Genomic DNA, 144,179 nt, shown 5'->3' on the forward strand with positions numbered 1-144,179 from the left:
AGAATAAAGTCAGTGTGTTTATTTCCGGATTCCTCCTGGGAGGTTGCCTGGGGCTGGCTGCTTCATTCATGGCCTCTGCTGTGTGCAATTTTCCCTCCTTTTGGGTTCCAGGAACTGCTCCCTCTGGTCAGCCCTCTGGGCCTGGTGCTTCTGGCCCAGGTCCCTGCGTGCCACCCCTTGGCTTCCCTTATACCCCACCCCTGTGCTTTGGAATTAATCCATCATCAGTAAGCTCTCCTCGAATTATCCTTATCCGGGAGGGCCATCTGCTCCCTCCTGGGATCCCGATTGCTGCAGAGAGGTCACGGCAGGGTGTGGAGGGTTCTGCAGGCTGTGGCAAGGAGTTGTGGTTTTATTTAAGAGTAAGTCAAAGTTGGCAAAGGGTTTTAAGAACAGTAACCAGGACTTCTGAGCCTCTGGAGCTTGGAATCCATGAGCCTGGGGTTGAGGAGCCCAGCAGAGAACCTAAATCTTCTGGGATGTCTTGGCCCTGGGGAACGCCCTGCCTCTGCTCCTTAAGGGCTGTGTGTTCCAGCCCACTTTTGGGCCCTTGAATGCTTCTCAGATGTACCTGGGACCTGTGACAAAACCAAGGAGGGCAGGGACCTCGGGTAGAGGGTCTCTGTAGCCTTCATGCTCTTTCTGGCCTTTCCTTCTACCCTGGGGACCACCCCACCAGCCCTAACTCTGTTTACTGAGCCTGCCCTTCCATCTGCTCATATGTATGGAAGAATCATTCATTTCTTCAACCATTTATTTGTTCAACAGATATTTATTGAGTACCTACTATGTGCAAAACCCCGTTCTAAGTACTGGAAACACAACTGACATTCTAGTTCAGAAATCAATAAAAAAGTCAGAAATAAAAGTTACAAGATTGTTTCAAGACAGCAGTAGCTTCCAGAAATGAAATAACACAGAGATGACTCATTTTAGGGGATGACTAGTCAAGCAAGGCTTCACTGAGGAGGCAGCACTGGAGCTGAGACCTTAAAGATGAGAAGCTTTGCAGTTTCTTATCTTTAAGATGGGAGGTTTCTCGGCTAAGAGGTTTCTCAGCTAAAGTCTTTCACTGTTTCAGTCAAGACTTTCAGGTTGCAAGTGACAGAAACTCAACCCAGGCAGCTTTAAGCAAAAAACAAAACAAAACTCAAAGTTGAGAGGAGGAGATTTATTGGCTCACAAACTAAAAAGTGAAGGATACTTCTGGCTACAGGCAGGGCTGGGTCCAGGGTTTCCACTGATTTTTTGGCTCTGTTCCCATTGGTGAAGCTTCAACCTTGGGAAGCCTCTATCTAACCTTAAAGGTAGCTCCACGCTTAGGTCAGACCAACTTCATTTACAGGTGAAAGTGTAGGTGCATCCCAAATAGAGGCATAACTCCTAGAGGTTGCAAGTTCAATTCCAGGCAGCCACCATGAAGCAAATATTGCAATAAAGCAAGTCACACACAGTTTTTGGTTTCCCAAAAAATATAAAAGTTATGGGCAGGGCATAGTGGCTCACACTTGTAATCCCAGCAATTTGGAAAGCTGACGGGGGAACATTGCTTAAGCCCAGGAATTTGAGACCAGCTTGGGCAACATAGTGAGACCCTGTCTCCACAAAAAAAATCAAAAAAATTAGCTGGGCATGGTAGTGCATACCTGTGGTCCCAGCTACTCGGGAGGCGGATGTGGGAGTATCACTTGAGCCCAGGAGGTAGAAGCTGCAGTGAGCCATGATTGTATCACTGCACTCCAGCCTGGGTGACACAGTAAGACCCTGATTATAAGAAAAACAGTTATGTTTACATTACATTATAGTCTATTAAGTGTGTAATAGCATTATGTTTAAAAAAAAGTACATACCCTAATTTAAAAACACTTGATTGGTAAAAAAAAAAAAAAAAAAAAAAATGAGCACAATCATCTGAGCCTTCAGTGAGTCATAGCCTTTTTGCTGGCAAAGAGTGTTGCCTCATTGTTAATGGCTGCTGACTGATCAGGGTGGTGGCTGCTGAAGGCTGGGGTGGCTGTGGCAATTGCCTAAAATAAGACAACAATAAAGTTTGCTGCATTGATTGACCGTTCTTTTCACAAAAGATTTCTCTGCAGCATGCAATGCTGTTTGATAGCATTTTATCTACACTAGAACTTCTTTTAAAATTCGAGTAAATCCTCCCAAACCCTGCCACCACTCCTTTATCAACTAAGTTTATGGAATATTCTAAATCCTTTGTTGTCATTTCAACAATGTTCACAGCATCTTCACCAAGAGTAGGTTTTTGTCTCGAGAAACCACTTTCTTTGCTCATCCATAAGCAGCTCCTTATCCATTCAAGTTTGATCATGAGATTATAGCAATTCAGTCACACTTCTAATTCTAATTCTCTTGTTATTTCTGTCACATCTGCAGTTGCTTCCTCCACTGAAGTCTTGAACCTCTGAAAGTCATCCATGAGAGTTGCAAATGACTTCTTCCAAACTCCTGCTAATGTTGATATTTTGACCTCCTCCCACGAAATCATGAATGTTTTTAAGGGCATCTGAAACGGTGAATCCTTTTCACAAGATTTTCAATTTACTTTGCCCAGATCCATCAGAGGAATCACTATGTATGACAGCTATAGCCTTATGAAATACATTTCTTAAATAATAAGACTTGAAAGTCAGAATTACTCCTTGATCCATGGGCTGCAGAATGGATGTTGTGTTAGCAGGCATGAAAACATGAATCTCATACATCTCAATCAGAGCTCTTGGGTGGCCAGGTGCCTTCTCAATAAGCAGTAGTAGTTTGAAAGAAATTTTCGTAAGGGCCCAATATTTTTGAATTAGCGGGCAAGCATTGGCTTCAACTTAAAGCCACTAGCTGCATTAACCCTTGACAAGAGAGTCAGCCTGTCCTTTGAATCAGGCATTGACTTCTCATCTGTAGATATAAAAGTCCTAGATGGGATCTTCTTTCAGTAGAAGGCTGTTTCATCTACATTGAAAATCTGTTGTTTAGTGTAGCCACCTTCATCAATGGTCCTAGCTAGACCTTCTGGATAACTTGCCGCAGCTTCTCCATCAGCACTTACTGCTTACCTTGCACTTTTATCTTATGGAGACAGCTTCTCTTCTTAAACCTCATGAACCAACCTCTGCTAGCTTTAAACTTTTCTTCTGCAGCTTCCTCACCTCTCTCAGCCTTCATAGAATTGAAGAGAGTTAGAGCCTTGCTCTGGACTAAGCTTTATCTTAAGGGAATGTTATGGCTGTTTTGTTCTTCTCTCCAGACCACTCAAACTCTGTCAGTATCAACAATAAGGCTGTTTCACCTTCTTATAATTTGTGTGTTTACTGGGATAGCACTTTGAATTTTCTTTAAGAGCTTTCCTTTGCATTCACAACTTGGCTACCTTGTGCAAGAGGCCTAGTTTTTGGTCTCTCTGGGCTTTTGACATGCCTTTCTCACTAAGCTTAAACATTTCTAGCTTTTGACGTAAAGTGAGAAATGAGCAACCATCCCTTTCACCTGAACACTTAGAGGCCATTGTAGAGTTATTAACTGGCCTCATTTTGATATTGTTGATTGTAGGGTCCAGGGAGGCCCACAGAAAGGGAGAGAAATGAGGAATGGCCAGTCATTTGGTAAAGCAGTCAGAACACACACATTTACAAGGGTGATTTAGTTCACCCTTGTATATGGGCACAGTTTGTTTTCACTCGCGTCCATCTGAAGAGACTACCAAACCGGCTTTCTGTGAGCAACAAGGCTGTTTATTTCACCTGGGTGCAGGCGGGTTGAGTCCAAAAGGAGAGTCAGCGAAGGGAGATAGGGGTGGGGCCGTTTTATAGGATTTGGGTAGGTAAAGGAAAATTACAGTCAAAGGGGAGTTGTTCTCTGGCGGGCAGGAGTGGGGGTCACAAGGTGCTCAGCGGGGGAGCTTTTGAGCCAGGATGAGCCAGGAGAAGGAATTCCACAAGGTAATGTCATCAGTTAAGGCAGGGACTGGCCATTTTCACTTCTTTTGTGGTGGAATGTCATCAGTTAAGGCAGGAACAGGCTATCTGGATGTATACGTGCAGGTCACAGGGGATATGATGGCTTAGCTTGGGCTTGGAGGCCTGACATTTGTGGCACTTCAAAACAATTAACTAGTAAGATCAGAGATCACTGATCACAGATCACTATAACAGATATAATAACAATGAAAAATTTGGAAATATGGCAAGAATTACCAAAATGTGACACAGAGACTGGAAGTGAGCACATGCTATTGGAAAAATGACATCAATAAGCTTGCTTGACGCAGGGTAGTCACAAACCTTCAATTTGCAAAATTGCTATCTCTGCACAGCACAGTAGGGCAAAGTGTGAATAAAATGAGGTAACTGTACCTCCAGCTAAAGTCCCAGAATTAACTTTCCTTGGCTCCAATGGATTCACAAGCCAGTATCTGAATCATCACCTCACCAAGATGCCTGGATCTGCCTTTTAGCCCAGCTTGGGTCACGTTGCCACTGTGGAGCCAGGAGGTGGGTCACATCTGCTGAACTCAGACCTAGAGTTGGGGAGAAGTAGCTTCCCAATGGGAAACTAAGGGGCAGCTACTAAAAGTAGGAGGACAGGGTCTTGGGAAGTCTTACATGGCACATGGCCACTACCTCCCTCAATGCTCTGTCCCCTGCTTAGTGTCCCACATTGTAATTTCTGCCTCTTCATCAATAAAACACCACCTTAATGCCACTGTACCCCAGCACCAAAAACAGTGTTCATCAAAAACTTCCCGAATAAATGACAGAATTCATGTCATATCGCGACGTCTTCTAATCACAGCCTGCGTAGTTTTCTGGGGCTGCTGTAAAAAAGCACTACAGACTGGGTGGCTTACAACAGAAATTTATTCTCTCAGAGCTCTGAGACTAGAAGTCCAAAACCAACATGTCAGCAGGGCCACGCTCCCTCTGAAGCCTCTGGGGGAAGAATTCCTTCTTGTCTCTTCTAGCTTCTGGGTTGCAGGCAACTCCTTGTCTTGCAGGCATTCCTTGTCTTGCAGGCATTGCTCCAATTTCTGCCTCCATGGTCACATGGAGTTCTTCTTGCTGTGTGTCTCTGTGTCCAAAGTTTTGTCTTCTTATCATGACAACAGGCTTTGGATTAGAGCCCACTCATCTTAACTTGATTGTATCTGCAAAGACCCTATTTCCATGTGAGGGCACAGTCACAGGCATTGGGACTTGAACATATCTTTTCGGCAACACAATTATATCCACTAAACAGCATTTTTGCCTATATTAAGAATGACTAAAAGATGCTGCAGTAACAAACATATCCCAAAAGCTCCATGGTTCGTTGCCTAAGAGTTTGTTTTTCACTTACGAAGTCTGTAATGGGTCTGGTTGCTTTCATTTTACGACTTTGCTAGATCAACACAGGGCTCCCAGGGTTACCGTGGCAGGGGAAGAGAGATATACAGGAGTGCACAGGGGCCCTGGAGCATATTGCATGTGCTCACCAACAAGCCCATTATCATCAGATACTGCCTGTTCTCTCCTCGTCCCCCGGGCCATTCTAGGCCCCAAGTGAGGGTTCTTGGATCTCACACAAGAAGGAATTTGAGGCAAGTCCATAAAGTGAAAGCAAGTTTATTAAGAAAGTAAGGGAATAAAAGAATGGCTATTTCATCGGCAGATCAGCCCCAAAAGCTGCTGGTTGCCCATTTTTATGGTTATTTCTTGATTATATGCTAAACAAGGGGTAAATTATTCATGCTTCTGCCTTTTAGGCCGCATAGGATAACTTCCTGACGTTGCCATGGCATATGTAAACTGTCGTGGCACTGGTGGGAGTGTGGCAGTAAGGCTGACCAGAGGTTTTTCTCATCATCATCTTGGTTTTGGTGGGTCTTGGCCAGCTTCTTTACTGCAACCTGTTTTATCAGCAAGGTCTTTATGAACTGTATCTTGTGCCAGCCTCCTATCTCATTTCGTGATTAGGATTGCCTTAACTTACTGGTAATGCAGGCCAGCAGGTCTTAGTCTAACCCCTATTCAAGATGGAGTTGCTCTGGTTCCAATGCCTCTGACATAGTCATTGCTGGGCACAGAAGCCTCTCTCTCACTGAGTGCTGCTTCTGCAGCCATTGCCATCTCTGAATGGGCACCAAGCCCCACACTGGAAACCGATACCCTTGGAATGCCAAAACCACAGAGGCTGTGAAGAGGTACAGTCAAAGCTACCCTCTGCCAGAGGAGCTCCAAAGCATGTTATGCAGACTCCAGAGACTTTCTGAAAAGGTTAAAACTCAAATTGGGCAAGTGTAAATGAACAACACCCAGTGAAGGGAGTCACATACAAGGCAATACAATAGAGAGTGGTGAGGACTGTGGCAAACCAAAGTATGTGCCTCATCTAAAGGGAGCAGTCACCACTCAACTTCAGCAAATTATTGCCATATGGAAACTGGCATCCAGTATTGCCAGATTTGGGGGAAATTTTTTTTAAAAAAGAAAACCAGAAAGTCAGATTTTTACATGAAGTTTCCCAAATTTCAAAATGCTATTCAGGCTGGATTTAGCCCACAGGCCACGAGTTTGCAGCCCCTGCTTTAGTGAGATAACTTTTTCCATTTTCACTCTCAGCTCTCAGCTCTCCAACTTGGCTCTCTGGCTATCCACAGGACGTGGACATGAGCCCAGTGGGGCTGGGCCAGGAGGCAATCCCCCTTCCCAACTGACCTCAGTCTCGCCCTCTCCAAAACAGCCAAGGTTTCTCACTGGGTCAGGCTGAAGGGCCTGGCTCCCTCCTGCAGGGCAAGGTCCCTCCCAAGAGGGTCCTTTAAAACTGACTCTGGAAAGTCAGAGCACACACCCACCAGACAAGCCTGAACTTGTCTGAAGCCCACTGAGACCCAAGCCGCAGAGACTTTTCCAGCTGTGATGATCAAGACATAATCGTGACCTCCAATGCCCCCCACAAGCATATTGCTCCTGATTCTTTCAGCCCCTGACTTTACTTCTCAAACTGTTCCCTGCTGACCTCCAGTCCTATCTGCCCCCTTCCTAGGCTGGTCCTTACTGACCCCTCCAGCTCCATCCCCTCACCCTGTGCCCCACCTTTTTCAGATAGAAAAAACTTTCTTCTCCAGTGCCTCTTGCTGTTTTTCATCTCTGGGCCATTGTCAATGTTCCCTAAAACATTCCCCATATTCCCCACCCAGCACTCCACCTCTTTAGCTCTTCAGGTCTCAGCTCAGAAGTCACTTCTTCCAGGAAGCCTTCCTTGATTGTCTTTACTAGTTTAGGGGCTGAAGTCAGGCGTTCCCAACAGCCTGCTGGAGTTCCCCATCACAGCTTATCTCTCAACTGTCTTTCCTGAGAGAGGGAGAAGACATTCCTCAGAGACGGTTGTCACAGGGAGAACTTCAAAATTGGGATTCGACCTGAGAGGCCACATGGATTCTTGGCTTGGCGCAGGAAAGGATTCAAGAGTGAGTGGGGGAATTCGTGGAACTGAGGGCTTCTCCCCTTTTTAGACCATATAGGGTAAACCTCCCCACATTGCCATGGCATTTATAAACTGCCATGGCACTGGTGGGTGCTTCCTTTAACATGCTAATGCATTATAATTAGCGTAAAATGAGCAGTGAGGATGACCAGAGGTCGCTTTCTTTGCCATCTTGGTTTTGGCTGGCTTCTTCACTGCATACTGTTTTATCAGTGGGGTCTTTGTGACCTCTATCTTATTAAACCAGTCTTGCCCAATTTCTATCTCATCCTGTGACTGAGAATGCGGACCCTCCTGGGAGTGCAGCCCAGCAGGTCTCAGCCTCATTTTACCCAGCCCCCTGTTCAAGATGGAGTCGCTCTGGTTCCAACGTCTCTAACGCGGGACCCCTGACTGCTCTATTTCCCAAGGTGTACCTAGCATCTCGCACTATGCGAGGCCAAGTTAAGGCTTACACATTTGCAGAAGGAAAGAGGTAAGGAAGCAACCTGGGATCTTCCACTGTCTCTGTTTCCATCTCTCTCTTTCCATCTCTGTTCATCCCAGAATCTCTCTGTCCCTATCCCTAAATATCGAAAATTTCTGTCTCTGACCATCTATCATTGTGGCTGATCATCTGTTTCTGACCATTCCTTCCCGTTCCTGACCCCAGGGAGTGCAGGGTGTCCTAGCCAAGCCGGCGTCCCTCCTAGTAGTACCGCTGCTCTCTAACCTCAGGACGTCAAGGGCCTAGAGCGACAGCGCCAGATGTTTCCCAGCAGGGGGTTCTGAGGCTGTGCGCCCAGATCGCGAGAGAGGCAAGTGGGGTGACGAGGTCGTGCACTGAGGGTGGACGTAGAGGCCAGGAGTAGCAGGCGGCCGGGGAAAAGAGGTGGAGAAAGGAAAAAAGAGGAGAAAAGTGGAGGAGGGCGAGTAGGGGGGTGGGGCAGAGAGGGGCGGGCCCGAGTGCGCCCCCCGCCCCCAGCCCCGCTCTGCCAGCTCCCTCCCAGCCCAGCCGGCTACATCTGGCGGCTGCCCTCCCTTGTTTCCGCTGCATCCAGACTTCCTCAGGCGGTGGCTGGAGGCTGCGCATCTGGGGCTTTAAACATACAAAGGGATTGCCAGGACCTGCGGCGGCGGCGGCGGCGGCGGGGGCTGGGGCGCGGGCGCCGGACCATGAGCCGCTGAGCCAGGCAAACCCCAGGCCACCGAGCCAGCGGACCCTCGGAGCGCAGCTCTGCGCCGCGGAGCAGGCTCCAACCAGGCGGCGACGCGGCCACACGCACCGAGCCAGCGACCCCCGGGCGACGCGCGGGGCCAGGGAGCGCTACGATGGAGGCGCTAATGGCCCGGGGCGCGCTCACGGGTCCCCTGAGGGCGCTCTGTCTCCTGGGCTGCCTGCTAAGCCACGCCGCCGCCGCGCCGTCGCCCATCATCAAGTTCCCCGGCGATGTCGCCCCCAAAACGGACAAAGAGTTGGCAGTGGTGAGTTGCTGCGCTGGCCTCAAGGAACCACGTTTAGACAAACTTCGGAGGCAAAGGATGGGGGTGTCTCTCCCCCTGCCCTCGGCGGTGGGCACACAGCGTGGGGGAGGGGCTTCGGTAAACAGCTTGGGGGGTCTTTGGCAAGCTATTGGAGTGATCTCTTGCAAACGGTGGGGGATCTTTTGTAAGCAAAGAAAACCTTTGATAAACAATTTGGCAACCTTCAGCATACAGCAGTGGGGCGAAAAACAAGCCAGAGAGTGGGAGAGGGGTGACCTGGCAAACTACTGGAAAGGGACTCTTATGTAAATAGCGGGGACATCCTCTAGTATCTGGGACATTTGGCAAGGGGGGGGGCGGTCTTTGTAAACAACTTTTGGACACATCTGGGCAGTTGCTAAGGGCTCTTGCCAAGCGTCTAGGTAAGCCTTTGGCAAACAGCTAAAGGGGTCGTTTTTGCTAATGTAGGACTTCGGGAACGGGGCTCTGGCACACAATTTGGGTAAACTTATGCGCGCATAAGGATGGGAGGGAGCTTGGTCAAAGCGGGGCTTGGCAACTTTCTAGGAACCTCCGGCACAGATCCGGAGAGGGACCTTTAAACAAACAGCTCGAGGGGGCCATTTGGGAAGTGATTGGGGCAGGAGGGAAGCAGAGAGCGCATCTTTTTTCTCCTGGCTTAATGGACAAATTGGTCAAGGGCTGGGCCTCGGAAAGTTTCCTCGAACTTCTCCAAAGGGTCGGAGAAAAGAAGGAGAGAGCTGGCCCGGCAGGAGGGAGGAGGAGTGGGGCAGGCGCTGGAGGGCCCGGCGCGTGGGGCGGGGGCGGACTGCGCTCCGCTCGGGTCGGAGAGCGGCCAGAGAGCCCTCCTTCCTGGCTGGGCTCCCAAACCGCGGTTCAGATGTTGTCTTGTGAGCGTGCGCGCGCCTGGCTGGAGGGGCACTGAGCCTGGCCGCAGTGTTGCGTAAGTAGGGCCTGAGGAGAGAGGCAGGCCAGGGACCCATCAAGATGTCCTTTCCAGTCCAGGGGATATCTGCTCCCTTGTTGCTTCAGCCACCCTGCCCTCCAGCCTCCCCCTCAACCTGTCCGGGAGAAGACGCCCATGCCCTCTGGTCACCCTAGGAACTCCTTCAGGAGGTGACAACTACCCTCTCCCAACTCTCACCCTTTCCAAACAGCTAGGTCTCAGCCCCCTCTGGATAGATGGGTTGGGAAACCTCCATACATTTTTAGAGGGCTACTTTTTTCAAGGATCTGGAGCTGGCTGGCATAATGATATGGCTGTTGGGTGGGGGTGAGAGTGGAGCTTTGGGACAATGACAAAGCTACTTGGTTTCCTACACCTTTTCCAGCCAATGGGTCACAGGATGAACCCCTAAATTGCGGTTCAGCCTGGGGGCCACATGGGTTCTTGGCTTGCACAGGAAGGAATTCAAGAGCGAGCCAACAGAGTAAAGTGAAAACAAATTTATTAAGAAGGTAAAGGAATAAAAGGGTGATTATTCCATAGACAGAGCAGGGAATGGGCTGCTGGACTGAGTATACATATGGTTATTTCTTGATTATATGCTAAACAAGGGGTGGATTATTTAAGAGTTTTCCAGAAAAAGGGTGGGGAGTTCCTGGAACCGAGGGTTTCTCTCCCTTTTAGACCATATAGGGTAACTTCTCAATGTTGCTATGGCATTTATAAACTGTCACAGCGCTGGTGGGAGTGTCTAATGTATTTAACATGCTAATACATTATAATTAGCATATAATGAGCAGTGAGGACGACTAGAGGTCACTTTCATTGCAGTCTTGGTTTGGGTGGGCTTTCTCCAGCTTCTTTACTGCATCCTGTTTTATCATAGGGGTCTTTGTGACCCGACCTGTATATTGTGAAATCAGTCCTACCAACCTCCTGTCTCATTCTGTGACTAAGAATGCATGCCTGCCCTCCTGGGAATGAAGCACAGCAGGTCTCAGCCTCATCTTACCCAGCCCCCACTCAAGATGGAGGTGCCTGGTTTGAACACCTCTGACAAATGGAAGTCTGTGTTGTCCAGAGGCAATGCGGTGGGGGCTTAAGAAGATAACTCTGGACTTAGACTGCTTGGCTTCAAATCAAAGAGTGCATGAACCAACCAGCTGGCCTAGTGATGATGTTAGGCAAGTGACTTCTCAGTTTCTTCATCTGCAAACTGGGAAATTTCCTATCTCAGGGTTAAAAGAGAGGTAATCTTAGGTGCTTACCTAGCACATGGTAAGTACTCAATAAGCACTAGCCATTATTCTATTCTATTATTATTATTGTTATGTCCTCCATTTCCCCTTTCCTAACTACTTCCAACAAGGCTAGGACCGTTGTCAGAAGATCTCCTGGCTCCTTTCACCATTCTAACACAGTACTTATCACATACTTCATTTTGTTTTATTTGTGATCTATCAGCCTCCCTGCTAGGATTTGAACCTTAGAGACAGAATTGTCTATCTTGTTCACCAGTTTTTCCTCAGCAGTAGCACTGGGCTTGGTACATGGTAGGTATTAAAAAGTATTTGTTGAATAAATAAATGAGTCGGTTGCTCCCTGAACCTCTGCAGGGACCTGCTCAGTTTTGGCCTCAGTTTGGGCAGGGCCAGTTGTATGGCTCATGAAGGACAGGACTACTTTCTTTTTGCAAATGGCTGATTCAGGATTTAAACCCAGGTCTGTCTACTGCCAGAGCCCATGCATATAGTCCTTGAATCTCTTTAGAAGAAAACAAGAGGAAAAAAGTCCCCAAGTCACCAGCCGCAAGGTAGATAAATGAGTTGATAGAGGTAAAGGAAGGATGCTGGAGTATAATGATTCCATATCACAGCCTCTGGAGCCAGATTGCTTTGTCCCAAATCCAGATCTACCATTTGTGAACTGTGTGATCGTAAGCAAGTTTCTTAACCTCTCTGTGCTTCAGCTTCCTCCTCTGTATAATAGGGTTAGTATATCTACATTACAGAGTTTTGAGCATTAAATGAGTTAACATATTCTGACTTTAGTTCCTGGACATATAGTCAGCACCCAGCACCAACAAGTGGTAGTCATGCTCTCTATAGCTGTATGTCCTGTCGCTCAACTAATGGGTGACCGTGCTGGTTTGGGAACCCAGTACTCCACCCAGTGCTCTGGGACCCCTGGCTTATATCCTGTCTGGACTATGGCACTGGGTTGGGGGGCTGATTGCTACAGCCTGCTTTGGTCAGTACTGTGCCATCCTAATGTGGCTAATTGCCTTGGGGGTGTGCATTTCTTTCAGCAATACCTGAACACCTTCTATGGCTGCCCCAAGGAGAGCTGCAACCTGTTTGTGCTGAAGGACACACTAAAGAAGATGCAGAAGTTCTTTGGACTGCCCCAGACAGGTGATCTTGACCAGAATACCATCGAGACCATGCGGAAGCCACGCTGCGGCAACCCAGATGTGGCCAACTACAACTTCTTCCCTCGCAAGCCCAAGTGGGACAAGAACCAGATCACATACAGGTGCCGGGGCAGGGCTTGGGGAGGCAGGGCCATGGGGCTGAGGGACACGAGTCTCCTTGACCCATGCATTCTCTCCACTCAGGGGATCCATGAGGTGTCTTTTGTGAAGGCTTGGCATCTTAGGGAGTTTCAATACACAGTTCTTAGAAAATGAAGTCAGACAGACTTGAGTTTCATACTTGCTAGCCATGAGACATTGGGTTACTTTTCAGTGCTGCGAATGTTGGCTTTCCAATCTACAAAATGGGGCTTAAAAATGCCCTTATATGGTATGTTGGGGAGCTAAGCTAGGCTGAACTAATACAAACGGCTTCTATGATTTTTGACACAGAGCAAGAGTGTAGTAATGCTAGTCATTGTTATTGTTTTTAGATGAGGTCGTTGGGATGGGCAGAAGGAACGTGATGATTGGTAGCTAATTGGGTTTAGCAGCCCAATTGGGTTATAACTGGTTGCTAATTGGGCCAAGAGCTGTGCTCTGTATGGGTGGTGCTGGGTTCCAATGGTGGGATCTTTGCCCTGTGCCCCATAATGCACTACTTATGGCCCTCCCCCACCAGCCAGAAGTGACAGATGGAACTCCTGAGCTGGGGCCTAAAAATGTTGGCTGGCCTGGGACTCCCTGGGTCTTCAAGGCATTCTGGGAAGGTTGTCCTTGGCAGTGAGCCCTGCCCAGCCTACACACACATACACGCAGGCACATGCTCACATATACATACACACACCTGTGCACCCTTCCCATGCTTGTGCATATACTTGTATGTTCACATACACACACACACTCAAACTTTTTCATATATCTGTGCACACACACATACTTGCATATACACACACTTATGTACATGCATACACACTCACATGCAGTTCTACCACCTCCAGGATCATTGGCTACACACCTGATCTGGACCCAGAGACGGTGGATGATGCCTTTGCTCGTGCCTTCCAAGTCTGGAGCGATGTGACCCCACTGCGGTTTTCTCGAATCCATGATGGAGAGGCAGACATCATGATCAACTTTGGCCGCTGGGGTAGGCAGAAGATGGGGCAGAAGAGGGGCCAGCAGGGATCAGTGTTGAGACGAGGGGGTGAGATGGACATTAGAGGGGCGTGGGGATCCTGAGGGCGGCTTAGATAGGACAGTAGATGGTGTGGACCCTGGGGGTGGTTTAGATGGGGGCAGCACAACACGGAGTGGACACTGGAGAGCCACGTTGACATGGGGGCAGATGGTGTGTTGTGGTATAACCTGGAGGCCGTCTAAACCCGAAGCAAGTGGTCTACTGTGCTGTCCAATATGGCAGCCATTAGGTAGAATATACATGGCTGTTTAAATTTAAATTAGTTAAAAATTTAAAATTAGTTTCCTGGTCACACTGGGCACATTTTAAGTGCTCAAAAGACGCAGGAGGCTAGAGACTATTGATTTTGGACAGCACAGACAAAGAATATTCCTCTTAATCACAGAAAGCTCTGTTGGATGATGCTGGTAGACACTGAGGAACTGTAGATATATGAGAGTGGTTTGGAAACAGTGGAGCAGTGTAGACATGAGAGGAAGGGTCGTAGAACCTGGGGCCAGGTGGCCATGTGAGTTTATGGTGTGAACACTGCCAGTAGCACAGACATAAAGGTATGTGGTATAGACACTAAGTGGTAAGTGATGAAGGCAAAGAGCAGGGGAAACAATGTAGACAAGTGGGTGGGTGGTACAGGCCTTGGTGACAAGGTGGGCGTGAGGATTCATGTTGCAGATATTGGTGATAGTGTGACATGAAGGCAGGATTGTGGTTAAGAGGGCAGTATTGACAGGATGGAGGATGGCATAGACACTGGGGATGATGAAGATGGGGTGAGGACACTAGTGTGGCAATGTGGGTATGTGGTAGATATAGTGTCATGGTGGTAGAGTAGACAATGAAGGTAGAGGGTATGGATACTGGGAGTCATGTAAACCTGGGAGAGCAGTGTAGACCATAGGATGGTAACAACCAGGTCAGCAGATCTCTACTGAGCTCCTGTTCACAGTCCTGGATAACCCCACTGGGACAAGGGAAGGGGACAGATGCTGGGTGGGCTGACAGGCTCCACATGTAGATGGGGTGTGGAGGGGTTTCAGGGTCTAGGTGGCACAGCTAGAAGCTAAGACCCAGTGTGTGTTTCAGAGCATGGCGATGGATACCCCTTTGATGGTAAGGACGGACTCCTGGCTCATGCCTTCGCCCCAGGCACTGGTGTTGGGGGAGACTCCCACTTTGATGACGATGAGCTATGGACCTTGGGAGAAGGCCAAGGTGAGAAAGGGGCCCTCTGCATGCCCCAGACCTTCTCTCCTGTCCTCTCTCCACTCCATCTGCTTGGACCAGAGAGGTGGGAGGGGAGGAAAGTCACACATCTGGGTGAGTCAGAATCTTGGTCTCCAAAGAAGGCCTGGAGAAGTCCAACCTCCCCCTTCCATGTCACTCTTTAGTGGTCCGTGTGAAGTATGGGAACGCCGATGGGGAGTACTGCAAGTTCCCCTTCTTGTTCAATGGCAAGGAGTACAACAGCTGCACTGACACCGGCCGCAGCGATGGCTTCCTTTGGTGCTCCACCACCTACAACTTTGAGAAGGATGGCAAGTACGGCTTCTGTCCCCATGAAGGTGAGCATCCACTCTAGCCCCCAAGACTTTCCACCCCAAGCCTCCAGCTTCCCAGGCTCTCCACTGTGCTCTGCCCTCCACACTCTCCAGGACTGGCTGGCACTGCCAGTCAATGAGCATCCCTCCAACGTCCTTCACTCAGTTCCCCCCCATCCTGATCTGAGCCATTGCTGTTTCTCTCCCACCAGTACCATGATGAACGTAGTACTCTAATTAAATCAGGTTGATTTTTTTTAAGTTTCACCATTAGCAATCATTTAGGAAGTCACAGATTTGATTTGCTAATTATTTATTTCTAATATATATTGGAGTGAACTTAGAACTATTACAATGCCCAGTGGTTCTCTCTAGAACCAGTCTTTACACTTCAATCAAGATTGATACTTCAAGGGCATGAGGAAAGGCTTGCTGGTAGCTGGAAACCTAGCAGTGTGATAGGGAGGCAGGACTCAGACCAGGGCTGGACTCAACCTGGTTTGCGTACTCCAACTGAGGAATTTCAGCTATTGCTCCTGCCTTGGTCCTGATGCTGCCTCTGCTAATGCGTGTGTGTGTGTGTTTGTGTGTGTGCCTGTGTGTGTGTGTGTCTGGGCACGGGGGCTATACTATCTGCCTCTCTTGGGCACTGTCTTTTTCTGTCTCCTGTCTAGCTTGTGTCTGCATTTCTGTGTCTTGATAAAGACTTTAGGCTTGACTCAGTATTTGTGTTTGTGTGCTTGTCAGTGCCTGAGATGCAACATTTCAGAGATTTTGAAGACACATGGGGGAAATCTTTTAAAATGGGGTACAGATATTGACATACACACTCAATCCTTTTAAAAAATATCCTTGACACACTTAATAGTCATAAATCACAAAAAGACAACGTAACTTCATACTCTATGAAGTCATCATATTTGATAATTCTGCAGATTGAAAGCCCAGAAAACCTGGCGAAAATGGAAAAAAGTCTAAAAATTTTTAACACTATCTTCTTTCCCATGTCACAAAGACTCTTTAGTCTACATAGACTAAAGACTGTCTTTTTGTCTGTAATTTTACGTCTGTGAATCTCCCTAACCCCACTGTAACTGAAAACTAAGCACCAACCGTCTTGACAGAACGAAAGAAACAAAGAGCTAGTTAATTCCCTTCCTGTTTACGCTTTTATTACCAGAGCTAAACTTTATATTAAGTAAGAGTTTAAGCCATTCACCATTAATAAGTCAGAAATTTTGAAATAAAAATATTTTTTGTATCTTGCGTTTCCCGGTAGGGATTACATGTGGCGTTAACCCTTCCCTGTGTCACCCCTCTGATAGGAACAGAATGCTTTGGTGATAGTTAGATGTGGAAACAGCTGTATTTCATAAATTTGGGAAGGGTTATTCCCTGCATTGGACATTAGCCATTTACTTTGTGCTTAGCCAGATGCAAGTACGCACAACACGCACGTGTCTGGGTCTCGAGGCAGAGATTGTTGTTACTCAGCCCCTGCTGATGGCTGAGTCAGTGTCTGATTCTTGCCATCCTTGTCAGGGGAATTTGGGAGGAGACAGGGGCTTCCTGGGTGGTAGAAATGGGAGGTCAGAGGCAGGGGGCTGGCATTGGTCGAAGTTAACGCTTTGCCTTTCTCAACTCTGAGGCCACTAAGGTATCTGGACTCAGTCTTGCCTTTTCTCTAGGTGCCATTGTTTCTGGCATTGCAGGACAAGGTCTTTTGGTAGAGAGGGGAGTGGTGAGGATACAGGGCCTCGAGTTCTGTGGTGGGAGGCCAGGGACTGGGCTCCATTCCGGCCATGGTGGAGTTAACGGGGGCTGGTGAGGTCACCTCTGGCGCCGTTGTGCACAGATGGTCCTTGTTATGGACTTGCGGTTTTGCTGGTTGGCAATTCCAGAGACACACCATTTTTTAGCTTTGGGTGGATGAGGGGAGGATGGGGAGAATCCAAGACAGACAGGCCAGGCTCTGAACCCCACTCCCTCCTCCAACTCTCCATTTATGGCCCCTGTCTTGAAGATGTCAAAGTAGGAGCCCAGAGTGTTTAGTAAAAGGGACCTGAAGGCACCACCTCCCTCTCCCTCCCTCCTGCTCTTCTCTCTTTCTCTCCTTCCTACAGAGACTGCAACAAGGCCATCCAGGAAGGGGCCTGGGGTTGACAGGAGGTAAAGCAAGCTTTCTGTGTATGCGTGTGCACACACACACACACGTATGAGAGTGACAGACCAAGCAAGAGAGATTGAGATTAGTGTGTTTTGTAGTTTTTAGTTACAACCTTCATTCACTTCTTTCATTTCTGTGACCATGAGCAGTTTGAGAATCATCTTTGTCCTAGCCTTGATTTCTCCACCTATCAAATGGAGAGAGATTCTCGTGGTCCTGCCTGCCATGACTGATATATTCATGTCATACATCATTATTACATGAAATTTGCATGGTACAGGCATGGACCAGGCAGAATGGACAGTGCCCTTGGGGCTGAGGCAGGGTTCTAGAAGCCCTTGCTCTGTGCCAGGTGTCAATCATTTTGTTGTTGGGTGGTCCACAAGGTCCCACGGGAGGGATTGGGATAACCAGGGAAGCAGGGGTTCTCTCTGGGAGCTCAGAGAAGCAGCTCCTTACCAACCAGTAGAGATGTTTTCTTAATATTTTAACAATGCATCAACTTCACTGGTGTGAACCGGCAGGTGGGCAGCCAGCCAGCCCTGTGCCCATGGAAGCATGTCTCATTCACATCCTTCCCTCTCTCCCCCACCCTTAGCCCTGTTCACCATGGGCGGCAACGCTGAAGGACAGCCCTGCAAGTTCCCATTCCGCTTCCAGGGCACATCCTATGACAGCTGCACCACTGAGGGCCGCACGGATGGCTACCGCTGGTGCGGCACCACTGAGGACTACGACCGCGACAAGAAGTATGGCTTCTGCCCTGAGACCGGTGGGTGCCACTCCGTCTCCCTCCCTCAGGGCCCAGCACCTGCTGTCTGATAAAAAAAAAAACCCATAAGACTCCGAGTGCCCACCTCCTTTCCCCAAGACAGGGGTGTTAAGACATCTGTGCGAATGACATCCACACCCAAGATGTCCGTGTAGCTAGTCAGGATACTTGTCACCTGGTATGGCCTGGGCACTGAAATCAGAACGGACATTGGGCATCAACAGTTGAATTGGTGACACTTAAATGTCAGGCCTGCTCAGGATCCTCTGACCGACCTGCATCGCTTTTCTCTCAGGCTCTCTGGCAGATACTTCTCTCTCCCCCTCTCTGACCCTGCAGTCTCTCTTCCCTGCCTTTCCTGGTCTGTATCTCCACCTTTTAGTCTGTTTTTTATTAAGAGCTCCCTGCTTTCCTCCCTGTCTCCTTCCTGCCCTCCTCTCTATCCCTCCCTCCTTTCCTTCTTCCCTTCCTCCAACAGGAGTTTACTGAGCACCTGCTTTGTGCAGCATACACAGAGGTTGGTCTCTGCAAAGCCCTGCCCAAGGGAGCTCACAGCTGAGGGGCATGTGCTGGTGCCATCAGCTTCATCCAACTCCCTTTGCCCCTAGCCCATCTGCCCCCTTCCATGGGAGGCTCATTAGAACTCTGGAATCTGGCTTCCGGGGTTTGAATTGCAGCTCTGATACTTCCTAGCAGTGTTGGCTTAGGGAAATTTCGTCATCTCTCTGATCTATTTCCCATCCATGAAACGCGGTGCTATTCAGTCCCTCCTGCACAAGGCTGTTGTCAGGGGTGGGTGAGATGAGTCTAAAGATACAGTGCCTGGGACTGAGTCTAACTTAGGTGTGGTTCATTAAGGTCGGCGTCATGTCATTGCTTCCTGGTGGTAGCCTCAGACTCTTTGCTGCACCTTGACCCGTATCCCTAACCCCACAGCCATGTCCACTGTTGGTGGGAACTCAGAAGGTGCCCCCTGTGTCTTCCCCTTCACTTTCCTGGGCAACAAATATGAGAGCTGCACCAGCGCCGGCCGCAGTGACGGAAAGATGTGGTGTGCGACCACAGCCAACTACGATGACGACCGCAAGTGGGGCTTCTGCCCTGACCAAGGTACGAAGCCCTGGTCATTGGACAGAGACCCTGGACATTGCCCTTGCCCCTAAACTTGCTCCAAAAACCTTCCTGAGACCTCACCCACTTCAAGCATAGACACTGCCCCCCAGACACCCACCTACCCAGACCCGCCCACCTGGGCTGAGACAATGCCCATCTCTGGTGGAGCCAAGGTCCCTGCTTAGATCCTGCCCATCCAGGTGGAGGCACAGCCTCCAAAATCAGACCCTGGTAGACCAGATGCTGCTACCCACCTCCTGGCTAAGAACTGGCCTTCCTGAGGGGTCACTGCTCTTGCCTTCCCCTTCAGCCACCCTCCAGGCGGGCTTGTGACTACCAAAATTGGCTGAATTCTGAGCACAGATTACCAGAGAGACAATTCTCCTAAGAGACATTCCCACTGCACAAAGAGGTGCCTTCAAGGAGCTGGTAGGCAGTAGAAGAAAGGAAAAAAGGAAGAGCCTCATGCTTGATCTGACCCCATGGTCCACGCAGCCCAGGGGGAGCCCCCAGAGCCCTCCCTCCCCCATCAGTCAGCACCATCTGTTACCAGGGTGTAAATGGTGGGTCCTCGTCAGTCCTGGGTGCTGAGGATGGAGCTGACTGGGACAGCTCTCTGCCCCCTAGGACTCACAAGCTCAGGGGAGAGAGTGACCAGGAGACAGCTTGTGACCTTACTATGTGCTCAGTGCAGTGAGCAGGGTGCTTGGGGCCCTGTGCCCAATCTAGGCTACAGGGCCCAGGGTTGCAGGGTTGCTCAAAGCTCCCTGATGGCCCATAATGGCCAGGTCAGTGGGCAGGTCCAGGGCCTGTCAGAATTAGGCAAGCCTGTCTTTATGTTGCTTTCATTCTTTTTAATCATCATGAGATGGAACTTGGCAGATGTCAGTGGACAGAGGCTGGCCAAAGGAAGTTTTCTTATCCCCTGCTAAATTCCTTGCTAGGACACAGTCTGATTTTACCAGCCTAAAGGTGGGATTCTCCACCTTCCTGAGTGGTTCAAGGATCCAGAGCTCAGTGGCTCACCCAGGGTGAATATTATAGTCTCCTGGGGCTGCCATGACAAAGTGCCACAAACTGATGGCTTGAAATAAACCCCATGTATTCTTTCATGCTTCTGGAGGCTGGAAGTCTAAAATCACGGTGTCAGTAAGGCCATGTTCCCTCTGAAGGATGCGTCACTCCAGTCTATGCCTCTGTCATGACATGGATGGCCTTCTTCCCCCTCTGCCTGCCTCTCCTCCTCTTTTTTTTTTTTTTTGAGACGGAGTCTTGCTCTTGCCCAGCTGGAGTGCAGTGGCATGATCTCGGCTCACTGCAACCTCCGCCTCCTGGGTTCAAGTGATTCTCCTGCCTATTTCCAAATAAGTTCACATTCACAGGTCCCTAGGGTTAAGACTTGGGCAAATCTTTTCTGGGGGGATGCATTTAACCACAACAGGGTGTGACACAGGTTTTGCTCGCTGGCTGTGGCTCAACCTATGCAACCACGCTAAGTGTGAATGGTTTTTACTGCTTTCACCTGGGCAGAAATGGTGGCAACATGGGGCCAGCCTATCCCCACTCTTCTTACCTCTTCAGAGAGGCTGAGGAGCTGGGTTTGTAGAGCTCATCTTTTATAGAGAGACATAAAAAGCCAGGAAGCAGGATTTTAAAATGAATGGGGTTTTAAGTAGAAAATTCGCAGATACTACTTGTTCTGTTCCTTTATAGCACACCTGTCCTGATACCGACTTGGAAAGAGACAAGAAGACTTTGGCTGACCCCACTTGGAAACAATAGGCACTAATCCCAAAATTGTGTATTGATCCCAGAATTCTCAGGAAAAGAAAAAAAAATCAATACATGCCGCTTCCAGGGTTCTCAGCCTTACTGTGGGGCTGTCCTCAAAAGTCTGCGTCACTGGGTCAGGTCTTGACTTCTCTCTCATCTCTCTTCCTGTCTTTCAACCCTCTCTCCTCCCTGCAACCCTCAGGGTACAGCCTGTTCCTCGTGGCAGCCCACGAGTTTGGCCACGCCATGGGGCTGGAGCACTCCCAAGACCCTGGGGCCCTGATGGCACCCATTTACACCTACACCAAGAACTTCCGTCTGTCCCAGGATGACATCAAGGGCATTCAGGAGCTCTATGGTAAACCTCCGGGCGGGGGTTGGGGGTGGAGGGTGAGGAGGGGGGAGGTCATGTAGCCTGGGATGGAGGCCCAGGGGGTGGGACCAGCAAGATCTCATCCAGCCAGGAGTGCTGGAGACGAGGGCAGGAAATGGGAGTGTTGACCTGGTCTTGGGAAGGCAGAGCAGCTCTCCAAGGGGATACTTGGATAACTCTTCCCTATCCGAACAATGCTAATATCCATGTCACTCTTAGCACTCCATTTCTGGGTTTCTCCCATTTTCTAGGTGAGTAAGGTCACCTGGTGCAAGGTTACACAGGTTTGAGCAACCCAGTGGAGTTTAGAATCCAGGAGAATAGCCAAGTACAGGACAGAGTTTTCCATCATGTGGAATGACCTTAACAATACGGGGGTGGAAGTTTCTAGTTTTCATAATAAGCTTTGATTTTAGTATGTAGTAGAAACAGAACAACCAGTGCCTTAAGCCAATTATTTATTTATTTATTTATTTATTTATTTATTGTTGGTTCTTACAGTGAGGCTAGAGTTTAAAAAGTCAGTTCATTTTAAAAAAATATTTAATGGTCCTGGTGATATCTGAGCCAGGCCAAAATAGTGAAAATGGTGCTTGAGCGATGAAGTTTGGGGACTGCTAGACTCAGGAAAAAGCCCAAGGTCTGCCGTGAGGGGTGCTGGGTTCAAATGTGGCCTCTGCCCTTCACTAGCTGCAAGATGTGGTGTAAGTCTTTATACCTCTTTGGACTCAGTTTCCTCATCTCTAAAATAATTGCTTATCATGAAAAGTGCCATACTGTCAGTTCTGGACACACCAGCGGCCCCCTGACTGCCCTGACTCTTGTGGGCATAAGAATCTGAGCTTTGGGTTTGAATCCTTGGGCAAGTCACTCAACTTTTCTGGGCCTCAGTTTCCTCACCTGTGAAATGGTGCAATCATGATACCCCACTCCCAGGGCTGTAGAGAGGACTGATTTGGGTGATGTCAGTAAAAAGCATATATAAAGTACAAAGGGCCCCGGGACTCCCCAAGTCCAGGCATCTTCTTGTTACCTTACGGAGCTTACACTAAGGCCAGAAGGCGATTTCTTCTGACTCTTAGATGGTTGGGTGGGCACCCCTGGGGGCTCACCCTAGTGGGGAGATCCTCTGGAGCTGCAGAGAGTCTAAGGTCAGGTGTTCTCCCCAGGGGCCTCTCCTGACATTGACCTTGGCACCGGCCCCACCCCCACGCTGGGCCCTGTCACTCCTGAGATCTGCAAACAGGACATTGTCTTTGATGGCATCGCTCAGATCCGTGGTGAGATCTTCTTCTTCAAGGACCGGTGAGTGCAGGAGCTTGCTTCTTGTCCTCCTTGTCTCCTGTCCTCTGCTCTTATACCATTATTCTTTTCCCTCACTCTTCGCTGAAGACTCCACCAAGTGCTTCCCAGAATGACCTGAATTAGGCAGTTTCTGCTGTGTATCAAACAACCTCCAGGTTTCAGTGGATTTGCACCCAAGCATTTTGTTTGCTCTCTCATAGTCTGTGGGTCTACTAGTTATGTTGACTTTCAGCTACAGTTTGGGTTCAGGTGTGCTCTGCCTGTTGTTCTCATGGGATTAGCAGCTACTCATGGCAGATGACAGGGTGCAAGAGGCCAAACTGAACTACACAAGCTCATTTAAAGCCTCCACTCACATCTTGTCTGAGAATATTCCACTGCCTGAAATAAGTCACATGGCCAATCCCAACACCTACCCTAGAGGGTAGTACTGCAAAGTCATATGGAAATGCATATAAATGCATAATCCTAAAATCGAAATGGAGGGAAGAATTGGGAACCATAATTCAGTCTACCATAGGCCTTCTAGAATGGCGTTGCCCTCAAATGGCCAAATTACTCTGTGTATGGGTGGTGAGTGACTGCAGAGTAGAAAGAGGTGGTATTCTTCATGCTATAGATAAAGATCATCACTCAGTTGACTAAAGACTGAGGTTTACCCTAATGCCCTAGTTCCCTGGAGAATGGCAGGCAGTATCTAGGACCTCATTAAAGGGTCTGTCCTTCCATTCTTCTATCATCCATCCATCTACCTATCCATCCATCCATACCTATATCTTTCCATCCATAATCCATCCAGCCAGCCAGCCATCTATTATCCATTATTTATGATCCAGCCATCCATTATTCATTATTCATCCATTTGTTCATTCATAGAGTGTAGTAGTTGAGAAAATGGACTCTGAAGCCAGGTTCTCTGGGTTAGAATTCTGTAACTGCTACTTACTGGTTATATAATCATAGACAAGTTAATTAAGTATCTTCTTTGTACCTTGGTTTCCTCATTTATAAAATGGGGCTAATACTCCAACCTATCTCCTAGGGCTGTTGTAAGGATTAGATGAACTTAGTGCTGAGAACAAAAACAATGCCTGACACAGAGTAAGTGTATTCATATTAGCTATTGTTATTGACAAATAATTGTTTGGCATCTACTGTGCCAAATACTTTGCTAGGCTTTAGTAGCTGGAGGAGGAAGAATGATGTTCTCGGGACAGTGGGGTGGGGGGCTGCTAGATCAGCGTTCTCAAAGACAGGCGCATGGGCCTCCTATAACAGAACCATCTAGAGTGTGGGTATTAAAAGGTGGGTTTTCTGCCCCAGCTTCAGACCCTCCTGACTGGAACTCTGGGGCTAGGCCCCAGGAATCTGCATTTTAGCAAATTCTCCCAGTGATTCTGATGCACATTAAAGTTTGTGCATCACAAGTCCAGTTTGAGAAATAGGCATGGAGAACTGATATGGCAAGATGAAAGAAAAGTGATCGCAGAGGTGTTAGGTGCTTTTGTGAGCACGTCCCAGTCAAGGAAGGCTTCACAGATGCAGCAGCATTTGAGCAGAGCCTTCAAAGGAGAAGCAAGAATCTGATGGGGGTGACAAGTTAGGAGGTTCTTTGAGACAGAGGGACCTGCAGAGCCAAGCCATAGTGATGTGAAAGTTTCTGGATTAGCCAGTGAGAATCTGGTGAGGCTAGATGTTCCATAAACTTTAAGGAAGAGTTTCCTCTACGCTAGGCACTGGGCCAGATTCTGGGGTGCAGATGCCTTGCCCTTCACAGGGTCTGCTGGCCAATGGGGAAATGGCAAGAATGCAATGAGAGATGAGACTTAGAATGTAGTGAGAAATCAGGTCCCATCAGGCCTCGAATGCCCAAATCAGGATATATAACAGCAGATGTCAGCACTGCTCTGCAGTTCCCATTATAAGGATCTGGCAATGTCCTTCATCTGGAGCTCCTTCCACTAAGAAAGCCCTGACCACACATGCAGATCTCAGATGTGTGGGGCCTAGGAAAGGATGCAGAGCCCAGACCCAGGCTGGAGCCATCCCTGGCCTACCACATCACAGTTTTCTTTCAAAAGGAACTTGATGAGTGTTTAATGGGTTTATTTGATTAACCAGTAAATATTAAACTTCAACCACGAGCAAAAATTGCTGCTAGGCACTGGTGAGGGTGGGGGTCATGAAGGACAGTATCGCAGGGTGATTAAACTCAGACTTTGGAGTCAGATCTGGATACGAATCTTGGTAATAACTAATTTACTTAGTCATTGACGTAGTAATAACTAAGTAATTTGAATCTTAACCTCTCTGAGCTTCATTTGCTAAATAAAAATTGTGACACCTTCCTATGCTAGGATGCTTTTCTGCAAATAACAGAGACCATCCCTCTGCAAACTCAATCCAGCCTAAACAGTAGAGAGAAATTGCTTTCATTTGGTACAAAGTCCAGGGGTAGAGCTGCCTGCAGGGGCAGAGAGAGGGTCAGTGACTTGATGTCTTTGTCCACTGCTAGCCTCTGCACTGACTTCATCCTAAGGCCGGTTCCCCCTCATGGTCACAAGAAGGTTACCAGTGGCAATTGGGGCTCTAATCCCTGCCCTCTCCCAGGAAGCGAGAGAGAAAGAGACACGCACAGATACACACACACAGACCCGCAGATGTGAAATACAAGTCTGTGTGTTCCGTCTTTACACCACTGTAAGTCATATGGCAACTGCTGAACCAGTAACAGTGCTAGGGAATGCTGAACTCTGATTGGCTTAGACCAGTAGTTCTCAAACCTTGGCATGCGTTAGAATCATCTGGAAGGCTTGTTAAAACACAGATTCTGGGCCCCAAGCCCAGAGATTCTTATCTGTAGATCTCTGTAAGGACCCAATCATTTGCATTTCTAATGAGTTCTCAGGTGACGCAGATGCTGCTGGTCAGGAGACTGCACTTTGAGAACCAGTGGCTTATACCCATCAGTATCTACCCCTAGAATGGGGGTTGGGGACACACGGTCTGAGGAGGTGATGGCTGGATCATAAATGTGGAGTTTTGTGAAGAAGGATGGTAGGGAAATAGATAATTAATGCTAGGTAGACCATCCAGAGTGCATGCTGTCTTAAAAGATTGTGAGGATTAAATTACAAGGCACATAAAGCACATGGCATTTAGTAGGACCCTCAATAAATGATAACTCTTACTCTTGACAAAGTACACAAATTCATTTCATTTTAATTCAGGAAATACTTGAGTGTCATCAGCTCCTGCCCCAATTGGCCTCTAATCAAATAGGAGAGTTCAGACAAACAGACACTACTGTTCCAGGCACTCAGAGTTGATGATTTTGAGAGGCTTAGAGAGGGAAAACACAATATGGATGGAGGTAGTCAGGGAAGGCTTCCTGGAGGAGGTAGAGGGAGAGAACAGGGTAGGAGGATGTTTCTCAGCTCCAGCAGATTGCAGACAGGAACTCTGCCCGTTCTCCAGTCCTTCTCCAACCTTCCTTTGATCCTGCCTCCCACTCCCATCATGGAATCATCTCTGGGATGTTTCTGGGTGGGTTTGTTGGGGTGTGTGTGGTTCGAGCTGCAGGGTGACTGAAGATGTGGTTTCCTGTGCCCCCTTGCCTCCTGCCAGGTTCATTTGGCGGACTGTGACGCCACGTGACAAGCCCATGGGGCCCCTGCTGGTGGCCACATTCTGGCCTGAGCTCCCGGAAAAGATTGATGCGGTATACGAGGCCCCACAGGAGGAGAAGGCTGTGTTCTTTGCAGGTGTGTGGGAAGCACCCTTCCTTGGCCCTCAGCTCCACAGGGCTCTGCACCAGGGCTCCTGGGTGTCCCAGGCTCACTCCCCCTCTCAAACCACAGTTCCTATGCACCCGTGGGTGCTCCCTTTCCTTTATGGATTCATTCTTTCAACTTTATTTCCTGAAGTGCGCAACTCCTCTGGGAGATTGGTTCCGACACCCAACATCAGATAGCATTAACCCTCAGTGTACACATTTCATTTTCTTAATTCTTTTCAATCCGTCTCATTTCTTTTCTAGAAGAAAAAAAGTCTCAGTTTAGTGCTGGTGTGTCCCTAACGCCTTTGTAGTGATACAGTCTTTGGCAGGTAACAGTTTTAGTTCGAATGTTTTAAAGAATATTTGTTTTCATTTTTACTTTTAGACATAAATTGGTTTTAACAGAGGCAGTTAGTTATAATAGGGTGGAGTTTCAAATCAGGACAGAAACGGATTATTCAGTAACTGATATTTTGACAGTCAAAAAACATTTTTTAATAAATTTATTTTTAAAGATTTCAAAATGAATTCACTGAAAGCAGAATGTTAAGTAAATAATAGTACAGGGAGCCCCTAGAAGTGGTAGAAATCATCAAGGTGAGGTCTGTATGGCTAAGGTTTACTCATTTAACATTTATTGGAGCATTTCCATGTGCTGGGCTTTGCCAGACCCTGGGGATACAAGCTCTGCCCTCACGTTGCTCACAAACCACTCAGGAAGACAGACAGCTGGGCTGTTATGAGGGGTAAAGAAGGACTTAGGAGGTCCCTGTCCTGGTCTGAGGTGGGATCCTAGAGAAGATAAAGGCTCAGCCAAGACTATTGTCTCTACCACCTGGCTCCCATCTCCCCCAATCCACCGTAATCATGGGTCCTGGAGAGGACAACTGCTGGCTCCTAGGGCACCTTTTTGCAAATTAACAAAAGGTGCCTCTTCATGGCAGCAAGGCCCTTAGAGTGCATGACTTGGTGAGCAGAGTGTGAGCTGGATTTATCCCCCAACTCATGTCCTTGACCAGGCACCTTCTGTAATTGACTTCTAAAGCCCTCTGTGTGAGCCCTGATTCTGGGCACTGCAACCAGGAGTGAGCAGGAAGTTGCACTCTGTTGGGAATGGCTGCAGTGGGGCCCGTGGACAGACAGATGATGGGAGGAACAGGCTGGCCTAGGGCATGTCAGCACCAGCCAACACACCCTTTGCTTCCACCCCAGGGAATGAATACTGGATCTACTCAGCCAGCACCCTGGAGCGAGGGTACCCCAAGCCACTGACCAGCCTGGGACTGCCCCCTGATGTCCAGCGAGTGGATGCCGCCTTTAACTGGAGCAAAAACAAGAAGACATACATCTTTGCTGGAGACAAATTCTGGAGGTAAGGGAGGGCGGTGGGTAGGACAGCAGCACAGTTGGCTGCGAGAGACAGAGAAGCTGCCCTGAGGCTTCAAGCCTCCTGGGTTGAGTTCAGAGGTCGGTGGGCTCTGGATGCCATCTGTCTGGTCTCTAACCTCTTTGGTCTCTGGCACCTCTGAGATGTTGCCAAAGGTGAACCATTCTTGTACACATTGCTGATATAATTCTGGTTGGAATATCCTTTCTCTTTGCAGAATTCTTTTGATTGGCCCATGTCTGGTCTGGACTCTCACATTTTGAAATGACTCACTGAAGAAGGGGGTAATAAAAATAAAGATAATAACTGCTCCTATTGACACTATGTGCCAGAGACTGTCCCAAGGGCTCTATGGGATAGGAATTATTATTCCTCCCATCTTACAGATGAGGAAACCTGGGTTCAGGAAGGTTAGGTAACCGTGGCTGGGCACAGTGGCTCACGCCTGTAATCCCAGCACTTTGGGAGTCCAAGATGGGTGGATCACTTGAGGTCAGGAGTTCCAGGTCAGCCTGGCCACATGGTGAAACTCCATCTCTACTAAAAATGCAAAAAAAAATTAGCTGGACATGGTGGTGCATGCCTGCAATCCCAGCTACTAGGGAGACTGAGGCAGGGAAATCACTTAAACCTGGAAGACAGAAGTTGCAGTGAGCTGAGATCACGCCACTGCACTCCAGCCTGGGCAACAGAGTGAGACTCCATCTCAAGAAAAAAAAACAAAAAAAAAAGAAAGGTTAAGTAACCAGCTTGGAGTCACATAGCCAGGTAGGGACAGGTTGGGATTTGAACCCTGGCATCCTGTCTCCTGGGAAAACATGTTAGTCTTCACTCTTCGCTACTATTCTATACCCGAGATGGTGGAATGGGGGTTCCAAGAGATGGGGGAACATGAAGGCAGTGGAAAAAATATGAAGAAGACTTAGAGATGGGTGCACCGGTCATCCATAGAAGCCAGCATCCAAATCAGACCCCGTGGAAGGAGCAGGTGCCCTGTGTCATGCTCACAGCAGGCCCGTGGCTGTGGGTGCAGGTAGGCAGGGGAACAATTTGGAAGCAGATGGTTCTGTGCTCCAGGTTATCTACAGGAAAGGGTCCAGTTCTGAGGGGCTATAGTCATGACCAGGGAACCTAATATCCAGGAGTGGCTGGTGAGAGGTAGCCCAAACCTCAGGAGTTTGACTGTAATTCTTCACACTTTCTAGAAAAGGAAACGGAGGTCCAAAGAAATTAAATAACTTGTCCAAGCTATTGAGATATGTGTGTTTGCACAAAGCCAGGATTATAGCTACTTCTCTTGTATTCTAACTGAGTACCCCCTCCAATATACCTGCCACTCCATTTGATTAGTGAGGAAAGAGTGGTCGGGGCACAAAGACTTGTGGTGTGTCTTTCCATCCCCTCCCTCCTGGTATCCCCACATTCCTTCCATGGCTGCCACTGCATCTGGGCCCTCCCCAAGAATTTTAGAGGGCACTTCCTGAGGCCTTTGTCTGCCATCCCCAAAACAATCCCGCTTACTTCCTAAGGCCTCTGTCTTCTCCCCCTTTCCTCCTCCCCACTACTCTGCCCCCCAGCTGCCCTGCATTCAGAAACTCTTTATATCCCAGGCCTGCCCATGTGAGGGTGGAATTCCAGACATATTGCTAAGACACTTAGCAACCTAAGCTGATTGATATCTCAAGCCTCAAGAAAGAAAACAGTCAGGCAGGAAACCACAGAGCGGGCTTTCCACCCACCGGCTCCAGACACTAGCCCCAGACAGTGTGCATGCGCGCGCGCGTGTGCGCGCGTGCACACACACACACACACACACACGTACTGCGAATGGCATCTCAGCATTGTAGGAGCCCTGAATCTCCAAGTCTTAGAATTGTGGCTGGTGAGCCGCACAGACCCACAGAAACGTGAATCTTAGAATCCTAAAGCTCTGAAGTTTTCCAATTATGGTGTTGGAAGAACTTTTTAAATCACTTTTCCATGCACTGTATCTATGTAAACATGCAAAAACAGACCTGTTCCTAGCATATAGGAACATGATTGTGTGCGCATGTGCGCGCGCGCGCGCACACACACACACACACACACACACACACACACACACATAGACAGGCATGGAGGTTGTGGCAGTGCCTTGCTGGATTTCCAGGCAGAGTTATTTGCCTCCCAGTCCTTTTCCACACAAGCCCACCTCCTAAAGCCAGAGCCAGGACAGACAGCGTGCTCTACAGAGGAACCACCCTGAGACTTCCTGAAAAGGGGCAGAGCTGAAGGGCCTATCAGAAGCTCTGGGCTGGCTTCCAAAGGAGACAGATCTCTATTCCAAGAGAAGTGGTGAATGAGCTTGTGACACTGGCCCTGCCGTGGAGTCTGCAGAGGCCCCAGAGGCATCTTTGCTGGAGAAGGAGAGAGAGCCCCAGAGTGACAGAGGCTGAGCAGCTGTCTTCAGCATGCCAGGAAGAGCTCAGGCCCTGCTTGTAGAAGCTTTCACTAAGCCACAAATATATGTTCCACATCTGCTGTGTGCCAGGCACTTAGCTAGCTGCTGGAGAGACGGGGGTCAAGAAATCATCACACCCTGCCCTCATGTAGTTTATAGTAGAATGAGGGAAAATTATGTAAACACATTTGAATCAGATAATGATGGCTCTCAATATGGGGCCTCTACCATAGCCCAGCCTGAGGCTATGCATGTCACCTATATTTCTCAGTTGAGGTAGATACTGTTAGCTCCTTTTCCCAAGTGTGGAAACTGAGGCTAAAGTGGCTTAAGGAAAAGCTGGGACACAAATATCTGTGTTCTTAACACCTGCTATACATGGCAACTTCTACAGCTGCAGAGAAGTACCACATCTTCTGACACCTCAGTGCTTGTATTCTTTCTGGATGAAAAGAACTTGGAAGCAAACTAATTCTCTTATCTGAGCCTCAGTTTCCTCATCTGTAAAATGGGCTTGACTTCTGCCATCCCCACCTTCTGTGGGTAGAATGAGAAAGAAATGAGGGCCAGTTCAAGTGTGGGACACACATCTCCAAACTATCCTAACGCTAGGGAATGTAGTTTGAGGGCTCAGTGGAGGTGCCTTGGATGGGAGTGTTGGGATTTTGAGCTAGGGAACTTGGTTTTGGTGACCCAGGGCATGAGGAAGCATGCCAGGTTTTGTAAGAATGAGTTTTATGCTGCAGCTGGGATTAAGGAAGGCGTTAGTTCTTCGGGGTGATGGCTGAGGGAGAAGTCCCTTTGAGGGAGAAGTCTCCTCTAGAAGGGAGCATATAGGGAAAGCTGCTGTTGGGGTCCAGGGTGGAGGTGGTCAAGGCTGGCTGCAGAAAGGAAGGGAGCCCACTAGGAGGCACTGTGGAGCAAAGGGTGGCTGCTACCAGGATGGGATGCGAACACAGATTCATCTAGAAACAGCTCCACTTGGGCAAGACTTGTTTACTAGGATATCCATAGCTCCCATAGTGGGAGCTCAGTAAATATTTATGGAATAATGAAGTGGAGAGGCAAAGGAATCAACATGATAGCAGCATTTAAAAAGTTCTCCAAAAATCTTAAAAGACAGAAGGGTTGCTAGCCAGGGAGAAGAACATACTAACCGATGCCCAAAGTATTTACCTGAATTAAAGGCGGGGCCCAGGATTGCTGCCGCCGGAACTGAGGTGGCATGTGGCCCACCCTGTGACTAACAGGACTTGGACTCACACTTACCTTCCACCTTGCATTGTAACCTCACTGCCCCAGCCATGGTCATCTCCCAGGGCAGGGACTGTCATCTCCCTGTGGCAGATGAAGAAGCAGCAATTTTTCCAAGCCATGAAGTGAAAGAATCATGGGGCAGATTCCCATCCCTGGGCTTCTAGTTTAGCACTCCTCGGATTACAGCAGGGATTTGTTTGTAAGGGAGCTAACATTTCTTAAGTACCTACTAAATATTTATGAGACATGGGGATAGAGGCTCTGCATGTGCTGTTTTATTTAATGCATGCATTAAATTAAATACACTAAATTAGACACAACCCCATTTTACAGCTGGTAAAACTGTGGCTGTATGGAAAGTGGTTAACACACTGTTTGGCATGTAGTAAGTGCTTTATAAATGTTAGCAGTAATCATGAGATTGTTTTTATGGGGTCATCCAAAGTCATATAATTAAAAGTGGTAGATCTGAGGCTCAGACTCAGGTCTGATTCCATGCCCTTCCTTCCACTGCAGCTGGTTGCTTCCCTGAAGGGCTAGGTCCAGTTTCCGAGGCCTATCCAGGAGCCATCAGCTGGGTGCTCCCATCCAGGCCAGGGGGGAAGTGTCCTTTAGAGAGGCCCTGCTGGTTCACTGTGTCTGTTTCTTTACAGATACAATGAGGTGAAGAAGAAAATGGATCCTGGCTTCCCCAAGCTCATCGCAGATGCCTGGAATGCCATCCCCGATAACCTGGATGCCGTCGTGGACCTTCAGGGCAGCGGTGAGCCACCCAGGACTGTCTCCGCTTTCTAGGACTCCCCGCCCCTAGCCAGGGCCCAGCTCCTTGCAAACACACACTTCTTCATTGTGCAGGGCAGGCATGCAGGCGGCGCCCGGGAAAACAAATCAACTCCTTCATCCCAGTGCTGGGAAGGTTTCCAGATCCCTGACCTCTGCTCCTTGGCCTGGCTCCAGGCAGTAAGACCCAGAAAGACTTCTCACAGCTGCAGGGCCTGGAGCCAGGGCAGGAGAAGGCGGAAGGCCTGGGCCGGGGGAGAAGGAACATGGGCTCTGTGCCGTGGATTCATTCTGGGGTTTGATCCTGGCCCTTTTGGGTTTTGCAGGAGGCCTGTGACCACCTCCCATTAGCAGAAGGATGGCTCCATTTGAGACAAGGCAAACTTTGTCATGCTCTGTTGCTCATGTGGCAAAGATCCTCCACTCAACCAGTTTGCCCCTGGCCCTCTGCTGATTAAAACACAACCAGTAGCAGCGAGGGATAGAATTTGGAGTTTGAAAATCATACTCTTGAGGAGGCATCTGTGAGCTTTCTAGGGTCCTGGAAATGGGTCCAGTTTGGCTTTTTTAGAGGAGATTTTAACTAAATTCTACAGATTTTTTTTTTGAGCACCTACTGTATGCTAAGCACAGGCCCTGACCTCCAGTAGCTGAAGGTCTTACATGTCCAAGAAAATGCAGTGTACAATCAGATGCTAGATTAGGAGTTATCTTCAAGAATAAACATCTATTGAGCACCTACTACATGCTAGCATATTAATAGTAAATGAGATTATGTATGTCAGGAGTCACAAACTCCAACAGCTCCATGTGTCAGGCAGGTAGCACAAATGAGTAAAGCAGGCAGGGGCAGACAGTGGGGAACTGTGGAGTCTGTGCGGAATCAGAGCACATGCCTCATTTACAGGAGACACTTTCTTCTCACCTTCAGATAATTATTGGCGGGCAAGATTAGGGGCCTAGGCCAGCTGCCATGGTTCACACCTGTCATCCCAGCACTCTGGGAGGCCAAGGCAGGAGAACTGCTTGAGCCCAGGAGTTTGAGACCAGCCTGGGCAACATAGTGAGACTCTATCTCTACAAAAAAATGTTAAAAAACATTAGCTACACATGACGGCACATACCTGTAGTCCCAGCTACTGGGGAGGGTGAGCAGAGAGGATCGCTTGAGCCCAGGAGTTTGAGGCTACAGTGAGCTGTGTTCATGCCACTGCATTCCAGACTGGGTGACAGAGTGAGACCTGGTCTCAAAAAAAAGAATGGGGCCTGGTGGTGTTAGATATTCTATATTAGATATTCTAGTTTTTTTAAAGGAAGCCAGAAATCTGTACTTCTGTGTGACTTTTTGGATGTTTACATGTTGGCAAGTTATTCAGATTTAAAGACAAAACAAAACAAACTTTGTGAGAGTCAAATAAAACCCATCTGTGGGCCTGATAGGACTGGATATATCCTGTTTTGCCACCTGTGGTACATGGAATGTGCTTAGTTTGATGCTTGTGTTAAGTGGAGTTATTGTTTTTAATAATAGCATATGTTATCTGACTTAATGCTCACTGCCAGCCCTAGAAGGTTGATAATCTTTATCCTCATCTTAGAGATGAGCAAACAGGGAATAAAAGAGCTTATTTCACAGCCATTTCCCTTCTTCCACTCCCAGAGGGGGCTCTTCTGGGCTTTTGTTGTGTTTTGGTTTTGGTTTTGTTTTCTTTTCTTCAATCATCTCAGGTTGAAACAATTGAATTTTTTTTTTTTTTTGAGACAGAGTCTCCCTCTGTCACCCAGGCTGGAGTGCAGTGGCGTGATCTTGGCTCACTGCAAGCTCCACCTCCCGGGTTCACACCATTCTCCTGCCTCAGCCTCCCGAGTAGCTGGGACTACAGGCGCCCGCCACCACGCCCGGCTAATTTTTTGTATTTTTAGTAGAGACGAGGTTTCACCATGTTAGCCAGGATGGTCTTGATCTCCTGACTTCATGATCTGCCCGTCTCGGCCTCCCAAAGTGCTGGGATTACAGGCGTGAGCCACCGCGCCCCGCCACAGTTGAGTTTTTTTTTGCGGGGGGGACAAGGTCTTGCTCTATCACCCAGGCTAGAGGCACAATCATAGCTCACTCCAGCCTCGAACTCCTGGGCTTAAGCGACCCTCCCACGTCAGCCTCCTAAGTAGCTTGGACTACAGGAATGCACCACTATACCCAGCTAATTTAAATATTTTTTTCATAGAAATGGGGGTCTCTCTATGCTGCCCAAGCTGCTCTCGAACTCCTGGGCTCAAGCAATCCTCCTGCCTCAGCCTTTCAAAGCTCTCTTCTGGTTTAAAAGCTTCTTCCCTATGCCAGGCAGAAATTCAAAGTTCCCAGGAACCTTCTGTGTGCCAGAATGTCAGGATAAGGGGGTCATGGTCTCTTCTTTCTCTATCCCAGGTCACAGCTACTTCTTCAAGGGTGCCTATTACCTGAAGCTGGAGAACCAAAGTCTGAAGAGCGTGAAGTTTGGAAGCATCAAATCCGACTGGCTAGGCTGCTGAGCTGGCCCTGGCTCCCACGGGCCCTTCCTCTCCACTGCCTTCGATACACCGGGCCTGGAGAACTAGAGAAGGACCCAGAGGGGCCTGGCAGCCGTGCCTTCAGCTCTACAGCTAATCAGCATTCTCACTCCTACCTGGTAATTTAAGATTCCAGAGAGTGGCTCCTCCCGGTGCCCAATAATAGATGCTGACTGTACTCCTCCCAGGCACCCCTTCCCCCTCCAATCCCACCAACCCTCAGAGCCACCCCTAAAGAGATACTTTGATATTTTCAACGCAGCCCTGCTTTGGGCTGCCCTGGTGCTGCCACACTTCAGGCTCTTCTCCCTTCACAACCTTCTGTGGCTCACGGCACCCTTGGAGCCAATGGAGACTGTCTCAAGAGGGCACTGGTGGCCCGACAGCCTGGCACAGGGCAGTGGGATAGGGGCATGGCCAGGTGGCCACTCCAGACCCCTGGCTTTTCACTGCTGGCTGCCTTAGAACCTTTCTTACATTAGCAGTTTGCTTTGTATGCACTTTGTTTTTTTCTTTGGGTCTTGTTTTTTTTTTCCACTTAGAAATTGCATTTCCTGACAGAAGGACTCAGGTTGTCTGAAGTCACTGCACAGTGCATCTCAGCCCACATAGTGATGGTTCCCCTGTTCACTCTATTTAGCATGTCCCTACCGAGTCTCTTCTCCACTGGATGGAGGAAAACCAAGCCGTGGCTTCCCGCTCAGCCCTCCCTGCCCCTCCCTTCAACCGTTCCCCATGGGAAATGTCAACAAGTATGAATAAAGACACCTATTGAGTGGCCGTGTTTGCCATCTGTTTTAGCAGAGCCTAGACAAGGGCCACAGACCCAGCCAGAAGCGGAAACTTAAAAAGTCCGAATCTCTGCTCCCTGCAGGGCACAGGTGATGGTGTCTGCTGGAAAGGTCAGAGCTTCCAAAGTAAACAGCAAGAGAACCTCAGGGAGAGTAAGCTCTAGTCCCTCTGTCCTGTAGAAAGAGCCCTGAAGAATCAGCAATTTTGTTGCTTTATTGTGGCATCTGTTCGAGGTTTGCTTCCTCTTTAACTCTGTTTCTTCATTAGCAATCATATCAGTTTTAATGCTACTACTAACAATGAACAGTAACAATAATATCCCCCTCAATTAATAGAGTGATTTCTATGTGCAAGGCACTTTTCATGTGTCACTAATTTTAACCTTTCCAACCACATAAATAGAGGCCATTATTAGTTGAATCTTATTGATGAAGAGACTGATGGCTCAAGAGAAGTGATTTTTCCAGGGTCCCATAGCTATTAGGGACCTACAAGGCCAAAGGATAGCCTAGCAGAGGAGCTTTAGCTCTCAAACCAGAATCTCACCACCCTCCGCCACCCTCAAAAACACCCCCACCACCTTCAAAACCGCTCCTGCTACCCTCCACCACCCCCAAAACCACGCTGGGTAAACACAGCTAAGGGAGAAATACTGTGCTTGCTTCTAAACACAGCTGGTATTAATGGATAAGCTCCTTACTCCTTCCTACCAGTCTACCCACCCCTAATCTCCTACATAGAAATTCTGGAGCTACTGCTGCACAGAAATTGAAGGCCTGGGGTTTTTCTGAGGCCCTTTCTGGCTCCGATAGTCTGATTGATAGTATATATATTGCTTCTGGCCTCTTATGATGGGGCTGGTGAGGAAGGTGCGTAAGGAGTGAACTCTACAGGTGACCTCCTCAGTGAGCCTGATGTCATTGTTTCTATCTCTTTTTTCTGTTTTTGAGATGGAGTCTCACTCTGTCACCCAGGCTGGAGTGCAATGGCACAATCTCGGCTCACTGTAACCTCTGCCTCCCAGGTTTAAGTGATTCTCCTGCCTCAGCCTCCCAAGTAGCTGGGATTACAGGTGCACGCCACCATACCCAGCTAATTTTTTTTGTATTTTGGTAGAGACGGGTATCACCGTGTTGCCCAGGCTGGTCTCGAACTCCTGAGATCAGGCAATCCACCCATCTCGGCCTCCCAAAGTGCTAGGATTATTGGTGTGAGCCACCACTCTCGGCCCCATCTTTTCTATCTTTTATCCTCCCATGGCCTGTCCCCTTGACTCAGATTCTTTTTGTTTCTTCTTCTTCTTTTTTTTTTCTTTTTTGAGACAGTGTCTTTCTCTGTCACCCAGGCTGGAGTGCAATGGCATGATCATAGCTCACTGCAGACTTGATCTTCTGGGCTCAAGCAGTCCTCCCACTTCAGCCTCCTGAGTAGCTGGGACTGCAGGCATGCAACAGCACAGCCAGCTAATTTTTAATTTTTTTTAGAGATGGTGGAGTCTCTCTTTGTTGCCCAGGCTGGTCTCGAACTCCTGGGCTCAAGGGATCCACCCTCCTCAGCCCCCAAAGTGCTAGGATTACAGGCGTGAGCCACTGCACCTGGCCTGGCTTAGGTTGTTGACAGTTGGAAAGACATCTTTCTGTGCAGGTATCTGGCTAAAGAGTCTCAAGGGTCTGCCAGTCCCAACTTGAAGACCCCCTAGACTGGGGAATCTTCTATCATGGCTGTAATGCACTGTTATTAATGTTCCCTGTTACACTGAGAGAAAAGTCAGTGGCTCCACAACATAATAATGCTTAAAACATGCCATTTCTTCAGTGTTTCTCTATGAACACTACACATGCATTATTTTATTTAATCCTTGCTACAATTCTATGGAGTTAGAATGAATCTCCCATTCCTAGACAAGGAAGCAAACTCAGGTTAAGTGACTGACTCAAGGCCACACATCTATGTGGTAGGGCTGGAAGATTCTGACATTCAGAGGGTAACTTTGGAGAACCCCAGGGCTCAGACTCAGATTTTCATCCTGGCCTTCCTACCTGCTGTGAGCAGAGTTGATCAGTTGGGATGAGTTGATTATCATCTTCCTTTAACTCTCAGCCACTCAGGGTTGATCAACTGTCCTCAGATAATGGGACAAACCCCTGCCCTCCCACCCCCACGAGCACCCACATAGGTCCAAACAGGCTTGAACTTCCTCAGTGTGAAATGGAGCCACAGCCCAATACATTTCCCTTTTCTGGGTCAGGTTCCTCATCTAGCGTGGAGGGCAACTGTAATTTTTGCCTTTTCTGGTAATAGTAGCTCAGTTTTCCTCTGGAGAACCATCTCTCCCCTGTCAGTCCATTATGTTTTGAGTGAAACAAATTCCACTCCTAGTGCCATCATGGGTGTATTAATATTAGCTCACTTAATGGAACAGCCCAGGGGAAGTGGTTGCTCAATGGCATTACTGGATCCAGGTTAGGATTATCTGAGAATACATTTATCTGCATTTTACGGAAGGCAGCTGAGGTTCATAGAGATAGTGATTTGGCCAGCGTCACAGGCCCAGTAAAAGGGATTGAAAATCCAGGTCCGTCCGACCCTAAAGCAGGGAACTCTGCCTAGTGTCTCGCTGTGGAATGTTAGGGATCCTGGGGTACCCTTCAGGGTCTTGGCTCGGAAGGAAAAGCATTCCCCTCCGAGGGGATGGACTATATTACCAAGGGGGTGGAGCCAGATGCCTGAGGGGGTGTGGCCAGAGCCTGGGGCGTGTCACAGCCGAAGGGGCAGGGCGGCAGCAGCAGGCGTCTAAGTAACTTCAGCGCCTGCGCAGAGGCTCCCCAGCGTCGCCCTAGGCTGGGACTCTAGTAGGTCTTCGGCTCAGTTTTGGCTGCAGCGCCCGCGTAGGTCGCTTCGGCTGGGTTCTACGCCCGGCTCAACTATGAGCTGGTCCGCCCAGGCGGCGGCAGTGGCGGCCACACTGCCAGGTGCCGGCGTTGGGAACGTGGGGCTGCGGCCGCCCATGGTGCCCCGTCAGGCGTCCTTCTTCCCGCCGCCGGTGCCGAACCCCTTCGTGCAGCAGACGCAGATCGGCTCCGCGAGGCGGGTCCAGGTGAGGGGCGTGGGTCTGACAGGGGAGGTGGTCTGAGGGGGATGTGGGTCTGAGGGGAGAGGTGGTCTGAGGGGGGCCTAGGTCAGAGGGGGGTCCAGGTAAGGGGTGTGGGTCTGAGAGAGGAGGGCGGCCGAGGGGGGCGTGGGTCTGAGGGAGTGAGGTGGTCCGAGGCGGGCGTGAGTCTGAGGAGGGAGGTGGCCTGAAGGGGGCATGGGTCTGAGGAGGGAGGTGGCCCGAGGGGAGCCAGGGTCTGGGGCGGGTCCAGGTGACTGGTGTAGGTCTGACGGCGGAGGGCGGTCGAGGGGCGCGTGGGTCTGAGGGGCGTTGTGGGTCTGGGAAGCAAAGGCATCAGAGGAAGAAAGAGCAGTGGATCTGAGAGGAGAGGACTTTTGCGGGGCCGTGAGCCTGAAAGGGGCAGAGATGTGTGCCTGAGAATTGAGGACATTTAGAGGATGGTCTGAGCGGGCACGGGAGGAGAGAAGATGCTGGGAAGATGCGGGCCTGAGAGGAGAATCCAAAACAGGAAGAGACTGAGCTGGCTGGTGGCGCAGGCTACATTCCATGCCCCAGAAGGTTGAAAGAATCTGTGAATCTGTGACAGAAGCTTCAACTTGAGTTTATGAGAGTGTAGTGGGAGGCAGATCTACCACGGGAGAGTAGATTTGAAGAAGTCTTTTTTTTTTTTTTTTGCCTTAGGAAGGAGAGGAGTCAGTATGGGATGGATAAGAGTGAGGCAGAAGGCAGAGAGCCTAGGTCTGTGGTTAGAACAACAGGTAAGGCTGGAAAGATTTAGCTGAGCAGGAGCATGATGGAGGGTGGGAAGTCAGAATCAAAGAAAAGGGACAACTGAGTCAGCTTAGGATGTTCAAGAAGTTTTGGTCCAGAATCAGTCTTCACCTAAAAACGTTTCCTAAGTTGAAGCATGAGAAGTAGTAGCCCAGGCTGTTTTCCATTGTTAAAAATGGCTATACTGTTATGCACAAAGGAAGTTTCCTTTCCTTTCCTTTTTCTTGTAAAGGGTTCCTTTTACCATTGGCAGTTGCACTCTTTGGACTTCCTCTTTGTTGAAGTTAGTGATCAGAGAACAAGATAGACCCTGCTAACCACATTTGTCCTGTGTGTTATGCGGGGGTTGGGGGGGTGGGGGAACAATTTTGAAGTTTTCATGTCCATCTCACACATTACTTTGGATTTGAAGCAGTATAATATTTGCAATCAGCTTGTATGCACTAAGACCATTGTCCTCTACAGTGGGGGAAGGTTAAGTGCAGAGCTAAGCAACACAGGTGGTGGCTTGAGTAATGGTAGATGGGTGTCTGGTTGAAGAGGGGTGTGAGAGAGGAAGAAGATAAAGAATGTAGTAATAGTGCTTTGTGAGGAAATTAAACGTTTAAAAATGTGATCCTCATGTCTTTAATAGATATTCTTTTTGTGTCTTCACATTCTGAAACATTTGTAAATACATAGACCATTGTTCAAGATTAAATTTAGTCTGATTTAATTAAATCGTACTTAAATGAAAATATGCCCATCTATTTGACTTCATATTTTGGAAAGAAACAGCATGGAATGTTGACAAATATTTATATTGCACCTATAATAAATTATTAAGTTTTTCCATCACCTGGTTTGTTACTGTTTAAAGATCTCTTCCAAATAACTCTCTGAGAGTTATAGTATAATGGAATGATAGCTAGTCAGTTATAGGAACTGGTCATTTATTAGTTGTATGACTTTGGCCAAGTCACTTAACCTCTCTGAACTATACTTTTCTCGTCTATTACATTGGAATATTAATAACTCAAAGGAGGGCTACAATTAAGTGAAATAATCTGTTATTGTTTGTTGATCTTAATATTGATAATATTGATAGTTATCCTATATATTTTCTACAAAGTATATACTGTACTTAAAATTTACTACTTGGATTAAACGGGATTTAACAAAGTCTGGATATTAAAAATACTTTTTAAATTTATATAGATCAGAGATACCAAAGAGGTTTCAGTGGCTTGAATCATCTGGGTAAAGGGAAGATTTGAATAGGCATGGTAGAAAAACAATGTCCATATTATCCAGTTTAAAAGGTGGACACACTTTCATTTAAGTATGGCTTAGTATGATTAATTTAGACTAAATTTAATCTTAAATGATGATCAATGTCTTGCTTAAGGACTGTCGTCCTCACATTTCACTAAGATAGTTAAACAAACAAGTACAAAAATATATAATCTCATGTTTTAGTAAGTGTAATGAAGGAAAACCAGAGAATAACACCGAGAGAAGGCCACCCAATGGAGATGACATATTACCAAATAGAAATATGATGAATTCTCTTAATTTGTCAATGAGTTAACTCAAAATTGATTTACTATTAGGCACTATTATTTGTTGCAAACCTTGAAGATGGCACAGAAAAAAAAGTTGCCTAATATTTTGCACCTTGTTCAATTAAAATCCATATGGGTTGCTCAGTGTAGACATGAGTGACTCTTATGCTAATATACTTTAAACTCATTCCAACTCTTTCTTCAGGGTCTATGCTATATGGTCCTTTCTATCAGTCAAGATTATTTCTTGTTTTTTAATAATGATACCTCTTTGAAGAGAATCTCAGCCAGTGACCTACCAGAGTGACTTGGGAATTTGAGTCGTCTCATCTTCTCCACAGTACTCTTCCCCAGTATACCACCATACTTCATTGCACCACCATTCAAATAAATATAACATTAGCTAAAAATAATGTGCTTACCATGTACACAGAGCTTCAAGAAAAATCTCCTGGATCCAAGATCCCTTCTATATTATAGTTCTGAAACTCCTACTCATCTTACCTAATATGTATTCTGTTTTATAGGAAATAAGACTGATAGCATAAGTTTCATTATATTTGTAAGTCAGTTTTCAAGTGAATAATAATAATTTAACAGGACTAGTTTTAGTCTCAGGAATGGTGGAGTAGCTCAATGTAGACAATGTAGACAAACAATTATAAACCCTAGTCAAAATATGAAAAACTACACGACGGCACTATAGAGCAACACAAATCAGACAGAAACTGGAGGGATTTGTTTCTTGAAATAATACTTCTATACTGTGTAACATTACCCCAGCCCCTTTTTTTCCCTGAAGGTTATCACTTGACACCACATGAAAGGATTGCTAGAAAGCCTCAGCCTTATTGACATGATATATCAGAGCACAAAGTTCAAGACTATCAAAGTGACTAAAAATCGAGGGTGGAAGTCCCAGAAAGGAGGAACCTAGAAATGAGGGAGCCCCTAAATTGGCATATAAATGATCTCAAAACCTTGGCCGATTCCTGAGCTGTGTATTTACAAAGGAGCCTTCAAGGACCCTGGAGGAGAGTAACAGCTGGAAGGAAGAAGAAACTGAGCAGACATTTCAACTGATAGACACCACATGGAAGGCACAGTTAGAATCCCACCAATTAAGAGGGCCTTGGCAAACATCTCAGGCTTTACACTGAAACCTCACAAAGGTGATACCATAGGAGAAAAGCTAGTCCTATACCCTAGGACTAAGGCTTCAGTCTAAGACTAAGGGCTAGCTTCAAACAAATTTTCCCTAAAAAAATATAAAACTAAGCCTTCACAAAGTGAATGCAATCAGCCAGAATTTTACCTACCTGCCAGGACAGAAATCAACATTCTTTAGAAAAGGATAACAGAATCTGGAATATCTGTAATATATCACCCAAAATGGCCAAAATACTATAAAAACTGTCCTAGACATTCAAAGAAATAGGAAAATGTGACCTGTGATCAAAAGAAAAATCAGGCAGTAAAAACAGACCCTAAGATGATCAAATGTAGGACTTCGCAGAAAAATACTTGAAAGGAGCTATTATAAAAATGCTCAAGGACTTAAAAGTAAAGAATGGCATAATGAATGAATAGTTGGAAGGAGCTTAGCAGAGAAATAGAAAATGTAAAAGAGAACCAAATGGGCATTCAAAACTGCAAACTGTTATATCTGAAATGAAAAATTCACTGGATGGGCTCAACAACACATTGAAGATGGTAGAAGAAGGTGTTAGTGAACTGGAAGATAGATCACTAGAAATTATTCAGTCTAAAAAGCAGAATGAAAAAAACTGAGATGAGACATCAGCAAAACTGATGAAGTAAAGGCCTCTGAAAATTATCTTCTCTATAAAAGCAATGAAAACAAAAAAAAAATCAGAATCAACTTTGTCTTAGCTCTGAAAATTAACCAAAGGCTTTCAACAATCCAAGGAGCATTTATTTAAGAGTGCTGACTCTTAGTTAGAATAGTAGGCTTCGTTACAGTTTAATTTTATTCTAATTTCTCATCCTCAGCTCTGTAGTAGCCTTAAAAATCAACGGCCTACAGTCATAATGAAAACCAGCAACCTGTCAGCCACTAGAGGGGGAAAAATAGTGTTGGAGCATTTTCAAAGCCCCATTCCCAAGGAATTGTCATTACTGGTCAGACTGGTGGCTGCCTGGAATGCCTCATTTGGAAGACTGTCTTTATTTGATTTGTCTTGGTGCTTACACAGTGCAAATAGCCTTCTCTCAAGGGCGTTTGTCAAAAACAATCAGAGGAAAGCGAGTGCAGTGGTGCACACCTATAGTCCCAGCTATTCAGGAGGCTCATGTGAGAGGATTGCTTGAGACCAGAAGTTTAAGGCCAGCCCGGGCAACATAGGGAGACTGCTTCTTAAAAAATAAAAATAAAAAAATCAGAGGCAATTGCTTAACATCACAGCTGCCTGAGACAGGGAGTAACAGTTGGAGCAAACAGTAGGCTAGCCAAAAACCTTAAAAGAAAAGCTAAGGGATGAGATGATCATAGGGGACTTTAAAAGCTTTGACATATTCCTAGGAATCTAGAAGGCTGTCCACATGAGTAAGGCTTTGTTAATTCTCAAGGCTATGCACATGTCCTGAAAATATCTAAAAATACCCTGAGCTGTCACCTCTGACTAATCTTGAGGGACTGTACAAGCAGAAAGTGAAGGCTAAGGCAGAGTTGTCATCTGTCACCTGACTGTTTATGATGTGCCCCAACATGTACACAGAGACCCTTTGCAAGCATCAGGAAACTTACTGGTTTCAGGTGCTTAAGAAAATCTCTAATTATTAGCTGATTACTAAGCTAACTGGTCAGAGACTTTAACTTTAGTAGCCACAATGACAAAGAATAAAAGCTTTACAAATTAGTTTATAAAAGACACTAAACAAACAAATAACAACAACAAACAGCAACCACAACAAACCCTGGAAAGGGATGAGAATAATTTCCAGAGTTGCTATATTATTTAAGATGTTTAGTTTTCATTTAAAAATTGCAAGGTGTGTAAAGAAAAACGAAGTATAGCTTATAAATAGTTTAAAAAGCAGTCAATACAAACTTTCCCTGAGGAAGCCCAGACTTTAGTCTTACTATACAAAGACTTTAAATCAGATATTTAAAATATGGTCCAATAACTAAAGGAAACCATGTGTAAAGAGCTAAAAGAAAGTATGGAGCAGGGTATCACCAAATGGAGAATATCAATAAAGATGGAATGCATTGTGTGTGTGTGTGTGTGTGTGTGTGTGTGTGTATTCACTAGAGGGGCTCAACAGCAGACTATATCAAACAAAAAAAGAATCAGCAAACTTGAAAACAGGTCAACTGAGATTATCTAGTTTGAGGAACATAAAGAAAAAAAGATGAAGAAAAATGAACAGAACCTCAGAGACCTGTGGACGCTATCAGCTTTACCAACAGTTTCGTAATGGGAGTCCCAGGAAAGGAGAAAGATGCAGAAAGAATATTAGAAGAAATAATGGCCAAAAACTTGCTGATTTTGATTAGAAACACTAATCTGCCTTCCCAAGGAGCTCAAGGAACTCTTAAGAATAAACTCAAAGATACCTATATATACAGTTACATTATGTACAAAGAATCCTCAACAAGATTAATGACTGATTGCTCATCAAGAGCCACAGAGACCAGAAGGGAGTAGCAGGATGACATATTCAAAGCGCTGAAAGAAGAAGACTGTCAACAAAGAATTGTATAGCTAGAAAACTATCCTTAAAATGAAGTATAAATGAGCAAATACTGAGAGAATTTGTCATTAGCACACATGCCCTAAGATAAATAATAAAGGGAGTCTCTCAGGCTGAAACGAAAGGATACTAGACAGTAACTCAAATTCACATGAAGAAATAATCAGCAGTGGTAAAGGTAACTACATGGGTAGACATAAAGGACAGTACAAATGTAATTTTTTTGTTTGTAAATCTTTTTTTCTCTTATCCAACTTTAAAAACATCTACATAAAGCAATAATTATAAATCTGTGTTGATGCACATACAATGTATAAAGACAATTTGTATAACAATAATAGCAAATAGGAGAAAGGAGGGAATGGATCACAGTTTTTGTATACTATTGAAATTAAGTTGGTTGATCCGAACCAGAAAATTATTATAAGTTAAGATGGCAACACTTAGGACAATCACAAAGCAAATACATTTTTAAATATAGCAAAAGAAAGAATGAGGGAATTAAAATGATACACTAGAAAATATTTAACACAGAAGGCAGCAATGTAGACATAGAGAAATTTAAAAAGACCTAAGACATACAGAAAACAAATAGCAAAATGTCATATATAAATCCTACCTTATTAGTAATTACATTAAATATAAACTGATAAAACAATCCAATTAAAATTAAGATTCACATAATTGATAAAAATACCTAACTGTGCGCTTCCTAAGAGAGACACACTTTATTTATTCATTTATTTACTTAAAGGCAGGGTCTCACTCTGTCGCCCAGGCTGGAGTGCAGTGGTGTAATCACAGCTCACTCTAGCCTTGACCTCCTGGGCTCAAGTGTTCCTTCTATCTCAGCCTCCTGAGTGGCTGCAACTATAGGCATGCACCACCACACCCAACAAATTTTTGTATTTTTTATAGAGATGGGATCTCCCTATATTGCCCAGACTGGTCTCGAACTCCTGGGCTCAAGCAGTCTTTCCACCTTGGCTTCCCAAAGTGCTGGGATTATAGGTGTGAGCCACCATGCCTGGTCAAGAGACATACTTTTGATTCAAATACACAAATAGGTTGGAAGTAAAAAGATGGAAAATGATATACCATGCAAACAGTAGCCAGGAGAGAGCTGGAATTGCTGTATTACTATCAGATAAAATAGACTTCAAGACAGAAATTGTTGCTAAAGAAAGACATTTATAATGATAAGAGGGTTGATTCATTAAGATGTAATAATTATAACCATATATGCATCTAGCAGCAGAGTCCAGAAATACACAAAGGAAAAAGTGACAGAATTGAAGGGTGAAAGATTTTCAACAATGCTAGAGACTTCAATTACTCAATAATGATAGAAGGTAGAACAATGAGACAGTATCATAAGGAAATTGAAGACTTGAGGAACACTATAAACAGACTAGATCTAACAGATATGTATGTAGAACACTCAACAACAGCAGAAAACACATTATTCTAGTGCCCATGGAACATTTGCCAAGGTAGGTCTGTATGTTAGACAATAAAACAATTCTCAATAAATATAAAGTGGTTAAAATAATACAAAGTATGTTCTCTGACCACAGTGGATTGAAACTAGAAATCAATAACAGAAAAAATTTGAGAAATTCACAAATATGTCAAAATTAAATTACTTCTAAATAACCAATGATTCCAAAGTAATAATAAAACAATAGAGAAAAATAACAACTCCAGAAGTTGGTACTCTGAAAAAAAAACTGACAAATATTTGTCTGCACTGACCAAGAAAAAAATAAAAGAAGACTCAAATTAAGAGAGGACAATACTACTGACCTTTCCAAAATAAAAAGGATTATAAGGAATTATATGAACAAATGCATGCTAACAAATTAAATAACTTAGTTGAAGTGGACCAATTTCTAGAAAGACACAAAATACCAAAACTGATTCAAGAATAAATAAAAAATCAAATAGACCTATAATATATAAAAAGATTAACTAGTTATTAAAAACATCCCACAGAGAAAAGTTGAGGACCAGATGACTTCACTGGTGAACACTACCAAAGGGTTAATGAAGAATTAATGCCAATCCTTCACAAGCTCTTCCAAAAAATAAAAGAAGATGGAGCACTCCCCAACTCATTCTGTGAGGCCAGGCCTACTCTGATACCAAAACCAAAAAAGGACATCACAATAAAAGAAAACTACAGACCAATATCCATTGTGAATATATATGCAAAAATCCTCAATAAAATGCTAGCAAACTGAATCCAGCAACTAATAAAAGGAATTATACCATGGCAAAGTCATATTTAGCCCCAAAATGTAATGTTGGTTCAACATAGAAAAACTAACATGAGCACCATATTTATTGAATAAAGGGCACAAGAAAATAGACACAGAAAAACGATTTGACTCACTTTCATGATAAAAACCACTCAATAAACTAAGAATGGAAAGGAATTTCCTCAGCCTTATAAAGGGCATCTGTGAAAAATAGCTAACATACTTAATAGTGAAACACCAAACAGTTTTCTTCTAAGATCAGGAATAAGACAAAGATATCTACTCTCATCACTTCTATTCAACATTGTACTGGAGGTTCTAGCAAGGGCGCTTAGGCAAGAAAAAGAAAAGACATCTATATTGGAAAGGAAGAAGTAAAACCATCAAGATGGCATGATTTTTTAAACATAGAAAATCCTGAGGAATGCACAAAAACACTTGGAGCTAATAAATCAGTTCAGCAAGGTGGCAGGATACAAGATCAATATACAAAAATCATGGCATATTTTTTCACAAGCAACAATCTAAAAATGAAATTTAAAAACAGTTCGATTTAAGTTAACATCAAAAAGAGTGAAATACTTTGGCAACAGAAGAATTCTACATTGAAAACTACAAAATATCATTGAAAGAAATTAGAGACGACTTAAATAAATGGGAAGACATCCTGTGTTCATAAATTTGGAAAACTTAAATAGTTAAGAAAATGACACTTCCCAAACTGATCTACAGATTAGTATAACCCTTATCAAAATATCAGCTGGCTTCTTTATTTTTTTGCAGAAATTGATGAGCTATTTTTAAAATTCATACAAAAATGCAAGGGACTACAAACAACCAAAAGAATCTTGAAAAATAAAAACAAAATTGGAGAACTCACATTTCTCATTTTCAAAACCTACTGTGAAGCTACAGTAATCAAGACTGTGTTGTACCAGTAACAAGACAGACATATAGATCAATGAAATAGAATTGACAATACAGAAGTAAATTCATACGTCTGTGGCCACTGATTTTCCACAGGATTGCCAAGACAATAAAATGGGGAGAGAGTAGTTTTTGCAACAAATGGTCTGGGACAATTGGATTGACATGTGCAAGAGAAGGAAGTTAGGTCCTTACCTGACAGCATATACAAAAATTAACTCAAAGCAGATCAAAATACTAAATGTTAGAGTTAAAATCATAAAACACTTAGAAGAGAACATAAGTGTAGATCTTCATGACCTTGGATTAGGCAGTGGTTTTCTAGACATACAACAAAAGTACTAGCCACCAAAGACAGAATGGGTAAAGAGGACTTCATCAAAATAAAACACTTTGTGATTCAAAGTACACTACCATGAAATTGAAAAGATAACTTACCAAATGGGAGAAAATATTTGCAAATTATACATTTGATAAGAGTAGAGTGTTCAAAACATATAAATAACTCTTAGAACTCACCAATAAAAAGATAACCCAACCCAACTATTCACCCATAATCCTATATCTAATGAAAATATTATTCAGAAATGAAGGGAAAATGAAGACATTTTCAGATAAGAATGGAGGGAATTTGTTGTCAGACCTGCATTCAAGAAATGGTAAAGAGGCCGGGCACGGTGGCTCATGCCTGTAATCCCGGCACTTTGGGAGGCCGAGGTGGGCGGATCACGGGGTCAGGACATTGAGACCATCCTGGCTAACATGGTGAAACCCCGTCTCTACTAAAAAAAAAAAAAAATACAAAAAATTAGTCGGGCGTGGTGGCTGGCGCCTGTAGTCCCAGCTACTTGGGAGGCTGGGGCAGGAGAATGAAGTGAACCTGGGAGGCGGAGCTTGCAGTGAGCTGAGATCGCGTCACTGCACTCCAGCCTGGGAGACAGAGCGAGACTCCATCACAAAAAAAAAAAAAAAAAAAAAAAAAGAAAGAAGAGAAATGGTAAAGAACGTTTTTTGGGTTGTAGGAAAATAACACCAGATTGAGACTTGGATATACAGGAAAGAATGAAGAGCACTGGAAATGGTAAATATGGAAAGAATGATATAAAACTTTTTTCTTTATATTAATTTCATCAAAGAGCTAGAAAATGTAACCATTTAATACAAAAATTATTATTTTCTTGGGTTTACATATATGTAGGGGTAAAACATAACAATACTGAAAGAGTGGTGGATGGGATGGAATTGTACTTTTCTTACACTTTCTGTGAAGTGGTACAGTATTAACTCTGAGTACATTGTCTTATGCTAAGCACACATTGTAATCTTAAAACCAACTGCTGACTAAAAGTACAAGAAGGTATAGCGAAGGAGCCATAAAAGAAATTTAAATGGATCACTAAAGAAAAATTTCATGAACTCAAGGAAGAAAACAGAAAAGGAGAAACAGAAACAAAACTGATGGGATATATAGAAAAGAAATAGCAAAACAATAGATTTATACCCAAATACATCAATAATTACATTTAGTATACGTTAATTAACATTCTAACTTAAAGGCAAAGATTTTCAGACTAGACAAAAGAATAAGACCCAGCTGTACATTAATCCACAATACATGCACTATAAATGTAAATACAAAGATAAGAAGGGAGAAAAGATAATGTGGAAATAATGTAAGTGTAAGAAGCTGATATGACTGTATTAATATCAGATAAAGTAGACTTCAAGACATGTCATGATATCAGATATAAAGAGGAACATTTCTTTAAACGGTCAGTGGGAAAACTTAGCAGCACTTAATGTTCATGTACATAATATCAGAACTTTGAAAACATGAAGCTAAAATTGAGAAAACTAAACAAAGAAATAAATAAAACATAATTGAGGATGGTAACACACCTTTCTTGGTAATTGACAGAACAATCAAACCAAAGATTAATAATATAGAAAATTTGAACATTGGTAACCACTTTTACTGAATTGACATTTATGGAACACTACCTCCAAAAATACCAGCATATAATTTCAAGTACACATTTAGTGCTTACTGACATAGACCAAATGCTGGGTCATAAAAAACCTCAATAAATATCAAAAGTTTGAAATATTACAGAGAATGTTCTCTGAACACAATAAATTATATTAGAAATCAATAACAAATATATCTGATAAAAATCTACATATTTAGAAATAAAGCTATATACTTTAAAATAGTCCTTGGGTCAAAAATATATTACAAGTGAAATTACAAAATGTTTTAAACTAAATGAAACAAAACGCAATGTATCAAAATTGTAGGATGCAGTTAAAGCAGTGTTTGCAACTAAACCAATACATTTAAATACCTAGAAAAGAAGAAAGATTTAAAATTAATGATTTAAGTTTTTACCTTCAGTAGCTGGAAGAAGAACAAATTAAACACAAAGTAAGTCAAAGAAAGGAAATAATAAAGATAAGAGCAATAATCAGTGAAATAGAAAACAAACCACATAGAAAATTAAAATCAAACATTTGTTTAATAGATTAATAGAATACATTAATGGAATTGATAAATCCTTACCAAGACTGATAAGAAAACAAGAAAGAAAATGCAAATTACCAGTATCAAGAATGAAACAGCATATATCATTATAGGCTAAATGGCTAATAAGGGAACATTATTAACAACTTTATGCCAGTAAATTTGAAGCATACATGAAATGGACAAAAATCCAGTGTATCAAAAATAGACACAAGAACTAGAAAATATGAATAGCCCTTTATCTATGAAGGAATTTGAATTTACTTTGTATCCACACATATACATTTAAAGAAAACGTTTCACCAAGATTATTTTACTAGTAAATTTTGTCAAACTTTTAAGAATACAATAAAATCACTCACACAAGCTCTTTCAGAAAGTAGAGAAGTGTGGAACAGTACCTAACTAGTTTTATGGGGCTAACATTACCTTGATACCAAATCTGAAAAAGACATTATAAGAAAAGAAAATTATAGATCAATATTCCTCATGATCATAGCTAAAAGAACTCTTAACAAAACATTAACAGGTCAAATATGGCATTGTATAGAAAGGATGATACTGTGTATATCACTTCTAAATTTATCTTATATGAGGAATATAAGGTTGATTTAACATATAAAATTCCAATTTCAATGTAATTCACCATATAAGCAGAACATATGATAAAATGCATGTGATCATCTCAATAGATGCAGAAATTTCATTAACTCACCTGACAAAAATCAATACCCACTAGTGATAAAAAAAATTTCTTAGTAAAATAGGGATAAAGAGAAACTCTCTCCGTCAGATACAGGGCATCTACAAAACACCCACAATTAATATCATAATGGTAAAATATTGAATCTGTTTCCTCAAAGGTTTGGAATAAGACAAATATCTTGTTCACCACTTCTGTTCAACATTACGCTAGGGATCCTAGCCAGTGCAATAAGATAAGAAAAAGAAATAAAAGACATATTGATTAGAATGGAAAAAGTATAACTGTCCTATTCACAAATGATATAGACTATATGAAGAACTTCCTAAGGAATCAACAGAAAAACTAACTACTAGAACTAATAAGTGAACTTGGCCAGGTCATAGGATAAAAGATCAAAACTTAAAGTCAATCATACATTTATATACTATAGGAGCAAACAATTGCAAAATGAAATCAAGTAATCTAATTTATAACAGCAATAAAATGACATTAAATACTTAGGAAAAACCATATAAGATCACTACACTGAAAACTACAAAATATTGCTGTGAGAAATTAATGAAGACTTACATAGAGAGATATACCATGTTTATGAACTGGAAGAATCAATATTATTAGGATGACAATTTCCTCCAAATTGATCTGTAGATTCATTTTGAAATCTCAGTAAAAATCCTAACAGGTTTTTGTGTATGTGTAGAAACTGACAATTCTAAAACTTATATGGAAATGCAGAGTATCTAAAATAGCCTTCAGAAAAATGATGAAGAAGAATATATGGGCAGACACACACTACTTGATTTCAAGACTTATTTCAAACCTGTAGTAAGTAAGGTGGTGGAGTATTGACAGAAGTATAGATCAACAGATCAATGCAACAGAAAGAAAATCCATACATTAATATTCAATTGATTTTTTGCAAAGTTACCAAGAAAATTCATTGAGGAATGTCAAGTCTTTTGGTGCTGCAACAACTGGATAAATTTATGGTTAAAAATGAACCTTGATCCATACTGCATACCACACAAAAAAAGTCATTTAAGATTGACCATAGATTGAAATGTAAAAGTGAAAATCATACAGCTTCTAGAAGAAAAAAATATAGAATATCTTCAGGACCTTGAGGTAAAGATTTTTTCAGAAGGACACAGAAAAGAATTAAACATAAAATAAAAATTAATAAATTAAACTTCATCATAATTAAAATTACTTTAATCAAAAGATACCATTAAGAAAATGAGAAAGCCACAGAATGAGAGAAAATATTTTCAATGCATATGTTGACAAAGGGCTTGTATACATTTATATAAGGAACTCTTGCAAATTGATAAGAAAAAGACTAACAAACCAGTAAAAATGGGCCAAAAAGACTTGAACAGACACTAATATTAGAAGTTAAAGGAATGACCAATAAGTATATGAAAAATGTGTTCAACATTATTGTTCATCAAGGAAATGTGGATTAAAGCCACATGAGATATCCTTTTATACCCACTTTAATGGCTAACATTAAATATTAAAAAATTGACCATACCATATGTTGGTGAGGATGTGGAGTAACAGGAACTCTCATACCTTGCTGGGGATGTAAACTGGTGAAGCCACTCTGGAAAACAGTTTTATAGTATTATACAAAGTTAAACATGCCCTGTGACCCAATAATTTTATTTTTAGTGAAATGAAAATGTATGGTCACACAGAGATTTGAACATTAATGTTCATATGAGGTATAATAGCTGAAAACTTATAATAGGCCAAATGCCCATGAACAAGTAAATAAATAGATCGTGATATATTCATACAATTGAATAGTACTCTCCAATTAAAAAGAGTGAATACTGATATATATGAAAATATGGTTGACTCTCAAAAATATGAAGTGATCAAGCCAGATATAAAAGGGTAAATAAATGCTAGTGATTTTATTTATATGAACATCTAGAGCAGGTAAAACTACAGTGGAAGAAAGCCTATCAGTGGTTGCTTAGGTTTGGGGAGGGTGTAGTAATTGCAAAGGTCAAAATAAAACTTTTTGAGATGATGTAAATATCTTGATTGTGGTGGTCATTGCATAGGGGTATGCATTTGAAAAACTCATGATCTATGAACTTAAAATAGGTGTTTTTTCTTTTATGTACATTGTACCTTAATACAGTTTTTTTTAAGTCTACCAAACCAAATGCAAGGATGTACAGCAGCTGAAATTCTCACACATTTCCACTGATGCTTTTAAATGACACAACTTTGGAAAACTGGTGGTTTATTATAAAGTTAAATAACATCTATGAGCCAGCATTTCCACTGCTAGGTATTTACTTAAGAGAAATTAAAACATATTCACATAAAGGCTTGTACAAGAATGTTCATAGTAGTGGACTTTATTCATAATATATAGTGGGCTTTATTCATAATAGCCCACAATTGGAAACAACCCAAATGTTCATCAGTAGGAGAATCAATAAACATATTGTCATATGGTCACATAGTGAAATAATACTCTGCAATTAAAAAGAATGAATTACTGGTGTATGAAAAAACATAGTGGAATAAAAAGTATTAAGTGGAAGAATGCATGATGTATGATTCCATTTATATGACATTTAAGAACAGATAAAGTCAAATTATGGCAATAGAAATCTAGCATTGGTTGCCTAAGAACATAGGGTTTGACTAGAAGAGACACAAGATGACTTTCTGGGAGTGGTAAATATGTTTTGTGTCTTAATTGCGGTAGTGGTTACATGAGTATATATTTATCAAAGCTCATTGAATTGTATACTTTAGATCTGTACATTTCCTTGTGTTACTGTTTAATATTCTAAAGATCAGATAATTAGAATATTTTGGCATTTTTTTCTAAATTATTTGTGGTGCTCAGAATCAGATAAGGACCAGCAGAGACAGAAAAAGAAGGCTACTATTTGAGTAATATAATTAGCTTATAGAAAAAAAGGCAATGTGTCATACATAAGCACAGTCTATTTTACTCAAAAGGCAGTACAGTAAAAGAATTAAGAGCACAAACTTTATAACCAAACTAAGTTCAAATCCTGGTTCTACCACTTGTGATCTTAAGCAATTTAACTCCCTCTGTGTTACTCCTTTCTGGTATGTAAAACTTGAAACTTAAGGTTGTAAGAACTAAATAAGTTACTACATGCCAAGTGCTTAGAATGGCTGGTGTATTACATAGTAAGCATCCATGTATTATTTGCTATTCTTTTTTATTTACTTTTCATTTCTTCTTATTATTTATTTTTACTTTCTCATCTATCTCCTTATTGTTATTAGTTATAAAGTTCTGGCAGGTGTATAAAACAATGTATTTACTTCTTCACACTCTGATGCCTTCACTTTTCTACCTAAAGCTCTCAAAAAACAATTTCCCCTTCTTACCTTGCTAGCTCCTGCTTACTGCAAGATTGTTCAGGCTACAACTCCTCCAGGAAGCTTTCCCTGGCTGCTAAATCATATACACCTTTTCTTTGTTCCCCCAGCATTCTCTATTCGCTTTCATTGGTATGCAGATCATTTGTCTTACGGTTTTCTTCAGTGTTTCTCTTGCTACACAGTAGGCTTTGTGAAGTCAGATATAATTTGTTATTTTTCTTTGTGCTTAAATCCTTGTCTGGTATAGGCTAGTAGTCAATTCATCCTTGACTGAATGCATGAACACCATAAAACTTTCCTATTACATGTTTCTGTTTGATAGCCATGAATTAAAATAATGTCCATTCATTTATTTTTACCAACTTTGACTTTCAGATTTTCCTTCTTGGGATTATCTTGCTTCCAATTCGTGTCTTATTGGTTGCATTAATTTTATTACTTGCATGGCCATTTGCTGCAATTTCAACAGTATGCTGTCCTGAAAAGCTGACCCACCCAATAACTGGTTGGAGGAGGTAAGAAATAATTTTGTCCAAAATATTAGGACATAATGTTAAATTAAGATATACTAAATCAATATAAGAAGAGTTCATCATAGTTTAGTCAGTGATCTAACTGCTGTTAGATAAAACTATTTTATCTGCCTACTCAATAATAAATTTTACAGTTTTATCTGCCTACTCAATAATAAATTTTACAGTTTTATCTGCCTACTCAATAATAAATAATTTATTTTTATTTCTCATATGAAATACGTAGAAATTACTGCCCAAATGCCAACTACATTATGATAATCTTCTAAAAGTTATAATTGCCTAATGTTAAAATATTTTGTTTTCTGAGTTATTGCCAAATGCGATACATCCCTAGTTCGGAAAGATACCCAACTACTATACTTGAAACCACTGAAGCTACAAAATACCTTGCTCTCAGTTTTCACATTTGCTTTTCTCCCTCTACAGCTTTCTGCAGTGGCATAAGTGGATTAGTTATACTATTTTTATTAATTACTTGAGTAGTAATTTCTATTAAAACAATTATTAGTAACAATTATTAACCAGTACAGTCTTGTTATTTTAAACATTAGCATAAGGCAGAATGGAACTGCTTTTCAGGCATTATCTAATTAAGATGGTAATAGAGGAGAAACTGATCATGAGTTGACAAAGCTACTGGTAAAAGTTTATTCTTATTGAACAGAACCAAATTGTTGTGATCTGTATGCCTTAAAAGTGCAGCCTCTTATGTGGACTCCATGGATTCCATGTGAATTCCAAATCTGTAGATGGGTTTCAGGGCATTGTCAAACCTTTTGAAATTGTTGCCAAATTTTTATATGCAAGGATATTTTTGTATTTAAATCTCAAATGTGAATGCATCCTCCAAAAATTTTGAGAAAGACTGTTCTAGAAACTTTTAAAGAAATACATAGTTTGCTGTTCAGTCCATGTTCCAGTGAACAAATTTCACTATCAAAGTGGAAATGAATTCAATGCTGGCAATGCCCCAGAGAAATCTCAGTTCTTGCAAATCATACTCCTTTGTTTTAAACTCAAGGTTGTGTAGTATAAAGCAATGCTTCAAGGAACGTTTTTATGACTCACCAATTCTTTTCAGATTACCTCTTTGATTTTTATTGTCGGTGGCTTATGAAAACCTAGGATGATGGAAGGAATAGTCTAAATAATCCAGACAATAGATATAATAAATGTTAGAAAAGAAAGTTTTACTTTTGTCAATTAAACTAGTATCTCTTTCTCCTCTCAAACAGGTAATGTTGAAGTTATTATGTGGGACCAGACTTAGCGCCATTCTTTAAACATGTTAAATAGGAGTGTTTAATGGCTCAGAATATGGGATAAATATAGTTATCAGAAGCTATATCACTATGGATAAAAAATAAGAGGTGTGGAAATTTGATAAACGAATACACTTCGTATCATTACATGAGTAGAAATCTCATCTCTAAACTAAAGAAGAAAGGGAGGTACAGTTTCTGTGCCCTCTGGGAAAGTATTGTGGTTTTCTTTACCTCCTTCTTGTGAAATAAAAGTCACAGAAACTTCTTCGGAGCTAGTTGCTAATAGCTCCTCAGTATATTATTACAAAAATGTGGAGAAAATTAGATGAGAATCCTATTTTTAAAAGCTGAGGCAGGCGGATCACTTGAGGTCAGGAGTTCAAGACCAGCCTGGCCAACATGATGAAACCCCATCTCTACTAAAAATACAAAAATTAGGCCTGGTGGTGGGCGCCTGTAATCCCAGCTACTCGAGAGACTGAGGCAGGAGAATCGCTTGTACCTGGGAGGCAGAGGTTGCAGTGAGCCAAGATTGCGCCACTGCACTCCAGCCTGGGCACCAGAGCAAAACTCCGTCTCAAAAAAAAAAAAAAAAAAAGCTCTCATTAGATACCTCCTGGATGATGTACATATTTTATTTTTCATAAAAAGCTATATGCTTATTCACATACTGAGATATCCCTCCTGTGTTTGCACTTCTAGGAATACATTTTTGTTTCCCTACTCAGTTGGATCTTACTTGTCTTGTGTGTCTGGCATAGTTCCTGACACAGTTTGATAAATTAACTAATCTATAATGGCAGAATCTTTTTTAAAGGTTTTTAAAAAAAGGAGTCTCTGGAATTGCTTAAGTGCATCTCTGTTCCAGGGAAGTGAGATGGTGAACTCACTTCTGATGATTGTTGATATCTAAAAACTGTAACAATACGGATTACAAGACTTTTAAAAAAATTCCTAAAATAATTCTGAGAACAGTTTCAGTGTGAGAGCTCCAAAAGTGTTTTAGGAGATAGTAGCATCTACATTACACAAATGTGGATTCCCAAGATAACCACTTTGAAGGACAGTACTGATTTGGATATCTCAGTAGGGGATGTGTGTTGAGAATTCATGTTTAACACTTTATAGTCTCAGAATGATGGAGCTGTTTCTTAGCCACACATACCCTTGGGTGAATTAACTTCTCTGTGCCTCAGTTTTCTCATCTATAAAATGGGAGTAATAATTTCAAAATACCTACTTCAAAAGATTAGGCTGAGGATTAAAGAGATTAATCTATATATAAAGCATTTAGAATAGTGCCTGGCACCTGGCAGAAACAGCTCCATGTAAGTGTTAGCTATTATTCTCCTCAGCTCATATTTTCATATGAAATACTCTGACATGTTTTGGTTTTCTTATTGTATTATAGAGTAAAACCCTGCTGCTAGCTTTAATTAACAAAGCTAATTATGTCTTTTCTATATTTTCAAAGGAAAATTACTCAAACAGCTTTGAAATTTCTGGGTCGTGCTATGTTCTTTTCAATGGGATTTATAGTTGCTGTAAAAGGAAAGATTGCAAGTCCTTTGGAAGCACCAGTTTTTGTTGCTGCCCCTCATTCAACATTCTTTGATGGAATTGCCTGTATTGTAGCTGGGTTACCTTCTATGGTATCTCGAAATGAGAATGCACAAGTCCCTCTGATTGGCAGTAAGTACTTGTAAGGTAACGTAGATAAAATATTTTCATGCTCATGCTTTAAATTAAAATAATCATATATAGTTCATTGATAACCTTTTTAAAAAGTTTAAAATAAACATTTCAAACATATTTACTTTATTGTAATAAGTTACTACATGGAAATAGTATATTTATGAAAAAAGATTAGAGACTTCCCTTTTATAGCTTCGTAACTCTTTAAAACTTTTTATCACTATGTCATTGTCTTTCTGTTCTTATGTATAGCCAGAAAGACTAGTTTTCAGATACTATCCATGCTTGATTTGAGAGAATTTAACCCATGTTTGATTTGAGAGAACCTATGAAAACACAGGTATATGCTGTTTCATGAATTTATCTTCAGGATATTAGGCTGCTAAATGCAGTAAGTGATTTCTTCTCACTCTGTTTTCTTCATTATTGCCCCCCAAATCTCCATGAGGTACCTATGTGTAGCTCTTTCAAAATTATGATGTGGAGCAATAGGTACTTCCTGCCATAAAAAATAATGACGCAAGTGAAGTGTTTTTCCTACCAGATGCTTTGGTCTCCCTCAAGAATTGTCTCCATGTAACTACTCCCTGTTGTCCCAAGTTTATTGCAAACATCAGATGATGAGAGAGTGTGAAAGTTCCCTGATGTTGCCTCAGTGCTCTGCAGAAGTAATAGTAGTTCTTGCAGCTTTGTCATTCAGCTAAGACATTTTTTTTTAATGTAACTACCATGCTTTGTGTAATATGGCTTTTTCCTGAAAAATTGTGTAGCAATAGATCTTTGGTAAATTGAAGTTGATTTTTCGTGTGTTAGGAAGCTATTTTAAAAAAATGTTCTACTGAAAATTGCAGTATTATGAGTAATGGTTACTCCTACTTATGTGTACTATGAATTCACGTAATCAGTTTTCAAGGTATTCCTAAAATAAAACAATAATCTTGTAGCATATCCCAAAGGTTTAATGTCAATTGAGGAAGAAGACCTTTAGGGAGAAAATTACATTTGCTTCCTTTTGTAATTTTGCTGCTTAGTTCTGTTAAATTAATGAAATGTTTTTAGTTGTAAATATCCACTTCTCCTTTCAAAATTAGAAGCTAAGTTCTAATAAATTGTTTTTTAATTGTTCTCTTTGATTTACTCATTTAAATTTTCCATACAATATGTTATATATCCAGTATTATTGCTGTGGTTGCTTTAGCCAAAAAATGGCTTGCCTGTGACTTTTCATTTGTTTTAAAGGACTGTTACGGGCTGTGCAACCAGTTTTGGTGTCCCGTGTAGATCCAGATTCCCGAAAAAACACAATAAATGAAATAATAAAGCGAACAACATCAGGAGGAGAATGGCCCCAGGTAAAACATGGTAGATGTTAATTTAAATATAGTGGGAGTTTATTAATTGTATGTATGTAGACTTACTCATTTGGATCCACAGATAGCAATATCTGTGGACACCTATACTAGGTATCGTTAGCATAATAGATGCAGAATAAATACAGTAGCAAGTATTAAGAAGTCCTCTTCCCCATGAGATACTCTATGGAATTCAATGTATTATTCTTTTTTATTCTCCAAACTCTTTGAATCAATTTTCTCTTTGTGTTATAAAAATTTGATTCTCTAACTCTAAATTTAATTACCACTTTATAGATGAGATAGGGGATACCTTAGTATCTATTACCATTATACTAAAGTATCTCCTATTTCATATCTTAGAAGCTTAATTATATAAGCTCAATTATACTCAATATTGTGGTGGGTAAGTGATTAAGATCTTTAATCTCACCTGAAGTATATTTAGATAGTGCTTTTCAGTTCAAGGGGCATATCAAAATCACTTGTAGAACCTTTTTTCAAACTTTACCATCTCACCACTCCCTTCCCTGGAATGCGGGGGTGGGGGGGTAACATTTACTGCAAAATAAGCCAAGGGTGATTCTAATAGTCACTCCTTTATCTTTGCCCAGTTGAAAACAACTCATCTCTAGCAGACTAATAGTCCTACAGTTATCTAGCCACACATGATGACATGAAGATGTTAAAGTCCAAGAAAAAGTATGTGACCAAACAGGTTGTTTTAGAAACCAAAGCATGTAAGGAATGATTAAAAAGAGGATTGAGAATAGGTGGCATTGGGAGTAGGGTTTGATTTTTCTCTGTGGATCCAAAGAATATATCTAAGACTGGTAGATGGGAGATAACAAATATATAAATTTCAGCTCATTTTGCTCATCTTGAGGAACAACTTTCTGTCCAGAAGTGGAATGGTCTGATGTGGAATCCTTTTCTAGAATTTTCAGGCATTGGCTGAACTACCACTATTGTAGAAAGAAATCAAGCATTAGATATGCTAGGTGACTTTTAATGGCCCTTCCAGCTCTGAGATTTTACGATTCACTGTATATCCATTAATCGTTAGTAGTTTAGTTGTTGAATTTTCATTGAATAAAATATATTTGATATTGTATCCTGTTGTCATAGGAAACCCACTTTTAAAGTGGAGAATGGAATTATATCTATTCATAATTTTTATTTTATAAATAACCTGTTATTGTGGCAATGTAGCCCAATAATATTTTCCCTATCTAATTATCATAAAAACACTTTGCTAACTGCTGTGAGTGCAGGATTTTACTTTATTTTATTTTATTCACTTAGCAATTTATTCATGGCTAAATTTTAAAAGCATCAGAAAATTAAGTTGCTATTTTACTTAATGGGGAAACTAACGTACTGCATATCTTTTACTTTGAAAACATGAAGAAGTATGTTAAAAGCTAAAAACACTGCCTCAAAAAGAAAAAAGATATTAAGTTGTATTCCATATGTCCACTAATTCAAGTAAACATAAAGCACATTGTACACATATCTTTTTTCCTTTGTCCTCAAGACATGCCTGAACTATATGTTGTGGGAGTAAATATTAATGGGAAAACTGAAACAAAGTTGGAAATTATTTGGTTAAGGATATATAGCAGAAGAAAGAATTTAATGTAGCCTAATGCACACTTTGACCATGAATTATGCTCTACATCTTTTAAGTTTATTCAGATCATTAGTTTTATCATTAAGAGACATTTGTTAAGTATATTCTTTAGTCAAAGCTTAAATCCATTTTCTAATTAAATTAGACAACACTTTCTTTACAAGAAAATTGAATAATCTGATAGTAGCTTTCATTAGAATCAAATGTTAGCCTTTTATTTTGTTTTTGTTTTTTAAGCATTGGCAGCTGTTTGTGAAGTCATAAGAAAGCGAGTAAAGAGGTAATTTATTAATTAGATTGAAATATTAAATCTATTCCTTTTTTCCCAAGATACTAGTTTTCCCAGAAGGTACTTGTACTAATCGTTCCTGTTTGATTACTTTTAAACCAGGTGAGAAAAATTAAATTATGTATTCTAACAAAGTAATATGTGAGATTTTGCAAATGATTTTATAGAAATACACAAAATAACTCTTTAGCTTGCTCTGAGCATTTTTTTCTTTTCTGATAGCAACTTTTTAACATTGTGGATCCACAGAACTTACTGCTTTGCTTTCTCTTTTGGGGTCATAATTCCTCTCCCCTTGGAGTGTCCACTCCATGCATGTGCACTTAGGATGTGTGGCTGTGTGTGTGTTTGGGAACCCTCACGGACACGTAAGGTTCTATGTCATCAAGTAGAAAACCTATCTCATTATCATTATAATGTCTTCAGATGCTTTCTAAGGTTCACCTCTTTTTTAACATTAGAAGTCAGTGAATGCAGCTTTCATTATAATTTTTAATACTTTAAAATGTTTTTGTATTAGCTGCTAGAATGCTCAGCAGCAAAGTTATGACTCACTTCTAGCAAGTGTGGTAGTTCTTGCTTCAAGCATTTGGTTTCATGTAGCTTTTCTTCTTATTTTTTCTTTGTCTTGATTTTATCATTACTTAAAACAATTCTGTTGAATATTAACACTTGGAAAATGAAAAAAAGTGGAGAAATAAATCAATGAATAAACAAATATTTTAAGTGGCATAGGCACAGCATTTAATATTTTGCTTCAGTAGTTCTTAATTCAAAAAAAAAATCCCTCATTTTGGTAAGCACTAGGGATTTACCAACATTTAGCAAATGATTTCTGTTACACATACTCTTAAAATATTCAGTCTATTTATACTATTTATTAATTTTCTCTTTATCATAAAACTTTTATTCACATAAAAACACATTATAAACTTTCAATGTGGTTGCAGGAGCCTTCATTCCAGGAGTTCCAGTGCAGCCAGTCCTCCTCAGATACCCAAACAAGCTGGTAAGCACAGTATTTTACCACAGGAAGAATTTCAATATTCCAAGTAGCACAGATTCTCTGGAACCCCTTTTAATATATAAATAAGGTTGTGAACAGATAAATGGTGGAAGCAAATGGGAGAGCTCATTCTGCTCGCCACATCTAGTTTTTAAAATTTTGCAAGATAGGCACATATCCATTGATACCAATATTAAATATTATTTTGCTATTACTGAACTTCAGGAAGATATTTTCTTAGCCTCTACTCTGTTGTCACCATGTTGGTGTGATTAATTCCCAGATTAGGGTCTCATTAGAATGAATAGTTAAAAATCTGTGATTTTCATTAACTCTAGAAGGAAATTTTTCCTGACTCAGTGGTCATTACTAGTGAAGAAGTATTGAAATAGCAGGATAAATATTAAAGAGGCTTGGTCTTTCATTACTGCCTCAGTATTTACTAATTGTGTGAGCCTTAGTAGTAGGTAACTTAATTAAATAAGAAAATACCTGAGAAAACTTAACATCTTTTTTTGTTTTTCGGGTTTTTTTTTTTTTTTTTTTTTTTTAAGACAGAGTCTTGCTCTGTCATCAAGGCTGGAGTACAATGGCGTGATCTTGGCTCACTACAACCTCTGCTTCCTGGGTTCAAGTGATTCTCTCCTTTCTCAGCCTCCCAAGTAGTGGGGATTACAGGCATGTGCCACCATGCCCGGCTAATTTTTGAATTTTTAATAGAGACAGGGTTTCACCATGTTGACCAGGCTGGTCTTGAACTCCTGACCTCAAGTAATCCACCTGTCTTGGCCTCCCAAAGTGCTGGGATTACAGGCATGAGCCACTGCATCTGGCCTAACTTAACATATAAAGTCCAGAGTTGACTCAGGAAGTAGTCTCTTCTGTTCCAGTTGGGTACATTGTTGTCCTCTAGATATTGATTGTACCACCATTTTCCTAAAGAAAGATTTTTGAGGGAATGTTTTGGTTCTGAGAGGAACTTTCTTTACTAGAGAATTTATATTAAGAGCCAGGATATAATTATTAGTTATCTCTACTATTTAATATTAAGGGTTATTGATCAAATCAGTTTTCTATTTAGAGGCTGGTTTTTCAACCTTGGACATCTATGGTTGAAAAAAGAATTAAAATCTATCAAACTTTTATTTGTTGTACTTCTGCCTATAGGTTTGAGTTTATTGTATGTTCATATTATTTTATTTCCCCCAAATAAGCTTTTTTTTTTGAAAACTGATATATTCTGAGTTTTTTGTAATCAAATTAATTATCCAGATATGTTCATATTAGGAGAAAAGTGGCTAAGCATGTAAAATAGTTTTTAAAAAATTAGAACAAGTCATTTCATCAAAAGTTGTTGACATTAGGAAGATCTTTGCTATGTAGATATGTAATCCAAGAATTCATAGATCAGTTCACTGTTCTTTAACAATAATGTATTTATTTTACTTCTCAACATGTTGCTTTTAATTTCAGAAAAAATACATGAATCCCCATATTAAAATAAGATCTTTATTTTATTTAGTATTTTTCCTCCAGACCAACAGCTAAAATAATTTTGTTATTATAGGATACTGTGACCTGGACATGGCAAGGATATACATTGTAAGTCACTTATGTCTATTATTAGTTTATATAAATTTTATTTTAGTGAAGAAAAAGAAAGATCATTTATTCATTCTTTAAAAAAGTATTATTTTAAAAATATTGTTATATTTAAAAACATAAAGATTTCTGATCAGAGCCCTAAGTCTTATAACTGATAAGTCTCTGTAGAGAGCATCACTATCTTGACCACTAACCCCTGGAGTCTTCTGTGTGCAAAATTCTAGTCATCTGTCCTATTCAAATGGGTCTCAAGTGTTTGCTAGTTCGTAAGTGACCTAGTTTGCATCATAGTTAGCTTTAATTTTGTAGTTTTATTTCCATTGCAGATTTGGCATTATCTAGTGTCTCTATCCTTACTTACTATGTTGGTTTAAGCCATTCAGAAAAATTTAGTCATATGGCCTGAAATAGCTATGATGTGTCTGATATGAGTTGAAAAAATAGCTAACCAAGATTTCAGTTCTGCTCTTGGATTTGAAAAGCACTGGAATCAGCAGTTTCTATAAGCACTTTACTTAAGAGAGAAGAGGAATACAGTTTCATTATTAAGCAAGCTGATGTGAAGTAGGCCTTTAAAAAGAACAGAACATGTAGAAACTTGGTTTCTCTCAAGATCGTTTGTTTAGTTCCCTCTGAATAAGTCTGAGCCTGTTTAAATTTTGGTGAGAGCCATATGAAATACCTGAATTTGAAGACTTCCCTTAGGATCTTACCCAGTTTTCATATTGTTAAGCACAAAGCTCAGATAACATTGTTGATGGGTAGGTGACAATCACTTGGAAATATTTAAGGAAATCATCAGTTGCCTTAAGCACATTGTAGGCTTTTTTAGATAACTTCAACGTAATCCAACCAACTTCTGAAATCAAAACTGCATAATTTCTCCATTTTGTGTATATATACATTGCTTTGAAATAATAAATTTAAATCAGAATAGGTAACTGATGAGACAGTAGAATAAATATTAACACATATGAAACACTTATATTCTTGTTATGCTTCAGTCCTTGATAATTGAAGATAAGCAAATAACGCCAAAAATAAAGAACATAAATTGTAAAGGATATCTAAACAGCATATTATCTTTCACTTACCAGGAAATCAATTTATTCATTTGACTAAAATACATGTTTCATGCCATTACTTATTTTGAATTCCTGATTGCTTTTAGACATGGGAGAATTGGGAGAAACAGGTAGTATGAAAGTATTTGGGAAAACGAAGTGCCTTAACAATGAATGGATGCATAGCATACTTCCACTTTCTGAGGTGTGCCATTCTTTGGGCCTTTACAGGTTAAGTTCCTTACAGAGATAGTGATGTGGCCAATAGGACTTTTTTTGGTTGCCCAGCAGTCCAGGTTAATGTGATTTTCTCAAATAGGAGAAAGCTTTTCTGGAAGAGGAACTGGGGATAGAAAATATAATAGACGGGTTTAGTCAATCTAGCCTTCTCAACTGAGAAGTATGTGAGAAGAAGAAAAGGAAATTAGGAGAAAGAATTCAGGAATGAAAGGGAGAAAAAATATTTTGAGAGTCAAAAATTTTTCAGGACTTTTAAACAAACACAAAATCTTTAAAAGGCACAGCTTTGTTTTGTTCAATCTATTGCAAATCTCACGTCCACTTTTGTCTTCTCATCTACTTAATATTATTAGCACTGTGTCTGTTACTTCTAAATCTGTTTTCTCAATTGTCCTTGCTCAAAGTGCTACTCCAGATACAGATTCTAAGAAACAGATTTTATACCAAAACAAATATCCCAAGGAAAAGGAGACTTGGAATAAACTTAGAGAAGTTTTGTATCAGACTAAGAAGTATTTGGTCTGTCTGTAGGGTGGACAAGACAGGTTAAATGAGATTTTATGTGTGGTTTCATATTTTTTACAGTATTCAGAATTTTCAGAATAGAATGCATCTATTCAAGTAATTGAATTCCACAGCTCCATTTAAATAATTAAAAACAACTTATGCTAGATAGTGTGGATTGACTTTAGAGTTTATAGATAGTAAAAGATTTTTTTCTTTCAAATGGAAGATTTGTGAACTGACACATTAACAATTTATAATTAATTATGAAAGTGATATATCTACTTTCTAAATTATTTCTTTTAACTAAATTCTTAAGCTCCTACATTCCTTAAATAAGTTCCCTCAGGTAATTTTTACAGATAAATTATGTTTTAATTTCTTAACAGCGAAAAGAGATTGGTTGGTTCTTTCTTTAAATGTGTAGTTTAATCCATTCTGCCTGGTTTCTGGGTCAATTGTCTAATGAGACTAAACTAAAAATCCAGTAGAAATCTTATCCAGAGAGTCTAAATATGTACTGGAAAGCTATAAGTAGGAACAACTATTTCAAACATTATCTTTCAGAGGGTTGCTTAACCACTTTAAAGACAGCCTTTGCCTGCCTTTACAATGAAATTTGAAGCTTTTCAGATTTCCTCATAACTAAAACATTTATTAATAACTGGGACAATTTTGATAAAGCTTCCACTTTTAAGGAAAGGCCCATTGATTTTTTTTAATGTCAAAAAACAGTTCAGAAATGTAATGATCTACCTAGGAGTTTTATAAACACATTTACATACCTTAAAATGTGGCCTTGGGTAGTTTCTCTAGGGACTTGGGCCTTTGAGTCTGTGTTGTCAAGGAAACTTCAAATTTGTGGTTTAGTCTGTTGAGCTGAGGCTCTGACTGAAATACATATTTGGTATTCATTTGATGATTTAACTTTTGAATAATAATTGTCAAGAATACTTGTCTAAGCCAGGCACAGTGGCTCACACCTGTAGTCTCAGCTACTTGGGAGGCTGAGGTGGGAGGATCGCCTGAGCCCAGGAGGTTGAGGCTGCAGTGAGCCGTGATTATGCCACTGTACTCTAGACTGGGTGACGGAGTAAGACCCTGTCCCAAAAAAAAAAAAAAGAAGAATAGTTGTCTAGGCCCAAAAAGTGTTATAGCTGCAGTGTAGCATTTATAAATGCAAAATATATATGAAGTGTGATGTGAGGGTATTTGTGTATAAAGAAATGATTGTTGAATGATATAAGATGATACTTGCATGACTGTATAAAGATAGACTTTTCTTTTTTCTCTTCAGCATTCAGCTTTGTATGCTTACTTTCTGCCAGCTCTTCACAAAGGTAGAAGTTGAGGTAAGTCATTCAAAATGCAGCCTTGGAACTTGAGATTTGGCCTTTCCTTTAACTTTGAACTTCTAGTCTAGAGAAACCAGATATAAAGGTCCATCACCAGGTGTTTTACAAATTGTGTATATAAACCTAGGCTGTCAGATTTAGCCCTTGAAATCATGTTAGAAAACACCTCTAGATTCTGGGAACTTGAAACATGTAACCACCCTGGCTGGCCAGAGGGGCATCACCTTGCTCTCATCTTTTTACTCCTTTAATGCTGACCTCTGCCAAATTGAATGATATATTTTCACATCCTGACAAAAGGAACTGACCATAGCTGATAGAGCCCCACACCTCCTTAAAGAAAATGTTTTGTAAAAGCTAAGAGATGCTACTTGGGGTCTAGGGGAGAGACATAGAGGTCAGAAGCCTTCACTGTGAAATCACCCTGCACATGAAAAGCCCAAGGAAATTCTGTCTGGGAGGCAGCACATATCATCATCCACAGGACAGTCTTTTGGTTGAATTACAGTGGCAGGTAGTGAGAGAGGAGTTATTACAACATTCTGAAAATTTCGACCAGGTTTTTAAGGCTCTAAAGGTTGGTTCCAGAGCTATTCTTAGTTTCTAGATATGATGTAGAATAGACCCCTGAATTCAGCATCCAGTCGGTTTTAGCAGTACCCTCAGGTAGTCTGCGAAGAGAGACGGTTTGATAGTGGGTCTCCTAGATTTTCTAACTGCATCCATGGATTGTGTAACGAAAACCTTAAGTTTGCCTGTGTCATGCAGAGTTCTGAGTGGGGTCTAGTGCCTAAGTGACAGGACTGTGGAATTTAATTCACAAGAATACTATTTTGCTTTGCTAGATAGCTTAGTGATTTGGCCATTTAGAGACTGTCAGTAATACCAAATGATTTAGGAGGGCAAATCACATTTCAGAATGAGTTTTGTGAAATTTTCTTGAGATTTGCATGTTTTCTGCCTGTCTTGAAAATATCTGTTTATTAATTATATTGCATACACCCCCACTTTTAAAACCAGTTCAGTTATCTCTCACTGTGGCCAAAAAAAAAAAAAAAGAAAAAAAGAAAACCCACACTTGTTCTTGGGTTTTTCTTAGAGGTTCCTGGGGAACAAAAACTAATTTAATAACATTTGGAAGTATCAAGGGAAACAAAATGAATTTTTTTTTTTTCTCAAGACTACTCAGTGCCTTTGAAATGTCTGACTTACAGAACCTTTTTCTCTGGATATCTCCCGGAACCAGTGTTCTATAGAATACACTTCAGGAAGCCTTATATCATAATATTTCTAAATACTCTGAGCACTGCTCTTGCTTCTTTAATAGCTGCTCAGGTAGTCTAGGCCTGTTTCACTTTTCTAAAAAAACAAGAAAACTCATACTTTAAAAAAGCCATGCTATCTTCTCTGCAAGATATTGTCTCTTCCTCTCAATGTACCCCTCTGTAGCTAAAACAAGATCTAGCAACACATGTAGAAATGTATACAAAGCTGTCTTTTTTGCCATAGCATGTCAGTGGTCAAACTGCATTACAACAGAGGTATTCAGATTCCTCTTTTTTTTTTTTTTTTTTGTCATGACCATTATTACCACATTTCCTTTCTGTGTCATGGCTTTCTTTTTTTTTTTTCTGTCTTTTTTTTTTTTAATTACAATATTTGCATTCTCCAGCCAGTTCTGAGACCTGTTTGGATCATATTTTTCTGGCAAAGAAAACAATGTATTCTTTGTTCCATAACTTCACAAATAAAATGACTTTCAGCTGCTTGAAAATAGCCACATCGACAGAGATTTGATGAATTAGAATCATAGTGCAGAACAAGAGGATGGGAATTTGTGGACTTCAAATTTAGTACAAATATTCTTATTTTAATGATGTTTACTTTAAATTTATGACTCCCCCTTTCACCCAGGTGACTCCTAAATACTTTATGATATTGTAATATTTTAATACTCACTGTTGGATTTAACTGAAAATGTATCCCAGCAGCCCTTCAGGCACTAAGTATACCACACCCTGGCTTGAAGCTCTGTAAGAGCTGGGCCATCTCTGAGGCTCCAGCTTTTCCACTACGTCTGCTGAGGCCCAGCTTGAGATTGGTTTGTGGTCTCAGTACATTTAGTTGCTCCAGTTTCAATTGTCTTGGCTGTTCTCAAGTAACCCCCTTTTTTCTTTTTTTTTTAAATTGATGGAAATCCTTGTTACTATCTTATTTTAAACATGTTTTTAGAACTTCTTGAATATTAGGTAAACCTAATTCAAGATATATTATTCAAGAATATGGTATTAATTTTATGGTTTTTCAAATGAACTTTGAATGAATTATCAAAGTGCCGTTTTAGACAGTCTTGCTTTTGTGAGTCACATGACACCCCATTATGTTGACTGCCATATCCTTTAGTTTCACAAGTCTCCCCTCAGTAATGATGACTACCAAAGTCTTTAATTACCAAAATCATTAGATATCTAAGATATAATGAGTCTAATATTTAGGAATATTTTCTTACCACCTCTTCCCAGCCCTCTCTGCTTCCCAACATAGAGACATACAGTATTTTTGAAAAGGTTATTATTTTCTCAACTCTTGGATCTTAAAAATATAGTTAGTTCTAAACCTCATGTCCTGTGTAATTGTTCTTCTGGCATCCTTGAACAATGATGAAGTTGTCTGTCTACAGAATGGTTCTACTAAAAGTTATTCTTTGAATTCTAATGTGGCATAATGGGTGTTCTTAAAGTATCTTTTAGTCATACTTTTATTAACCAGCTGTTTCACAAGTATCCCTTTATAAGGATATGGCTTAGGGCATAGGGAATAAAATAGCTAGTAGGAAACATTGCAAAATGTGACATGAATTAAGAGTCTGTTAGTTTATCTCATGAGAGAGAATACATGCTATGTCACACTATAAAGCACTAAGTGGGCCGCAGCTAGTTTATGAATGGAAACAAGCCATTTACACTGACTGTGCAGTCAGTTTCCTTCATAGGCTATATCTCAGTTTGCATTAAAAGCATGTTGACTTTAGAAGCCATTTAGTATATATTATAGATAAATAAAAATTGTCTGTAGTGGGCATATTAGATATATAATAAGTCCCCCCTTATCTGTAGGGGATATGTTCCAAGACCCCCAGTGAATGCCTGAAACTGCAAGAAATACCAAACCCTATATATACTAACTTTTGTCCTAAACACACATACCTCTGATAAAATGTATTTTATAAAATAGGCACAATAAGAGATTAACAGTGATAACTAATAATAAAATAGAACAGTTGTAACAATATAGATACGAGTTGAATGTGAATGTGGTCTCTCTCTCTCTGTCAACATCTCATTGTACTATATTCATCCCTCTTCTCCTTGTGATGAAGAAAGAATAGAGAAGGATAGCATGAAATGTTATCACCCTACTCAGAATGGCATGCAATTTAAACTTATGAATTGTTTATTTCCAGAATTTTTCATGTAATGTGTTTGGACCATGGTTGACTGTTGGTAACTGAAACCACGGAAAGCAAAATCCCAGATAAGGGAGGCTATTGTGTTTTCTTTAGGAAAATTCCTTTAAAAGCTTATAGTGAGCTTATAGTGGCTAGCATTAGGCCTAAAATACTCTGTTGTGGGCGTTTCATTTCCTTAAAGTAATAGAAAGGTTTGTTTTTTTAATTTAAAAAGAATTTCTGATTTAGGGAAAGATTGCAATTAATAATGAGTATTATGATCAACAGCTACATATACATATCACTTTTAAGATCTTTAGAGAGCTAATTACTTAGGGAAGATTCAAAGACATTTATATAGTTTATTTAAGTATCCAAATGCACTACAATTATTTGTAGTTTTTAATCTAAAATGAGCCTTTTAGAAAACCTCAGTCACACAACTACACACACACACACAGACACACACACACACACCCTACATATATACTTGTTCTAACAAAGCTAATTTCTTCTGGAACTTGGTAAAATTCTGGAATTTGTGAATATTAATAGAGAAATAAAAAGGGTATTAACTAGAGTTTTTGTTCTAATCCTGTTACTACCTACCTGTATGTACTTGAGAAAATTAAACCTTTCTAAGCCTGCATTCTCACTGACAAAAATGGGGATAATGACAGAAAATTTATAGAGTTTTGAGGAGTAATAAAGTTACTTATGTGCTGGCACATAGTAAGTGTTCAATAAGCACTAACTTTTACTTTCTGTCTCATCTAGATGTTTCTGTTCTTTTGGGAAGGAAGCAGCAAGCATTGTTTAAAAATATCTTCCTTCTTTTGCATTTTTTCTCTTCGAAGATTTAAAAGAAGAATTACACAAAGAACTAGAACTGCACATTTGTTAAGATTGTCCTTTTAAAATTATTTTCTGTTGCATGGAAAAAATAAAAGATTGATTATAGTGTCATAATTCTTCAATCTTCCTCATCATTTTTTAGTAGAAAGGAATGTGCTTGATGTAGTCAAGAAAAAATGAATAAACTAGCTTTAGTGATACTGAGAATCTATGTAAGTGACTGGCTTTGGTTGATGGATGTCTTAAATAGTAGGCTGAAGAATTTTATATATTGCTTGTATGCTAAGGACCAAGAGGAAGTGGGGGACTCTGGGACCAAAAGCACAAATGAGATGTTAACCTGAGAAACATGTCGCTTAGTCTCCTCCTCATCTGGGACAGGATGGTGCAAAGTTAAGTATGGGGAAGGTACAGAGAATACTGTATTTGAAAGGAGAGGGGGGTGGAGCTGTGAAGCCAGTTTAAGGTGCAATAGAAGGGAATGCATTCACATAAGCTGTCTTCTTTATAAAGTTGAAAGTGAAGTACCATTTGTACCTCACAAGAGTGAGGTAAAAGTGGAATTGCAACTTGAAAAGCATGGAACATATGTAACATTTTTAGCATCTCTCAGTGGTCCCTAACAGGAATATGAAGGCAAGATCAGGAGAGGTGGCTGAGGATGTGTGATTGGCACTGTGGGCATGGCAGAAGTGAAAGATTCTAAGTAACAGGTCATACAGAAGTATCCGACTCCCAAGTCCAGTGTAGATAGTCAGGGAGATGTTGCCAGAGGGAGTGGATAAAGAGGGATGATTGATCCAGATGTGACCATTAGGTTGTCATGGTCTATGCAAGACCAGATTAGGGAAGAAATAAACACTAATGGATAATGAGGGGAAACTGAAGAACTTAGCAGAGATTAGAGTCATAAGTTTGTTTCCATGGCTGAGGTAGAGTCTAGAAGAATATCTGTGGCAAGATGTCAAGTGAGTCATCAATGTGAGTATTGAGGATACTGAGAGAAGATGAAGTTAGAAAGGAAAACTTGGGGGCTTGAATCATTGGGGTATATAGATGTCTGTTGGGAACCATAAAAGATAGTGGCAATCATGTTCCCCTCTCTTTGATTGATTTTCCTTTCCAAATAAAGGATACATTCATACTGTGAGCCTTGAATGACTGTACAAAATGGAAATGTGATATAGAGGGCAAGGTCTTATTCTATGAGAGGTGACTTTTTATTAGAATTTCCATTGAATTGCTTCTTAGGAGGAATGGGGCCTCCAAGGCCCATGGGTGTCAAATTTAGGATTTTAATTATTTTGTACTCTCAGTGGAACTTTATTCCTTAAGAATAAGATTTCACGCCAATATGAGAGTTATTAAAAATCATTTTATGAAAAATACTACCTGCACTAATATAAAACCAAACCTGTATTTCATTGTATTATGTTTGGTTAACAGTGTAGCAGCAATTTATTTTTCAAGGTTTTCAGTATGACCTTTTATGACCTAAATCAAGTGTATTACAAATGGTTGTTTGACTTTTTTAAAAAATGAAGAATTATATGGCAATTAAAAACTTTAATTTCTTACACTGTTTTGTTAGAGATTTTATGAACATTAATTTCAACTTACTGTTTTTTTCTTGGATTTTATACTAAGCAAATACAAGAAATTTTACTAGATCAGGATGCAGGGAATTTTTAGAAATATTTCTTTGCCAAGATAGTTATTCTAGATATATAAGGATGTGGGGACCTCTGGTGGCTTAGTTTATTTTTCTATCTTAAAAAACAACTATGCAAAATAGAGAGCCACACACAGAATTCCAATGGGAAGGACTTCAGAGATCGTTTAGTTAAATTTTTTCATTTGACAGGAGAGGGCACTGAGGCTCATAAAGGCTAAATGACTTTTCCAGGATCACACGGCAGATCTCAAGCAGCAACCCAGTCCAAGAACACTTTCTGCAGCTTGCAGCTGTCCCCTTAGAGAGGAAATAATCAGATAAATGTGAAAAGTAAATATCCTGTAGCACATTATTCTATAATTCCATACATTTTATCTTAAAAAGGCAACTTGCATCCATGCCATCATCCACATCCTCACTCCCTCTACTCAAGGTCTTATTATCTCTCCCATGATTGCAGCTGCTTCCAGACATTCTCCCTGCTCTTAGTCTCTTCTTTGGTGCATACACTCCTTACCGCTGAAGTTACCACTTAAAAACTTGGACCTGGTCATGTCATTCCCTTGCTTAAATGTCATCTCTGAGATACCAATGCTTACAGTTTTCTTAATATGATTGACAAGACTTGAAAACAGGTCCATTTGGAAAAAAAAATGGTATTTTTAACTACTTCTAGTTGCATTCTTTATTTATCAAATGGAAGTGGTAAGATTTACCTCAAGGAATTGTTTAGAGAGTTAATCATATAAAGCCCCTAATATAAAATACCCAGCACACAGTAGATGTTTAATGGATGGTAACTCTTATTGGTGGATTTAGCTCACTGTTTCATAAATTTCTACCCTACTGAATGGAGAGCTTCTTGAGGGCAGGGACTTTGCTGTCATGTTTGTAGGGCTTAGTGCAGTGCCTGAGCACCTACTATGGGGGAAAAATTAATGAAATAAAATAACATATGTAAAACACCTAGCATGATGCCTGGTTTGTAGTTATAATTCAATAAACAGTAACTATTGGCAAAATCTCACTTATTCTTAAAAAGCCAACATCAAGTATTAGTTCTTCTATAGAGCACCCTTAACAGAATTAGCTTTCCTGTGTGCACTCTCTCCCTAGGCACCACCTTCCTCTTTGGCTGCATTTCCCTGGCCCCTGACAAAATTAATCCTTTCCTACCTCTTGCTCTCATACTCCAGGAAGGATAGTTAGTGGAGAAAATAAGGTTTTTTTTTGAATCTGACAAATCTTGGGCTGAATTCTGGCCATGTGACTTGCATGCCTTTAGGTAAGTTAATTAAGCTATTGAGCCCCATCTATAATTGGGGGTAATAAGGGTAATGACACTTAGCATATGGGGTTATTAATGTGTTGTTCTATACTATTAAAATATTGATCTTCTTTAGAGCAGGAAATAGGGTCCTATTAATCTTGCCTGGTATATAGTAGGTGCTGAAAAATACGTAATAACTTGAATATGGCACTAAAACCTTGTTAATGTTAGGAAACCATAAATAAAAACAAGAACAATACAATTGAGGCATCACAGAACATCAAGTGGAGAAAAAGTAGAGTTAAAAATGCTAAAGCAAAAAATGGTGTTAAGCAAAATAGCTGTAAAGCCAATACTAAGAGTTTTTTTAAAAAGCAGAATAAATGACAAAACATAAAGTTCAAACAAATAGTAAAAATATGGTTGACATTAGAATGGATAGAGAAGATGAAAGGCAAAGAGAAAAGAAAAAAAAGGTTTTCATATAAAGGGATGGGAGTTTCACATAAAGGGATGGGAGTAGTAGAAAATGCAGCTCGAGGAGAAAGATCTTAGTAGCTACAGCTTTACACTTCCAGAATTCCAGACACTGACTTGTTTCACCCTCACAATCACCAGGGAAGTAGTGATCTTAGCCCTCTTTTTAGAGTTGAAATGGTTCATCAAAGTTAAATGACATACTAGTTAACACACAAGCAGACCCAGGGCTTAGAAACAGATCTCCTGAGTACAAGCCCAGTGCCCCATTACCTCATATAACCTATGTTCTAGAAAGGTAGATGATTCAATATATTGATAATGTATAAATTAATTTGCTTGGCATTTAATGTCTTAGGCTTAAGACATTGTTATGGAAAGGTATATTTGTCTTTCAGTTTATGCCAGTTCAAGTACCAAATGATGAAGAAAAAAATGATCCTGTCCTTTTTGCCAATAAAGTCCGGAATTTAATGGCAGAGTAAGTGTCTATATTTGATTATAACTCATAAATAATTTGAAAATTATTTGTGCATGTCGTTTAACTCATTTTAAGGATTTTTTTTTAACCCCTGGAGGCCTCGTTCCCCAATTCATTTTGATACGTAAAATAATGTGCCCAGGGATGAGGTCAGTATAACAATCTGTAAATATTTTCCCCAGCTGCATACCACAAATAAGGAAATATATCTTTACCAGAAAGACTGGAGAGGATACAATAACCAGAAAAGACCAGTTAGTGCCTTGCACAGGGTGGATTCTCCTAAGCTGGCCCGCCACTGTCAGATGAGCCTTGTGATGATCTCAGTGGTTCCTGCCGTGGGCCACCTTCTATCCCTTCGACCTTCATATAGCTGCCCAAGGATGAGTGTTTCTAAGGCATTACTGACTATAGCACCAAAAAGGAGAAAGTTTGCAATGCAAAAAGAGATGCATAGAAGATGGAAAAAGTCACCTCTTCATGGATGGCTATAAAATAGGATTTAGAAACTATAAAACATAAGGTTAATATTTTCCTGCACATAAGGGAGTTCTAACTGGCCATTATTCTGACTAGATAAATCACCCCCTATCTTGTAATGAAAGAATGTATTATACTATACCACCACCCAGGTAGCCTCAGAGCCCTCCAGGTGTGCATCCTCTTCCCACACACCACCTCCGTCATTCCCAGTAGTAGGTTTGGAGCTAATAGACCAGCAGTGTTTATTCTCTTAGTAAAAATTCAATGAGAACTCTGAATTTAGCTTCATAGCTGAATTTAGCTTTATAGCCAGATTTCATATATATAGCCAGCCATGTATATATGTATATGTATGTGTCTCTATAAGTATATGTTTTATTCTAATATATGTATCTTAATATTTTTCTGCAGAATAACTATTTTCAAAATAGAATAAATGTTTGGCAAAAAATTTGCTATTAGGTGTATATAGATATGCTTGTTTTATCTAGTTTCCAGATCAGCTACAAAGTTAGTTTTTATGTTTTCTTCTCTTCCTTTCTTATGTTTTCATGCCAGCTTATACCCAAAAGGTAGAAAGCAAGATAATTATTAGAAATTGAGAGAACTGGGCTGGGCGCGGTGACTCACACCTGTAATCCCAGCACTTTGGGAGGCCGAGGTGGGTGGATCACAAGGTCAGGAGTTCAAGACCAGCCTGGCCAACATGGTGAAACCCCATCTCTATTAAAAATACAAAAATTAGCCAGGCATTATGGCAAGCGCCTGTAATCCCAGCTACTCAGGAGGCTAAGGCAGGAGAATTGCTGGAACCTGGGAGGCAGAGGTTGCAGTCAGCCAAGTTTTCATGCCACTGCACTCCAGCCTGGGCGACGAGTGAAACTCCGTCTCAAAAAAGAAAAAAAAAATTGAGAGAACTTATATCAGATATTTTGGCTTCCCAAATTGTGCTTAGAAACAAGCGAAGGGATTTGTTTAGACAGCCTTTTTCTGAATTCAAAGGTGCGGAGGTAATAATGACTTGTGATAAAGAGTAAGAAAAACCTTGATTAGCTGCACAACTTTGGACAAGTCTCCTCCAAATCCCCTTCTCCTCACATGTGAAATGGGAGTTAAAATCATTGCCTTGTCTTTCTCATGGTTTTGATTATTAGGAGACTCAAGTAGGAAAGTATATGATAAAAGCATTGGAAAACACAAGTACTGTGGTAGGCCCTCAAGTTATTTAACCTTATCTTTACATCAACTCTATGATATAAGTAAGAAAGCTGACTTGAGGAGGTGAGTAGTTTGCCCAAAGTCACACTAGGTAGTGACTGTCTGGGCTAGAACTCAAATCCACATTTCCTGTTACCAAAGCCCAAGCTCTTAACTATTATACTGTACTATTTATTGTTATAAGTCCCAAAATATTTTAAAATTTAATTTTCCATCTTATATATTCTTATACCAAAACACTTATTAATCAAAGAGCGTAGAAAAAATATTTTAGATAGAAAGAAATTTTTTTTTTTTTTTTTGAGACAGTCTTGCTCTGTCACTCAGGCTGGAGTGCAATGGCGCAATCTCGGCTCACTGCAACCTCCGCCTCCTGGGTTCAAGTGATTCTCCTGCCTCAGCCTCCCGAGTAGCTGGGATTACAGGCGCCCACCATCATGCTCAGCTAATTTTTGTATTTTTAGTAGAGATGGGGTTTCGCCATGTTGACCAGGCTGGTCTCGAACTCCTGACCTCGGGTGATCCGCCTGCCTTGTCCTCCCAAAGTGCTGGGATTACTGGCGTGAGCCACCGCACCTGGCCGAAAAAAATGTTTTATTCTGATTGTATTCATTCAAAATTTAATGTTTCTAGCAATGATTCAACAAAATCCAGTACAGCTTAAAGACATAATTTTATGGTTTTCACTGAATATTTGTGAATAAAAATTTAGTAAAGAGGAATGTTTATCTCATGTACTGCACCTTTTTTTTGGTATTCAGTGTTTTTCCAGTTCTTATAAATATGTATTTTTTTCAAATCTAATTCACTATCATTTAATTTGTGAGCAGTGAAGTAGGAACTAGGAGTTATACTTTCCCTTAAGGATGGAGGATGTTTAGGTTTAGAAGAAATATCTTTTGCTTCAGTATTTTTGGAAGATTGCTATGTAGCAAGAAGGTGATCTCTAGCTATAGAAGATGAAAAACATAGACAGCTAGCAATTTGGATAGATTGTTTACTTACACTATATACAAATGCCATTTGTCTGTTTATTTTATTTTATTTATTTTTTGATACGGGGTCTCCCTCTGTCACCCAGGCTGGAGTGCAGTGGTGCAGTCTCAGCTCACTGCAACCTCTGCCTCCTGGGTTTAAGCAGTCCCCCTGCCATAGCCTCCTGAGTAGCTGAGACTACAGGTGTGCCTCACGTAATTTGTATATTTTTAGTAGAGATGGGGTTTCACCATGTTGGCCAGGCTGGTCTCAAACTCCTGGCCTCAAGTGATCTGCCTGTGTTGGGTTCCCAAAGTGCTGGGATTACAGGTGTGAGGCACTGTGTTCGGCTCCATTTATCTGTTTAAACAGTACCCTCCACAGGCATTCTTTTTTGGTCCTTACTATAACCATTTGGAATAAGGATAGTATTCACTCCTATGTACAGATGAGAAAAGTGAGGCTTCATCCACAGCTGGTGAAAAACTCCACTAGGACTTGAACCTAAGTCTTCTAATTACTTTCCATGAGACTGAAGGCAACTATTATTATTATTATACTTAAAACACAAAGCAAAAATTATCAGCTACACATACAGAAGCATGTAGATATAAGGAGATTAACTTGATCCTTAGTAAGTCTGTGAAGAAATAGAGAAACATGTCTCTTTGTCAAGAAAAGCGAGAGTTACTGGTTTAAAAAGTAGTAAATACTTTTTCATTTGCTGTCGTTTGGAACCAGTTAAAGCCTAGTGAAATATGATTACTTTTTTTTTTTTTTTAAAAAGAATTTTAGTTTGCTTCTTAATACTTTTAGAGCTCTGGGAATACCAGTAACAGATCATACCTATGAAGATTGCAGATTGATGATTTCAGCAGGACAGCTAACATTGCCTATGGAAGCTGGGCTGGTGGAATTTACTAAAATTAGCCGGAAATTGAAGTAAGTGTATTTTAAAATGACTACACTTTCATAAAGTTGTCCAAAAGGGATCTGAAATCCTGTTTATTTTCTCCTGCTTTGTTAATGCTCAGCTCTAGTTCCCATTTGGTGTATATTAGGAAAGTCAGAGTTGTGAATTTATCTCACATTTTATTCATCTACTTTTGCTTTTTCAAGAACAGTTAACTCAGAGATATGTGCATTGGTCACAGGAGGAGACCAAGGGATAATAAATGTGGATCCACACAGATCTGCCTCCCTACTCAGAGGGAGTTAGTGGCTCAGAGAAGTTAGTCCTGCCACCTTCTTACAAGGACAGCATCATTAGATGATACTGGCATGTGGTAGTCAGAACTTCACATGTGAAACATGAATTGATTTGTATAGTTGCAATTCTTACCACCACTGAACATTAAATACTTGCCCTAGATCTGCCTTTTTTTCTGGATACCTATTTTTTAAGAAAAAAGGCAAAAATCTTCTTCCTGCTCTTTTGATCTAGTTTAAACCATTGAGAACATTCTTGTTGAGCTTTTTGCTATAAAAGGTGTAACCCTCAACCTCCCTCTACCCTTACTGCAGTTCATTCTGTTCTCAGCCCTAACTGGAATTTGCAGAATTTATTAATTAACATCCTGTCTGTGAAGGAGCTGAAGAACCAGTTACTATATCAAAGTTCAGTATTAAAGTATAATATTTTGATAACTGATATAGAAAATATTATTTATATTGTAAGATAATAAAAATGTTTTGCTTTTGTTTGCATATTATAGTTACAATGTTCTGTAGATTTAAAAAGTTTAGTTAGTCACTGAAATTGGGCTAAGAATATATGTTAGGTCATTTGTTTAATTCAACAAAGCAAAGATAGGCTATGATGTAAGCTACAGTACATTTTCCAGTGTTTTATCACCGTGGTTTTTCATAACTAATCTTGGAGGACATGTGTATAGTCTAATGAATCCCCCTATCATAACATTTTGTGAAATATGAATTCATTATCAGCCTGAAAGCTTCTTGAAAGCAAGAATTGTTATTTCATCTTTAAAAACTTAATACATACTATAGACTCACTAAGTAATGTTTAGATTTAAAATATTTGCTTTCTTATTTTCTTCTCATGAATAATTTATTATTCCACTACAATGTTCTTCTTTTCATATACTTTTCTTTCCCTGAGATATTTGAGATAATTGCCAGTTATACAAGTATCCTTTAAAAGATTAAATGCCTGCATATATGTTGAATATGTGCTTTAAAGTACCTATTTTATTCTCCTTTACAAATTTAACACTTAAAATATTTTTCTCTCAGATACATTAGTAAAATAATGATCATAAAATGTGCATGTGAATTGTAAAGGGCTAATAACATGTATCTATAATTCTTTGTTTGTTTAGATTAGATTGGGATGGTGTTCGTAAGCATTTGGATGAATATGCATCTATTGCGAGTTCCTCAAAAGGAGGAAGAATTGGAATTGAAGAATTCGCCAAGTATTTAAAGTTGCCTGTTTCGGATGTCTTGAGACAACTTTTTGCACTCTTTGACAGGGTATGTTAAAATTTAATCTTTCACATTTTTACTCTGTCAGTCCTACAGTGAGTAAATCAATATGGTAAGCAATTTGAAAAACTTGATAGGTCAGTGTTAGAAGAATCAAGGCTGAGCCTATGGTTTAATTGCATGATTTTGTTTTTTTCTCCTTAATAGTAATATTAATAATTGTGTGTGTGTATTGTAACATTTATTATACTGGCATATATAATAAAATATCATATATCATATATCATATCATATATGTATCTATTATTTTAGTGTAATATGATATAATATATGTATCTATTATTTTAAATACCAGGTCAGAAATAAATATTGTGACCATATAACCACATTTGTGGTATGGAACTGGAAGAGTTTATATCATTGGCAGGAACTTTAAAATTTATATCAAAACTCATACATTGATGACATGGGTGTTTAGAATTTTATTCTGAAGGTTTTAGACTTCCACAAACCTGTATGAAGACCAAATAGATTTTTATTTTCAAGTGACATTTTGTAACAAAGATTTTAATTAAAATCTGGCCATTTGCCATTATATTGGGGATACAGTTTGCTGCTTATGAATATTTAAGTACATGCAATTAGATAATTGAATTGTCAAAAAGTTTCCCTAGGAAAACTGTTCACAACTTCAGGTTTTCTATTTTTTAATTTGTGTTTTAATATATAAAATTGATAGTATACAGAAATTAGCCAGGCATAGTGGTGCACACCTGTAATCCCAGCTACTCAGGAGGCTGAGGTGGGAAGATCACTTGAGCCCAGGAGGCGGAGGTTGCAATGAGCCAAGATCATGCCACTGCATTCCAGCCTGAGCAACAGAGCAAGACCCTATTCTCGAAAAAAAATTGATAGTAAAATGCACTCTTTTGGTTACAGTTCTATGAGTTCTAACAAATGCACAGAAGCATGTAACTACCACTGCATTCAAGATACACAACAGTTGAAAATATATATATATTTTCTTGCAGCTATTCCATTTGTAGTCAAGCCCTTCCCCCAGTTTTAAGTCCTGGCAGCCAGTGATCTGTTCTCCATCAATATAGTTTATCTTTTTCCAGATGTCATATAAATGGAATCATACAGTATATAGTTTTTTGAGTATGGCTTCTTTCACCAAGTATAATGCATTTGAGATCCAGGCATGGTGTTTTATAGATCAATAATTAATTCCCTTTCATCGCTGAGTAGTATTCAATTGTATGGATGTACCATAGTTACTTTATCTATTCCCTAGCTGAGGAATATTTGGTTTGTGTACAGTTGGGGGCAAATATGACTATAGCTGTCATTCTAAGAATTTGTGTATAGGTTATTATATAAATGTAGGTTTTCATTTCATTTTACTTGGGTAAATACTTAAGAGTAAGAACCCTTTGTTTTATCTTATTTGAGAATTACCTTATTTTGCATTCATTCTGAAGGATATTTTTGTTGTACAGGCAGGTCTTAGAGATGTTTGGGGTTTGGTTCTAGCACTGCAATAGAGGGATTATCACAATAAAGTGAGCCATATGCAGTTTTTGTTTTCCCAGTGCATAGAAAAGTTTATTTATAATATACAGTAGTCTAGTGAGTATGAAATAGCATTATGTCTAAATAAACAATGTGTATACCTTAATTTAGAAACACTTCACTGCTAAAAAATGTGAGCAATCATCTGAGCCTTCAGCAAGTTGTAATCTTCTTGCTGATGGATTGTCTTGCCTCAGTGTTGATGTCTGCTGACTCATCAGGATGGTAGTTGCTGAAGGCTGGGCTGGTTGTGGCACTTTAAAAAAATAAGACAACAATGAAGTTTGCTGCATTGATAGACTCTTCCTTTCATGAAAGATTTCTTTGTAGGCTGGGTTCAGTGGCTCATGCCTGTAATCCCAGCAGTTTGGGAGGCCAAGGTGGGTGGATTTCCTGAGGTCAGGAATTTGAGAACAGCTTGACCAACATGGTGAAACCCTGTCTCAACTAAAAATACAAAAATTAGCTGGGCATGGTGGTACATGCCTGTAATCCCAGCTACTTGGGAGGCTGAGGCAGGAGAATTGCTTGAGCCTGGGAGGCAGGGGTTGCAATGGGCCAAGATCATGCCATTGCACTCCAGCTGGGCAACAAGAGCGAAACTCCATCTCAAAAAAAAAATTATTTTTGTAGTATTCGATGCTATTTTATAACATTTTACCACAGTAGAACTTCTTTCAAAATTGCTGTCAGTCCTCTCAAACCCTGTCATTGCTTTATCAACTAAGTTCATGTAACAGTCTAAATCAATTGTTGTCATTTTAACAATGTTCACAGCATCTTCATCAGGAGTAGTTTCCATTGCAATAAACCACTTTCTTTGCTCATCTATAAGAAGCATCTTATCCATTCAAGTTTTATCATGAGATTGCAGCAACTCAGTCACATCTTCAGCCTCCATTTTCAATTCTAGCTCTCTTGCTAATTCCACATCTGCATTTACTTGCTCCACTGAGGTCTTGAGCCCCTCAAAGTCATCCATAAGGGTTGTAATTGGCTTCTTCCAAACTCCTGTTAATATTGATATTTTGACCTCCTTCTATGAATCATGAATGTTCCTAATGGCTTCTAGAATGGTGAATCTTTTCCAAAAGGTTTTCAATTTGCTTTGCCCAAATCCACCAGAAGAATCACTAGCTATGGCAGCTATAGCCTTATAGCATTTCTTATGGCAGCTATAGCCTTATAGCATTTCTTAATAAGGCTTCAAAGTTGAAATTACTCCTTGATCTATGGATGGCAGAATGGATGTTGTGTTAGCAGGCATGAAAACAACATTAGCCTATTTCTATATCTCCATCAGACCTCTTGGGTAACTAGGTGCATTCTCAGTGAGCAGTAATATTTTGAAAGGAATCTTTTTTTCCTGAGCAGTAGGTCTCAACAATGTTCTTAAAATAATCTTTAAATCATCCTATGAACAAATGTGCAGTCATCCAGGCTTTGTTGTTCCATTTATAGATCACAGACAGAGTAGACTTAACATAATATTTAAGGGCCCTTGGATTTTCAGAATGGCAAGTGAGCATTGACTTCAACTTAAAGCCACCCACTGTATTAGCCCCTAACAAAAGGATCAGCCTGTCTTTTGAAGCCTTGAAGCCAGGCATTGATTTCTCTCTAGGTATGAAAGTCATAGATGGCATTTTCTTTCATTAAAAAGCCATTTCATCTGCATTGTCATCAATTATCTTAGCTAGATTTTCTGGATAACTTGCTGCAGCTTCTCCATTAGCACTTGCTGCCGTACCTTGCACTTTTATGTTATGGAGACAACTTCTTTTCTTGAACCTCATGAACCAACCTCTGCTAGCTTCAATCTTTTCTTCTGCAGCTCCCTCACCTCTCTCAGCCTTCACAGAATTGAAGAGAGTTAGAGCCTTATTCTGGATTAGGCTTTGGCTTAACAAAATGTTGTGGCTTTGACCTTCTATCCAGACTATTCAAACTTTCTTCATAACAGCAATAAGACTGTTTCACTTTCTTATTATTTGTGTGTTCACTGGGGTAGCACTTTTAATTTTCAAGAACTTTCCTTTGCATTCACAGCTTGGCTGTTTGATGCAAGAGACCTAGCTTTTGGCCTGTCTGGGCTTTTGACATGCCTTCCTCACTAAGCTTAATCATTTCTAGCTTTTGATGTGAAGTAAGAAATATGCAACCATTTATTTCACCTGAACACTTAGAGGCCGTCGTAGTGTTATTACTCGGCCTAATTTCAGTATTGCTGTGTCCAGGGAACAGGGAGGACCAAGGAGAGGGAGCAAGACTGGGAATGGCCAGTCAGTCCATGGAACAATCAGAACACACACATTTATCAATTAAGTTTGCCATCTTACATGGGCAGAGTTTGTAGTGCTCCAAAACAATTATAATAGTAGCATCAAAGATCACAAATTATAGATCACCAAAGCAGATATAATAATAATAAAATTTTTTGAAATATTAGGAGAATTATCAACACGTGACATGAAGACATGAAGTGAGCACGTACTGTTGGAAAAATGGCACTGATAGACTTGCTCATGCAGGGTTGTTACAAATCTTCAAATTGTTACAAAAAATACATTGTCTGTGAAGTGCAGTAAAGCAAAGAACAATAACATGAGATATGCCTGTATGTAGAATTCTGAGTTGACTGTTCTTTTCTTTTAACAGTTGAATAATGTCTTACTTTAAGTGGCCTCCATGGTTTCGCAGCCTTACTAGTTGTTCTTCAAGTTTTGACTTTCCTCACCAATCCTCCTCTTATGGTATTTTGTCCAGAGGTAGTTGCTTATTGTATTTTGTTCAAAGTTTCCAGTTATAGTCGAGAATGATAGGCTGGCTAAAGATTCCATCCATCTTGGTGTGTAGCAACAGTTCCAGTTTTATATTTACTATTGGGAAAAAAAGTAGTTTGTAAAGAAAACATGGCTTGATGACCAAAATAACCAGGGCTTTTTTCTTTTTTCCCAGAGCACACTAAATTCTTCTAATGACTTATTCTGTGATCTCATAGATGAACTATTCTTTAACAAGATGCTGTTAAGCAATCTTCTTTTAGGTGTAGTGCCTGGACCTCTCTTCTGGGCTTGCATGCAGCATACAAATAATCTGTCATCATCTATGAAATACTAATGTATGACTGCAGCAGTACTACTATAAAGTGCAATGAAGATTTAGGGGAAGAAAGAAGTAAATTATTGTTTATTTGTTTTTTTCTTGAGACTGAATGTCACTCTGTCACCCAGGCTGTAGTGCAGTGGCGTGATCTCAGCTCACTGCAACCTGTGCCTCCCGGGTCCAAGTGATTCTCCTGCCTCAGCCTCCCAAGTAGCTGGGATTACAGGCATTCGCTCCTACACCTGGCTAATTTTTATATTTTTACTAGAGACAAGGCTTCACCATGTTGGCCAGGCTGGTCTTGAACTCCTGACCTCAGGTAATCCACCCAACTTGACTTCCCAAAGTGCTGGGATTACAGGTATGAGTTACCACACCAGCCACAAGTAGATTATTGGATGTAACTGCACAAGTTGGAAAATTAGAGGTACCTTTTTACTTGTATGATTACTAATATTTCTGAGATTTATATAACATTTTCCACTATGGTTTTAGAAACCATGCAGGTAATTTTAAATAAAATGTATATATATATGAAACTAGTGACGGGAAAGAGTATGGCAGGGATGTACAAACCAGGACAGGAGATAGGGAAATAGGAAGGGACATGAAACAGGGACAAAGAACAAAGTTTATAGCATATCTTAGACATTGTGCTCATCAGGATTTTTAATCAAAATTAAAAATAATATCTGTAGAGCTTGCCCTGTCCTTCAGGTGTCAAACTATTATAGCTAGCAGTTACAGAATTGTTATGACACCAGGACCGGGCGCGGTGGCTCACGCCTGTAATCCCAGCACTTTGGGAGGCCGAGGCGGGCGGATCACGAGGTCAGGAGATCGAGACCATCCTGGCTAACACGGTGAAACCCCGTCTCTACTAAAAATACAAAAAAAATTAGGTGAGCTTGGTGGCTGAGGCAGGAGAATGACGTGAACCCAGGAGGCGGAGCTTGCAGTGAGCCGAGATCGCGCCACTGCACTCCAGCCTGGGCGACAGAGCGAGACTCCGTCTCAAAAAAAAAAGAGAAAGAATTACTATCACACCATTTCTGTCTTTTGATGATTGATGATACCTGCCAACACCCTCATTGTTTGTACAGCACTGTTAACTATAGGAAGATTTGAGTGGGGAAGGGGATATAAACCAAAGATTAAAATAACTGCCAGCTAGCTGATTGACTAACTCAGACTAGAGATAACAATTGGCCCAGGCAGTTGGAAGACTGGTGAGCCTTTGCAGCCTATTTGGTTACCACATTTTCGCATGAACTGATTTGGTAGGCTGACATATTATTTTATAATTGTGGGGTTTTTTTTGATGTTGTTTGTTTGTTTTACTTCTTTGTATGATATGTCTGAGGTTTAGATATAAACCGTAACTGTTCTTCAAAGCACTTTTCTTTTGATCTCCAACATACTGGAAGATAGAGAAAATAGTCTGGAGAATTAATGATTAATGCATTTTCACCTTTCTTTCCTTCCTTTTTCCTTTTTTCCTTTCTCTATCTCTGTCTCTCTGTCTCTGTCTCTCTCTCTGTCTTCTTCTCTCTCTCTCTCTTTCTGTTCTGAACACACCTGAATGTCTGTGCCTGTGAAGATTTACTTTGTTTTGAGAAGCTGAATTGTGCAATTGATGCCACACCTTATACACATACACACTTTCCATGCTAGGCTTGTTTTCTCAGTCTCTGTGAGTGATTTAGCAGAGGGAAGTTTGATGGGAAAGGCAAGAAATTTCAGCAGCTCCATAGTTTGTTTCTCTCAGGGTAGTTTATCTTGCTAAACTAAGTACACAATGGGAGGAAGGATGGGAAAGAGAAAAGGTAAGGTGTCCCTGTTGCTCTTTCAGCAGCTAGAAATTCCTGTAGTGGAAAATGCTCCCATAAGCCCTTCCCATGTTCCCTTCCCACTTTATCCTCCTTTCCCCCTTTCTTCTTTTCTTTTCTCATCTTTCCTCAAGTCTAGTGCTGTTGTGGTTGGCATTTGGGGGACGGAGGGAAAACCTCAATATCTCTCCACCATTCCTTTACTTTTTCTTCCCACCTGCATTCTTGGTTAGTCTACAAAAACTTCATAATGGTTTTTGTCTCAATTTATCCTACAAAAATATGCTATTGGCTCCTTCTAACATGTCTTTACATTCTCAGATATTTGATGGCAGACAGTTTGAAGGCCCAACAAAAATGTGGTATTCATGATCCAAAGCATGGCATAGTTCACTAGTTTGGGATAATTTCCTTTGGAAAGGTCTCATATCTTTGAAAAACAAAAAAGACCCTTTCCATCTTTGGGTTTAATTTCGCTTTATTTTCATGAACGTGTTCTTAACTCTCTGCTTCAGAGTTTCATTGGGGATTAGTTAAATGTCCAGATGAGTCAGAGCTAAGAGCTTAAACAATGGTTTAAAACAATGACTTCTCAACATTTTTTATGTTTATAATTCAGATTAAGAGTAGATGTTATGCCAGCACACTTGAAGGGATTCAAAGACACTTAACAAGATTAGGAAATTTTTACACTGGCTAAATCAGAAGTAATTATAGCACAATCATTTTTACAGTTATAACAATGTCTTGCAATGTCCAAACAGCATCATTGTTCATTTCATCCTCCTTCAGCACCACGTTATTCAGCAGTTGTGTGCTGCCTTGGCAGTGGTATCTTCTGTACCTATAAAACAGTTCTCACATATTTCTGTAAGCACATAATTTTTTTTGCAAACTTGCCAATATACCATATTATCTGCCTCTTACCTCCTACCACAAGCAAGTCATATCTCTTCCACACTACATCTCAAGATGCATTCATCTTAATTTTCTATCTAACACTGTCACCATACTCACTAGCAGCAAAGCTATATTTCAGTCAGGAAACTTTTTCTGTAAAGGACCAGATAGAAAATATTTTTGACTTTGCAGACCACATGGTGTCTGTTACAACTATTCATCTCCACTATTATAGAGCAGAAATGGCCATAAAAATACATAGATGAATAGCATGACTATGTCCCAATAAAACTGTATTTGCAAAACAGGCCCAGATTGGATTTGACCCACCAGCTGTAGTTCGCTGGTCCCTACTGTATTTCCTAAGCTGATGAAAACAAAGCATGCTCATAGGTTTAAGAACTGGATTACTACAAGTCACTATAAGTCTGACTTATAGTGACTGTTATTAATTTGTGGGTATTCTACATCTGATTTAAAGGGATCACTAAGACTCTTTATTATTGACTAATCTGTCTAGCTCTTGTTACTATCCTCCCATAGTTGTAAGTAGTGGTGTATCATTCATCTTCACAGATGAGAGGAAAAGAGTGAGGAAATGGATTTCTAATTCTGAGCTGTAGCCTGGCATGAGCTCACTTTCTCTTTCTACCAACACCATTATGTGCATCATAGATTATTCCTTAGTAAAATTTAGATAGGTGATTATGATTTCCATTCTGTAAGAAATTTAACAACGGTCATGATTTTTCCCATTTCTGTTCCTAACAAGTACTTAGTTCTTCTGGCATTACTATGTACTTTGTTTAAATACTGGACAGGAAAAGTTTGTGTATACTTTAGCACTTCGGCAATCCAGCCTTCTTAGCTATTGTAAACTTCTGTAGATGTTTTATTACTGTTTCACATTATGTGGAATGAATGTATTTCTTTATTCCAAGTTTTTCCTGTCTGCCCTGTTCTTGTTCTTGGTATTAGTTCAAGTGTTAAATCTTGAGTGCCAATAATAACAAACATCCTTGCCTGCCCCTTCCTGTTAGAGAATGTAGGGTGCTGTAGTGTGCAGGTTTTCTGCTCATGCTGAGAGTTAGGACAGGGCACTTAGGTGGCTTAAATGACTGGAAACAAACAGTAAAGTCTTCTATATTTTAAGTTTCCAGTTAACGTTTTATATGTAATACAGTATTTCATAATTCACATGAAAAGAACCATTTTGATTCCAATCCCAGTTAATCAGGATTTGCTATATGAAGTCTATTCCACAACTTATATGATACAATTTGAAAAAAAAAAAAAAAAGGCTGCAACTTTCTGAGTGTGACACATAAACTTTTCTATTCAGTTGTATAAGCTGCCTTGAAAGTTTGGTTCTATATGTCTGAGTATTTCCCTATTCAATTCTCAGGTTCACTTAGCTCCTCCATTTAGTCCATCACAGTATTTTCTATGTCTGAGTGTAGTTAACTAAAATGTCCATTTAGACATGAGAATTATATGCTTTACTTTTGGCTTCTCAATGCAAGTATACTTGGGAGATGCACAGAGGAAACAGAAAGGAGACTGTAAAATTAAAATGTAACTTTTTAAACTAGAGCAAGGGAGTAATTAGTGGCCTCCTCCAAGAGCACAAGGAAGTAAAGAACAAGGCTTTGTAAAAAGAAAATTGTGTCAGACCAATTTAATTTCCCTCTATGACAGAGTGACAGTCCAAGATGATAAGGAAAACCAAATAGATTTCATCTGTATGGACTCTAGAAAGGCTTTTGATTTCATCCAACATGACATTCTTATCAACAAATTAGGAAGGTCTGGTCCAGATCATATTGCAGTTAGATGAAGGCCCCACTTGACAGAAAGGCTTCATCTAAAGTGGGAGTTGTGAGTCCTTCTGTGTTATTCTAGACGAGGTTCAGTTCCCCTTGGAATTCTGTTTGGAAAGCAACATACTTAATAGGTTGCAGTCACCACACAATATGTCAAAGTGGGAATAAGGGTAAGTGAGCATGTCTTTAAAAGTTGTAGAACCAGACCCAGATAAAGAAAGATTAAATTAAATTAACATATAGCATAAAAAGGTGTAGGCACCAGAAGGAAACTAAATACAAGAATGATGTTGCTGTCACAAATCTAGATTCACAGAATTGTAGAGCTAAACAGACCTTTGGGTATCAAATTGCCCACCTTCTTCATTTTGCAGAAGATTGCCAGCTCAAGAGAGGAAGTTACATGCCCAAGGCCACACAGCTGGTTAATTGCAGGACTGAGACTAGAATTCCTAGTTTGGTATTCTTTTTTACTACAAACTGTCACTATTTTTAAAAAATAATTCTCTTGAGGCATATTTTACATATCCTAATTCACCCAAGTATACAATTCAATAATTTTTTTTTGTAAATTTACCAAGTTGTGCAGTCATCAACTTTCAAGCAGTTTTAGAACATTCCCATCACCCCAGTATGATTTTTTATGTCATTAACTGTTAGTTCCTGTCACCTACTTATCCCCTAGCCCTAGGCAAGCACCAATCAACTTTCTATCTGTATAGATTTGCCTTTTCTGGACATTTTATATAAATGGAATCCTATAATGTATGTCTTTTGTGTCTGGCTTCTTTCACTTAGCATAATGTTTTAAGGTTTATCTATCTTGTAGCATGTATCAGTCATCATTTTATTGCCAAATTGTATTCTTTTATGTGGATATATCGTATTTTGCTTATCCATTTGCCAGTTGGTAAACATTTAGGTTGTTTCCATTTTTGGACTATTTTGAATAATGTTTTTAATAACATTGTGTCTCATTGTGTACTTTTTAAGTCTAATAACTTTGTTCCCCAAATTGGGACTAAATTATCCATCAGATGTGGCTTCTTCCCCTCCTATACTTTTTTTTTTTTTTTTGCAGATATGGATGGTAGAGTTCCCACAGACAGCAATTAAGGTTGCTAGTAATATTCTAATAAATAGCCATAGGGGATTAAATCATCCAGAGGAGAAAAAGCTTGTTAATCTAATAATAGTCTTTTATTCTATGATGGCTTATGAGAAACTGTTAGCCAAATGCCCTCCATCTTCACGGAAAATAAATGAGAAGAATTGGATTTAAACCACAGCAAAAAAACACTTCAGATGGGCACAAGGAGGCACATTTTATATGACAGTCGATATTATCAAGTTAATTTGCAATATTATAAAAACAAAGTTCATGTAATTTTCACTGAGAGAAGCTTATATGAATGGGTTTAAATCTGTCTAAAGCCAGATGGCCCCTTGTGATTCCCTAAAAGGAAGACAGTTCTTTTGTGATACTTTTGCTGAGTAGTTAAAGAAGACATTTGGTTTTTGGTGTTCACAGAGGCCATTTCATTGTGCCTATGAGAAATAAAATCAGTTGTTGGAAAGTTTTACACAAACCACTCAGTGTGGCAGAAGACAGGACATTGCTCTCATGTTCTAGACAGAGCGATGTCCCTTGGCTACTATTCTCTCCCTAATAATAGCTAGAATAATCATTATTCAGTTCTAGAATTACATAATTTCCAAAGTAATTTCACATCTAATCTCCTTTTGACTTTACATTTGAGCTGTCAGTAGTTTCTACAATTACTTGTGAGAGAGACTCTGCCACATAGCAGTTCAAACCCCCTTCCAATCTGATTCCATTTTATTGATCTCCCTTTATCTCTCATCACTCCTAGCAATAGAGTCTCATCTCATTGTACTATTCACCATCTCTTGAATACCTCATATCCTTTAGCTCTTCTGTGTTTTTGCTAGACTGTCCTTTTATATCCCTTATCTATTTGGAGAACTCTGAGACTCAGCCTGTAGTCAGGCCTACACATGATCTCTTCTATAGGTAAATGTTCTCCTTTCCTTTGCCTCAGTAGAATTCATTGATCCCTTTTTGTGTGCCTATACTTGTTTGATATCATAGGACAGTGTACTAGCTGCATAACCTTGGATAACTAGCTTAACTTTTCTTGAATTTTTCTTACCTTATCTAAAACACATTTGTATCTTTCAGAGGAATTCAATGAAACCTAAATACTAAAACATATTATATACAAATATAATAGATTAGTATTGATAGTAGAAATGTGAACACAGACTTCATATTATAATTATACCAGTTTCCTGTAGTTCTACTTGATTTTTGAGCACAGCCATCCTGCTTTATTCACCTTTGTAACCTAAGTACTGAGCCCAAGTCCTGATACATAATAAATCAGATTGAATCATTTGAAGTAAGCAAAGGCGATATTATTATTATCATTTTGTAGATTCGAAATTGAGACCCCCAAATGCTAAGTAATATAATGACTTAATCATTAAGTCCTAGCTACTTTTCCCCAAGTTCCCCAGTAGAACTTCCAATAACCTCTGGAGGACCTGTACTCTGACTATAACTAGTATTAAAGGTAGGATTTCTCAAAGTATTATCCAGGCTACCTGTTACAGACTGACTTCTGAAGATGCTTATTAAAAATATAAAATCAAATCTCAAAAATATACTGTTGAGGGGGGAAAAAGCTAGACACATAAAACCAGAAATGAAAGAGAAGACATTGCTACCAATTTTACAGAAATAAAAAGGATGATGAGTGAGTACTACGAACAACTGTATGCCAACAGATTGCATAAGCTAGATGAAATTGTCAAATTCCTACACAACCTACCAAGACTGAATCACGAAGAAGTAAAACATATGAATAGACCTATAACTAGCAAAGATATTGAATCAGTAACCAAAAACCTCCCAACAAAGAAAAGCCCAGGACCAGTTGGCTTCACTGGAAAATTCCACCAAACATTGAAAGAAGAACTAACACCAGATCTTTTCAAACTCTTCCAAATAATTAAAGAAGAGGGAATACTTTCTGATTCATTCCATGAGGCCAAAGTCAGATAAAAACACTTGGAGAGAAGAAAACTACAGACCAATATGCCATATGAACATGGATGCAAAAATCAACAAAATACTAGCAAACACAATTCAACAGCACATTAAAAGTATTATACACCATGATCAAGTGGGATTTATTCCTGGAATGCAAGATGGTTCAATATATGAAAATCAATTAATGTAACACAGCATATTCTCAGAATGAAGGGGAAAAATCACATGATCATCTCAACAGATGCAGAAAATGCATTTGACAAAATTCAGTACTCTTCCCTGATAAAATCACACAACAAACTAGAAGGAAAGTGCCCCAACATAATAAACACCATATATGAAAAGTTGATAGCTAACATTGTGTTCAGTGATGAAAAGACTGAAAGCTTTTCCTCTAAGATCAGGAATAAGACTAGGATGCCCACTCTCATGCTTCTACTAACATGGTATTGGAAATCATCGCGAGAACAGTTAGGCAAGAAAAAGAAATGAGAGGCATATGAAATAGAAAGGAAGAAGTAAAATTATCTCTGTTAACAAATGATATGATCTTATTTGTAGAAAACCCTAAAGATTACCCCTCACACATACAAAACACAGAACTAATTAAGGGACTTAGCAATGTTACAGGATATGAATCAACACACAAAAATCAGTTGCATTTTATACACCAACAATGAACAATTCTGAAAAGGAAACTAAGAAAACAATTCCATTACAATGGCATAGAAAAAATTAAAATACTTAGGAATAGACTTCAAGAAGGAAGCTAAAGACTTGTACACTGAAAACTACAAAGCACTGCTGAAAGAAATTGAAGAAGAGACAAATAAATGGAAAGATATTCCATGTTTATGGATTAGAAGACAATATTAAGAGTCAGTACTTCCCACAGTGATCTACAGATTTAAAGCAATCCTTTTCAAAGTCCCAATGTTTCTTTACAAAAATAGAACAATCAATCCTAAAATTCATAGGGAATTTCAAGGGACACTGAATAGCCAAAACAATCTTGAAAAAGAATAACAAAGTTGAAAGCCTGACATTTCCTCATTTCAAACCTTACTTCAAACCTACAGTAATCAAAACAGTGCAGCACTGGTTTCAAGAAAGACATATAAGCCAATGGAATAGAATAGAGATCCCAGAAGAAACCCTTGTGTATATGGTCATATGATTTTCAGCAAGAATGCCAAAACCATTCAATGGGGAAAGGACAGTCTTTTCAACAAATAGTGCTGGGAAAATTATATATCCACATGCAAAAGAATGAAGTTGGACCCTTAACTTACACATATACAAAAGTTAACTCAAAATGGATCAAAGATCTAAACATAAGAGCTGAAACTATAAAACTCTTCAGTGAAAACAGAGGAAAAGCTTCATGACACTGGATTTCTCAATGATTTCTTGAATATTATGCCAAAAGCACAGGCAGCCAAAGAAAAATAGATCAATATGACCACATACAAATTTTAAACTTTTGTGCATCAAAGGACACTAACAACAGAGTGGAAAGGTAACCTACAGAATGAAAGAAAATATTTACAAATTATATATCTGATAAGGGATTAATATCTAGAATATTTAAAGAACTCCTGCAACTCAACAACAAGAAACCCAACAAATAACCAGATTTTAAAATGGCCAAAAGATTTAAATAGACATTTTTCCAAAGATCTTCTTTGGTCAGTAAGTATTAATACATTAAAAGATGCCCAACATCATTAATCATTAGGGTAATGCAAATCAAAACTACAATGTTATACCACTTTACAGCCATTAGGATGGCTATTATTAGAAAACAAAACAAAAGAGAAAATAACAAGTGTTTGCAAGCATATGGAGTAATTGGAACTCTTGTGTATTGCTGGTGGGGATGTAAGTGGTACAGTCAATAAGGAAAAGCGTATGGTAGTTCCTTAAAAAGATAAAAATAGAATTATCGTATGATTCAGCAATTCCACTTCTTGGTATATACCCAAAAGAATTGAAAGCAAAGACTCAAACAAATATTTGTATACCCATGTTCATAGCAGCATTATTCCCAATAGCCAAAAGGGCAACCCAAGTATTCACCAATGGGATAATGGAAAAACAAAATGAGTATATTAATGCAATACAATATTATTCATCATTAGAAAGGAAGGGAATTCTGACACATGATACAACATGGATGAATCTTGAAGAAATTATGCTCATTGAAATAAGCAAGTCACAAAAGAACAAATACTGTATGATTCCACTTATATAAGGCATGCAGAGTAGTCAAATCATAGAGCTAGAAAATAGAGTGATGGTTACCAGGGGTGGGGGAAGGGGAGAATGGGAGTTATTCTTTAATGGGTACAGCTTCAGTTTTGCCAGATGAAAAAAGTTCTGAAGATAGCTGGTGGTGATGGTTTCACAATGCAAATATACTTAATGCCACTGAACTCTATACTTAAAAATGGTTAAAATAGTATATTTTATGGCATGTGTATTTTATCACAATTTTAAAACATTTAACATTTTTATAATGAAAAAGGAATAAATGAAAGAGTCTGTACTGTCTGATTTAATTTATTTAAGGTGCAAAAATAAATCTATGGTATTAGATGTCAGGACAGTGGTTATCCTTGGAAGACGGAAGTAACTAGAAAGAAGTATGAAGAGGCCTCTGAGATGTGTGCAGTCTGTGAAATTCTTTGAGCTATCCATTTGTGATTTATATGATACATTTTTTACATGAATGTTACACTTCAAAAAAGATTTTAGCAATGTCGATCACAGACACCACAGCAGCCCTATGGAATCAGAATCTCTGGGAGTGGAAATTCAGGACCTTGCATTTTAAAAATCTCCCTTCTAAATTTTTCTTAAGACTACTGGATTTTGAGAATCTTTGCTAAAGGAAGAGGATTAAATATTCTTCCAATGCCCAAGATTTCTTCAATTCTATTCTAACAATAAATATTTCTTAGAAAAGAAATTTTTGATTTCCTTGCATCATTTACCTTCTTCCTGTTAGGAAAATGCACATCATTTTTTAGGTGCTGAGACAGAGGACTAAGAAATCAATGACATAAACATGCATACTTTAATATTTTTTCTTTAAAACTATTATCCTAAGGTGTCCTACATACTATAATTTATAAATATCTGGAAGAGTGAAAACAATTTTATTGAGGCCTTGTAAAATATGGCAGGTGCTAGGACCTCATGGAACTCAGGTATCTTCAGTAGGATGTGAAACAGCACATCATGGGGCGTGGTGCAGTGTAAGCAGGTAAAGAAAAGCCAGTTCTTCCACATGTAAACTACTTGAACTCCATTTCATCTTTTTTCATACCATCTCTAAGATTGCTGCCGCATTTGCTTGTTAAACTGAAAGCATGTTTCTTGCAAAGGCTCTATTGGAAGGAGCAGATCGAGGTCTTGGAGAAGCTCTTGGAGGCCTCTTTGGAGGAGGTGGTCAGAGAAGAGAAGGAGGAGGAAGAAATATTGGAGGGATAGTTGGAGGAATTGTGAATTTTATCAGTGAGGCTGCAGCAGCTCAGTATACTCCAGAACCGCCTCCCACTCAGCAGCATTTCACCAGTGTGGAGGCCTCAGAAAGTGAGGAAGTTAGGCGATTTCGGCAACAATTTACACAGCTGGCTGGACCAGACATGGAGGTGGGTGCCACTGATCTGATGAATATTCTCAACAAAGTCCTTTCTCAGCACAAAGATCTGAAGACTGACGGTTTTAGTCTTGACACCTGCCGGAGCATTGTGTCTGTCATGGACAGTGACACGACTGGAAAGCTGGGCTTTGAAGAATTTAAGTATCTGTGGAACAACATCAAGAAATGGCAGTGTGTTTATAAGCAGTATGACAGGGACCATTCTGGGTCTCTGGGAAGTTCTCAGCTGCGGGGAGCTCTGCAGGCCGCAGGCTTCCAGCTAAATGAACAACTGTACCAAATGATTGTCCGCCGGTATGCTAATGAAGATGGAGATATGGATTTTAACAATTTCATCAGCTGCTTGGTCCGCCTGGATGCCATGTTTCGTGCCTTCAAGTCTCTGGATAGAGATAGAGATGGCCTGATTCAAGTGTCTATCAAAGAATGGCTGCAGTTGACCATGTATTCCTGAAGTGGGAACTGAGAAGTCAAGATCCTCCCTGGAGGACAGGACTGAAAATCTTGCCAAGCTGTATACAGTTGCTGATACCCTGTGCAACAGCTCTCATTTCCTGGCAAGCTCTTTCACAACCCTACATATTTCTGATCATGTGCTGCCTTTTACTGCTGAATTAAAACAGATATTTCACGAAAAATGTTCTCAGTGGTTTGTATATCAGCTTTTTGAGATTTGGGTTTATATGGACTTGCATATATATGGTGGGGAGGTTGTGGGGTAGAGTTCTAATGGAGTAGATTTTAAAAGGTGTTGCTTATTTAGTGAATAAATTCCAAGGAGTAGGAACTTTATTATTGTTGTTATTGTTGTTAAGAATGAATTTTTTTAATCCTAGAATAAATCAAGAAAGCCCTCAGGAGATACATTTTCCATTTTAAAAAGTTGAGGAGAGAGGTTCAAAATCTGTTTTTCTTGTAATTTTATACCTGGTTTTTCCATTATGTAAAAAAATGAAAAGTGCTTTTTAGGAAACTTATTTAACCATAAAGAAACAGGTTCAGACAATGAAATTAAGCAGTTTTATATAAGGGTAGCATTTTTTTAAATGATGGAGCTACTATCTAAAATTCTAAAGTTCTTTAATTCTGTTTCTTTAGTAAAAAAAAAAGCACATAGCAATTTTGTTTTGTTTTGATACATTTGTAAAGAGAGTCAAAGACATTGAGGAATAAAACAATATGCTCATAGTTCAAAAATGTCTCTAGCTGCCTTAATGAATCAAAATGTTTGCTCTTACACGTACTTCATACAAAATCAGGCATGCCCTGTTGATGTCAGCCAGCTCTTGTCGTGTCTTATCCTGCCTTAGAGCAAGGAAAATTCTTTTGTTCATCTTTGAAAACTACAGGCAGGAAATAAGCAGCAAACAAAGAAAAACAAAAAAAAGAAAAACACATGAACAGTAATCAGTTAAATGGAATGTAAACCAATATAGAGAACATATATTGCTGACTATTGCAATTATTCTCAGCCCTGGCTGCAATTTGGAATCACTGGGAGAGCTCTTTAGGAATACTAATACTTGAGTCTCCAAATATGTTAAATAAGACTCTTTAGAGGTGGGGCCCAGAGATGAATATGTTTAAAGCTCCCCAAGTGATTCTAATGATCAGCCAAGGTTGACAGCCTTGATTGCTTTGAAGTAGGGCCACCTCACAGTATTTTTCAAGCCTGTCTCAACCAAAACTAAGGCCATGCAGGAGAGTCAGTGTTGCCAGCATTCAGGAGAAGGAAGATAGAAATACCAAGAAAATGCCACCCAAAAGCTGGGGTAGTTGTGCCTTTCTTGCGTACAGACCTTGGTTTGGCTTTATAATTTTGATAATAGGCTAATATAGCAGAGCAAACAGAATCCAGAATTCCGGTGCCAGTAGACACAGCTAGAGAGGCTACATTTGCAAGTGCTCGGTTCCTCTGTCTGCTATTTAATTGGTCTCTACCCATTCTGCTTCTCTGATTTTTAATGCATTGTCTCTATCCCAGGCTACTTTGGAGGGTCATCCCGAGTTTGCAGATAAATTCTTCCTTCCTCTTTGGACTCATTTAGAAGAAAGTTGTAACTATGGAAATGACGTAACTAGCCTGTTAACATCCCTCAGCTTCCTGTTAGAAATCCCCAGTGAAATGTGGAGAGGTTGGCTTTTGACCTTTGTGTTCACCATCATCACCATCATACAATATTTATGAAACACCACACACATATAATTCTGAACTGAGCCAAGCACAGAGATCACATCTACTTTCCTCAAGGGACTTGTAATTTAACCTTGGTCTGGTGTGCTACTTAGACCAGGTGTGGTTACATAAGAAGGAGGCTGCTGCCAGCAACCACACATCAATAACAATCTCCCTATTTTAGAATAAGTCCAGGAATATGTTAGGCATGGATGTAGTAAAGTAGCCAAGAAAGGGGAAAGCTGCCAGACATCTTTTAGAGTCTCAGAATATTAGGTTTATAATTTAACCTTTCCATAGGATGGTTGTGGAAAGAACAATGTAACCACATTTTTGTTCCTCACTTTATTGTAAATGTTTCATAAAAGTTAAAACAATCATCTCACACTAGGAGTGGTATTATTGCCCTTGCTTCTCAAGTTGAGGGATTACCTACTTTTACAATTCTCTTCCAGCATGCTCATGGAAAAACATCCTGAAATTACCTAAGTTTCTCTCCTTTTCTCTTCTGAATTTGTATAAGTAACCTCAGACATCAGAGTGGATACTAGAACTAAAAAATCTGGACTTTTTCCAAGTAACCAAATATTTAGCATTGTGTAGAACCAATAGCCTAGCAAGTGATTGAATTTCTTAGTTTTCATTCAATATTTGATGTTTTAAAGGCACATTTTTAATGTTAGAAGCAATATTTAACTTGACACCTTTTTAAAAATTTGCCTGCTCTATATGCAAGACTATTTATAGCCTAAGATTTATATAATTCATATAACTCCATGCCATTATTCTCAAATTTCTGACATTAAGTAATTTAATCAATGTAAATTGAAAATCATACTCAGTGATAAAAATATGTGAAATTATACATCTACATTTTTAAATTTCAAAAGATCCCATGTGATTTTGAAAAGTAACTTTATCTTGATATAATCCACTAAATTTTATAACCTATAAAAAAGGAAAAAGAATCATGTGCTCTGTAACTATGAACAGCAAACTTCCAGAAACATTCAAAATTTTTATGTGATCTTAAAGGTCACTTTAAAAATATTTTTGGGTAGCGGTGCATGTGTTTTTAAAAGTTGGTTTATCTAGCTACCCCAGTCAGAAACCTTATCAGTACTGGCTAGGCATGGTGGCTCATGCCTGTAATCTTAGCACTTTGGGAGGCTGAGGTGGGCTGATTGCTTTGAGCCCAGTAGTTCAAGACTAGCCTGGGCAACATGGCAAAACCCCGTTTCAACAAAAAAATTTAAAAAATCCCCACAACTAGCCAGGCAAGTTGGCGCACACCTGTAGTCCCTGCTACTTGGGAGGCTGAGGCGGAGGATCGCTTGAGCCCGGGGGGTCCAGCCTGAGTGACATAGGGAGACCCTGTCTTGAAAAAACAATTATTTTAAAAAATCTTATCAGTAGTATTAAACAACTACCCATATAGTGGGGACTTAAAAAATATTTGTGGAGGCACTTACAAAGTATGGATATCTAATGTGTCTACTGATCTTGAAGAACCTTCAGAATTGCTTTTTAAAAATATTTAAGTATATTAAAACAATTTTATTCCTAGAAACTGATTCAATTATGTATATGGGTAGAAATATGCTCTTAGAATATTCAGTTAAATCGAATACTTCTTCCTGTACTCTTCTGTACAGCTCAGAATTTACTGTATTTTAATAATAATACTCCTTTGGATTTATAGAGTATCTCTGACGATGTGAAGACTTTTTTCTGTTGGTTGCTGCCAAGTAAATTCTGTTTTATGTAAACGTTTTAAAATTATTTTGACAACACTGATTATCTCTCATTTACAGGGATGATATATTTCAGTTATAACATCAGAAAGAAAAATAGTCCCTCTTCTTGGGAGTTTATCATTGCAAAATGTATTCAAAACCATATCCTTAAATTTTACTAAACATAAAAAGTTATAAAGAGTATCTAATTCCACATGAATAAAGATGTTGAATAAATTCAACTATGAAACAACTGGAAGGAACTGATACCTGAGAATCAGACACATGAGAATCACCACTTATTTTTTCAAGAGTTTTAAGTGGACAATATTTGAACAAGTAGCCTAGAGCTTCCTGCTGGCCCTGAAAGCTGGTGTTGTGTGACTAAGCAGATGAAAGGTGCTGGGGGGCCATGAGCTCACAGTGACCTCCCCTCACACACACTTCCATGCTTTTCTGATCTTGCTGACTTCCAGGAAAGGGATGGGGCCCACTGTCTGGAGTTTCCATGAGACCATTATCTTTTCTATTTGTACTTACCCAATGTAACTCCTTAGTTCTAACTCTGGACTTCTCTGGGCTCCAGATTAGGACAGGTTATGGAGGGATTACGGCCTCCCTCCAAAGAGCTGGTCTCCTTTGAAATGTGGCCCTGAAATATCTTCAAGTCTGGATTTTTTTTTATTAAGTTTATAATTCTTCCTGGGGACCTCAGTAGGTTTTAAAGAAAAGAACCAAAGATTGTGCAATAATTCTTATCATGATACTGATTTGACATTTAAGAATTAAAAAAATAGTATATTTTGCTGTATAATTTTTATCTGTTTTGGGGTACATTTTATCAAGCTATTTGCTTTAGTAAGCAGCCAGATTATCTAAATTTTAATTGCAGCTATGGCAATAGTGAGTTTTGTGACCTCAAGAGAAACTTTTGTCTCATTTTTTTCATTGGTAAAATGAAGAAGTTGAATGGATGATTTATAAGATTCCTTCCAGTTCTTAATTTTGTTATTCTGAATTTGGAATCTTAACAGTATATTGATTTACTAATCCAATAATATAATCTCTCAGAGTAATTTCCATGCTGCTTTTTCCTTCACATTACTAGGATGAAAAGATTCATATACCCTCTCTTGTGATCATCAAGATTCTTTGTCATTCAAAACCACTCGTATGTTAATGAAATTAGGGGTCCAGAATGTTACCTTGTTCTGTGACTAGTGGTAATGTTAAGAGTTTGTCACATTTCTATTTCTCCATCTGCAAAATGACGTAATGATGCTTCCTGACAAGTGTTACACATAGGGTTTGGTAGTATAGATAAAAACTGGATATCTCACAATAAAGATACAACATAAATTCAAAGGGGTATTTCCAATTATACAGACAATCTATGATAGTAACTTCAGTGTCCAGAAATCATTCTTGGATCTGTTCTTAAGAATTTCTATTTAAGACTTCTATGTTGCTTAGTGGAAAAAGCTAATTGCAGAAGAAATGTATCTATGTTGAGCAATAAAGCCATGGTTCAAGAAGCTCCTCAACCTCTAAGGTTCAGTAAAAACAGCCCTCCAGAGTGCATAAGAAAATTAAATGGTGGTGGCAAAGAAGGAAATGATTTCCTTTAATACTCTGCCTTCTCTGAAACGTCTGGAGTGATGAAATGTAGATATTGACTTTGGCGCTGGTTACCATGGTGTATACATTTGTCAAAACACATCAAACTAATCTGGGTGTGGTGGCACATGCCTGTAGTTACAGCTCCTTTGGAGGATGAAGTGGAAGGAACTCTTGAGACAAGGAGTTCAAGCCTGTAGTGCGCTTATGGTCATGCCTATGGATAGCCACTGCACTCCGGCCTGGGCAAGAGAGTAAGAGCATATCTTTAAAAAAACCAAAGACCAAAAAACACATCAAACTGTACATTTAAAATGGATGCATTTGGTTGAATGTAAATGTAATCAACACAAATAAAGCTGATTAAAGAAAAGGAAAAACAAAAAACAAAACAAAACAAAAACAGCTCTCTGACAGACTGGTAATCAGACAAAAGAAAGTCAGATGACCTGAATGTTTGTTTCAGGAATAAACCTTGTTCCTTTAGGGAAATCTTGAAACCTCTGTTTCTACCTTCTCTGGTGAGAAAACGAGATTAAATTATTACTCCTTTTAGTTTCCGCCCTGCAGTAAGATAAAGTGATATGGTGAAAATGATTCTTAACTTTTTAAGTTTTGGTTGCTTTGAGAAGCTAATAAAAGCTACATTTTTCTCTAGAAAGATGTCATAAAAATTGCATACCATTTCAGGGGCTTCACAGCCCTTCCTTCCCCAAATTCATCCATGAAACTCCAGCAAATAATTCTTGCCTTAGTGTTTTAAAGTGAAAGTTCTATGAACCTAGAGTAGTAGGTAACGGTAGATGAGAAAAAGTTGTGTTTTTTTGTTTTTTGTTTTTTTTTTTCTTAGCCCCTCTCTCTGTGCGTCGGAATGAGAATACATTGTTACACAAAGGAAACAGCCCTTGCTTTTAAGAAACTTTTGATTGAAGCGTAGATACTTCATCACAGATGATTATCATACTCTTGTTGTGTCAAATATTATTATTAGTCTATCAAATTAAGTACTGCCCTAGCTTTGTTGTTACTAGTTCATAGTTTATCTGGGAATTTATCACTTGAAAATTTTGCTGCCAAAATAATTCTAACACCTGGTATTATAATCAAGTACTTACTTACAGTTTCTCTTTCTTTCTCCCTCCTCCTCCCCTCCCTCCACCTCTTTATCTTTTTCTAACACTTCCATCTCATTTGTCCCTTCTCCTCTACTCCCTCTTTCTTTTTTAGTTCTCTGTCTGGCCTCTCTTCCTTCAGTCCTCCCTACTTTCTACTTTATCTCTCTCTCTCTTTCTTCCTTTTCTCCTAAGCTTTCTTCTCTCCATTTTCATCTTCTTAGTGCTCCTGTCTAGGTAAACAGTTAATGTACAGGGAAAACTCTGTATTTAGTCAGCCTGAATTACAATGATCAATTTCTTCCTTTATATTGCCATCAGGAAATGCCTCCTAAGGTATATTATACTAGTTATGCTTTATTTTCATCGGCTTAGAAGTGTAAGATCTTCTGGGGTGATGTCCCCCAGGGCTATTAAAGTTGCCCAAGTTTGCTTCAGTTGCTCCTGGTTTACTATAGATTAAGCCTGGAAGAAAGAAAAAATGTAGCTGTGATTATTGCCCTTTTTCTTTTCTTTCATTTTCCACATGTGGAAGATTGCTTAGTAACCCCTTAGGACCCTTAATGACCCTTTGGTGTTGGTCTTTATGGCAGGACCACCAGTAATGGTGGAATGAACACTTCACTTCCACAAAGGATGAAACTCATAGGTCCTGCCTCCCAGAGGGGCTCCCATCATGGCAAAGCTGAGCTCAAGAACCCACACTGGGTGCCATAGAGCCATGATAAATGGCCCCAGTCATAAAAAGTTTATATTTATTGCTGAACAGAAAATATGTTTTTCTTCCTTCTTGGGAATAGTTGGGCTACTTGCTTGCTGTTCCTTCTTAGTGAGACTTTTCTCCAAATAGTGAATGATGAGGTTGAGCTATAAGACATACCTGAATTTTACCTTGTAGTAGGATTAATAGTAATTCCACTAGTGGCCCTCCTAATTGATTTATCCCATCCTTTCACAGAACCATGATGGCAGCATTGACTTCCGAGAGTATGTGATTGGCCTGGCTGTCTTGTGCAACCCTTCCAACACAGAGGAGATCATCCAGGTGGCATTTAAGGTACTGTCAGCCCCATTGAAAGCATCTTGGTCTGCCTTGTAAACAAGTGTTGACTCTAAGTGTATTATTTGAAAATCAGTGAATCTATTACGTGATTTTATAGATCTGCTGTGACATGTACAGGACAATAATGTGATTAAGTCAGTTGCTACTAAGAATAAAGAAAACACAAGCATTTATTTAAGCAAAAAGTCTCTAGAAGTAGCCTAATTAACAGCATCAAGATTGAAGAGCAGGAGATTTCACAAGCTAACTTAAAAAATTATTTCTTTTCAGCTTCCCCATTTTGAAGCCCCAAAGGGAAGTTTATAAATAAACACCACCTGTCACTAGTCATCCTAATTCAGTCTCTGGAAAGTTCTGATCTATCGTTATTTTCTCATTCTGTATGTCAGTGATATTTTCAGTGGTACTTTTTCTAATAAAATTTGTTTTGGCATTGTGGCGTCAGGTGAACACCATCATAAATGTCCCAAGTTCCTACCCCTCATGTCTTCCTGTAGTATCACATATATTTTCACAGCAATACAGGGATCTAAATTGGGAGCAGATGAATAAAATTCATGTCCCTGGTTCCCACAGAGCTTGATGAAAGTTTGAATTGTGAAGACCATTTACTTACAAGTGCGAAACAAGAGGGAAGAATACATTCCCAAAATGTGTGTTCTGTTCTGAGAGTAAAGGGGCTTCATCTAATCAGTATGTTTAAATATGATACTCCCTTTTAGTTCTAAGGTCATCTCTCAAGTAAAAGAGAAACTTCATTTCTCTCCTTGTCTTGCTAAGCTATGTATATTGGCTCTTGTTGTACAGCCACGTAGTTTCCTTGCTTTTGTCCAGCAGGAGAGCTGCAGACCTTCTCTGTTTCTGTTTTCTACTCATCTCTTCCTGACTTTCTTGGAGAAGAATGTCTCCCTGCAATTCCAAGAAGGCTTTTCCCCCTCTATTATCTAGAAAGACTTTCTTCTTCCAAGAGTTCTTTCTTATGTCTTAGAGGCCAATTGGGATAAGCCTTAGGAATTTTCATGTGCACTATCATTGACAGAAGAGCCCCTGAGTTTACTTTTTATTTCAGATTGGTTTAAACTGAGTTAACTGCTAGGCTTATAAAGAACCTAAATGGTTGATGCTTAGCAGATGGTCATAAGGCAAGGGCCAGACTTTTTCCAAAGTTTAAACCCTTCAGCTTTTACAGACTTATTCATCATAAAACCTAAAATTACACACATAGCTAACTTATTCTGATCTAGATATTTCTGTTTCTGTTTGGGGGTTGTACGTGTAATTATCAGTTTAGTTGAGCAAATGGTCATTTTTGGTTTACCAATGAAAGACCTGATATAAAATTTGGCCCTTAATCACAGTAATTACGATTTGAAAGAAGCTGTGAGATTTTTGTCTAGCCTAGACCTTGGTTTGGGGAAGGGGAAGGGAAGAAAGGAGGGCTTAAAACTATAATTAGCTTTTTTCTTTTTCAGTAAGACAAGAATTATGCTTTACACTGGTTATTTTTTAACCCTCCTTTTTAAATGTGTTTTATGTTTTGGAAGTATTTTTGCATACTTTTTATTTAGTAGTATCCTTTTACATATAGGATTCTTTTACATACTTTTATTTGGATAGCACTTCACAGTTAATTTCCCATCTTTTATCTCATTTCACCTTCACAGTGACACTTAGAGTTAGAATATTAGTCAAGATTCTTCATTTGCAAGCAATAAGATAGACTGGCTGACTGACGCCAAAGTGGAATTATTTGTAAGGCTAGGGAGTAGACTCAAGGGAAAACTCACAGCCAGGAAGCTTCAGAGGTCCTGGCTGCAGGAACAGCCTTACAACCTCCCTGGCCACTGCAGTTAAAATGAGCAAACTCCGACTCTGTTCATAATGCACATTTCAGGGAGGGTCCAGCTGGTCTTGGGTCATGTGCGTGATGGGAAAGACAGAATGTTTTCATTAAGATTCCACATTATTCTGTGCAATGGGGAGATATCAGTCCCCATTTCAAAGGAAACTGAGGTGTTAAACTTTCTACCAGAGTCTAGATCATGCATGGGGTTTACCTTAGATCTAGGAACTTTGTAGTGGGGAGTGACGAGTAAGTGAGGGAAATTGAAGAGTTTAGAGAGGGGAGTTATGGCAAAGGACACATATAGAGGAAGTAGAAGTCTTTAGTATGGACCATGTAAAAGGAACTTATACAGAAGTGAGAGACACCAAAGCACCAAACCTGGCAAGAATTTAGACTGTTTAGATGAGTTGGCACAAACTGTTTAGAAATGGAAGGCCTCTGAAGAAAGCTTAGAGCTTGTGAGGAGGGAGCTATGACTGAGTCCTGGCAATTACTGTTGAAGTCCAAGGCGCATGAAGAGCCTGAGGTCTACAGTTTGTGAAAACAGATGTCGATTCACTTTTCACTTTCCAACTATTGTATCCCCTAACTAGGCACTGAGTGGTAAGAAATGGACTTGAAGCCAGAGCTTTGTCTGCTGGGGCAACAAATCTCAACTTCAAATTATACTTTTTTATCCTCCTACCCTTTAGGGACCATTAAAACATGATTCAGTATTTGCTTATTATTTTTTTCATGGTTATCACCCCTTATCTAATACCTGTTTTTCTCTGTTTTTGATCTTGTATTTGGTCAGAAGTAGAAATCTCAACATCAGGAACTCTAGATATTATCTGCCTGGATTTGGATGCCCCCTGTACTACTTGCAAGTGGTGTGACCTTGGGAAAAGTTACTTAACTTCCTTGTGCCTCAGCCTTCCCCTCTGTAAGATAGGACTGACAGTGGCACCTACCATAAGACTATTGTGAGGGTTGAGTGAGTTAGTACATGTAAAGTGATTTGAACACTTTTGATCAGTGCTTATAAAAAGTAAGTACTCATATCATTAAAAATTCTTAAGACCCAGGAGAGGATTTTGAGTATGGAATATTAATTATCCATCAGTTATCCTTATTTTGCTGCATGACTTTCAGTCTACCCCACTCTGCTGCCTTTTCCCCTCCTCCTAAACCATATTCAGTCTCTCCCTTCCTAAAATAACCTCTTTTGTGCTTGGATACTACCCCGATTATCTCTTTCCCTTTGTTTCATAATTCCTTAAAATGAAGAGTCCATATTTCTTGCCTCTGCTTTTCACTTCTATTCATCTCTTGATTCCCATTACCATCTGGCTTCTGGTCCCCTGAAATTGTTTACTAAAATCATCAGGATCCTCTAATAATCAAATCCAACAAACGGTTTTGCTTCTTGCTAGGCCTTCCTATGGCATTTTGCTCTGTTGGCCCTTACCACTGTTAGCATCTCTTCCTCTTTCCTGAACACACCCCCTTAGCTTCTAAGATACATGCTCTGATTTCTTGGTTCTCCTATCTGGCTGCTGCTTCTAAGCCTTTTCTGTCAGTTCCTCTTCACTACTCATACCTCAGCTGTTGCTGTTCCCAGGACTTTGCTTTACTTTGTGCATTCTCTACAGATAAGCTCAAACATAACCATAGTTTCCATTCTTACCCAAATTCGTATCTCAAGACTCATCAGTTTCCTAAAATGATATTCTGAATCTCTTCTTTACTCCTGGCACCCCTGATTCAAATTTAACCTATCTAGGTCTAATTCTTGATCTCATTTGGCACTTGTTCTGTTTTCCCACTTTGGCTAATGTAATCAGCTTTCACCCAGTTGCCTAAACTAGAAGATACCATTTTTACTTCTGACCTTTCCATCACTACAGACCCCTTATTGATATGCAAGTCTTGTCTTTGCTTTTCATGAATTCTATCCCTTCCTATCCTTCCTGCTTCTCAAACCCAGACTCTTAACTGGTTTTCCTGCCTCTGGTTTTATCAACCTCTTGCTCCCAATTCATCCTCCATACTCTGCCTCAAAGTTTTCTCAGTTCTCATAGGATCACACCACCTCCACTCCCATTATAATCCTACAGGATTTGGTGAGGAATTATATACCCACCATGATCTAATTCCTGTTTGTCTCTATCTCCTGACTGGAGCCCCAGGCAATCACTTGCCATTCTTTGTATATTCTGGGAACTTCTCTTCATGTTCTAAGACCCAACTCAAGTGTCAACTCCTATGAAGCCTTCTTGGACCTCTCTGGGTAGGATTCATTATGTTCCCCATGGAGATCCCCTGTCCCTTTGTACTATGGACCATTGGTATAGCTCCTATTTTAATCCTGTCTCTCTCAAACACCAAGCTACAGGTGTTGTGAGGGTAGTAGAGATGATACTTTCTTAATATACATATTTCTAGCCCATGCCACAGTAGATGTTTGAATTATTAAAGACTTTTATTTTCCAAGATTATTCCCTACCACTATGATCCTGAGGGAGCTAATTCTTACATTTTATTTTCTTCAGCTGTTTGATGTTGATGAGGATGGCTACATAACGGAGGAAGAGTTCTCCACCATTCTACAGGCTTCCCTTGGAGTGCCTGACCTTGATGTTTCTGGTCTCTTCAAGGAAATAGCCCAAGGGGACTCAATTTCCTATGGTGAGTAGGCAGTCTGGCCTCCTGACTTAGTTTACAAGGAGGACATCCAGACTATGGACTGATGCTCAAGAGTACTGTTTCTCTTAACTAATTACATTAATAATAGACATAATAGTAATAATGATGACCACAGTAATAATAGTAGTAATGGCATAATAGTCATAGCTAATTATTGAGGACTTATATGCTAGGCATTCTTCTAAACATTTTATATATATTAACCCATTTAATCTTTATAGCAAGCCTATCTAATCGGTATTCTTAATTATTCTTATTTTACTAAGATACAAAGACTTTAAGTAACTTACCTAAGATAATTTAGCTAAAGAACATCAGAGCCACAATTCAAAAACCAAAACAGTTTGGCTTTGGAGCCTGCACTATTGACTCTACACTTTAGTGATCTCTGCTGTCAGTGTGGCCAGGCAAAACTGAACAAGTAAACCAAGTAGGTTGCAACTATAGTAAAGGAACATGGACTGAGGCACCAACAATAATAGTAGCTAAACGATTTATTGATGTTTACTATTAGTGACCTATGTAACTTTTCACATTCCTTGTCTCATGCCATCTTGTTAGCAACTCCTGTGAGTTAGGGTCTATCATGGAGAAAGACCTTGTGGCAAAGTAGCAGGTCTATCCATCAGTAACTGTCTTTTCTCTTGATGGCTCAAGTCCACCCATCAAAACAAGTTGCACTGGACTGAAGCTTCTCTATATTCACAGTGCACTTGTTGAGAAACACACCTCAGTGGAGAGACCAAGATAATTGTTTCCCTGTCTTGGGTTTGATGTGGTCATGGATGTCAAGCTGGCTTATCTTCCCCAGTCTTTCCCCTGAGGCTGGATGGAGACTCCTCTTTAATTACTCTTTCCTTATGGTGTTCAAGAGTTTCAGCTTGTTAACTTTCATGGGATGGGAAAAGTAGATCACATACTTCTCTTACTCTCTGTTTTTAATTACTGTCATTTAGGTAATTAAATGCCTAGGGCACTTAATCTATTGAGTTCATTTGAAAAAACAGGATAAAATGGGAAGTATAAATACTGAGATGAAACTTATGAGTCATAAATTCAAGTGTACTAATTCTTCTCTGGCTATTTTCATAAGGAAGACTATTACTCCAAACTACTAAATTTTGAAAAACTATTTGGAATAACTACTTCAATGGAAGCTAATACTAAAAATGATTTGTAGATAGCCGTAATAACCTGTTGATCTAAGTAATTTTTCAGGGAAATCTGCTTTGTTTTTTGGAGTTCAACCTTTTTCTTTGCAGAATACAGAATATCTCCCCTTTCCCGATATTAGGCAAATCTGCTATTTTTTTCAAGAATGTTTGAAGTATTTAAGTATAATTTTGTTTAAAAAGTAGATATTGATAAATGTCATGAATTTGACCATTTAGATTGTTTAAATGTGATCCTTTAAATCAGGGGTTCCCAACCCTTAGGCCATGGACTGGTGCCGATCTGTGGCCATTAGGAACGGAGTTACACAGCAGGAGGTGAGTGGCAGGTGAGTGAGCATTAGAGCCTGAACTCCGCCTCCTATCTGATCAGTGGAGGCATTAGATTCTCATAGGAGCGCATGAACCCTATTGTGAACTGCACATGTGAGGGATCTAGGTTGCACGCTCCTTATGAGAATCCAATGCCTGATGATCTGAGGTTGAACAGTTTCATCCTGAAACCATCTCCCCAATCCCCTTTACCATCCATGGAAAAATTGTCTTCCATGAAACCAGTCCCTGGTGCCAAAATGGCTGGGGACTGCTGCCTTAAATTACTTTATTTTCAGTTTTCCATTATCTAAATTAATGCTCAAATTCCACATAGAGTCAATCACAGGACTTCCAGCAATGAGTTACTCTTTAATGCCACTGACATCCCAGCAGAGGATCTTGATCTTTTGGCCATAGCACAAGTCTTGAAATTAAAGTTCTTGGTTTCAGTAAATCAACTGTCATGCTCACTTATCTTCAAAGTCACTTAAGTCTTCTATGTGTCTCTGTCATTGAAACAGACTCATGTAGATTAAACTTCATTTATTTTTATTTTTTTCTATAATGTATCCCTAGAAACAAGAACCTTTATTTTGGAAGTTAAAAAAAACAGTTAGTAGTTTGCCTGATTTAGAAATAAAAAGTGGTTTATTAATGCAAAACAACATTGAAATTGCAAATAATGATTTCAGTTCAATCTGGTGACTTCCTCATCACTAAGACCTGTTTGTTTATTTGTTTTTTTGAGATACGGTCTCACTCTGTTGCCCAGGCTGGAGTGCAGTGGCATGATCAGAGGTCACTGCAGACTAAGACCTATTTTTATATTCAAGAGTTAGGTAGCCTAATGTGTCATGAAGCAGACCCTTGCTTATCAGAGGATTTTTTAAAAGTAAATGTATAGAAATAGGACATTTAGTTAACATTATTTTATTATAGAGCCAAATGGAAGCTAATCCAAAGACCATGCTATCTTTGCTGTAATAAGCTCAATAAAGTTTTATCCACCCAAAAGAAGAGAATAGAAGGATTTCAAAATAGAAGACAGAATAATATTTCAGAAACTCCAGGTTACTGGAGAATTGAGTTTCAAGTCCTGATAGTTAACTAAGTAAGCCTTCTGTAGCCCTATCTCAGCTTCTAAAACACTTGAGATAAAAAGAACTCCTCTACTTGGAGGTCTTGTGGTATGATTATTATATATTGTACACTTTCCTATCCATTATTGATTATAAATCAAGGCTCAACTTTTTAAGACTGTATTTTTCTGTACCAGAGTTAAGGGCTCAAATGGTTTTAAAAACCAATTATAGAAAGTGGTGGGTAATATAATTTTTTAAACATTTTTTAAATTGCTAGAAAGAACAAAAATACAGAAAACTAAATAAAACATATAAAGCACAATGAAGTTTTATAAAGTGAACACCCGTGTAACTACCATTCAAGTCAAGAAATAGAGCTTTTCCACAACTCCAGAAACCCCTGTGTGCCCTTTCCCAACCACACCCCTACCTCTCTCTTAAAGAAGGGGGTTGTTATCCTGACTTAAAAAGGAATTTTTGCCTTGCTTTATTTTACTTTAACAGTTCACCCCTAAAGTATGTACCTTTAAATATTAAATTTTAGTTTTGTCTAAGTTTTTGGACTTTATATAAATAGACTCATACAATTATGTGTTACTTTATATCTTGCTTTTTTCATTAAACATTATGGCTTTAAGACTCATCCACATTGTTTCTACATAGCTGTTTATTCATTTTCATTGCCATATGGCCTTATGTTCCATGAGTATGACACAATTTATTTATGCATTTCTACTGTTGATGGACATCCAAGTTGTTTTTATTTTTTATCTATTATAAATAATGTTGCTGTGAACATTCTCATACATGTCTCTCAGAGCACAATATGCACAAATTTCTCTAGGATATATACCTCAGAGTAGAATTAATGGGTCAAAGAGTATGTATATCTTCTACTTGACTAGATAATGGAAAAACTATCTCCCAAAGTGGTTGTACAACTTATATTTTCATCAGCAATGTTTGTGTGTTGGGTAGTAGAATTTTGTAATAATTGCATTATTAGAGTCATTTATTAATCTGCATCATGCCAAAAGGAAGATTCACCCCAACTTATTGGATTTTTTTTCTTTCTCTTCTAGAGGAATTTAAAAGTTTTGCCTTAAAGCATCCAGAATATGCTAAGATATTTACAACATACCTAGACCTCCAGACGTGCCATGTGTTTTCATTACCAGAAGAAGTCCAGACAACCCCCTCCACCGCCAGTAATAAAGTCAGCCCTGAAAAGCATGAAGAGAGTACCTCAGACAAAAAAGATGACTGAAAGCAGTATTTCCAATAAGGAAAACACAGTAGCTTTTGCTTGAAATTGTAAAGGCACTTATTGATAATACTTTTAATGTGTTGGTAATGATGTTTAAAATTGAAAGATTTTTAAAATAAAAATGATAGATTTTCTTACTAAAAATGTTTTTATTAACCTTGCTTTTATTGGAAAAAATCAAGCAATATTTCTTTTTCTTTTGTGTTATATTGTACTTTACTGATTCATTTACTGGTGATACATATGTTTTTATGGATTTTCCAGTTTAATTTGCATATACAAATGAATGCAATGGTCTATTGGTGAGCATTGAGCAACACTGTATAAAGTTTTTAAAATGTAAACACTTTTTAATCTACTTTCCTCTAAAAATCAATAATATTCTATTATTTCTAATCCTTTTCCACTTGGGAAATAACAATGAAGAATCTGAGAATTTTACATCTATAACTTTACAGATTCATTTTTCCATTTAAATTTCAGTTTCTTGGATCACTGAATATGGGAAGGGAGAGCTTCACTAATTAGACGCAGCTTCTTAAGAACTTATATTCTCTTTGACATACATCTCTATTGTAGTTTTTTGTTTTGTTTTGTTTTTTGAGATGGAGTCTTGCTCTGTCACCCAGGCTGGAGTGCAGTGGTGCAATCTCAGCTCACTGCAACTTCTGCCTCCTGGGTTCAAGTGATTCTCATACCTCAGACTCCCGAGTAGTTGGGATTACAGGTGCCCACCACCACACCTGACTAATTTTTGTATTTTTAGTAGCCATGTGGTTTTCCCATGTTGGCCAGGCTGGTTTCGAACTCCTGACCTCAGGTGATCCACCCACCTCAGCCTCCCAAAGTGCTGGGATTACAGGCGTGAGCCACCGTTCCTGGCCTATTGTAGATTTTCTTAACTACTTGCTAAGGAAATCATATCCTTTTACATGAACTACAGGTTTAGAACTTGGTTTTAAGACAACTGCTATGGCCAAAGGGTAAATGGGAATTGCCTTATTGAAGGTAACATTGATTGCCTAATAAGAAAATGAATTGTTTGCCACAGAGTTGAATTTAATTTGAGTTAGATAGTTCAGAATGTAGCACTTGCCCTATAAATGAATCAGATTTGTTCTATTTATATAATATTAGAATTAATATATTATCATGTAAGTGGGAATTTTATTTTGTTAAGTGGACTCTCAAATTTTAGAACTTGTGTGAACTATCTCCCAGAAAACACAAAAGGTTTCAAGGTATCACCCAAAGCTAGGGAATCAACAAACGTACTTTATTAATGCAACACCACAATTTAAGCCCCAGGCAGGAATCCAACAGTAACATTTTTCCTTTAGGTTAAGCAGTAATTTTTTTGAATTGTCATTTTTAATGGGTCTCATACATGCATATTGCTAATATCATTCATGTTTGAGGTTTTCAACAAAGAACCAATTTATTAATATAATGTACAAAAATAGTTGGTTCATTTTTCTGAATTCAGTCTTTGAAATAAAACTCCTTGTTTTGGCCGTGTTTCTGAATGTATTGGTGATTCACCCCCAAGCTAATTTTTAAAAGTCATTTTTGAAGTTGGGAAGTCTCATGAGAGATGTTGAAGTATGTATTTAATCAAGAGTCATGATTTCAAACTAGTTTTACATATTAAGCAGTTAGTGTTCTAATTTAATGGGTAAATGTGTGTTTGGATAATTAAATATCTGAAAATTTTATCCTTAAGTATATATAATTATTTGCCTCTTATATGTCTTAAAGCTATTTAAACAAGGTGTTAAATGAGCCAAAACAATTAAGTAATTAGAACAGTACATTTTTATCAGAGTGTCTGTCATATGCAATGAATGTATGTAATACTAAAAAATCATGACTACTTTTATCAAAGAAAAACCACACATTAATCCTATTAATCATGAAAGCATAGCATTGTAAATTAAAGGTTTTCTTTGAGGCTCTTGAAAGTGACCCCATTGCTTTCCTGTTTTAAAAATATTTTATGCTCTTTATTTCCACTTCTGTGAATGTGATATTTCTATTTTGTGATTATGTTACTGAATAAACAAACTTGCTACATAAAATTCTTAGCAATTAAAAAATTCTGATTCTGCCATTTTGTCTCAAATGTAATATACCCTTTTAATATCATATGTTTACATATTTATGAATATGATTAATCATTTTTGTTTGCATTAAACTTTATGAAATGTCAGAAATGATTTTACTCTAATGAAAAACTCAAATTTTGCCCAAAGTAGCAATATTCTTAAAGATGTTGAATTTTGACTGGTTGAATTTTATATAGTAACACACAAGTCGTGATCATCAATATTATTGCAGACCACGACTCTGCTTATATGCCTTGCTAACAAAGATTTCTTTCACAGAGGCTTTTCTCCTCTTAAGATTTAAGGTAAGAATTACATTTTATTAAGTCAGTTAAATGCACCATGGCTTCATATAGTAATATAAAAAAACTCTTTGAAGTGAGAAATATTATATCCTAAAACCTCTAAACCACAAAAATTCAATTGAAAGAGTTCTGTTGAAGGATAATGACATACTGACTGCTTATAGACCAAGTTGCTTGCATTATGTATGTTTAGTCCTCCTTTGCCACTGCTTTTAGAGCCCTGGAAGGCTAAGCGTGATAGTAATGCTAGCTCTAATGCATATTTAAAGGAGACTGCCTTGCTTTTAGAAGACATCTGGTCTGCTCTCTGCATGAGGCACAGCAGTAAAGCTCTCTGATCCCCAGAATCAAGAACTCTCCCCTTCAGACTATTACCGAATGCAAGGTGGTTAATTGAAGGCCACTAATTGATGCTCAAATAGAAGGGTATTGACTATATTGGAACAGATAGACTCTCTACTACAAAAGTCTTTGGGTATTTGTTTCTTACATAGAAAATGCTAACATGAATAGAAAGATACTGGTACAAGACCATTCCCGGGAAAGTAGACATACTTACATTTTTTTCCTTTTTGGCTCATTTGAATGAATGAACTCAATTTTATGTTAAATTGTTATATCAGAGTGACAAGTGCTATGGCTTGATAGAAGTGAAGCTCTTCACATATATTCAAAATACATATCACAAACTTTGGTAAATAGGATAGTAATCTGAAGAACTTTTGCCCTTTTTACCCCATTTACTGTAACTCTTGTTTCTAGGTAATCGTTCTCTCTCAACAAACTTCTCAAGCGTCTGTGTAACAAGCCACATGTTCTAACAAATTGTCTCCATTGCACTTCAACAGCCAGGTCCCTATTTTTTATAACGTATTAACTTTATTATTTTCTTATTATTTTAAAAGAATCTATGCACATTAGCAAAATTTAAAAGATAGAGAAAAATATAAACAGAAAAAATTATGTTTACTTCTACCACCCTAAATCAACTATTATCAATTTTATACATATTTTACTCCATCTTTTTTCAAAGTTTCTTACATTTTCAAAGTAACAATGTGTATATGCTGTTTTATATCCTACTTTTTCACTTACAGCATCACATTTTCCAATGTCATTAAAATTCTCTGTGAACGTAAATTTTAAAAACTGTACCTACTGTTTTTTGGAAATCTGTAACAAGCTATGTGTAATCATTCTTCTAATATTAAACATATTTTGTCCAGAATTTATTTCTTCTGGTGGGTTCTTGGTCTTGCTGACTTCAAGAATGAAGCGACGGATCTCACTGTGAGTGTTATAGCTCTTAAAGGTGGCGCGTCCAGAGTTGGTTGTTCCTCCAGTGGGTTCGTGGTCTCACTGACTTCAAGAATGAAGCCACGACCTCGCAGTGAGTGTTACAGCTCTTAAAGTTGGTGCGGACCCAAAGAGTGAGCAGCAGCAAGATTTATTGTGAAGAGCAAAACAACACAGGCTCCACAGTGTGGAAAGGGACCCCAGCGGGTTGCCACCACTTGCCCAGGTGGCCAGCTTTTATTCCCTTATTTGGCCCCACTCATGCCCTCCTGATTGGTCCATTTTACAGAGTGCTGATTGGTCTATTTTTACAGAATGCTGATTGGTGCATTCACAATCCTCTAGCTAGATAGAAAAGTTCTCCAAGTCCCCACCCGACGCAGAAGCCCAACTGGATTCAGCTCTCAATATGAATTTGATTTTCATTTGGGATCTATTAAAAAATCCAACTCAATATTCCATAGTAGTTCATAATTAGAAATAGTTTGCTAAAACTTACTGAGAAATCTGCTGAAGATTTTATAATTATTAAAATTGGGTTTAAACTACTTTTATTACAGGAAAAATTTGGTATTATTATTATAGATTACATGGAGTATGGTAATTTTAACCATAACTTAACGTGAAGGTAATTTTACATGAAGTTAACAGGTTCATGTCTTTTAAAGGTGAGTAGATTTCATCTTTTCAAAATATTTTTTCCTTTGTAAAAGTAACAGACAACAATTATTACAATAAGCAATAATAATTATAATGGCTACCTATTTGGAGTGCCTACCATGTATTAGTCATCGTGCAAACTGATGTATAGGCATCTCATTTACAGTTCAACTCATTTGAACCTCAATGAAGAATAGTTATGTTTGTCCCTTATTTTATTTAACAAAATTTAAAACTATTTCTAAGTCGCTCATTAAATGACAAAGCTTAAACCAAATTTTGTCTGATTGTAAAGGCCATACTTTTAATCATTTATATAAAACAACGCAGCTGCCTGATTTATAGAATTTATAGATTTAACTTCTGCCATATATTTTCTTACCGATGAATGATATATATAAAATGTTGACTTAGTTTTTAAATGGAAGACAGAAGCGGTTTAGAATGGCCTATTTTCAGTCAGCCAAAAATGTCAAAACCTTCTGTGAGTAGTCCAGGTACTGGAAATCAGACAATTTGAACTTCAGGATACTACAATAATTTTTTCCTTTGTGGGTAGTGGTGGAGCATGAATTCTCTACTTCTTATTGGTCCTTCTGCTGCGTTGGCCCTTTCAGTCACACCTCTGTTCTCAAAATAAGAATATAATCAATAAAGTAGAGTTTGAGGGAACGGAGGACTAAGTCAAAAGTGTGATACCTAGGACTTCATTCTAGTTACTGTGGAATTATCTCCTTTGCTTTTCTACCTGTTTGTGCTTTTTCTATCCTGTTAATTCTCCTGCCTTATGGAAAGCACAGTGATTGTTTCAAAGCATAAACCAGACATCACTTTTCCTGTTTAATTTTTTTTCAAAGGCCCCCATTGCATTTTGGAAAAAATTCAAAATATTCAACATGGCCTACAAAGCCCTGTCACCCTTAAATAGGGTGTTGAGTCTGGCTCCTACCCACAGTCTAAATCTCAACTGTCTCCAATCTTCTCCCTCACTAAACTACCAGCAAATCTTTTCTTCAAACTGGCTAATGCCCTATTCTAGCCTCAGAGTTTTGTGCTGCTGTTCTCTTAGGTACAGTGTTTTTCCCCAAGATTTTTATCTGGCTTTCTCTTCTTCATTTAGACTTTTAAACAAACAGCTTCATGAATTACTTGAGATGTAATTCATATACATACAATTTACCCATTTAAGGTATACGTTTTAATGTTTTTACTATATTCACAGAGTTGTACAACCATCACAATCTAATTTCAGAACGTTTTCATCTTGATTCAGATTTTAAATCAAATGTCACATCATCCAGTAGGAACTCCAGTCACTAATTAGAAATGCCCATTATGTTTCTACACACATTCTCAATCCCACTACCTGTTTGTTATTGCACTTGAACTTACATGAAACTATTTACTTGTTTATACATTTATTGTCTGTTATTCCTAGCACATAGAAGGTATGTCTGGCACATAGCAAACACTCGATCTTTGATGAATGAAAGAATAATGATAACATTAACTTTTTTGCTTATTCTGCCTTGTATTGTGTAAGATTAGAGACAATCCTTACAACAAACTTGAAAACCCAGACTTACGATCTCTAAAACTCACATGTAAGTTAAGGCTCAGAGAAGTTTCATCACTTGCTCAGAGTTACGTAACTGGTGAATACTGAGGCTAGATTTCAAACCCAAGGCTGCCCGGCTCTAAATGAGGGGATATTTGATTAGGCCAAAGTAACCTGAACCCTTAAAATAACCAGGCTTTAACTTCCAGAAACATGGGAACTAGATAACCTGAGAACCTGCTGGCCACGAAACCCCTAGAATACTGAACACAATATCACAAACATATTTTGAAATGCATAGATGAGCATGCAAAATACTGAGGGAACTCCTCAATGGCCAAAAGTGGAAAGCAGATGAAAACCAGAACTGTGTAAAAGCCTGAAAGTTACAGTCGTCCTGAAGACATTTGTCAATCTCAGTAACAAAGGGACTTAGTATTTTTTGGCTATGGAAGACAAAAACAAGCTTTTTGTATAAGGTGGGAATGTTGAACTGAGACCTCATGGGAGAAAAAGCGGATGAAGGGTTAGAGGCTCAGTAAAAGAATGAACTGGAAAAATCCATCTTCTGACAAAGAAAGACAATGAGGAAAGTTTTCTGTCTTGGGCTGGGTGCTTGGTTGGAGCAGGGGGAAAGAATCTCTGATTTTTCAAAAAACTTTCAATTAAAAAAATGTTTCAAAACTCATTTTATGGCCCAGTCTAATACAGTCTTTTTGAATGTCCCATGTGCATTTGAAAGGAATATGTGTTCTGCATTTGTTGAACATAATGTTCAATAAAGGTAAATTAGGTTCAGTTAGTTAGTAATGCTATATAAGCCCTCTATAGCCTCACTGATTTTTTTGTCTGCTTATTCTATAATTATTGAAAAGGGGATATTGAAATTGTCAACTGCAACCATGGTTTTATTGGCAGTCAGTTTGTTTGACGTCCTGCCCTTAGATTCATAATCACTTATGATTTTCATATAGTCTTGATGAATTGACCCTTTTATCATTATGAAATATTCCTCTTTAATTCTAGTAATACTCCTAATGTTACCATAGCTACTCCAACCATGCCAACTCTCTTATCATTAGTGTTTGCATGGTTTATAGTTTTTCATCCTTTTACTATTAACTTGTGTCCTTATTTTTTAAATGCATCTCTTAAATGAATGTTTTATGACCCATTCAGGCCTTGATTTTTTTATTCTATATGACAATTTCTGTCTTTTAATTGGAGCAGTTACTCCACCGACATTTAATGTAATTATTGATACAATTAGGTTTACTACCATACAGAGTCTACTATCTTGCTTTTTGTTTTCTGTTTGTTCCATCTGTTCTAGGATACTCTCTCTTCCTTTTCTGACTTCTTTTGAATTAATCATTTTTTTTGACATTTTATCATTTTATATTTTCTTTTGGCTTATTAGATATAATTACCTATTTTTAATGGTTGCTCCAAGGCTTATATCTTTCACATCTAAACTGTATCTTTAATGTAATATAGTTTACTTTCAAATAACAGTATACTTTTTCACCTATAGCATGTGAACCTTACAACAGTATACTTTCATTTTACTCTACCTTCTTATTTCTGCTATCGTCATATGTTATTTATGTTTTAAACCCCACAAGACACTAATTATTTTTGTTATAAAAACAATTACCGTTGAGAGAAAGTAAGACTTTGATAAAGAAAGGTATTTTATATTTATCTACATATTTACTGTTTCTAGCACTCTTCTTTATATAGTTCCACTTTTCATCATTTTCCTTAAGCATGAGGACCTTCCTTGAACAATTCTTGTAGCACAAGTCTTCTGTCGATAAGTTCTCTCAACTTTATTTTGTCTAAATACGTCTTTATTTTGGCTTCATTTTTGTAGAATATTTTTGATGGATACAGAATTCTAGGTTGATTTTCTTTTCCTTCTAGTACATTACAGATTTCATTGTCTTTTTCTTTCTATTGTCTCTGATGAGAAATTAACAATTATTATCTTCCTAGTTCTGTTGTATGTAATTTATCATCAGGCTACTTCTAACATTTTTTTCTTTATTACTAGTTTTGAAAAACTGTATTATGATTTGCCTTGGTGTGATATTCTTTATGCTTCTGGGGTTTATTGAACTGCTTGGATCTGTAGGTTTAGAGTTTTCATGAAATTTGGAAAATTTTCGGCTATTATTTTTTTCAAATAATTTTTCTGCCCCTAATCTTTCTCATTTCTCTCCTCTAATTACATATATGTTAGCCCATTTGGACTATTCCATAGGTCACTGAGTCTTTGTTAATTTTTTTCATCTTCCTTTTTCTGTATGCTTTGGTTTTCATATTTTTTGTTGCTCTTCAAGTTCACCAGTTGTGTCTCCTGCAGTATAAATGTTTCATTTCAGATACCACATTTTATGCTTCTTGAATTTTTATTTAGTTTTTTTCTTAGTTTCTATTTGGCTAATGAGAATTCCTATTCTCTCATTATGTTCACAGATTTCCTAAATTTCTAGAATATATTTATATGTAGTTTTAAAGTTCTTATTTCCTATTCTATCTATGTTATTCCTGATTCTATTTCTATCGCTGATTTACCTCCTAGTAATAGGTCATATTTCCTTTTTCTTCACATGTCTGATAATTTTGTGTTATATCCTGGACATTATGGATGTCACTTTATTAAGTGTCTAGATTTGGCTGTCATCCTTAAATCGGGTGTCTAGTTTTGTTCTGCCAGGTAGTTAATTTATTTGCAGATCAGCCTGGTTCTTTCTAAGCTTATTTTAAGGTTTTACAAGAAAGAGTCCATAGTATTCTTTACTCTAGGATTACATTAGCCTTATGCCTAAGGTGTAGCCTTTCTGAGGGTCTCTTTTGAATCTCCTGTATATTCAACAAGGTCTCTACGTTCTGGCTGTTCAAAAATCAAATGTGTTTTAACCTTGTGTGAGCTTCAGTAGTTATTCAATATACAGCTTCCTTTGTAGATATTCTTTCCTCAGTACTTTTTGTTTCTCCAATAGATGTTCTTTATCTGTCCTCATGGAGTCTTTCGCTGAGCATGTGCAGCTTAGTAGCTATATTAGTCTACTTAGGCTGCCATAACAAAATAACACAGACTGGGAGGCTTAAAAAAACCAGGAATTTATTTTCTTACACTTCTAGAGGCTAGAAGTCCAAGATCAAGATGCTATTAAGGATGGTTTCTGATAAGATTTCTGGTTTATAGACAGCTGCCTACTCATGTGTCCTCACATGGTCTCTTCTCTCTATACATGTCTGGAGAGAGAGAGAGAGAGCACGCGCTCTGGTATCCCTTTCTCTTTTAAAGACACCATTCCTATTGCATTAGACCACCACTCTTATGATCTCATTTAACCTTAACTTACCTTTCTAAAGGCCCTGTCTTCACAGACAGGCACATTGAGGGCTAGGGTTTCAACCTATGTATTTAGATGAGGGAGATGAAGACACAATTCATTTCATAACAATAATTAACCAAAGACTTAAGGGGTTTCCTATAGAGATGTCTGTAGCTCTGTCTATAACCAACTTCCTTTTTCTCAGTACTATACTCCACACTTTCCAACCAACTCAGCCTCCTCAGGCTCTAATCTCTGTCTCCTTAGCTAAGTGACACTTCTGTGTTCTGTTTGGGCTCTTGCACTCTACAAAACAGTCCAGAAAATTTTCTAGACAGAATAAAACAGACTGGTCATTATATCACCTCATTTGTTTTCCTTCTCTTGGGAATCATAGTCCTGCATTGCCTCTTGTCCAAAGTCTGAAAATAGTTTTCATATATTTTGTTCATTTTAATAATACTTTATAGCAAGAGGGCTAACCAAGTACTAGCTATTCCATCATAGGTGGAAGCAGAGTGTCCTCACTGCCTCCATCCCAAGCATTTTAAAACGTAGAGCTGACCTCACATGTGTTCGAAGTTTGAAAATTACTGACATGGTCTATGAACCCCCAACGCTGGGAATTAAGAATTCCCTGGGATACCAACTAGACAGAAATGTAAATCTTTGGAAGGATATATTTTCAACCTAACATGTGATAGAATGCCAAGTAAAGCCCAGCCAAACCCAAAGTTCTGAAATTATGAAATATGCAAGGATATAAGGCAAGAGTCAGCACAAACAAACATCAGGAAAAATCTCAGAATCTTTGGATTATAGAATTGTTGAATATAAAAATTAAAGCAAGATTTTAAAGGCTGTTTAAGAAAATTATGAAACTATGAGAAATGAACATGGTACCATAAAAAAGACCAGATCTATTTGAAAAAGGCTTCTAGAAATAGAACATCTAGAAAATAAAACTATATATTACACTAAATAGATGAGTTAAACTGTAAATATTGACACAGCTTTACAAAAGAATTAGGAAACTGATAATAGATTTGAAGAAACTATCCAGAATGCAGCATACAGAGGCAAAGAGAGAAAAATGAGGAAAAGAAGGTAAAAAAATACAATAAAGTGAGAATAATTGGCACACATTTCATTGGAATTTGAGGAGAGAGTAGTAAGAATGAGGAAAAAAAGCATTGTTTGAAGAACTAATAGATAATGCTATTCTGGAGTCAACAAATATGAATCCCTTGGATTCAGAACTGTAATGAGCCCCAGGGAAATTTTTAAAATGAAATCTGTACCTCAATTCAACATAGTGGACTGCAGAAACTAAAAGACAGAAGTTCTTTAAAGCAGCCAGAAGTAAATATATTACTTACCAAGGAACAAACTTGTCAGTAGCACTGCTAGATTTGTCAGCAGCAACCACGGAAGCCAAAAGACAGTGGAATAGTATCTTTAAAGTGCTGAGAGAAAATAACTGTTGACCTAGAATTGTATATCTTACTAAGCTAATTTTTAAGTATTGAGAGTAAAATAAAGCTATTTTCAGGCAAACAAAAACAGGTTTGTAACAAAGAAAATTTATTCAAGAAATATCTAAAGTATATACTTCAAAAATAAAGAAAATGAACCCTGATGTAAGGACCAAAATTCAAGGAAGAATGGTAAATAAAATAAGTGGTAGATAAATCTTTTTTAAAAAATTGACTGTAAAGAAAAAGAAATATGAGGAAGAAGAGGAGAAGACAGTGGACAGTGAATAAATATCAGTAACAAAGTGGAACTAAAATACTACACAATCATAACATATAAAAGAGGAGAGGACCATGATCAGGTTTAAAGCCTTAGTCAGGAGTAGGATTGAGATATGGATTTCTTTAGATTTTATTAATTATCTGTGTTAAGATTTTAAGGGAACCATTAAAAGAATAGAAATAGCAGGTGAAATGTGGAAACTATTTTGGGAATTTTAATTTAAAATTTTAATTTTATTAAAAATCAAGCAACCACTAGTGCATAAAATAGAAAAGAACATGGAAAAAGCAAGGTAAATATCACAAAAACAATATGGCTGAAATAAATCCAAATTAACCAATAAGCAAACTGATGTAAATTGATTATATGTAAACAAAATTATTAAGATAGCTAAAGTTAACCCAGTGCTGTGCAGTTTGTAACAGATATAAGAAAAGTTTAATATCAGAAGAAACCCTATAAGCCAAAAGAGATTGTGGGCCTATATTCAGCATTCTTAAAGAAAAGAAACTCCAATGAAGAATTTTATATTCATCAATCTAAGCTTCGTAAGCAAAGGAGACATAAGATCCTTTTCAGACAAGTAAATGCTAACAGAATTTGTTGCCACCAGACATGCCTTACAAGAAGTCCTTACATGAGGAGTGCTAAATATGGAAACAAAAGACCATTACCAGCCACCACAAAAACACACTTAAGTACATAGACCGTTGACACTATAAAGCAACTACACAATCAAGTCTGCACAATAACTAGCTGGCAACATAATGACAAGATCAAATCTGCACATATCAATATTAACCTTGAATGTAAATGCGCCAAATGCCCCAATTAAAAGGCACACAGTGGCAAGTTGGATAAAGAAGCAAGACCCAACTGGATACTGTTTTGAAGAGACCCATCTCACATGCAATGATACCAATAGGCTCAAAGTAAAGGGATAGAGAAAATCCTACCAAGCAAATTGAAAAAAAAAAATCGGGGTTGCTATTCTAATTTCAGATAAAACAGACTTTAAACCAACAATGGTCAAAAAAAGACAAGAAAGGGCATTACGTAGTGGTAAAGGGTTCAACTTAACAAGAAGACTCAACTATCCTAAATATACAGGCACCCAACACAGGAGTATCTGGATTCATAAAACAAGTTCTTAGAGACCTAAAAAGAGACTTAGATAAACCATACAATAATAATAGGAGACTTCAACACCCCATAATAGTGATCATTGAGGCAGAAAATTAACAAAGATATTCAGGACCTGAAGTCAACATTGGACCAAATGGATCTGATAGACCTCCACAGAACTCTCCACCCCAGAACAACACAGGATACGTTCTTCTCATCACCACATAGCACATCTTCTAAAATCCACCACACAATCAGGCTAAAATAATCCTCAGCATATCCAAAGAAAAATAAAATCATACCGACCACACTCTCAGTATAATAAAAATAGATATCAATATCAAGAGGATTTCTTAAAACCCTATAATTACATGGAAATTCAACAACCGGCTCCTGGATGACTTCTGGGTAAGCAATGGAATTAAATCAGAAATCAAGAAATTATTTGAAACTAATGAAAACAAAGACACACCATACCAGAATCTCTGGGACATGGCTAAAGCAGGGTTAAGAGGAAACTTTATAGCACTAAATACCCACATTAAAAAGTTAGAAATATCTCAAATTAACCACCTAATATCACATCTTGAGAAACTAGGAAAACAAGAGAAAGCCAACCCCAAAGCTAGCAGAAGACTAGAAATAACCAAAATCAAAGCTGAACTGAATGAAATTGAGACAAAAAAAATTCAAAAGATTGATGAAACCAGAATTGGTTCTTTGAAAGAATAAATAAGATAGATAGACTGCTAGCTAGACTGATAAAGAAAAGAAGATCCAAATAAGCACAATCAGAAATGACATAGGGGACATTACCATTGACCCCTAGAAATGCAAAAAAACACCAGAGATGATTACAAACACCTCTATGCACACATATAGAGAACCTATAAGAAATGGATACATTCCTGGAAACATACCTCTCAAGACTGAACCAAGAAGAAATTGAAATCCTGAACAGACCAATAATGAATTCAAAAATTGAATCAGTAATAAAAAGCCTACCAACCAGAAAAACTCAGGTCAAAACAGATTCACAGCCGAACTCTCCTAGACATATAAAGAAGAGCTGGTACCATTCCTACTGAAACTATTTAAAAAAAATTAGGAGGCACTCCTCCCTGATGCATTCTATGAGGCCAGCATCATCCTGATACAAAAGTCTGGTGAAGAGAGGAAAAAAAGAAACCTTCAGGCAATATCTTTGATGAACAAAAATGCAAAAATCCTGAACAAAACACCAGCAAACTGAATTCAGCAGTACATCAAAGAGCTATTCCACCACAATCAAGTAGGCTTTATCCCTGGGATGCAAATTTGGTTCAACAAAGGCAAATCAATAAATGTGAAGCACCACATGAACAGAAATAAAAACAAAACCACATTATCATTTCAACAGATGCAGAAAAAGTTCTTGATAATATTCAGCATTTCTTTATTTAAAAATCCTCAGTAACCTAGGCATTAAAGAAACGTACCTCAAAATAATAAGAGCCATTTACAGCCAATATCATACTGAATGGGCAGAAGCTGAAGCATTCCCCTTAAGAACTGAAACAAGACAAGGATTCCTACTGTCACCATTCCTATTCAACATAGTACTGGAAGTCTTAGCCAGAGCAATCAGGCAATAGAAAGAAATAAAAGGCATGCAAATAGGAAGAGAGGAAGTCAAACTATCTGTGTTTGTAGACAATATGATTTTAAACCTAGGAAACCTGATTGTCTCTACCCCAAAGCTCCCAGATCTGATAAACTTCAGCCAAGTTTCTGGATACAAAATTAATATGCGAAAAACAGTAGCATTTCTATACACCAATAATGTTGAAGCTGAGTGCCAAATCAAGAACACAACCCCATTCACAATAGCCACAAAAAAGAAACAATGCTTAGCTAGCCAGGGAGGTGAAATCTCTCTATGAGAACTACAAAACCCTACTCAAAGAAATCAGAGATGACACAGCAAATAGACACAAACAAATGGAAAAACATTCCATGCTCATAAATAGGAAGAATCAATGTTGTTAAAATGGCCATACTGCCCAAAGTAATTTGCAGATTCAGTGCTATTCTTATTAAACTACCAATGATGTTCTTCACAGAATTAGAAAAAAAACTTCTGCAATTTTTATAGAACCAGAAAAAAAGAGCCCAAATAGCCAAAGCAATCCTAAGCCAAAAGAACAAAGCTGGAGGCAACACATTACCCGATTTCAAACTGTACTACAAGGCTACAGCAACCAAAACAGCATGGTACTGGTACAAAAACAGACACATAGACCAATGAAACAGAGTAGAGAGCCCAGAAATAAAGCCATACACCACAACCACCTGATTTTTGACAAAGTCAACTAAAACAAGCAATGGGGAAAGGATTCCCTATTCAATAAATGGTTGATGAAATGACTGGCTAGCCATATCCAGATGACTAAAATAGGACCCCTTCTTTACACCATATACAAAATTAACTCAAGATGGATTAATGGCTTAAATGTAAAACCTAAAACTGTAAAAACCCTTAAAGAAAACCTAGAAAAATACCATTCTAGATATAGGCCCTCGTAAAGATTTTGTGACAAAGATACCAAAGGCAATTTAAACAAAAACAAAAATTGACAAATGGGACCTAGTTAAAGAGCTTCTGCACAGCAAAAGAAACTATCAATAAACAGACAACCCACAGACTGGGAGAAAATATTTTCAAACTATGCATCTGACAAAGGTCTAATATCCAGAGTCTATAAGAATCTTAAATTTACAAGAAAAAATAAAAAAACTCTATTAAAAATGGCAAAGAACATGAATAGACACTTTTCAAAAAAAGACATACACACAGCCAACAAGCATATGAAAAAATGTTCAACATCGCAAATCATTAGAGAAATGCAAATAAAAACCACGGTGAGATACCATCTCACACCAGTCAGAATGGCTATTAATAAAGTCAAAAAGTAACAGATGTTGGCAAGGCTGCAGAGAAAAGGGAATGCGTATACACTGCTAGTGGAAACATAAATTAGTTCAGCCACTGTGGAAAGCAATTTAGTGATTTCTCAAAGAATTTAAAACAGAATTACCATTTGACCCAGCAATTTCATTATTGGGTATGTACCCAAAGGAATATAAATTGTTCTGCCATAAACACACATGCACATGTATGTTCACTGCAGCACTATTCACAATAGCAAAGAAAAGGAATCAACCTAAATTGATTATCCAGCAGACTGGATAAAGAAAATGTGGTGTATATACACCATGGAATACTATGCAGCCATAGGAAGGAGCAAAATAACATCCTTTCCAGCAACATGGATGGAGCTGGAGGTCATTTTCCTAGCGAACTAATGCAGGAGCAGAAAACCAAATACCACATGTTCCCTCTTATAAGTGAGAGCTAAACACTGAGTACACATGGGCACAAAGAAAGGAACAATAGATACTGGGGCCTACTTGGGCATGGAGCATGGTAGGAAGGTAAGAATTTAAAAAAAACTGCCTTTTGGATACTATGCTTATTACCTCGGTGATGAAATGGTATAGGGACCAAACCCCTGTGACACGCAATTTATCTATAGATGTACTCTGAAACTAAAATAAAGGTTAAAAAAAAGGAAAAGAGGGGGAGGAGCCAAGATGGCCGAATAGGAACAGCTCCGGTCTACAGCTCCCAGCGTGAGCCACGCAGAAGACGGGTGATTTCTGCATTTCCGTCTGAGGTACCGGATTCATCTCACTAGGGAGTGCCAGACAGTGGGCGCAGGTCAGTGGGTGCACGCACCGTGCGCGAGCTGAAGCAGGGCGAGGCATTGCCTCACGAAGCACAAGGGGTCAGGGAGTTCCCTTTCCTAGTCAAAGAAAGGGGTGACGGACGGCACCTGGAAAATCGGGTCACTCCCACCCGAATACTGCGCTTTTCCGACGGGCTTAAAAAACGGCGCACCACGAGATTATATCCCACACCTGGCTTGGTGGGTCCTACGCCCACGGAGTCTCGCTGATTGCTAGCACAGCAGTCTGAGATCAAACTGCAAGGCAGCAGCGAGGCTGGGGGAGGGGCGCCCGCCATTGCCCAGGCTTGCTTAGGTAAACAAAGCAGCTGGGAAGCTTGAACTGGGTGGAGGCCACCACAGCTCAAGGAGGCCTGCCTGCCTCTGTAGGCTCCACCTCTGAGGGCAGGGCACAGACAAACAAAAAGACAGCAGTAACCTCTGCAGACTTAAATGTCCCTGTCTGACAGCTTTGAAGAGAGCAGTGGTTCTCCCAGTACGCAGCTGGAGATCTGAGAAGGGGCAGACTGCCTCCTTAAGTGGGTGCCTGACCCCTGACCCCTGAGCAGCCTAACTGGGAGGCACCACCCAACAGGGGTACACTGACACCTCACACGGCAGGGTACTCCAACAGAGCTGCAGCTGAGGGTCCTGTCTGTTAGAAGGAAAACTAACACACAGAAAGGACATCCACACCAAAAACCCATCTGTACATCACCATCATCAAAGACCAAAAGTAGATAAAACCACAAAGATGGGGAAAAAACAGAGCAGAAAAACTGGAAACTCTAAAAAGCAGAGCGCCTCTCCTCCTCCAAAGGAACTCAGTTCCTCACCAGCAACGGAACAAAGCTGGACGGAGAATGACTTTGACGAGCTGAGAGAAGAAGGCTTCAGACGATCAAATTACTCTGAGCTACGGGAGGACATTCAAACCAAAGGCAAAGAAGTTGAAAACTTTGAAAAAAATTTAGAAGAATGTATAACTAGAATAACCAATACAGAGAAGTGCTTAAAGGAGCTGATGGAGCTGAAAACCAAGGCTCGAGAACTACGTGAAGAAGGCAGAAGCCTCAGGAGCCGATGCAATCAACTGGAAGAAAGGGTATCAGCGATGGAAGATGAAATGAATGACATGAAGCGAGAAGGGAAGTTTAGAGAAAAAAGAATAAAAAGAAATGAGCAAAGGCTCCAAGAAATATGGGACTATGTGAAACGACCAAATCTATGTCTGATTGGTGTACCTGAAAGTGATGTGGAGAATGGCACCAAGTTGGAAAACACTCTGCAGGATATTATCCAGGAGAACTTCCCCAATCTAGCAAGGCAGGCCAATGTTCAGATTCAGGAAATACAGAGAACACCACAAAGATACTCCTCGAGAAGAGCAACTCCAAGACACATAATTGTCAGATTCACCAAAGTTGAAATGAAGGAAAAAATGTTAAGGGCAGCCAGAGAGAAAGGTTGAGTTACCCTCAAAGGGAAGCCCATCAGACTAACAGCGGATTTCTCGGCAGAAACCCTACAAGCCAGAAGACAGTGGAGGTCAATATTCAACATTCTTAAAGAAAAGAATTTTCAACCCAGAATTTCATATCCAGCCAAACTAAGCTTCATAAGTGAAGGAAAAATAAAATACTTTACAGACAAGCAAATGCTGAGAGATTTTGTCACCACCAGGCCTGCCCTAAAAGAGCTCCTGAAGGAAGCGCTAAACATGGAAAGGAACAACAGGTACCAGCTGCTGCAAAATCATGCCAAAATGTAAAGACCATGGAGACTAGGAAGAAACTGCGTCAACTAACGAGCAAAATAACCAGCTAACATCATAATGACAGGATCAAATTCACACATAACAATATTAACTTTAAAGGTAAATGGACTAAATGCTCCAATTAAAAGACACAGACTGGCAAATTGGATAAAGAGTCAACACCCATCAGTGTGCTGTATTCAGGAAACCCATCTCACGTGCAGAGACAGATATAGGCTCAAAATAAAAGGATGGAGGAAAATCTACCAAGCAAATGGAAAACAAAAAAAGGCAGGGGTTGCAATCCTAGTCTCTGATAAAACAGACTTTAAACCAACAAAGATCAAAAGAGACAAAGAAGGCCATTACATAATGGTAAAGGGATCAATTCAACAAGAAGAGCTAAGTATCCTAAATATATATGCACCTAACACAGGAGCACCCAGATTCATAAAGCAAGTCCTGAGTAACCAACAAAGAGACTTAGACTCCCACACATTAATAATGGGAGGCTTTAACAACCCACTGTCAACATTAGACAGATCAACGAGACAGAAAGTCAACAAGGATACCCAGGAATTGAACTCAGCTCTGCACCAAGCGGACCTAATAGACATCTACAGAACTCTCCACCCCAAATCAACAGAATATACATTTTTTTCAGCACCACGCCACACCTATTCCAAAATTGACCACATACTTGGAAGTAAAGCTCTCCTCAGCAAATGTAAAACAACAGAAATTATAACAAACTATCTCTCAGACCACAGTGCAATCAAACTAGAACTCAGGATTAAGAATCTCACTCAAAACCGCTCAACTACATGGAAACTGAACAACCTGCTCCTGAATGACTACTGGGTACATAACAAAATGAAGGCAGAAATAAAGATGTTCTTTGAAACCAATGAGAACAAAGACACAACATACCAGAATCTCTGGGACGCATTCAAAGCAGTGTGTAGAGGGAAATTTATAGCACTAAATGCCCACAAGAGAAAGCAGGAAAGATCCAAAACTGACACCCTAACATCACAATTAAAAAAACCCTTCAAATATCTATCATTCAATTAAAAAAACAATTCAAATATCTATCATTACGAAAACAGATAAACAAACTGAGATATATTCGTACAATATAATCCTACTCTGCAATAGTATTCATCAACATAGGTGAATCTCATAGATAATGCAAAGGAAGCTGGATACCAAAGGGTGCATATTTCATGTACTTAAAGCATATACTGTATAATTTCATTTACATGAATTTCTAGAACAGGCAAAGCTAATTTGTGGTGACAGAAATTAAAACAGTAGTTGTCTCCGTGGTGATGAGGATTATTAGCTGTAAATAGACTTTAGGGAACTTTTTGAAATAAGAGTGTGGTTTACATGAGTGTTTCCAGATAGATTTTTGCATTCCAATGTTTACATATTTTAATTAAAATAACTATAAAAATAACAATAAAAATGCATGAACAAACTTTTCTCAAACAGTCAGAAACTTTATAATATTCCCTCTTCTTTGTGTATTTCCATTTCACAAGTTTTTGCTTTAAAATCTTTTATTGATCACCCTATCACAATATTCTTAGTTTTTGTGTAAATTAAGGCCATAAGCATTAAAACGTCTTCTGTATTGAATGTGTTGAATGGAATGTATTATATATTTTAGTACTATCAAATACAAAAGCAAACTTTCATTAGAAGTGCATCTTTTTATGAGATGAGCAGGATTTCTTTCTAATTAGTTCATGCATCTGTTCATGAATATTACTTATTGCTAAAAGGTCATGATTTATCACCAGTATTATTCCTATTTTCATTTTGATAGATAAAAGGCCTGAAAAAATCATTTGAATATATAAGAGATGGGAATGGAAGAGTGTGTTATAAAAAATTTATTTGAATTACATTTATTTGCCAAAAATCATATAGTGATCAATTATCACAGATTATTTGTAATTATTCACCAGCTCACGAGTTGATTGATCCTCCTCCAATTTTGTTGAAAACAATGAAAACCACCTGATTTACAAAAGTATTTGTTACCCAATTATTTACCGATTATATTTTCCCACCTGTCACTATTTCAAATTGTTCCCTTGTTTCATGCTCAGGAAATTCTGACACCCCAGGGTAAAATATGATCTTAAGATTCAGAATACATGAGAAATATACCTTTTTCTCTGTAAAATATAGGAAATGTAAATGTAAAACGGGTCTCCTTTAAAGCAAAGCAGATTAATTTTAAGAGGTCATTCACCTTCTTATCTCTCTACCTCAACAAACTATATTACTGTGAGTTTCATGAATAAACATTGCTTGTTCCTGAATATTTTGTTTCATCTGAAGAGTGTGTTTCATAGTGTTGGCTTATGATTTTAAAAAAATATTTCTCAATATGTAGTAGTGCCCGTTTTTAGATACTTAAAATTGTTTTTCTCTTAATTCATTTTTCTAGAAGTTTTAAAAACTTATCTTTTTATTTTGAGATAACTATAGATTCACAAGCCGTTGTAAGAAATAACACAGAGAGATCCTGTGTATCCTTTATCCAGTTTCTCCAGTGGTAACATCTTGCAAAACTACAGTACAATATTACAACCAGATGACATTGATATAGTCAAGATACAACACATTTCCATCACCAGGAGGGAGGAGTCCTCATTTTGTTTGTTATAGCCACTGCCGCTTCCCACCCCTCCCATCCACACTACCCACTTTAGTCTCTGGAAACCACTAATTGGTTCTCCGTTTCTGTAATTTTGTCATTTCAATAATGTTGTGTAAGTGGAATCACACAATATGTAACTTTGGGGGATTGGTTGTTTTCACTTGGCATACTTCTCTAGAGGAGATTAAGTATGGTTTAAGGGGGGTCTGTATGGGTGCCAAGGAGTGGAGTTGTGATGATTAATTTTATGTGTCAACTTGGCTAGGTTGAGGTATTCAAATGTTTGGTCAAACACCAGTGTGATGTAGCTGTAAGGACATTTTTTAGAGAAGATTAACATTTAAATCAGTAGACTTTGAGTAAAGCAGATTACCCTCGACAATGTGGGTAAGCCTGATTCAATCACTTGAAGGCCTTAAGAGAAAAAAGACTGAGATCCCCCAAAGAACAGGGAATTCTGCTTCCAGGTTGTCTTTGGACTCCAGCTGCAACATTAACTGTCCACTGGGTCTCCTTGCCAGCCAACACTGCAGATCTGGGACTTGCCAGCCTCCACAATTATGTGAGACCATTTCTTAAAAGCTCTCTCTCTCTTTTCATGTATCTATCGATCTTCCTATTGATCCACTTATCTATTGGCTTTAACTCATCATATATATACATGTATATATGTATATATATACACACACACACATATACATATACATATATATTTTTGTATCTTTCCCACATGTTATTTTGATGTGTTTTGGCGGTTTTTGGTAAATTGCCATGGAATTCTAACTTGGCTAGATTTTAGAGTGTTTCTTGGTGCTTCAGTATGTGGTCAAATTTCATGTATGCTTGAAAACATATATTCTCTAATTGTTGGGTGCAAAATTCTATGTATTCTGTGTATGTTCATTAGCTCCAGCTTATTAATTAACTTGTTCTAGTATTTTACAATCTTACTAATTACTGTCTGCTTTATCTATCAATTACTGACAGAAATGTATTAAAATCTTTCTCTGTGATTACGGATTCTTCATTTTCCTTGATTGTCACTTTTTCTTTGAATATATTTGATGTTAGATCATTAGATGCCTGTAAGTTTAGAATTATTGTATCTTCCTAGAGAATTATACCTTTTACCACCATATAATGACTTCTCTTTATCCCTCCTAATGTCTTTGAAGTTTACTTATTTTAATATAAACTTTATTTTTTGCGTGGTATATCTTTCTCTCCTTGGATATTCAGCTTTTCTTTTCCTTTTTTTTTAAGTTTTTTTTTCTTCTATTATTATGCTTTAAGTTTTAGGGTACATGTGCACATTGTGCAGGTTAGTTACATATGTATACATGTGACATGCTGGTGTGCTGCACCCACTAACTTGTCATCTAGCATTAGGTATATCTCCCAATGCTATCCCTCCCCCCTCCCCCCACCCCACAACAGTCCCCAGAGTGTGATGTTCCCCTTCCTGTGTCCATGTGATCTCATTGTTCAATTCCCACCTATGAGTGAGATTATGCGGTGTTTGGTTTTTTGTTCTTGCGATAGTTTACTAAGAATGATGATTTCCAATTTCATCCATGTCCCTACAAAGGACATGAACTCATCACTTTTTATGGCTGCATAGTATTCCATGGTGTATATGTGCCACATTTTCTTAATCCAGTCTATCATTGTTGGACATTTGGGTTGGTTCCAAGTCTTTGCTATTGTGAATAATGCCACAATAAACATACGTGTGCATGTGTCTTTATAGCAGCATGATTTATAGTCCTTTGGGTATATACCCAGTAATGGGATGGCTGGGTCAAATGGTATTTCTAGTTCTAGATCCCTGAGGAATCGCCACACTGACTTCCACAATGGTTGAACTAGTTTACAGTCCCACCAACAGTGTAAAAGTGTTCCTATTTCTCCACATCCTCTCCAGCACCTGTTGTTTCCTGACTTTTTAATGATTGCCATTCTAACTGGTGTGAGATGGTATCTCATTATGGTTTTGATTTGCATTTCTCTGATGTCCAGTGATGGTGAGCATTTTTTCATGTGTTTTTTGGCTGCATAAATGTCTCCTTTTGAGAAGTGTCTGTTCATGTCCTTCGCCCACTTTTTGATGGGGTTGTTTGTTTTTTTCTTGTAAATTTGTTTGAGTCCATTGTAGATTCTGGATATTAGCCCTTTGTCAGATGAGTAGGTTGCAAAAATTTTCTCCCATGTTGTAGGTTGCCTGTTCACTCTGATGGTAGTTTCTTTTGCTGTGCAGAAGCTCTTTAGTTTAATTAGATCCCATTTGTCAATTTTGGCTTTGGTTGCCATTGCTTTTGGTGTTTTAGACATGAAGTCCTTGCCCATGCCTATGTCCTGAATGGTAATGCCTAGGTTTTCTTCTAGGGTTTTTATGGTTTTAGGTCTAACGTTTAAGTCTTTAATCCATCTTGAATTGATTTTTGTATAAGGTGTAAGGAAGGGATCCAGTTTCAGCTTTCTACATATGGCTAGCCAATTTTCCCAGCACCATTTATTAAATAGGGAATCCTTTCCCCATTGCTTGTTTTTCTCAGGTTTGTCAAAGATCAGATAGTTGTAGATATGCGGCATTATTTCTGAGGGCTCTGTTCTGTTCCATTGATCTATATCTCTGTTTTGGTACCAGTACCATGCTGTTTTGGTTACTGTAGCCTTGTAGTATAGTTTGAAGTCAGGTAGTGTGATGCCTCCAGCTTTGTTCTTTTGGCTTAGGATTGTCTTGGTGATGCGGGCTCTTTTTTGGTTCCATATGAACTTTAAAGTAGTTTTTTCCAATTCTGTGAAGAAAAGCATTGGTAGTTTGATGGGGATGGCATTGAATCTGTAAATTACCTTGGGCAGTATGGCCATTTTCATGATATTGATTCTTCCTACCCATGAGCATGGAATGTTCTTCCATTTGTTTGTATCCTCTTTTGTTTCCTTGAGCAGTGGTTTGTAGTTCTCCTTGAAGAGGTCCTTCACATCCCTTGTAAGTTGGATTCCTAGGTATTTTATTCTCTTTGAAGCAATTGTGAATGGGAGTTCACTCATGATTTGGCTCTCTGTTTGTCTGTAATTGGTGTATAAGAATGCTTGTGATTTTTGTACATTGATTTTGTATCCTGAGATTTTGCTGAATTTGCTTATCAGCTTAAGGAGATTTTGGGCTGAGACAATGGGGTTTTCTAGATATACAATCATGTCATCTGCAAACAGGGACAATTTGACTTCGTCTTTTCCTAATTGAATACCCTTTATTTCCTTCTCCTGCCTAATTGCCCTGGCCAGAACTTCCAACACTATGTTGAATAGGAGTGGTGAGAGAGGGCATCCCTGTCTTGTGCCAGTTTTCAAAGGGAATGCTTCTAGTTTTTGCCCATTCAGTATGATATTGGCTGTGGGTTTGTCACGGATAGCTCTTATTATTTTGAAATACATCCCATCAATACCTAATTTATTGAGAGTTTTCAGCATGAAGGGTTGTTGAATTTTGTCAAAGGCCTTTTCTTCATTTATTGAGATAATCATGTGGTTTTTGTCTTTGGCTCTGTTTATATGCTGGATTACATTTATTGATTTGTGTATATTGAACCAGCCTTGCATCCCAGGGATGAAGCCCACTTGATCATGGTGGATAAGCTTTTTGATGTGCTGCTGGATTTGGTTTGCCAGCATTTTATTGAGGATTTTTGCATCAATGTTCATCAAGGATACTGGTCTAAAATTCTCTTTTTTGGTTGTGTCTCTGCCCAGCTTTGGTATCAGAATGATGCTGGCCTCACAAAATGAGTTAGGGAGGATTCTCTCTTTTTCTATTGATTGGAATAGTTTCAGAAGGAATGGTACCAGTTCCTCCTTGTACCTCTGGTAGAATTCAGCTGTGAATCCATCTGGTCCTGGACTCTTTTTGGTTGGTAAGCTATTGATTATTGCCACAATTTCAGCTCCTGTTATTGGTCTATTCAGAGATTCAACTTCTTCCTGGTTTAGTCTTGGGAGAGTGTATGTGTCAAGGAATTTATCCATTTCTTCTAGATTTTCTAGTTTATTTGCATAGAGGTGTTGTAGTATTCTCTGATGGTAGTTTGTATTTCTGTGGGATCGGTGGTGATATCCCCTTTATCATTTTTTATTGCATCTATTTGATTCTTCTCTCTTTTTTTCTTTATTAGTCTGCTAGCGGTCTATTTTGTTGATCCTTTCAAAAAACCAGCTCCTGGATTCATTAATTTTTTGAAGGGTTTTTTGTGTCTCTATTTCCTTCAGTTCTGCTCTGATTTTAGTTATTTCTTGCCTTCTGCTAGCTTTTGAATGAGTTTTTACTATTATGAATAAGAGTATTCAGAGAATCTGCTTTGAACATTCATGTACAAGTGCTTTCTTTTAATTTTTATTTTAGGTTCAGGGGTACATGTGTAGGTTTATTATATAGGTAAACTTGTGTCACTGGGGTTTGTTTTACAGATTACTCTGTCACTCAGGTACTAAACCTAGTAGCCAATAGTTATTTTTTCTGATCCTCTCCCCCTTCTGCCATCCACCCTGAAGTAGGCCCCAGGTCTGTTGTTCCCCTCTTTGTGTCCATATGTTCTCATCATTTAGCTCCCACTTATATGTGAGAACGTGTGGTATTTGGTTTTCTGTTCCTGCGTTAATTTGCCAAGGACGATGGCTTTCAGCTCCATTAATTTTCCTGCAGAGGACATGATCTCATTCTTTTCTATGGCTGCATAGTATTCCATGTTGTATGTGTACCACATTTTCATTATCCCATCTACCATTGATAGTCTTTGCTATTGTGAATAGTGCTGCAATGAACATACACGTGCATGTCTTTATGGCATGATTTACATTCCTTTGGGTATACACATAGTAATGGGATTGCTGGGTTGAATGGTAGCACCGTTTTTAGATCTTTGAGGAATTGCTACACTGCTTTCCACAATGGCTGAACTAATTTACACTCCTATCAACAGTGTACGAGTGTTCATTTTTCTCTGCAACCTTGTCAGTTTCTGTTATTTTTTGACTTTTTAATAATGGCCATTCTGACTGGTGTGAGATGGTATCTCATTGTGATTTTGATTTGCATTTCTCTAATGATCAGTGATGTTGAACTTTTTTTCATATGCTTGTTGGCTGCATGTATGTCTTCTTTTGAGAAGTGTCTGTTCATTTCCTTTGCTCACTTTTTAATGGGGTTGCTTGTTTTTTTTCTTGTAAATTTGTTTAAGTTCCTTATAGATGCTGGGTATTAGACCTTTGTCAGATGCATAGTTTGCAGATATTTTCCACTATTCTGTAGGTTGTCTGTTTGCTCTGTTCATAGTTTCCTTTCCTGAGAAGAAGCTCTTAAGTTTAATTGTATCTCATTTGTCAATTGTTGCTTTTTTGTGATTGCTTTAGGCATTTTCATCATGAAATCTTTGCTAGTTCCTATGTCCAGACGGTATTACCTAACTTCTTATCTTACAGGGTTTTTATAGTTTTGGGTTTTATATTTAAGTCTTTAATCCACCTAGCATTGATTTTTGTATATGGTATAAGGAAGGGGTCCAGTTCCAATCTTCTACATATGGCTAGCCAGTTATCCCAGCATCATTTATTGAATACGGAGTCCTTTCCCTGTCAGCTTTTGTTTTCGTCAGCTTTGTCACAGATCAGATGGTTGTAGGTATGTGGCTTTATTTCTGGGCTCCCTATCTGTTCCGTTAGTCTATGTGTCTATTTTTGTACCAGTGCCATGTTGTTTTGATTACTGTAGTCTTGCAGCATACTTTGAAGTCAGGTAATGTGCCTCCAGTTTTGTCCTTTTTGTTGATGATTGCCTTGGCTATTCATGCTCGTTTTTTGGTTTCATAAGAATTTTAGAATAGCTTTATCTTATTCTGTGAAGAATGTCATTGAAGTTTGATAGGAATAATATTAAATTTGTATATTGCTTTGGACAGTGTGGCCATTTTAATGACATTGATTATTTTGATCCATGAGCATTAAATGTTTTTCCATTTGTTTGTGTCATCTCTGATTTCTTTGAGCAGTGTTTTGTAATTCTCATTGTAGAGATCTTTCACATCTCCAGCTAGCTGTATTCCTAGGTATTTTATGCATTTTGTTGCAATTGCAAATGGGATTGTGTTTCTGATTTGGCTCTCAGCTTGGCTGCTGTTGGTATATAGGAACTTTTCGTATGTTGATTTTGTATCCTGAAACTTTGCTGAAGTTGTTTATTAGCTGAAGGAACTTTTGGGCCAAGGCTATGGGGTTTTCTATATATAGAATTATGTTATCAGCAAACAGGGATAGTTTGACTTCCTCTCATCCTATTTGCTTGGCTTTTCTTTCTTTCTCTTGCCTGATTGCTCTGGCCAGGATTTCCAATACTATGTTGAATAGGAGTGGTGAGAGAGGACATTCTTGTCTTCTGCCAGTTCTTCAGGGGAATGCTTCCAGCTTTTGTTCATTCAGTATGATGTTGGCTGTGGATTTGTCATACATGGCTCTTATTATTTTGAGGTATGTTCCTTCAATATCTATTTTATTGAGGGCTTATAACATGAAGAAATGTTGAATTTTATTGAAAGGCTTTTCTGAATCTATTGAAATAGTCTTGTAACTTTTGTCCTTAGTTTTGTTTATATGATGAATCACATTTATTGATTTGCATATGTTGAACCAACCTTGCATCCCAGGGATAAAGCCTACTTGATTGTGGTGGATTCACTTTTTGATGTGCTGCCAGATTCAGTTTGCTAGTATTTTGTTGAGGATTTTTGCATCGATGTTCATCAAGGATATTGGCTTGAAAATTTCTTTTTTTTTCCTTTGTCTCTGCCAGGTTTTGGTATTAGGATGATGTTGGCCTCATAGAATGAGTTGGGGAGGAATCCCTGCTCCTCAATTCGTTTGAATAGTTTCAGTAGGAATGGTACCCACTCTTCTTTGTACATCTGGTAGAATTCAGCAGTGAATCTCTCTGGTCTTGGGCTTTTTTTGGTTGGTAGGCTATTTATTACTGATTCCATTTCAGAGCTCATTATTGACTTGTTTAGGGAATCAGTTTCTTCATGGTTCAGTTTTGGGAGGATGTATGTGTCCAAAAATTTATCCATCTCTTCTAGGGTTTCTAGTTTGTGTGCATAGAGGTGTTCATAGTAGTCTCTGATGATTGTTTGCATTTCTGTGGGGTCATTGATAACATTCCCCTCTGTCATTTCTGATTGTGTTTATTTGGATCTTCTTTTTCTCTTTATTAGCCTAGCTGTCAGCCTATCTATCTTATTATTTTGTTTTCCCAAAAACAAACTCCTGGACTTGTTTATCTTCTAAATGGTGTTTCGTGTCTCGGTCTCTTTCAGTTCAGCTCTGATTTTGGTTTTCTTGTCTTCTGCTAGCTTTGGGGTGGGTTTGATCTTCTTTCTCTATTTCTTTTAGTTGTAATGGTAATGTTAGGTTGTTAATTTGAGGTCTTTCTAACTTTCTGATGTGGGCATTTAGTGCTATAAATTTTCCTTTTTTTTTTTTTTCTTGAGATGGAGTCTCACTCTGTTACCCAGGATGGAGTGTATTGGTGTGATCTTGGCTCACTGCAACCTCTGCCTCTTGGGTTCAAGCGATTCTCCTGCCTCAGCCTCCGGGGTAGCTGGGACTACAGGTGCACACCACCGCACCCAGCTAATTTTTGTGTTTTTAGTAGAGATGGTGTTTCACCATGTTGGCCAGGATGGTGTCGATCTCCTGACCTCATGATCCACCTACCTTGGCCTCCCAAAGTGCTGGGATTACAGGTGTGAGCCACCATGCCCGGCCTAAATTTTCCTCTTAATACTGCGTTGCTGTGTCCCAGAGATTCTTGTATGTTGTATCTTTGTTCTCATTAGTTTCGTCTTGATTTCTCCCTTAATTTCATTATTTACCCTGCAGTCATTTAGGAGTGGGTTGTTTAATTTCTATGTAACTGAATAATTTTGACTGATTTTTAAATTCTTGATTTCTATTTTTATTGTGCTGTGGTCTGACAGTGTGTTTGGTATGATTTCATTTTTTTTGTATTTGTTGAGGATTGTTTTATATCTGATAGTGTGGTTGATATTAGAGTATGTGCCATGTGGTGATGAGAAGAATGTGTATTCTGTTGTTTTTGCATGGAGGGTTCTGTAGAGGTCTATCAGATCCATTGGGTCCAATGTTGAGTTCAGGACCTGAATATCTTTATTAATTTTCTGCCTCGATGATCTATCTAATACTGCCAGTACCAACTTATTATTGTGTGGTAGTCTAAGTCTCTTTATGGGTCTCTAAGAACTTGCTTTGTGAACCTGGGCACTCCTGTGTTGGGTGCATGTGTTTTTGTGGGCCTACATTTATACTTCTCTAGAGCAAATATCTAGAAATATTGATAGGTCATTAAGTGACTGTAGGTTTAGCTTTATAAGAAACTAAAACAGCTTTAGCAATTTAAATTCCCATCAGCAATGGATAAGAGCCCTGATCACTCTACAGTCTTACCAACATTTGATGGTGTCACTATTTTTAATTTTATAGGTTGTGATTTTCGAGGAATTTGTTTATTTCATCCAAGTTTTTTATTTTATTGCAATATAGTTGCTCATAATATTCCTGTATTATTCCTTTGATATCTGCAGAATCTAAGTGATAGCCTCTCTCTTATTGCTAACATTGATAAAGCATATCTTATACTTTATTAATTATAACTGTTGCTTATTTTCTTTTCAATTGATTTGTGTTCTTATCTTTCTTATTACCTTTCTTCAAGTTTTGGTTTTCATTTGCTTATATTTTTTTCTAGCCACTTAACATGGATTCTAAGATAATTGATTTTAAGCATTATTTCTTTTCTGCCAAAAACAAAATTTCAACGAATTGAGTTTAAAGATCTAACTGTCTTTTATTAGTGATTCCTGAATCAGGAAGCACCACATTTATTAAAAAAAAAAATAGAAAAGTGCTCTGTTGGACATGGCTGAATGGTTATTTTTATAAAGTAGGTTGAGTGAGAACAAAGAAACAGAGCAGTACAAAAGTCAAATTGGTAAAAAATCAGGTTACTTACAGGCTACTTTCCTTGGAAAGGTTAAAGCAGGGGATTTCATTATCATACCAGCTCAGGTTAACTGGGCTTTCTGTTTGGTTGCTGTGAATCTCCTATTTTTAGAAATAACCGGTCTGTTTGGAGATTTTCCTGCTTCCTTAACATTTCAGTTTAATTATGTGGCGCTTAGCACAAGTGACTCCAACTATTCTACAACTAAATAATTGACTGCTAAGTAAGCCAAAAGTCAAAGAGAAAATTAAAAGAGGAATTAGAAAATATTTGAAACTGAATGATAATGTGAATACAAAATTTGTGGAAAGCAATGAAAGTAGTGCTTTGAGAAAAATGTATAAATTTTAATTGCCTATTTAGGAAATGTTAAATAAAATTTGTGGGAGTCCATTGTTTTAGACTGAGCTCCTGCACTAGACCCCAACACACAAAACCATTTACTTTCAACCTATTTATGTCTGTATATTTAAAGAATATCTTTTCTAGATATCCTATAAGTAGGTCTTGCTTTTGTATCCAGTATTGACATTCTCTGCCTTTTACTTTGAGTGCTTAGTTTATTTACATTTATTATAATTATTGATACAGTTGGATTTAGGTCTACCATTTTGCCATCTTTTCTTTCTTATATATTTTTCTTTATTTAGATTAAACAAATAGCTTTTAAGATTCATTTTAACTCATCCATTGGATTTTTATCAGTACCTCTTTGTATTATTCTTTGGTGATTGCTGTAGGGCTTACATTATACAACTTATCAAAATCTTCTCAGTATTGCAATACTTCATGTAAAATATAGGAACTCTCAACATTATAGTTCCATTTACAACTCCTATTATTTGTGCAATTGTTATCACGTATATACCCACATTATTACAAGTGTAGCAACTCTTCATAATTTTTGCTGTAAAGAATCATATGTCATATACTTGTTGTTTAATTTGGAAATCATAACTGCCTTGAGATCAGTGTGGGTCTCTGCATTTCAGTCCATCATTAAGGGATCTACTTTTCCACTTGGATATTGGCCTGGCATTCCATTTGCACATTAGTGCCCACTCTTCTTTGTCCTTAGAGTTTCTAAACCTGAAGTTTTCCCAAATACTATGTTGCCAATAAGCAGATTAGTTTTTTCTTCAGTAAAATAAAATAAGTCATATCTCTTTTAAATAAATTTAGAGGAAAAAATAATGCAGACTTTTATATTTATCCAGTTATTTACTATTACCCATGTTCTTTATTCCTTCCTATAGATCTGAGTCACCATCTAGTGTCATTTCCCTTCAGCCTCCAGAACTTCATTTGACATTTTTTGTAATGCAGTTCTGCTTGTGAAAAAGTCTCTGTCTTTGTTGATTTGAAAATTTCTTTATTCAATCGTTGGTTTTGAAACACAGTTTTACTAACTATAAAATTCTGGATCGACAGGGCTTTTTGGCACTACTTTAAATATACCATTTCCATTGTCTTCTGGCTTCTATTGTTTTGCATACGAAGTTGGCTGTCATTTTTATTATTGTTTCTCTATATGTAATCTGCCATTATACTTAGCCTGCTTTCAGTCTTGGGAGGCTATTTAGGCAATATTTTCCTTGCTGTCTTACATCCTATTGGTTTCAGCGAATGCGGAGACCTAGCAGGAGATCAGAGGTTGGAAAGAGGATGAAGTCAGAATATTTATCACCCTAACTTTCTCCCTAGAGTGTTCTTATGCTGACTACATCCCTTTGTTGAAGATCACAACTCATTTCAAGGAAACGAAATGTGACTATCCTATCAGAATTCTCATAACCACTTCCTCCACTTCCTCCTTCTGGCCTAAAGGTAGTAATAGCCTTCACTGTTACTAGTCCCAGAGTACTGTATCCTATATGGTTTCCCTGTATCTTGCACACATCTTTATGAAGTAGACCCTTTTTGAAATCCTCCACAAATTATCTTAACTTGACTGTTCAATCTGTTTCTTTTGGGGATCCTTAGAATTCAGGTCATTTATAATTTAAAATAAGCCCTGAGTGCTTCAGAAAAATAGTTAGTTTTTACTAAGTCTGGCCTTGTGAGAGAGGCCTGTAATGTTTTCCTAAAAGAAGCAAAATCCAAACTGAGTCTGGAAGCTTGCATTAGCTACATACATGCAAGGGAAAGATCCAGGGAGGCTTGGTGGTCTAAGTACTGCACACAGTTCAGTCTACTGTGTGCAGTATACTGAATAACAGTCCTGGATAACAAGGATATCCAGGACTTGAACTCAGCTCTGCACCAAGCGGACCTAATAGACATCTACAGAACTCTCTACCCCAAATCAACAGAATATACATTCTTCTCAGCACCACATCGCAC

The 144,179-nt window shown here is 39.1% G+C and overlaps 3 protein-coding genes across 8 annotated transcripts; all 3 read left to right on the top strand.

Annotated features, from left to right (window-relative positions):
* The first annotated feature begins 8,476 nt into the window (after nucleotides 1-8,476).
* Nucleotides 8,477-35,980, top strand: MMP2 (matrix metallopeptidase 2). 3 transcript variants are annotated; one of them, XR_010152623.1, is made up of 14 exons: nucleotides 10,794-11,185; nucleotides 12,216-12,442; nucleotides 13,322-13,470; nucleotides 14,605-14,733; nucleotides 14,910-15,083; nucleotides 17,825-17,998; nucleotides 18,935-19,108; nucleotides 21,087-21,242; nucleotides 22,427-22,562; nucleotides 26,190-26,326; nucleotides 27,553-27,712; nucleotides 32,078-32,187; nucleotides 34,630-34,870; nucleotides 35,626-35,980. XR_010152623.1 is itself a non-coding variant. In XM_016929856.3 (13 exons), exons 1-13 carry the CDS (start codon nucleotides 8,788-8,790, stop codon nucleotides 34,731-34,733), a joined length of 1,983 nt encoding a protein of 660 aa, XP_016785345.1. In that variant the 5' UTR covers nucleotides 8,477-8,787; the 3' UTR covers nucleotides 34,734-35,531. The 3 variants fall into 3 exon arrangements, 2 of the variants coding, with proteins under 2 accessions (XP_016785345.1, XP_016785346.1); XM_016929856.3 differs by lacking the exons at nucleotides 10,794-11,185; nucleotides 35,626-35,980 and adding an exon at nucleotides 8,477-8,940 and having other exon boundaries at nucleotides 34,630-35,531; XM_016929857.4 differs by lacking the exon at nucleotides 35,626-35,980 and having other exon boundaries at nucleotides 34,630-35,531.
* A 2,301-nt stretch (nucleotides 35,981-38,281) lies between these two features.
* Nucleotides 38,282-113,934, top strand: LPCAT2 (lysophosphatidylcholine acyltransferase 2). 4 transcript variants are annotated; one of them, XM_063797826.1, is made up of 15 exons: nucleotides 38,566-38,640; nucleotides 48,898-48,956; nucleotides 54,868-55,007; nucleotides 57,768-57,985; nucleotides 59,228-59,340; nucleotides 61,304-61,364; nucleotides 62,213-62,271; nucleotides 63,836-63,870; nucleotides 66,979-67,033; nucleotides 75,160-75,242; nucleotides 78,735-78,860; nucleotides 80,261-80,414; nucleotides 103,941-104,039; nucleotides 108,426-108,561; nucleotides 112,231-113,934. In XM_063797826.1, the coding sequence occupies exons 2-15, from the start codon at nucleotides 48,954-48,956 to the stop codon at nucleotides 112,413-112,415; spliced, it is 1,467 nt and encodes a 488-aa protein (XP_063653896.1). In that variant the 5' UTR covers nucleotides 38,566-38,640; nucleotides 48,898-48,953; the 3' UTR covers nucleotides 112,416-113,934. The 4 variants fall into 4 exon arrangements, with proteins under 4 accessions (XP_009429087.1, XP_054524386.1, XP_054524387.1 ...); XM_009430812.4 differs by lacking the exon at nucleotides 48,898-48,956 and having other exon boundaries at nucleotides 38,282-38,640; XM_054668411.2 differs by lacking the exons at nucleotides 48,898-48,956; nucleotides 75,160-75,242 and having other exon boundaries at nucleotides 38,367-38,640; nucleotides 78,706-78,860.
* On the top strand, nucleotides 95,951-96,979 carry CAPNS2 (calpain small subunit 2). Its single transcript, XM_063797827.1, has one exon. It carries the CDS (start codon nucleotides 96,049-96,051, stop codon nucleotides 96,793-96,795), a length of 747 nt encoding a protein of 248 aa, XP_063653897.1. The 5' UTR covers nucleotides 95,951-96,048; the 3' UTR covers nucleotides 96,796-96,979.
* Nucleotides 113,935-144,179: the final 30,245 nt, after the last annotated feature.

Source organism: Pan troglodytes, chromosome 18 (assembly GCF_028858775.2).
Source record: "Pan troglodytes isolate AG18354 chromosome 18, NHGRI_mPanTro3-v2.0_pri, whole genome shotgun sequence".
Lineage (NCBI taxonomy): Eukaryota > Metazoa > Chordata > Mammalia > Primates > Hominidae > Pan > Pan troglodytes.

Excerpts from the sequence above, each read along its gene's own strand:
- CAPNS2 (XM_063797827.1), top strand. The coding sequence starts at position 96,049 with ATGTTTCTTGCAAAGGCTCTATTGGAAGGAGCAGATCGAGGTCTTGGA.
- LPCAT2 (XM_009430812.4), top strand. The coding sequence starts at position 38,470 with ATGAGCTGGTCCGCCCAGGCGGCGGCAGTGGCGGCCACACTGCCAGGT. Across the intron at positions 57,986-59,227 it reads ACAAGTCCCTCTGATTGGCA|GACTGTTACGGGCTGTGCAA; the intron begins GTAAGTACTTGT and ends TTTGTTTTAAAG. Across the intron at positions 61,365-62,212 it reads TTTGATTACTTTTAAACCAG|GAGCCTTCATTCCAGGAGTT; the intron begins GTGAGAAAAATT and ends ATGTGGTTGCAG.
- MMP2 (XM_016929856.3), top strand. The coding sequence starts at position 8,788 with ATGGAGGCGCTAATGGCCCGGGGCGCGCTCACGGGTCCCCTGAGGGCG. Across the intron at positions 19,109-21,086 it reads GGGCTTCTGCCCTGACCAAG|GGTACAGCCTGTTCCTCGTG; the intron begins GTACGAAGCCCT and ends TGCAACCCTCAG. Across the intron at positions 32,188-34,629 it reads CGTGGACCTTCAGGGCAGCG|GTCACAGCTACTTCTTCAAG; the intron begins GTGAGCCACCCA and ends TCTCTATCCCAG.